Source organism: Pygocentrus nattereri, chromosome 10 (assembly GCF_015220715.1).
Source record: "Pygocentrus nattereri isolate fPygNat1 chromosome 10, fPygNat1.pri, whole genome shotgun sequence".
NCBI classification, from domain to species: domain Eukaryota; kingdom Metazoa; phylum Chordata; class Actinopteri; order Characiformes; family Serrasalmidae; genus Pygocentrus; species Pygocentrus nattereri.
In genome coordinates this window covers 7792018-7933455 of record NC_051220.1, presented here as the reverse complement: position 1 = coordinate 7933455, position 141438 = coordinate 7792018, and the positions used below count along the sequence as shown (strand labels likewise).

At 40.5% G+C, this 141438-nt stretch overlaps 7 protein-coding genes, 1 long non-coding RNA gene and 18 other non-coding genes across 28 annotated transcripts; 2 read left to right on the top strand and 24 right to left on the bottom strand.

Moving 5' to 3' along the window:
* Positions 1-47102: 47102 nt before the first annotated feature.
* On the bottom strand, positions 47103-47178 carry LOC119264218. The gene has a single exon (XR_005130879.1). It is a non-coding gene; the product is annotated as a small nucleolar RNA SNORD50 (small nucleolar RNA).
* Positions 47179-47223: 45 nt separating this feature from the next.
* LOC108431649 lies at positions 47224-47550 on the bottom strand. The gene is made up of 2 exons (XR_001858165.2): positions 47413-47550; positions 47224-47317 (listed from the first exon to the last, which is right to left on the bottom strand). It is a non-coding gene; the product is annotated as an uncharacterized LOC108431649 (long non-coding RNA).
* Position 47551: 1 nt separating this feature from the next.
* LOC119264205 lies at positions 47552-47636 on the bottom strand. Its single transcript, XR_005130866.1, has one exon. It is a non-coding gene; the product is annotated as a small nucleolar RNA Z195/SNORD33/SNORD32 family (small nucleolar RNA).
* A 208-nt stretch (positions 47637-47844) lies between these two features.
* Positions 47845-47919, bottom strand: LOC119264217. Its single transcript, XR_005130878.1, has one exon. It is a non-coding gene; the product is annotated as a small nucleolar RNA SNORD50 (small nucleolar RNA).
* Positions 47920-48282: 363 nt separating this feature from the next.
* On the bottom strand, positions 48283-48357 carry LOC119264221. The gene has a single exon (XR_005130882.1). It is a non-coding gene; the product is annotated as a small nucleolar RNA SNORD50 (small nucleolar RNA).
* Positions 48358-49080: 723 nt separating this feature from the next.
* LOC119264161 (60S ribosomal protein L13a-like) lies at positions 49081-51298 on the bottom strand. 2 transcript variants are annotated; one of them, XM_037542025.1, is made up of 5 exons: positions 50660-50820; positions 50452-50553; positions 50171-50256; positions 49766-49825; positions 49081-49333 (listed from the first exon to the last, which is right to left on the bottom strand). In XM_037542025.1, the coding sequence occupies exons 2-5, from the start codon at positions 50522-50524 to the stop codon at positions 49124-49126; spliced, it is 429 nt and encodes a 142-aa protein (XP_037397922.1). In that variant the 5' UTR covers positions 50525-50553; positions 50660-50820; the 3' UTR covers positions 49081-49123. The 2 variants fall into 2 exon arrangements, with proteins under 2 accessions (XP_037397922.1, XP_037397923.1); XM_037542026.1 differs by lacking the exons at positions 50452-50553; positions 50660-50820 and adding an exon at positions 51220-51298.
* Positions 49430-49509, bottom strand: LOC119264210. The gene has a single exon (XR_005130871.1). It is a non-coding gene; the product is annotated as a small nucleolar RNA Z195/SNORD33/SNORD32 family (small nucleolar RNA).
* On the bottom strand, positions 49893-49970 carry LOC119264213. The gene has a single exon (XR_005130874.1). It is a non-coding gene; the product is annotated as a small nucleolar RNA SNORD34 (small nucleolar RNA).
* On the bottom strand, positions 50338-50414 carry LOC119264220. The gene has a single exon (XR_005130881.1). It is a non-coding gene; the product is annotated as a small nucleolar RNA SNORD50 (small nucleolar RNA).
* On the bottom strand, positions 50800-50884 carry LOC119264207. The gene has a single exon (XR_005130868.1). It is a non-coding gene; the product is annotated as a small nucleolar RNA Z195/SNORD33/SNORD32 family (small nucleolar RNA).
* LOC119264216 lies at positions 51107-51181 on the bottom strand. The gene has a single exon (XR_005130877.1). It is a non-coding gene; the product is annotated as a small nucleolar RNA SNORD50 (small nucleolar RNA).
* Positions 51299-51922: 624 nt separating the features above from the next.
* Positions 51923-54140, bottom strand: LOC108416889 (60S ribosomal protein L13a-like). Of its 2 annotated transcripts, XM_037542022.1 has the most exons (5): positions 53502-53662; positions 53294-53395; positions 53013-53098; positions 52608-52667; positions 51923-52175 (listed from the first exon to the last, which is right to left on the bottom strand). In XM_037542022.1, exons 2-5 carry the CDS (start codon positions 53364-53366, stop codon positions 51966-51968), a joined length of 429 nt encoding a protein of 142 aa, XP_037397919.1. In that variant the 5' UTR covers positions 53367-53395; positions 53502-53662; the 3' UTR covers positions 51923-51965. The 2 variants fall into 2 exon arrangements, with proteins under 2 accessions (XP_037397919.1, XP_037397921.1); XM_037542024.1 differs by lacking the exons at positions 53294-53395; positions 53502-53662 and adding an exon at positions 54062-54140.
* On the bottom strand, positions 52272-52351 carry LOC119264209. Its single transcript, XR_005130870.1, has one exon. It is a non-coding gene; the product is annotated as a small nucleolar RNA Z195/SNORD33/SNORD32 family (small nucleolar RNA).
* Positions 52735-52812, bottom strand: LOC119264212. Its single transcript, XR_005130873.1, has one exon. It is a non-coding gene; the product is annotated as a small nucleolar RNA SNORD34 (small nucleolar RNA).
* Positions 53180-53256, bottom strand: LOC119264219. The gene has a single exon (XR_005130880.1). It is a non-coding gene; the product is annotated as a small nucleolar RNA SNORD50 (small nucleolar RNA).
* LOC119264206 lies at positions 53642-53726 on the bottom strand. The gene has a single exon (XR_005130867.1). It is a non-coding gene; the product is annotated as a small nucleolar RNA Z195/SNORD33/SNORD32 family (small nucleolar RNA).
* LOC119264215 lies at positions 53949-54023 on the bottom strand. Its single transcript, XR_005130876.1, has one exon. It is a non-coding gene; the product is annotated as a small nucleolar RNA SNORD50 (small nucleolar RNA).
* A 624-nt stretch (positions 54141-54764) lies between the features above and the next one.
* Positions 54765-59401, bottom strand: rpl13a (ribosomal protein L13a). The gene is made up of 8 exons (XM_017704943.2): positions 59383-59401; positions 57906-58042; positions 56655-56727; positions 56344-56409; positions 56134-56235; positions 55855-55940; positions 55450-55509; positions 54765-55017 (listed from the first exon to the last, which is right to left on the bottom strand). The coding sequence occupies exons 1-8, from the start codon at positions 59399-59401 to the stop codon at positions 54808-54810; spliced, it is 753 nt and encodes a 250-aa protein (XP_017560432.2). The 3' UTR covers positions 54765-54807.
* On the bottom strand, positions 55114-55193 carry LOC119264208. Its single transcript, XR_005130869.1, has one exon. It is a non-coding gene; the product is annotated as a small nucleolar RNA Z195/SNORD33/SNORD32 family (small nucleolar RNA).
* LOC119264211 lies at positions 55577-55654 on the bottom strand. The gene has a single exon (XR_005130872.1). It is a non-coding gene; the product is annotated as a small nucleolar RNA SNORD34 (small nucleolar RNA).
* LOC119264222 lies at positions 56022-56096 on the bottom strand. The gene has a single exon (XR_005130883.1). It is a non-coding gene; the product is annotated as a small nucleolar RNA SNORD50 (small nucleolar RNA).
* On the bottom strand, positions 56484-56568 carry LOC119264204. Its single transcript, XR_005130865.1, has one exon. It is a non-coding gene; the product is annotated as a small nucleolar RNA Z195/SNORD33/SNORD32 family (small nucleolar RNA).
* On the bottom strand, positions 59052-66276 carry LOC108431635 (ATPase inhibitor B, mitochondrial-like). The gene is made up of 3 exons (XM_017704921.2): positions 66043-66276; positions 62555-62667; positions 59052-60476 (listed from the first exon to the last, which is right to left on the bottom strand). The coding sequence occupies exons 1-3, from the start codon at positions 66115-66117 to the stop codon at positions 60335-60337; spliced, it is 330 nt and encodes a 109-aa protein (XP_017560410.1). The 5' UTR covers positions 66118-66276; the 3' UTR covers positions 59052-60334.
* Positions 66277-75333: 9057 nt separating this feature from the next.
* zmpste24 (zinc metallopeptidase, STE24 homolog) lies at positions 75334-86601 on the bottom strand. The gene is made up of 10 exons (XM_017704942.2): positions 86187-86601; positions 84713-84859; positions 84361-84447; positions 83368-83484; positions 83063-83215; positions 81770-81911; positions 81249-81433; positions 80444-80548; positions 79937-80080; positions 75334-79056 (listed from the first exon to the last, which is right to left on the bottom strand). The coding sequence occupies exons 1-10, from the start codon at positions 86292-86294 to the stop codon at positions 78832-78834; spliced, it is 1413 nt and encodes a 470-aa protein (XP_017560431.1). The 5' UTR covers positions 86295-86601; the 3' UTR covers positions 75334-78831.
* A 3480-nt stretch (positions 86602-90081) lies between these two features.
* Positions 90082-104604, top strand: kif11 (kinesin family member 11). The gene is made up of 23 exons (XM_017704918.2): positions 90082-90170; positions 92476-92603; positions 92681-92813; positions 92905-93002; positions 93103-93181; positions 93287-93472; positions 94035-94159; positions 94303-94393; positions 94954-95196; positions 95736-95831; positions 95921-96009; positions 96185-96272; positions 96656-96844; positions 97212-97419; positions 97662-97834; positions 98365-98490; positions 98629-98787; positions 100371-100510; positions 100961-101240; positions 101447-101669; positions 103408-103577; positions 103770-103880; positions 104141-104604. Exons 2-23 carry the CDS (start codon positions 92536-92538, stop codon positions 104252-104254), a joined length of 3189 nt encoding a protein of 1062 aa, XP_017560407.1. The 5' UTR covers positions 90082-90170; positions 92476-92535; the 3' UTR covers positions 104255-104604.
* A 1995-nt stretch (positions 104605-106599) lies between these two features.
* On the top strand, positions 106600-123649 carry slc22a15 (solute carrier family 22 member 15). The gene is made up of 12 exons (XM_017704915.2): positions 106600-106814; positions 109812-109955; positions 110966-111098; positions 112846-113010; positions 115816-115945; positions 117600-117821; positions 118176-118316; positions 120133-120218; positions 121457-121565; positions 122346-122418; positions 122514-122672; positions 123508-123649. The coding sequence occupies exons 1-12, from the start codon at positions 106731-106733 to the stop codon at positions 123562-123564; spliced, it is 1503 nt and encodes a 500-aa protein (XP_017560404.1). The 5' UTR covers positions 106600-106730; the 3' UTR covers positions 123565-123649.
* Positions 123650-141438: the final 17789 nt, after the last annotated feature.

The following is a 141438-nucleotide window of genomic DNA, read 5'->3' as shown; positions in this document are numbered from 1 at the left end:
AAATTGCATTCACATATATCAACTACAATGATTGAAACGACCAAGAGTACCAAATGACTCCTCTGGAAAGACAGACGGATGAAAGAATGAAAAAAGATTGCTTTGTAAATTAAAAACGTCGGGGGACTTTGTAGTGTAAGCTTTAATTCACTGCTTTGCTATGAACAGCCTCTCTGTGCTGTAACAAATCATTAAAGTGATGAAATCGTAATGTTCAGTTGATCTAAAGAAAATGGGATAGTGGTAACACTCTGCACTGTGACTTGACACCTTTCTATTGTGGCTAATAGGCTGTATTTCAAACAACTGGCATAGAAAGCAGAAAAAAAAAGAGTCCTCTGGCTCTCGTATGGCATTAATGTCTAAAGCTCATGCTCTGACTGGAGGATTATGACTTGTTTTGTGCAGAAGAGGCCGGCAGGACAGGCTCTCAGACCCGTTTTCTTCAGCCTTGCTGGAGCTTGAAGTGGAATTAAAGTCCACATGACAATTCAAAAAAGACCGTAAAGGGCCGAGAGAGATGAATAATAAATGAAAGAGACGCTGTCAGTGCGCTGGTGTTGGATGTCCCTGTGTAATCCTCTTGGGACCCAATTTATTCAGATTTTAGATCAATGCCACACACACACACACACACACACTACAGACAAGCATCACTACGTCACACACTCTCAAGAAATAACCCTCCAGCTCTCTCTCTCTCTCTCTCTCTCTCTCTCTCTCTCTCTCCCCATCAGTCAGGCCCTCCCATCTCCATGTGGAGCTGTCCAATGGCAGATGGCTGAATTGGCTGGTTAGAATGCAGGTAGTGAAGGGCATGGTAAGCATGTTGATGGCATATTAGAGCTGAGAACCGAACAGCAGGCTATGTTAAGGCATTCTGCGGCCCCTACCAGACCCCCATCAGCACACCAAGACATGCATAGAGAAATGTTTATTTCTGAGGGGCACAAAATTCAACACTTTCATGGCACTTTAATGAAAGCATTAAAACTGGATCAATTTAGAGGGTTCTGTAATTTAATATGTGAAATTTGACTGGATAGGGTGGCAGCAGTGGAATAATCAACGACAATAACAACACTCCACACAGCTGTGCCTATTAGCAGGTTTAGTTATTCCATCAGTGAGAGAGAAGCTCTAAGCACTCTACAGATTCATACTGGGTTGAAATCGCTCCACAAGTATGACTGTCAGACTATAAACATGACACACACTGCAGATTCATACTGGATTAAAATCACTCCACAATTATTACTATCAGAGTGTAAACACTACACAAGCTGTAGATTCATACTGGATTAAAATCACTCCATAGTTATTACTGTTAGACATTTGCAAAAAATGTTGTTTTTAAATGCTGACCCATGGTGATCACAACAACAGCAACAACAACAATGATGATAAAATAAGCCAAGTATTTTCTATCCCATTGCGTTGGGCTGTGGCCGTTAGGGGCATGAACCTTTTCCCACATTTCACGGCCTTCTGCTCTCCTCAGCTCCTCTCCTGTCCACGTCTGCATCCTCCTTAAGTGCTGAGGGTTCAAAGGGCCGCCGCTGTAAGGGCCCTTGTGAAGTACGTAGAGTGACAGAGGCAATTACTCACTCTTCAGCCTCAGTCCCTTCTCATCAGCTCCCCATCAGGATGAAGGCTGCACTCTGAATCCATCACCTGGCCCCCCTCCTGCCATGCCCTTTGTTTAAAGCCTTTCACGCGCTGGCAGGCAGAGGGTACGCCTCTGGCGCAGTCATGTGGGACAATGGCGGCAATCTCTCGGGACGGAAAAGAACCCCACAACTTAAGGTCAGTGATTTGATTGCTAGCATTAATGGCAGGAGAGATGGTCTGCAGTGTCCAGCCCTTCCGTTTGCAGCCGACAGCTCAAGCAAGCCACTTAACCTCTGTAATAGACACGTATAAGTCACCCTGGATTAAAGCGACTGCCAATAGTGTAATGACGGCATGAAGTAATCAGAGGCCTGCTGAGGATAATTTATCCACATATCATGACTTTAAGGTGTGGGAATGAGACAATTAAATTATGACCACAACTTAGTACAGTATGGAAATAAGATAACTAAATTGTAGCCATGACTTAATCAAATATGGAATTGAGAAAGACAGTCATATTCACAACTTAGTAAGGCAAAACTACGAGATAATTAAATCATGACCACAATTTCCTAAGATGTAAGAGAAAGATAATTAGTGGCCACAACTTAGTAAGGTGTGGTAGCATGATAATTAAGTAGTTGCCATGTAAGATGTAAGAACAAGACAATTAAGTCATGTCCACACCTTAGTAAGGATTGAGTACAAGGTAATTAAGTCATGGCCATGACTTAGTAAGGTATTTGAATGAGATGATTAAAATGTGACCATGACTTAATAAAATATAGGACTTAGAAAATTAAGTCATAACAACTCAGCAAGTTGTTGGAATGAGATAATCAAGCAGCAGCCATGACTTAGTAAAATGTGGGAATGAGGTAATTCAATTATAGCCTTAACTTAGTAAGACATAGGAACAAGAAAATTAAGTCACAGCCACAACTTACCAGGGCATGAGTACAAGATAATCAAGCCATGGTCATCACTTAGCAAGTCAAAAGACAAAAGTACTAGCCGAGAGTTAGTAAAATGTGGGAATGAGATAATTAAGTCACAGCCCCAATTTAACGAGGCATGAGTACAAAATAAATAAGTTGTGGCCTCCACTTAATATGATGTAGGAACAAGATAATTAAGTCCTGGCCACAGTAAAGCATGGGGATAAGATAATTAAATAGTGGCCACGACTTAGTAAGGCTTGAGTACAAAACAATTAAGTCATGGCGAAGGTGAAAAAATGGGAATGAGATAATAATAGTGGTAACAAGATAATTAAGTCATAGCTGTGCTTTATTACGTTGTGGCTACACCTTAATCATCTCATTCGCAAGCCTTACTAAGTTGTGGCCATGCATTATTTTCATTATGAGGGTATGTTAATTTGCAGATCAACAGCTGATAAACCAAACACTGACCGACCAGCACAGATGAGGTTATAATCGCAGGTCAGTGCATTTCCCCAGCGCTTGGGTTTGTTAATGTTAGCTGGGCCGCTGTGCTCTGGGCCGCTGTGCTCCTTGAGTGATATAAATTCATCTGTAGTTCACTGAGTAATTCCACTCTGCACTGTTCTGGTTCCCGGGCCATTTAAGACATGCCAGCTCAGTATCAGCTGTATGACCTGGGGTCTTCATGTCAACTAATAATCGCTTTCATTATCTGGATGGCTAAGACCAGCTGCGGCAGAAACAGAGCAAAGAGGCTTCGATCCTCACAGACTAGATTCAGCTTTTAATGAACACAAATAACTCTAGATTATATGCTTGCAGCAGCCTGAGAATAAAAGAAAAGCAAAGAAAAAACAGGTAAGAATTACTCAATGCTCTACTTTAACCTGCAGAACTTGTAGTCATCAAATGCAATAACAAAAACTGTGCATCAAGATGATAACATAATTTGTTTATATTTATTCTATTTACATATATATATATATATATATATATATATATATATATATATATATATATATATATATACTCATTAGGCATTACATTATGACCTCCTTGTTTCTACGCTGTCCATTTTATCAGCTCCACTTACTATATAGGAGCACTTTGTAGCTCTACAGTTACGAACTGTAGTCCATCTGTTTCTCTGAGTGTTTCTCAGCACTGCAGTAACACTGACGCGGTGATGGTGTGTTAAAGGGGGCTAACAAAATATCAGAGAAACAGATGGACTACAGTGCAGCTATAGAGCAAGCAGAGATAAAATAGACAATGAGCGTAGAAACAAGGAGGTGGTCATAATGTTAGCTATATAAATAGATATTTGAGGTTTTATCTGTTGTGTGTGTGTTAAGCAATGAACAATGAATGTCTAGAATAATTTTCACCTGTTGGATCCCACACGAATCTGAGTTGGATCCTGAAAGAATCAGAAGGATTTGTACGCCATCTGCTTCTTCACAGGTGGCATTTGCATCTCAAAAAGCACCTTGAAAACTTTAAAGTTGCCCACCTAATGTCATCGTTTGCCAGTTTTGTGAGGAGCAAAGGATGTCTTATAGACATTCTGCCTGTTCATTTTTACTGAGGCCAGACACCCCTAGAGGCTTCAGAGCTAAGCGCATTCAGAATATACAGTTTTAATGTAAAAAAACTGGCATATTTTTGCATTTTTGTGCCGTTTATCCGCCTCATATTCACTGAGTAATATCTTTAAAGGTTACAAAATGCAATGTTTTAGGCTTGCCTGACTACAAATGTCTCTAGATTCCAGTCTTGTAATGTTCTAAGAGCGAAAGGGGAAAAAAGCTGGATGTTTTACTTAAAGCATTATTTACTTTTCGCAGTGGTCTATTACAAGGTCAAGCTGGCCATTCATGCTGTGCAGGAAACCATACTGTGTGCTGTTTTCCCAATCAATAATCTCTGGAGTTTCGGGGAAAAAAGCACAGTAGGCCATGCAGTTTCCTCCAGTATGTATGGGCCTTAGGGGAGGCAGCTGTGGCAGACATGACTTGAAAGGCTCCCTGTGTGTGTGCATGATTACCTATATGTTTCATCATAGAAGCCGTATTTGTGGAGAGCAGTCTTTATAGGTACAATGGCTCGATTCCTCCTGGTCCCTCTGCATCACTCCTGTTCCTGAGCTGCCTGTCGCTGTTGATTAAAATCTTCTGCTTGCTGTCCTGGCTTTGCACAATGGAGTCAATGGGCTAGCCAACTATTCTCTCACTCTCCCACTCATGCTCTTCATTTCTCTCTGTGATCGCTCTCATTTCTCCCTCTCTGATCTCTCTCCTTTTCCCTCTCCATTTCTTCTCTCTCTGAAAATTCTGCTTCTGATCTACTTTTCAACTGGGGACACCATTCAAACCAGGTTGTTATCACCAACTAAAGATGGAACAGGTACATTCAAATGTTTTTAGGACAAAAAAAAGTCCCAGAGATGACTGAAATGGCCGCCCAGGCCGTTTTCTTTGAACAGGACCTCAAACCAAAGCCCAGCGCTGGAGCATCAAAACGCATCCAATGTATCTCTGTATTTCCTAGCAAAACTATTGAAAAATGTGTCATCATCAGAATCTTTTGCCTCTCCAGTCATTGATGAGAAGTATGAATGAGCTATTTTCATGTTAAAATGCTTTTGGAGGCAGCCTGGGTTGCCAGCCCCTCGCAAATTAATTCCTTCAAAGGAATGCACTCACACAAAAGCTAAACTAGCATCGGCATGCTAGTCTGGACACGCACAACAATGGCGCATATATTATGAATGAAAATGTTCATTTATACCCAAACGTATAAGAATTCCACGTGGTACTTGATGTTCGAGGACAAGGCGCTGCAGTTCCCATCCTGAATGAACATCTTTAGCTTTTGCTACTGGCTATGAGCTAATTGTCAGACAGCTAGCTGTCAAAGAAACACACACAAAAGTGGTTCCATCTCTAGACACATTAAGACTTCATTTAAATTACATTTTTAATAAATATATCCCCAAATTAGCTCATTAGCACTGCTTCCTTACACTGTTTTCTGAATTAAACAAAATGCTTACCTCAGAAAACAGCGTAAGGGAGCAGTTCCCCCTTTGAATGAACATCTTTAGCATTTGCTACTGGCTATGGGCTAGCTGTTAGACAGCTACTAAGAAACAACTCAAAAGTGATCTCTAGACACATCAAAACTTTGTTTGATTTACATTTTTGATAAATATGTTCCCATATTAGCCCATAAACACTGCTTCCTTTTGCTGTTTTCTGAGGCAAACAATGCCTTTACCTCAGAAAACAGGATAAGGAAGCAGTGCTAATGAGCTATGAGCTGTGAAGCAGTTCCTTTCTTGAATGAATCCTTAGCATTTGCTACTGGCTATGAGCTAGCTGTCAGACAGCTACAAACTTTCAAAAACAGCTCAAAAGTGATTAATCTGTAAACAAGTCAAAACTTTGTTCAAATTTCATTTTTATCAAACATACCCTCAAATTATCTCATTAGCACTGTTTCCTTAGGCCATCTTCTGAGGTAAACAATGCATAGCATTGGCTCAGTTGCCTTCAGAATGATTGCAAACTAATTATTTTTATTCCATAGGTTGTAAATAGAGAGTACAGCATGCTAACTACCCATCTGTTGAGCTCATAGAGGACTTTCCCCCCTGCATTTGAGAAGAATTGAGTACATTATGCCAAGCTAGGCAGCTTGGGCAGTGCTTTTAAATAGGGATATATGCAGATGTGCATGAATTAATTTGACATGGCTAAGCAAAAAAGAAAAGTGCTGAAAATTTTGAGCTGCTCTATAAAGACATCCCTAGATTTATTGAGGCTTCAGAGCAAAGTTTTCTCTTGACACTTGAAGTTTGAAGGCCTCAAAGATGCTGTTAAGCAACTTCCTCCTCAGAATAATGAATGGGCATCTTTAGCGTCAGCTACTTAGCAGTTGTCAGAGAAACAAACCTTTTAATAACACAGAAATGGTTGGTCCATCCCTACATTCATCAAAACTTTGCTTTAATGATGTTTTTAATACAAAGATCCACAAATGAGCTTATTGGCATGCTGAGCAAAGAGTAAACGCACAGCTTGGCTCCAAACTTCTTGAACCACCAACTCATTATTTTTATTTCATATGTAAATGTGATAAATACACAGTATAACTTGCTAACTACCTACATGTTGGGGTCATGGAGGGCTTTTTTCCCCTTGCCTGTGATTAGACAGTTGATTTCATTCACACTGGTCCTCTTTAAATGCACATTTTTAGCATTTGCTACTTGGCATGAGCTAGTTGTCAGACTACTGACAACTGACTACTGTTGTCAAAGAAACAGCTCGAAATTGATTCCATCTCTACACACACCAAAATTTTGTTTAAATTAGCTCATAGCCAGTAGCAAAAGCTAAAGATGTTTATTCATGGAGGGAACTACTTCACAGCACCTTTGTGAATGAACTCTGTTCTCAAACTCAGGTGGAAAAAGCCTTCAAAGAGCCCAACAGGTGGGTAGTTAGCATGTTGTTCTCTGTATTTATCACATTTACATATGAAATAAAAATAATGGGGTTGGTGGTTCAAGCAGCAACTGAGTGTGGAGCTCTTAGAGTTGTTGTTTGAGTAGAGAGTTGAGTTCATTATGCTAACCCTGCTGAAAAGGCTAGCATGGACCAAAATGTATTCCATGCTGGTGGACCAGCATACCAGCATCCAAAACAAAACATATGCTGGTGTAACTGGTATGCTGGTCTATGCTAGCGAGGAACTTCAGCTAAGCAGCTCTAGCACTGCTTTAAAATGAGATAGATGTAGATGTGGACGTATTCATCTGGTTCTAGCTAGGCAATGTTGAACTGTTCTTTGAAGACATCCCTCTGAACATTTGTTCAGGTTCCAGCCCTCATGGGCCAAAACACTGCAGAATTAAGTACACTGCAATATCCCTGATTCAGCTCATCCGCTTATTAGCAAGGGCTTCCTGAACTGAATTCAGAGTGTTGGATGAGGGTATCTGCAGCACTTTGGCCCGGAAGGTCCCCAGTTTGACACGCCTGCCTTAGAATGAATGGATAGCATGAGCTAGCTACCAGTTAGCTACTAGCTGTCCAAAAAGCTGTCCAGTTAGCTACTAACTGTCCAGACCTTTTAACAACTCAGAAGGGGTTCATATACACTTTTTTCATTATATTTTCAAAGAATAAATTAGCTTATTACCATTGCTTTCTTAGACTGCTGTCCACAGCACAGCAAAAACTCCATTGTTTTTCCATCCACTGCAACCTACATATTGTTTATTTCATATGGAAATGCAATAAATATGGAGTTCTACATGCTAACTACCCATCTGTTGAGCTCTTACAGGGCCTTTTTCCCTGCACTTGAGAAGAAAGTTCAGCTCATTATGCTAAGCTAAGCAGTCCATAGCTCTTCTTTCAAGCTGTACACATGGAGAAATCTAAATGCAGATGAATTCATTTGACTGTGGAAAGGCAGAAAAATCTAGAAATGTTCCTCAAATACCTTCCTTGATCGGGGGAGGTTTCAGAACTGAGTTTTGTAAGTCAGCAAAATCCCCTGCTTTTTTGTCTGTTTCACAGACGCGAGTAGGTCTACAGGGAAAGTCAATACTGTCACCCAGAAGCTGCTAAACTCCACAGATAATTAGAGACCCCAGGGACACTGAGTACAGACAGAGAGAGAAAGAAATGATCTTTGCAGTCTGTGGCCCAGTTCCAATTTAAAAGACAAATACGAAATCCTTCCCCAGCATGCAACAGTGCAGTGGTCTGATAACAGTCACATCATAAAAGTTTTTCAAGTGGTTGTGAAGTGAGAGCAAAGAGAAATTTCAAAGTAAAACATCCTCTGCAGGTCCCCCCAAGGTACAAGAGATACCTGATAAAGGAAACTTGAGTGGTTCTTCTAGTCTGAAGGATGTGTCTGTGCTTTACTTGTGGCCCTTTATGGCAGTTTAATACATGTAGCCTTGGGAACTACATGAATCTCATAGATTGTGTGTGCCTTTTTTTATATGTGAGGGTGAATTGGTTTGGGTCCCTACTCATGATCAGTAGATCTGCGGTGCTGGCTGGTTTAGAAGTCTTAGCTTTATTCAACTGCACTCCAATGGACTGGCCCCTGCCTGCTATATCTCTCATGAATTCTCTACCAGCAAGGTAAGGTGAAGAGACGAGTGTAGAACGACCACCTCTAGCAAAACAGTTCCATCTACATTCATGTAGATACAAGGCTGAACTAAAATGAGACGGTATGCTCTGCTGTTCCCACATTGATTAATTGTGTCAAGAAGCGCCACTCCTGCCAAGTTCTTTTATAGTACTTTAAAGAAGTGGCCAGAACCTTTGCTTTTAGTTTTCTTATTATTTCATTTATTAGAGCCAGAGATGCTTCTCTCTGTCTGCACTGTGCTCCCTACAACCCAAACCTACAGCTCCCAAACAAAACGAAACACTATCGGAAGTTTTGCTTCAGACCACATTTGGCTTTTTTAACATTTGTATCATTAGCTGTTCCACTCAGTTTAAACCTAGTCCTTATAAGTGAACTCCTCAGCTGCCGTTCGCTCTTCTGCTGACACCACCTTGTTTTTCAATCCTGGCCAGCATGCAATAAACCCTGGGATAAGTTGGCCGGCTAAGGATCAATATGTTGGATCCTTCATTGCCATGAAAAAGAAGCAACATATAAGGGACCTCTCGAAATGGGACAGCCTAGTCGTGCCACTGTGATGCAATCGACCTTCAAATGCATCTTCTGAAGGTTGCATCCCCTGATTTGCGATACAGCTATTGTCTATTTTATGAAGTCCTCTAATCATAAACAGCACTGTGCAAAAACCAGATGTCACCTTTTATTTCATTAAGATAGTCCACTTGCATAATGAAGGAAAAAGCCAAAGCAAAAATAAGTGAAAAAACAGGAGTTTCCAAAATTGGCATTCAAAAAATGATTAAAAGCATCACACAGCAAAATATGTTGAAATAAGCTATAAAAATCAAGGAAAATTAAACAGAAAAGCATATAAAAGCTTAAAAATACTATTATTTAAAATTTTATTTAGGTCATGAGGAAATACTAGTTAAACATTCCATGCTGGAAACAGATTTTCCGATTGGTCTACTAAGCTTGAAACTTTCGTCTAATCACAAGGCGCAATGCTGTCGAGGATAAATAAACATACAGTGCACTTTTATGAATGGTATTTTTATTGAACGGAGCGGCTGATGTAACCTTTTATCCATCTGGAAAAAGGAATGTCTGTCTAACTTTCTCGCTGCTCTGCTCCGCAGCTCAAACATTGTATGTATGAAAGGCCTGCTCATTTAGCCAAGGCAGTCATGGGCTGGAGGTTAGGGAACCAGAGCAGACAGCACATGATTGAGGTGTCCTTGAGCAAGACACCAACCCCAAACTGCTCCCCAGGCACTGCGGATTGGGCTGCCCACCACTCCGGGCAAGTGTGCTCACTGCCCCCTAGTGTGTGTGTGTGCTCACTACAGTGTACGTGGTGTTTCACTTCACGGATGGGTTAAATGTGGAGGTGAAATTTGCCCATTGTGGGACTAATAAGGGTCTCTTAATTTGAGCTTTAGTGCTCACACTGCTCACGCCATGCAGATGCAGTACATGTGAATCAGGCCTTACCCATTTATGTATATCAAAGAGACTGAAGACTGACATAAAATTATTTGAGCTCTTGTGCAGTTCATTTCACACTGCAAAATCATTTTTATTGAACTTATGGAAAGGTTTTCTCCTCTGAAGATTTTTGCCATGCTGAGACAGAAAGACAGACAACCAACAGCAGAAAATCTGGCAAAAAAAATTGTGATTTACTGTAGAAATCTTGGAAAAGACTCATGAACACAAACGTAAGATTGTGTAACATAGCAGGTTTGAGAGTAACTCATCTTTTCCGCCAAGGATATGAAAGATTGAAAATGTGTGAGTGTGCAACGTGAGGAATACAAAAATCTGAACAAAATGTGTTTTATTGATGGAAATCAAAGTGCCAGGCTAGGAGTACTGGACTGAAAACCTCCTCAGCCATCCTGGATTCATCACAGCTACACCTCATTTATACCTACAAAGGATGTATAGAATTATATCAAGCCAAGCAGAAAATTGATATTTCAAATACAAGAGAAATGTGTGGTGAACAGAGTTATTTATGTGAAATGAGAAGCATCTTTTGTTATCTAGACCGAAGCAGTCTGCGTGCACACAGGGAAGCATGAGGGTCACTGTCCTTAAGGTTCTCTATTTGCATCTTACTCAATTTCACAGCTATTCTTGGGGAGGTATTGTGCTGGCGAAGAATACAGTCTGGACACTGTGCTGCATGTGTGAAATCTTAGCCTCAGAGAGAACTGGGCAGTAGGCCGTGAACACATTTCTAGCGTAGAAACGGTGAAGGTTTGCCCACCCAGACAGAAAATAGGACATGACCCTGTCTGAGATTCCACGATTCTGTCAGGTGCCGCACAGAGTCTAGGACTTCACATAAGATTTCCTGTTGACCTTCTCCTGACCTCTCTTGGTCAACAGCAAAGAGTAGAAACGAAAGGCTTCAAACGAAAGACTAATGACCATTCTGACGAGATTGCTTTGGTTCCAATCGCAGCGAACCCTCAGGCCCTTACTCCCTTGTTCCTTTGCCACTTCCGCTCAGGATAATCCATGTTGCTGGATTCCACATTCGTACATATATTAAAGGGGAATTCCAATGTCCCTCCTTTTGTGAATAATTAAATCAAAACTTACCGATGCAGACTTCTTTACAGTGGTGGTGATAGGAACCAGGGTTCACAATGTCTACAATACAGGTATAGCCATAGCACTTTGCAAATTCCACCAAGGTCCAACCTCTGAAACAATTTCTTGTTGTGATGAAACTAAAGCGCCGTCTGCAATCTTTCTATCATATTCTAGCTAGTTAGGCCTGTGAACAGACAGGCAGGGGAGCTGAAAGGAAGTTCCACAGAACCTGTCATCATGTTTTTGGTTATGTGGTTGGTTAGTGTAATGGGTAACACCTCTGCCTTGTAGACTGGGGTTCAATCCTCACCTGGGTAAGCACCCTACGCTATACCAATAAGAGTCCTTGGGCAAGACTCCTAACACCACCTTCGCCTACCTGTATAATAATAATCAAATTGTAAGTTGCTCTGGATAAGAGCGTCTGCCAAATATGTTTTTAGCAATAACAAAAGCTTTGTTATGCAATATGGAGTCATAAGGGCTAAATCCTTCTAGGTGATACTGCAACAGAGGGAGCATCCAAGAGCCAAGGACAGCTCATAGAACTAGAACTGACCAACAAGCTCTATTCTTAGAGGCTGTGCCTTGCTGAAATGGATATTAAAGAATGGTCATATAAAGTATAATCATTGTACATGCCAACCAACAGGACACAAAAATGGAGTGCAAAAGAACAGCTGCTCAAGCAAAGTGACTTAACCATTAAGCTAAAGAGCCCCTACAAACACATTCACCTACTACTCTTTCCTGAACTACTAGGTTGTAAATTTGCTTAAACCATCCTGACTATTCTCACTCTCCATGTTAAATGCATAGATTGCATGGTAACATGTATAGAGCAGTAATGGCACAACAAACCTGCATCACTATAAGAAGCTTTTTAAGGATTATACATATATTTGTTCATTTTCTAAGCCTATATATATATATATTTGAAAAAATATATATATAACCTGTCTGCAAACATGATTCTGAGAATCCTGATATTTTAGACTAATGTACCTCATGGAAGTCATGTTTGGCAGGCTATGACTTCTCCTCAAGGGGGCACCATTAGCAGACAAATAGTGCTTCAGTGACACTGTGGCTTTGTATGAAATAGCATACTGTGTACTGTATACTACATACAGCATCAGTTTAAACTGTGTACTACATGCTGCTCTTCATCATCAGTATTATACTGTGCAGCATCCAGTATTGGACAAAAGCTCGGTACTACAAGGTAGGGGTGCGGCTAGCCTGCCAATATCAAGCACTGAGCGAATACTTTTGGGCTAGTCTGACTGAATAGGAAGCAGTGTGACTCCACACGGGGGCCTGAAACACCAATGCTGAGCGGATTGTTCGTCTGAGACCAACTTTATTATCCTAGGTTATTGTTCTAACCACATTATATGGGTCATTCTACAGAAATGTCCACTTTTCTACCTATCCATAGGAGTCACTGGTGTTACCAATCCCCAATGGTGTTACCCATAAGAAAGGTAATCTCTGGTGTTACCCATAAGAAAGGTAACACCAGAGACATTTTTCATGAAGAGCATCAAACCATATGTTGTCAATCATGGAATGTCCACTAAAATATGTAATTTAACCCATTTGTGTTCTATTTATGCACAATTACGTAAGAATTAAGTAGGTCATATCAGTGACGTCAACTGAAAGCTTCATATGAGATCATGAGCAAAATGAGAAAATTTCCGATAACTAAAAGACACAGTGGACTCATTATGTGCTTTTCTTCATAGCTCTTCAGAAAATGGATAAAAAGAAGTCCAGTGATGTCATCAGTGTGATTTTTATTTCAAAATAAGAGATTTTTGTTACACAGTAACACCAGTGACACGACTCCTGGGGACAACAACTTTGATTATATATTTTATAATATTTATTTGGTTTGTTTTTATGTCAATTTGTAACCCTAACGTTTTTTAAGCGTAATATATCTGTAAACGCTAGGGACACAAAGATGGATGTTTCTGTAGAATGACCCATATGCAGTAAGTTTGGTAACATTATTAAATAGATTAAGTAAGCAAATCAGTCTCAAGGCCAGCAGAGAAAAGAGAGGGGTCTTCAGCTCAGTCCAACAGCACATTTCGCTGTTATTAATTTATTGAAAGGCATAAAAGCTGGGCTATTAAAAATATTCATGCAGTTTTGTCAGTATATCATGGAGATAGCTCTGGCTGTGTATGGGAATATCTGGCCGGAGCAGTATGTCATCTGAGTATCTTTGGCACACCAGGGAAATTCAAGTTGGTCATATAAGGCTACTTTTTGGCACAGTCAGTATACAAGCAGTATGTAGGGGGTTATTTCAAGCACCGCCTGTCCTTGTTCAGCCTTACAATGCAAAAATAAGCATGCAGTAACTATTAGTACTTCAGTAGCCTCTTATGCTCCTTGGAACCACTTCATATTCGTCATATTCTTCATAACTTTCATATTTCATAAGCTCCATTCAGAAGCTGGGCGTCGTATGAGGCTGTAACTGTCTTCTTTCCAGTCAAATAGACGGTGATGTCATTTTAAACCCTTATAATAAAAGAAGCTGGACTCAGTTTGTTTTCTACTGAAATTCGACCCGTTTTTCCACAAATCTGAGCTAGAAACTATAAACAGACGGATCTTCAGTGATCTGCTCTGTAAAATTATTTTTATAAAATTATACAAAGAGCATCTAAGATTTTTGGCTTTCAACAGTAAATTGTATGCATATAGCAATATGCGTGATCATAAAACACGTGTTCTGTTAATTTGAGGGGAGCTTTTACAAAATAAATAAATAAATAAAAATCTGTATTTATTTCATGTAGTTACTAATAATTTGCCTTAAGATCTGGTCATGTAATGTAAGATGGACAAACCAAAAGATACCCTGGGGCTTAAGAAGTTAAAGTTTTGTAAACTGTTTGCTTAAAAACAGAGGTTCGATTTGGCAGAACCTGTGTGCAAACATGAATAGAAAAAGTTACTGTGGGTCTCCTGACGTGCTTTTAGATTGAAGCACCTCAAGGAACTCACGTTTCACAGGCAATAAATCCTCCACAAGGGGGCGGCATTAGCAGACAGTGTTTCGCATCAGTGACACTGATACTTGCAGCACACAGTTTTAACGATACTTTATCACTTTTCATATCGCTATTGTGATATTACTATGTGATGTATAGGGTCCTTCTTTTTTTTGTCAATAATTTGTACGTAGTTTGACCAGAGGAGATAGATAGATGCCCCCTTGGGAGCCTTGGTTCCTCCCAAGGTTTCTTCCTCAGCTCTGGGGGAGTTTTTCCTTGCCACTGTTGCCCCTGGCTTGCTCACCTGGGGGATTTACATTCATGTTAAAACTCTGTCTTTACTGGAATTCTGTGAAGCTGCTTTGTGGCAACGTCAGTTGGAAAAAGCGCCATGCAAATAAATTTGATTTGATTTGATGTTCAACACATTTTATGTCCATATTGTTCCGCACTAGTGATACACACCATCACTGTATGAAAGAAACCACATGCAGGGGGTCTCCAGGTTTGGAACTGGGAGCTACTAGAGTACAGAACAAAAGCATATGGTATTTGTTTTCACTTTCAGTTAGATTTGGAGTTGTCCCAGTGGGTCTCACCGTGGCCCTGATCACAGTATATCCTCTAGCACTTACATCTACTTTTTGTTGATTGTTTACTCTTCTCTCTGTGGTGCGAGGGGAGTGCCAGCTGAGAGCAAGACATGGGAAAGAAGTGAATTGGAGAGAAAGTAAACTTTCATAGTTCTTTTTTTTCCTGTACTACACAATGAGCACAACTCTGGCCTTGTATGAAAAATGCATAATCTTCTGTGTATGCTATGGCAGCTCAAACCTCATTGGTGCATTTCTTTCTTCGCTCTTCTTTCGGGCCTCCCTTCCCCGCTGGCTGCCTTTCCTCAGCTCCTAGTGCTGAATCCAGTGGAGCGTGCTCTCCTCACTAGAGGGTTGCCAACCTATTCTGAAGAATTACTCTCTTCTTACTTCTCTGAGGTCAAATGAGGCAATCCCAGACAATTTACATTAGTGATGTATTAGCTAAAAGCATAAAGAATATCTGCAGTATCTAGGTTGTCAGACTACTTAAGACAAAGCCTGACCAGGTCTTCTATACTGACCCTGTGCTAAGCCTTAAATGACATTAATATACAATTTACAAATGCCATACTCACTTTTGTAGGCCTAGTTCCAGTAACTAAGCCATGATTGGACGTTCTGTACTTGGGGGAGGGCTTTAACAAACGGACAGTTATAAACAGTACAGCAAAAGGATTTTCAATGGCTCATTTACAGTGATGAGATTCTTTACTTGCACATTAGCTTTAGCAGCAGTGGACAGTAACTAAGTGAATGTAATTGGTTACTGTACTTAAGTAGTTTTGTCTTCATAAATAATGAACTAACCTAACTTTGTGTAAATAGAGCACAATATAGAAATATGTCCACATATGCAGTCGAGACTGACGCGGCTTTTTTCTGAATTTCTACAAACACCATTTCATTTTATAGTAAATGAGTTTGGGCTGGTTTATGTTTATGAACAGAGGCCTACAGATCAACATAGTAAAGGAGCTCATCTGTGATCCTGAGTTTAAAGCCAGTTTTTAACTTAACTTAACTTAACTTAGTTTTAACTTAAACTTGGAACTAAGTTGTAAATAAATCTGAAACTGAAACTTTGCTTGTGTGTAAAAGTGATTTCAGAGCCACTCGGTTCTCCCTGATGGAAACTGTTTACCTTCAGTGTTTTGTGCTTATGATCATTTTAATAGATGTCAGCGTCACTAATTAATGACGTTCTATTAAAAGACTGGTTTACCAAGAGAGACGCTGGAGGACTTTCACCTGAAATGAGTTCATGAAGAGAGTCTTGTTATAAAAATGATAACAGGACATTAAAGTCATAATTAAACTTTGAGTACTTTCACTTTCAATACTTAAGTTCATTTGAAGGCAAATACTTTTGTACTTTTACTGAAGTTTGAGGTCTAAAGGGAGGAATTTCTACTTTTACTGGAGTAATATTTCACCTTGGGTATCTCTACTTTAACTCACGTACATGAATTGTGTACTTTATCCACCACTGAGCGTTAGCCACTGGCTTCAGCTATAGAGAGATAAACAAGCATCATCCCGTGATGTATTTCTCTCTTTTCCTGCATCTCCATCTGTAGAGGGGTAAAGGAAATTAGACCTGAGTAGGTGACTGCTGTTGGCATCCAGAAGGCCATTTTCTTTCATTAACTTCATATCTGCTCCTTCATGCTCTCAATCTCTCTCCCAGAGTGTGTTGTAAAGCCAAATTAACTCATATAAACACATGCACACACATAAACCTTCATTAACATTTAAATAACCACAGAACGAAAAGCTTCTATTCTCTGTTTCATTACTACAGAGTTCCAAACTGGCCCTGGAAGCAAAATTAGCGCAAGAATCGTGCATCGAAAGATTCATGATGGCTGAGCAGCTCCACACAAGCTGAAGATCACTTTGTGCAATGCCAAGTGTCGGCTGGAGTGCTGTAAAGCATTCTGCTACTGGACTCTGGAGCAGTGGGAATGTGTTCTCTGCAGTGATGAATTCACTATCTGTCAATCTGATGGGTGAATCTGGGTTTGGAGAATGTTAAGAGACTGCTGCCTTCCAGAATGCCAAGAGTAAAGTTTGGTGGAGGAGGGATAATGGGCTAGGGCTGTTTTTCAGAGATTGGGACTCTTAGTCCCAGTGAAGGGTGATGTAAATGTTACAGCATACAAAGACATTTCAGACAAATTTATGCTTCCAATGTTTTGGAAACCATTTGAGACTTACACCCCTGACCTCGACCCCATTTAACAGCTTTGGGATGAACTGGAATGGCGATTGCATGCCAGGCCTTTTCATCCAACATCTGACATATGGATGTGCTGTATATGGTTCTACATAGAACCTTTTTGAAAAATGGTTCTGTATAGCCACCAAAAGGGTTCTTCTGTTGTTACAAGCTTGGCATTATCACAACAGCAGAACCCTTTTTTGGTGCTATATGGAACCATATACAACACATTTTCCAATCATTCTGAAAAACTACTTAACTATTAGCATTTAAGCATGAAATGATTATATGTAATACTTAGTACACAGTTCTAAATAGAACCATTGCCTTTGCTTAGTTACACTTGGGGAATCATCTTTTATGAGAGTGTACAGTCAAGTCAAGTCAGACTTTATTGTCATTCAGGCTATGCACAAGTACTCAGTGAAACAAAACAAAATTCCTCCAGGACCAATGCAGGAACACCATTCCAAGACAATGCAATATACACAGAGCAGACAATACAGTACAATAAATAAATATGATAGACTTACATTAAGAGTTGTGCAAAGGAGGATGTAACATACTATGACATATTAGTAGCTTAGCAGATAGCCTACCATATATGAGCATAGCAGTAACAGAGGTAGCAACCAGAGCAGGACTATATAGTATACAGTATTTTGCAATGAAGTCCCTGTAGTTACAGACGCGGAAACAAAGTTTCATCAATCATTGATCTGAATATTATAGCACAACACTTATTTATTATTTTGGTGAGTCTTGGCTTGTTATTCATGTAAGGCCATATGCGTACAGCGTGCACACGGAAAAAGAAATTTTAAAAAATCAGTATATTTATGCTCCACCCACTGTCTGATCAGATTACTATTTGGGGTGGTAAGTCTTAACCCCTTAAATGCCCAAAGCCCACCGGCAGGCCTAGTTTTATTACACACTTCTTTAACCTAAGAATAGCATAACCCGTTTGCACTGAAGTCCCTGTGGTTACTGAAAGATAAACCATAGTATGTACTTACCCTGTGATGTTAAGCGAATAAAAACCTGAATTCTGCAAAATAGTTGCCTGGAGTTTAGGAACCTGTGTTTTCCTGTATCCCAGCCTTACACAGCTGTGTAGCTCCAACACTGGGTCAAAACCATTGTACGATACTCATAAATCATATGGATTAACACCTATGCATATTTCTGGCGGTACATGCCCCACTGCGCAAATCCCATGAAAAATGAGTAGGCGCTAATGCTAATGACTCCCTCCAAGTTAATGGGTGGCTCATACTTTCCTGACACCGTCTTTGCTCTTTGACCTTTGGTCTGCATGAAATGTTTTAAACAAATCCATTGGGAGGGTCGCTGGTGTTCGTGACCGGCTCTTTTTAGCGGTGTGCTAGTCTGAAGACAGCTCGAATGCACTCTCGATAGCTCAGTCAAACCTCAGGGAGCCTGAGTGGCTCTTCGCCGTGTTGAGTTCTGACTGTCTGTTGACAGCTCTGGTTCACCAAATGCGTAATTAATCATCATGTACTACACGAGCAGCGCTAGTCTCTTGATAATATCAAACATCCTGCTGAGCCTAGCGCCTTTTCCCAAAACAGATTTTAGTTCGATTTGTTCAAAGCGGAACATTCCCTTTGGATTTCTGACAAGTTGTCAGCCAATTTGCAATTTTACGGCATGAATAAGATGATTGGAAAAGGAAGGTACTTTGAGGAGGGTTATTTTAGGCTTCGGTTTGCAACATGTACACAAACGATGCTACATGGGCCTGATTTGGCCCAATGAGATATTTGAAGGACCACAGATTGTGGGACAGGAGGTCGAGGGTCTCTTATAACATGTCTGCTACAATCTCATCCCACACATGATGTCTCTGACAGCAGATCAAAGGCTGTGCAGCTGAAAAACAGGCAAGAGTCGATAATTGACGCTAATCGATATTCCTCTCTCCTAAGTCACCTTCATGCCCAAGTTACGCTGTACTGTCATTGTGATAGCTCCTTATCACCGAGACAAAGGCTCTGACAGACAAAAGCTGGGTGCTCGTCTATTAACCAGGTCAGATCCCAGTGTGGTGCAGGACGTTTTAAAATGATCTGCCCTACGCATCACTGGGCAGCCATTTGGAGTGTCAGTACGAGTGCGGAGCCGTCTACTGATCCTCAGGTTAAAGCGACAGCTTGGCAAAAAATCAAATTTACACAATTTACTCCTCACTCGAAGTGCATTTCATCAGCCGAGACATGTTTGGAGTCTGAAGTTTGCTCCTTTAGTTTTACACTGGAGCTAAAAGGCTAATGTAGCTAACACGTAATGATAGCTGACACCTCACCAATTAGCCTCGTGCTAACTGCAGGCTTAAATCATCACACACATTCCTCAATCTGTGGAGTTCTGTAATCTCTAGCAGACTTGATTGGTTTCTGGCACTGTATAACCAGTGGGCTAGCTGTTGAAAAAAAAAATCAGGGTGACCAATAACTAGGTGGGTTGTGGGGGGTCACAGTATATGATTAGACTGATGTTTCATGTTTCTTTATAATCGCAGTCTCATTTAAAAAAATAAAAACAATTCAGTATTCAGAATGTCGGTATTTACAATGACTGTTATGATGTATTTAGACCCAAGCCACTAATTGAGATGGTAATACAGGAGGTCCTCGGGTTACGTCAGTCCCGAGTTACGATGTTTCGTGGTTGCGACACATCTCCCATATACTATATAACTAGTTGGTGTGCGAAGAATACACCGTGATGCGGCTGTGGACCGAGGAAGACGGCGTCACCCCAGTCGCATTGTACGCTCCCAAGCGTAAGGCAGACTCTTCTGATGGCAGGGCATCGAAGAAGAGGAAAGCCATCACCATGGACGTGAAATTGGATATCGTTAAGCGATCCGATAAGGGGGAAACAGCGACAAACATTGGCCGGTCGCTTGGACTGAGTCGTTCGACTGTCGCTACAATTATAAAAGATAAAGATCGCATCCTACTGTTTTTTATTACTGTTTCATTTCATTACTAAACGTATTTTATATTTCCTTAATGTGTTTTTTGTTAATTATGCAGGGTACTGTGTTAGGATAGGTGTTAGGATAGGATAAGTGCTTACAGTATTTACGTACAGTATGTACGTATGTTCCAACTTACACCGAAAATCGGTTTACGACGTGACGTAGGAACGGATCAACGTCGTAACCCGAGGACCCCCGTAATGTAATTCTGTACAATATAGTCACTTATGGGCTATTCCTTTTTGAGAGGTGTCTGTTCCAAACCCTGAATTTTTTGCATTTTTTTACCATTTATAAAATATATTTATTTCTTTTTAAGTGAAAAAGATTGAGATGTATCATTAATTTAATTTGTAAATGAAAAAAAATTAATGTAATCCCATGTTTTCATGTCACACAGTTTTAGTCCATAGGCAGAGCCTTATGTTAGCCACACCCTTGTATTTTAGAGCAGTGAGGATGCATCCCTGTCCCTCATGGCCACATGGTGAGCAGTTAGATCCCATTGTTTGGAAGTAAATGCATCCCAAAGTCTTTCTGCAATGAAGTAAATGTAACATTCCAGAAGGAGTCAGCTGCCCATGGTTAAAAGGGTCGGATGAGGCTTTACCGATGAAGACAATATCCAAGTGCGTAGTCACAAAACAAGCATGGGTCAGATCCAGGAAATACAACCAATATACAAAGACAAACATAACGCTAGGCAATCAATCCAAAAAGGGGCAGGCAAAGGCAGAGCAGAGAAAACAGGCAAAAAGGTCAAAAACAGTGGTCAAACGATAAGGACAAACAATCGAAGGGTCAAGGCAAAAAGCAGAGTCAAAAAACAGGAAACAATGGTCATAAACAGGCAGTGGTGGACGAAGTACACAAATCATGTACTTGAGTTAAAGTAGAGACACCCAAGGTAAAATATTACTCCAGTAAAAGTAGAAGTTCCTCCCTTTAGACCTCCAACTTGAGTAAAAGTACTAAAGTATTTGCCTTCAAATGAACTTAAGTATCAAACGTAAAAGTACTAAAAGAGTAATTCTGGCTCTGATGTCCTGTTATCATTTTTATAACCAGACTGGCTTCATGAACTCATTTCAGGTGAAAGTCCTCCAGCGTCTCTCTTGGTCAACCAGTCTTTTAATAGAACGTCATTAATTAGTGACGCTGACGTCTATTAAAATGATCATAAGCACAAAACACTGAAGGTAAACAGTTTCCATCAGGGAGAACCGAGTGGCTCTGAAATCACTTTTTACACACAAGCAAAGTTTGTTTCAGATTTATTTAAAACTTAGTTCCAAGTTTAACTTTAATAAAAACTTGCTTTCAACTCAGGTTCACAAATACGTTTTCCTTTACTATATTGCAGCTGTTGGTCTCTGTTCATAAACATAAACTAGTTGAAACTATTTAGTATAGGATGAAAGTGTTTGTATAAATTCAGAAAAAAAGACACATGACAGTCACGACTGCATATGTGACGTGTACATATTTCTATATTGTGGTCTATTTACACAAAGTTAGGTCAGTTCCATCATTTAGGTCGACGTACATGCTCCCAAAGTTTTAAATGTTGAACTGTTGATGTTGAACTGTGTGCTTGCACTGGGTCGGTATGACCAACAGGTCAAAACCGCCGTGTCCTGATTGGTGCTCTGGCTTTGCGCTTCTTTCACTTTAACATGTTTCGTTTTATGCACACATAAACCAAAAGAAACGACAGATTTCTCATAATGGAGTGGAGTAAAAAGTCAGATATTAGACTCTGAAATGTAGTGGAGTGAAAGTAAAAAGTCGCACAAAATGGAAAAACTTAAGTAAAGTACAGATACACGAAAAAACTACTTAAGTACAGAAACTAATTACATTTACTTAGTTACTGTCCACCATCGTAAACAGGAAACTCACAAACACCATAACACTCAGTAGATCAATGATGATTCAATACCTCACAACTAGCCTACGCTAAAGCCCGGGCTTATAAGCCTAACATCACACAGGTGCACAGAATCAGTACTCCGGTGAGCGAGAGCGCTGATTGGAGCCTGAAGGGAGATCAGGAGTCATGTGATCTCCCAAGGATTCTGGGAGATGGAGTCCATATGTGCTTCATAGCCCGACAGTTTAGTGTTTTAATTAAAAATATCGCGTGTGTACAGATGTTCAAAGCAGTGTTTGCCAGTCACATACTGGCTAGTATTTTTGAGTTTTGATTGTTTTGGTAATGACAAAACAAAATATTCAACCATTTAGTTTAGTAAAATAAACATTTACAATTAAGATACAGGGTCACTCAAAGCAGTATGATTTTACTCTGAAGTCCAAGTCAGTTAAACGTTCAAAATGTGAACTCTGACTTTGAACTTTTATCTGTCATAATAAATGTAGTCAGTTTTGCCATTTTAGTCTGATGTGACTCCAATTACCCTAAACAGTGTAGGCCTGGGTCAGTGTGTTTACACAGAAAGCTGTAAGATTTATTTCTGTCTCAGAGCTAATCAGATTAGTGTGTTTACAGTTATCAGTGTGTGATCATTCACTGACACGGCCATCATCGAGTCCATCCTCAGCTCCTCCATCACAGTGTGGTATACCGGGCCACTGCCAGGGACAGACAAAGGCTGCAGCGCATTGTGCGCTCCGCTGAGAAGGTGATAGGCTGCAGCCTCCCATCTCTCCAAGACCTGTACGTCTCCAGGACTGTGGGGAGAGCGGATCGGATTATAGCAGACCCTTCTCACCCCGCACGCGGACTATTTGATCCACTCCCCTTGGGCAGGAGGCTTCGGTCCATTCGGACCAGAACCTCCCGCCACAGGAACAGTTTCTTCCCCTCTGTCATTGGACTCAAGAAGAATATATAATCATGTCACTTACCTCTTTATAACCCTGCCTTGGTCACTTTACCTGAATTGCACTACTCCACGTGCACTGTTGTATATAGTGCCTTTTGTATTTTTATTACTAACCCTGTGGGGTTGGGATAGTGTAGTGGGTAACACCTCTGCCTTCTACACTGTAGACTGGGGTTCAATCCCCACCTGGGCAAACACCCTACACCAATAAGAGTCCTTGGGCAAGACTCCTAACACCACCTTCGCCTACTTGTGTAAAAATGATCAAACTGTAAGTCACTCTGGATAAGAGCGTCAGCCAAATGCCGTAAATGTATTTTTATTCATTCTATCTATATTTTATATTTGCATAGAGTATTTATTTATGTGGACTTAATTTTGCATGCCTATTACTACTTGTTTTTATGTTGCACCTTCATGCCGAAGCAAATTCCTACTCTGTGAATCCTGTTCATTGACAATGGCAATAAAACTTCTTCTGAATCTTCTGATTCTGATATGGCTGTATTTCTTAAATGCGCGGTATTCAAATCAGAACTGAAGACATTTTTCCGCTCAGTGCTTAACACTCTGAGGAAAAGACGTGTCAGATGTGAAAACTTCACCGCCTGTCTAAATATGCAAGCCTGCAGTCTCACACATGCATGCGATAGTGAAGCTGTGAGGATGAATGTGTTACTGACTGAAACCCTGCTGAGCTATAAACGCATGAATAAAACACTCAGCAGGAGCTCCTGTACAGCACATTAAACACACACACACACACAGAGAAAGAGCGGGAGGCCCGACCCAGCGTTAATATAGTATTCCTAAAAAAGTCTGCAGTACAGGAAACATTCCTTTGGGTGTTTGGCCTGATTGCATCATGCAATTCCTGCAGATTTTTCATGCTGCATATCTCCTGCTTTGATCACATCCAAATGTGTTCTATTGGATTCTGATCCAGTGCCTTGTAAGACCTTTGAGAAACACTGAACTCATTATCATGTATGAAACTAGTTTGAGACGACTTTTGCTTTGTGACGTTGTGCATTATTATGCTGGAAGTAGCCATGAGAAAATGATGGCATTCAAGCAATGTTTGATTGGTATTAGGAGGCCCAAAGTGTGCCACGAAAACATTCCCCACACCATTACACCACCTCCACCAGCCTGGACTGCTGACACATGGCAGGCTGGGTCCATAGATTCATGCTGTTGACACCCAATTCTGACCCTACCATCTGTGTACTCAGCAGAAATTGAGATTCATTAGACCAGGCTACATGTTTCCAGTCTTCAACTGTCCAGTTTGGTGAGCCCACTGCACACTCAGTACTGTTCTTGGCTTGTTCTTCTTCTGACATGGTCTTCTGCTGTTATAGCCCATCTGCCTCAACTTTTATTAATGTCACTGATTTTTAGTTTATATGTATGTTTTTATTGTGGGGGGTGGTCACCATGAGGGTGAAGCCTGTGGTTAGTGATGACCTTCCCTACCAGTTCAGAGCTATGCATGTGATTTGCACCCTGGTGTTTAATAAAGAGCCACTACTTGTGGTGGAATCACAGCCTCCCCTCTTACTCTGTCCTGAAGCTACAGTGTATAAAATAAACAGCATCTGCTCTGACAATGACACATATTGTTTACGGCACAAAAACAAGCTGTAATAATACAACCCCATTCCCAAAAATGTTGTTCAGAATGTGAATAATTATAGAATACAGCGATATGCAACTCATGTAAAGCATATTTTTAAAGGAAAATACTGTAAAGACAACATATCAAATGTTGAAATCGAAAAATGTTTTTGAAAATGATATGGCCATTTTAAATTTGATGCCAACAACACGTGAGCATTTTGACTACTGTGTTTCATCACGTCTTCTTTTAACAACACTCGGTAGGCGTTTGAGAACTGAGGAGACACTGCTGTAGTTTTGAAAGTAAAATGTTTTCCATTCTGGTTTGATATAGGGTTGCAGCTGCTCAACAGTTCTGGGGCTCATTGTTGTATTTTTCATTTCATAATGAGCCAAATATTATCAGTGGGTGACAAATCTGGACTGTAGACAGGTCAGTTTAGCACCCAGACTCTTTTAAGCCATGCTGTTGTAATACATGCAGAATGTGGTTTGGCATTGTCTTGCTGAAATAGTCAAGGCCTTCCCTGAAAAAACACATCATCTGGATGGCAGCATATGTTGCCAAAACATGGTGCCTTCACAGATGTGCGTGTACTGGCTGTTGAACTGTGCACCAATAAAACTGAGTGGTCTTTAACCCCAAGGACACAGTGTCCATGACATCCAAAAAAGATCTCAAATGTTGATTTGTCAGACCACAAGACACTTTTCACAGTCCATTTTAAATGAACTCGGGCCCAGAGAAGGTGGCAGCATTTCTGGATGCTGTTTATATACGGTTTCTTCTTTGCATTTTAGAGTTTTAACTTGCATTTGTGGATGCAGCGACGAACTGTTTTCATATACAGAGGTTTTCAGAAGTGTTCCCAAGCCCATGCAGTGTTTTCCACTACAGAATCATGCCTGGTTTTAATGCAGTGCCACCTGAGGGCCCAAACATCACATCCAGCAAATACTGTTCTTAGGCCTAGTTTCTTGCATACAGAGATTTCTCCATATTCTCTGAATACATTAATGTTATTATGTACCGTAGATGATGAAAAGCAGAAGTTCTTTCATGTTTTATGTTGAGAAACATTATTCTTGAATTGTTGCACTATTGGATCATACTGTCTTTCACAGAGTGTTGAATCCCTCCTCATTTTTACTTCTGAAACACTCAGCCTCTCTGGGACGCTCTTTTTTTTCTACCCAATCACATTACTGACCTGTTGCCAATTAACCACCAGGTGTTTGTTTTGGCATTACACAACTTTACCAGCCTTTTGTTGCCCCCCGTTCAACTTTTTTGGAATGTTTTGCTGACATCAAATTCAAAACAATAAAATATTTCAATTTCAATATTTGATATGTTGTCTTTGTAGTATTTTCAATAAAATATAGGATTTGAATGATTTACACATTGCATTTTGCTGTTGTTTACATTTTACACAGTGTCCCAATTTTCATAAAAGCTTGCAGTTGCAATAACTTAAATACGCAGGTAACCCTGCATTTTGTTAAGACATAACTGTAAATTCAGTAGACATCATGTTCCAGATTAAAATCTGCTAATATACACATTAGGATATTATCTTCTAAAGCAGAGATTTTTAAATTAGATTTTTAAATCCAGTTTCTGGGCCTGGATTTTGTAATTACATTTAGCTATGTACATTACATTTTGTAATTACAATTAGCTATGACACAACATGGCCAACAACATTACATCAATTCATGAGAAGCCTGGTAACTTCCAGTTTCCCTCATTATATAAAAAAACATGACTGCCAAACCACACAGGAGCTAAACTGCTAAAAACGACAAGTTAAAATAGTTTCTAATCACTCGCCCAGAACTTTCGTTTAATTTTAGAAAGCAAAAGGATGTATTTCACTAAAAAAAGCAAAGAAAATTCACCTGTATGTTTCTTTTTTCTACAGCAAACAGATTTTGGGCACAGCCACTACATTGGCTGTTCGTGCTCACTGACATCATGGACATACATGAGGTGCCATTTTAAACACTTACTGTATAACTCGAGTTTAAACGCACTTAAAATTTAACAGTGGTGTTAAGATATTTTATGCTGTTCTGTGTTCAGGATATAAATGGATTATTTTACATTAAAAGTGTGTAAGCATTTTGCTCAAATGCTCCATCTTAACCTATTCATTTTAGACTTGCTCAGGAGCGCCCTCTAGTGTTCAATAAACCCAGAATAACAGAGTGGTAATTCTCGTCTCTACAAGTTCTCTGAATTAACTACTACAACTAATAGTTACAAATTCCAAGGCCTGAAACTGGATTCAAAGTCCAGATGTGAAGACCTATGTTCCAAAGCAGTGGTCCCCAAACTGCGGGGGTATGTGAAATGACATTGGAGAATGTCAAAAAAAATTCTGGCATTAATCTTCATTTAATTTCACTCCATCAGCTGGCCTGCATAATTATACCTCTACGTGCTTCATGCTGTAATGCTGTTAAACACTGAGCAGATGATAAATGTGATCTGTGGATCTAGTTAGTGAACATTTTGTTACTCACTGTTCATTTTACAGCCACAGACCCTCTTTCACACACATATGTGCCCTCATATTAATGCTGTAGCCTCTGTGATTACAACTATTCTATTCTATTCTATCTATATATTTGCATAGAGTATTTATTTATGTGGACTTAATTTTGCATGCCTAGTACTACTTGTTTTTATGTTGCACCTTCATGCCGAAGCAAATTCCTAGTCTGTGAATCCTGTTCATTGACAATGGCAATAAAACTTCTTCTGATTCTGATTCTGAAGATTGATCTGTGCCTCCCTGTGCTCTGACAGAAACACTAGAGTGACCCATGCATACACTCCTTTAAAAACAAGGTACTAAACTGTCACCTGTCATTGAGGTGGTATCCTCAAAGGTACATCTCAGCACATTTAGTCAGGGAACATACAATACCTGAACCATAATCCACTGAAATTTTATTCTCTAAGTTCTATTGACTCCACACATACCGTCTTGTCTCCAGGCTTTTATTTTATTTCTGTGTTTTAAAACATTTGGTTATGAAAAGATACAAATATGTATTTTAAACTTATTTAAGGTTTACAATTGGACTTTAAAACCACTGTTGAGGGAATATTTACATTGTTTGTACCTTGACCGACAAGAAATGTACCTGCACAGTATCAACAGTGAGCAGAGTAGTACAGAAACATCCGTAACATTATTTATTTAGTAAGTATTATTCATTTTAAAATCATTAACAAACTTGTTTGTTCAACAGAGTGAGATAAAAAAGGCACTGTATAAGTAAACTTCACCAAGGTACAAACAGTGTATATATACACTTTTAAAGGGACAGTAAGCGTATTAAGACTCAATTGAGTACTTTAAATGAGTTATAAGTACACTGCATTCACTTTCCCAGGAGAGGCAGACATATTTGTACCTTTTTAAAACTTAATGTCTCAAAATAGAAAAATAAGGTAAAAAGCCTGGAGTTGGATAGAGAATATGGAATCAATGTCACTATCAAAAATGTATAAAATCAATTTAATATGGTACAAATAGGATAGCTAACTGAGGGTATTGAAGACGTATGCTTGAGGACACCATCCCATCTTCTAAGAGTGCACATCTGGTGTGTTGTGTCTTCACATCATATTAAAGTAGACTGATTTAAACGTGTAAATGTCTTATATGTGCATCATGACAATATACATATTATATATGTTATACTATATATACACTATGTATATATACATTGTGTATATATACAGACAACAGTGCAAAACAGGCAATGGACATTTATACTATATATATATTTGCACTGTTGTCTGTATGTGTTAAATGTAGCACCATGTTCCATAAGATCCATGGTCAAGTGCAATAATTACAATATTGATATACATAAACCACATGGCACATCATAGCAATGGCCTAGCAACACTTTAGCAACCACCTTGGATTCCACAGCAATGACCTGGCAATACCTTAGAAACTACCTGGGATTCCACAGCAATAGCAGAGCAACACCCCAACAATCACCTGGGATTGCATAGCCAGTGGTCTAGCAAGACATTAGCAACGACCTGGGACACCATAGCAACATCCTAGTAACACCTTAGCAACCACCTCAGATACCACTGCAGTGGCCTAATAACACCTTAACAAACACCTAGGATTCCACAGTCATGGCATAGCAACGCCTTAGCAACCATCTGAATAATATAGCAATGGCCTAGCAACACCTTAGCAACCATCTGGGATTCCACAGCAATGGCCTAGCAGCACCTTAGCAACCATCTGAATAATACAGTAATAGCTTCGCAACACCTTAGCAACCACCTGAGATTGCATCGCAAGGGTGTAGCAACACTATAACAACCACCTAGGACACTATAGTAGCAATCTAGTAACACCTTAGCAACCACCTGGGGTCCATGGCAATGGCCTAACAGAACCTTAGCAAGCACCTGGGATTCTATAGCAACAGCTTAGTTATACCTTAGCAACCAACTCAGATGCCATAGCAGTTGAGTAATGATATCTTCGCAACTAACTGGGACATCATAGCAATGGCCTAGCAACACATTAACAGCCACCAGAAATACCACAGCAATGGCCCAGTAACACCTTAGCAAACACCTGGAATTCCACAGCAAAAGCCTAACAACACCATAGCAAGCACATGGGATTCCATAACAATGGCCTAGCAACACCTTAGCAACCACCTGGAATTCCACAGCAACAGCCTAACAACACCATAGCAAACACCTGGGATACCACAGCAACATTTTAACCACCTGGGGTTCCACAGCAATAGTCCAGTAACATTTTAGCCATCACTTGGGATAACATAACAAAGGCCTACCAACACCTTAGCAACCACCTGGGATAACATAACAAAGGCCTACCAACACCTTAGCAACCACCTGGGATACCATAGCAACAACCCAGCAACACCCTAGCAACCACATGGAATACTACATGAAGTATTCAAACCTGTTTAAAAATGTACACAAATTGAGCTCTGGCTACAAGAAATTAAGTTTCAGTGATTCATGAAAGTATTTTGATTTTAAATCTGACCTTTCAAAGACAAAACGCTTGCATTTTAATATCTTTACTCAAAGTCTGGTCAACTTCAACATGGTCACATTCTTATTGCTTTAGAAAATAAATTTTGGTAGATTTCAGAGTAGAGGACATCATATGAACTCACAAACAGGGACCTTTGACGACCTTTCAAAGCAGATACAGCACCTCAAGATTTATAACGACAGAATCTTGAATCACTAACTGCAAACTGTCTCCACCACAGTAAGTCCCAGATGAAAACATAGCCTGGAGGGCAGAGTCACTTCGAAACAATTACACAGCCATAATGAGATTTAATCTTAGGTGACGTCCAGCGGGACAGAGGAGTTACAGCCCAAGTTATTGGACTTATCCTTTAAAGTCCAATTGCCTTTGTAGCAATGGAATGTAGCACAGGAGCTGAGCTAAGTGATTTCAACACTCCTCTTGGACTCAGTAATGAAGCTCTCTCTCTCTCAGTGTACGAATGACCTAATATTCATATTTGAGTAAAGGTAAAGACAGCTTTAAAAATGACTCAATTAAAAGTATCCTGTGAGAAAAACACTTTAAAACTAAAAGTTTTTAAGTAACTTATATTGCACTTAAGTGTCAAAAGTACATAAAAATGGCATGAATAAGCAAAAGCAGTAGAAATTTTGTTTAATCAAATTTTTTTTTGAATAAAGTGTTAACAAAAAACGGCCCTCTTTTTTGCATCAAAATTGTGTTATTATTGCAACTGTAAAGAACCAGTGAATGCCATAATTTCTCCTCTGGAAAATGCTCTTTTATTGAACAAGCAGAAAGGGCAACTAGCAGGAAGGGTCACTTCTAGCCATATGATTATTCTCCATGGCAGACACAACCCCCCACTTAAACCCATAGCCTGGCACATTAAAACACAATCAACACATATGCACATCTAAAACTAACAAACAACATTAACAGCAACAACAACAACAAACGGAGGGGGAGTGGGCACCCTGCGGCACTTGATCAGGGCAATGGACATTCTGAAACCAGAGAGACCGAAGCAGAGCCGACGTGCTCCCATGCATCTCAAAGACTTTAATCAGACTGTGTGAGTTGCTGGGGGAGGGGGGCTATGCGGTGTCTGCCACTTGCTCTGTGCTTCAGAAGAGGCTTTAGATGTGGGTATGAAAAGCTGCACCACACGCTCTGCCCTGCCTTTGGCTCTATTTGTCCAGAAGCATCTTCCCAACTGACAGCACTGTGGGCACCTGCCTGAACCACTACTGGAGAGCCATAGTCAATGCCACTAGGTCACCATGCTGCTCCGCTGGCAGGGCCATGAGCATCTGGTGCAATTTTCCTTCCACTGCTAGGCAGTTGTAGTGACAGCCCCCATCCAGCCATAATGGTGACCATTCGTATTGACCATGTTGTTTCTGGTTTTTCCCAACCAGCCAGCTTGTCTTTGGCTAACGGACCCATCCAGAGGGGGACAGGTGTAATGCCCCCCCCATCCGTCAGGTGCTCTCTTCTCCACCATCCACCACTGAGTTAATGGATCCACCGCTTAATTTAGTAGTATCCAACTTCTGACACCAAGTGAGGATCCACTGCTTAATCCACGACAGAAAATATGTTGTTTCATTGAACGAGCAGAAAAGGCAACTGGAAAACAGCTTGAATGATAAGGAGGGTCACTTCTAGCCACATGACTACAGTCGACCGGCCCCCCCGACCCCCCACCCCAGACTAAACCCACAGGTGGAGGGGCGGAGCGCACTTCACAGCTCTGCGTACCACACCTCTAAAACTCCTTCTAAAACACGAAGCAAGCAGCAGACGACACAATACTATTACAATCATTACAAATCATTCTATTACAAACATGTGCAAAATTATTTCTACCACCGCTCTCTCTCTATTTCATTCACCACAGCCGTAGATCGAAGTCAAACGTTACAGTCTCTTCGCAGGGCCTGTTCTACTGGTGCAACTTTCTAATTAAGGATGAGTTGAAATCCACATGGCTCCTCTCGCTATCAGCTAAGCCAACTCTCTTCTGCCAGCTGTAAAAGATTAAAGGCTTTTTGTCATTCACCATGGAAAAGTGTTTTCAGTGTGAAAACAAGCAGCACAGAGCAAACCGGTGGCATTTGTACGTCCCACATAGAGGAAATCCGGACATACTCCATTAGCCGTGCACTCACGTACAGAGAAGAGCTCCACTACACAAGAAAAATGTGCACAAGACAGCAGGGAGAGAAGAAAAACACACTGAGGCCTCTTTAGTGAAGACCCCCAATTGATTCCTCCTGCTGTAACATGCTAAAAACGTGAGGCAGTCAAGCCATTGGAGCCCTACCATGGACATGAGAGGCTGTGGAGATCTTTATGGCCTGGGTTTTCAAGCAGCACCATGCAATTAATCTCATCCAGCCTATGCTTTCAATTCAGACGTGAGCTGTTAAAACAATAGCTGTGTGAAAAATGAGCTGTGGGTAAAATGAGCCATGCCTTGTATTTAGGCAACCATACACAGAAATAAAGACGTGATGACAGATTCAGGAAGAAAATAATTTCCATCATGCCAGGAACCAAGAAATGTAAAACCAATAGGGCCTCTGCTCCATTGGAGGTTCTGAGAAGTGCAGCCAATCGAGTGTCAGAGGGGATGTCTATTCGGTCTGATGTAAAGGAGGGAAAAATAGACCGAATGACATAAATACGATACATCGAGAAAGTAGATTAAGGAGTAATTCCCTGTACCGGTTATTACAGACTAGCGAAGCCCCATCAGATGTTTGATGATAAAATTAGTTGAGAATTTACTAACCACATCAAGAGACTTCCCTGCTGAAAGATATTGAAGAACCCATTTAAAGTTTCTGTTGGTTCCTGGTGGTGTTCAGTACTCAGTAATGGTTTCCTGATTGGTTGATAGGACAGTGTAAAGGACAGTAATGGTCTAACAGGTACTCTGGGATTCCAGATGCAGTTGGTGGTTTCCTAATTGGATCTAAAGGTGTCCCACAGGAAATTTGTGGCTTCTAGTGATTTAGATCGTAACGGTTCTCAGTAGGGTTGCTAACCATTTCGCGTGCTCTCTTGACGTGCCGGCAGCTTGCATTTGAGTTGGCTATGAGGAATAGCATTCCTGAGAACTGGACGGAGCCAGAATGAGCAGGTTCGCAAGTTACTTTATTCTTTTTTAACCCTACTTAAAAAACCATAACAAACCCACCCACCCTTTTGTGGACACCACCCATTTGATTGGTATGAACTAGATTGGAGAATCATTAAGAGAATCATCACCTCACTCTTCCAAACTCACATGTTTGAATTTGTTGAATGGTTTTATTGTGGTCATGAATGGTCAGTCATTATTGCAATGCCATTCTTGTGCAACAAGCCAGAAAGACAGCTTGGAACTGTTGACTAGCATATAGTTTAGACAGCGAGTTTGTTAGCAAGCATCTTAAGTTGTAATTATCTAGCTGAAGTTGTTGGTTTGGTTTAAGTTACGGATCACATTTCTTGGATATAAGCTAACACCAGAGCTAGCCCATTTACTAGTCCCATGATAGCAAGTTGTTAGCTAGCGCACAGCTGACTTAGCTGAATTTCTTGGCTAATCTAAAGTTTTAGTTCAGCTGGATTAGCCATTTCACTAGCTAGCTAGCATATTTGCCTCAAAAACATCAACCATTTCCGTTTTGCTTCTTTTCTTTCAAAAAGAGCTGTGTGAAGTATCTCTGTCCTGATTTTCAATAACAAATAGCTTCTTATTTGAAGCCTTACTTCAGCTTTACTGCAGCTAATAATTAAACAAAACTAAAATTCTTTATTAAAAGCTTAAAACTCAGACTCACATGAAGCAACTTTTGAACTGCCCTCTATGTCACACACTGCTGTTGACCGGACGACAATGTGAACAAAATGTAGGCTTCGAGATCGCAAGCATGATTGTTTTAGCTATTCTAATACGCTTTTGTTAATGTTTATAGATACAGTGTGTTATACAGTGCATAAAGTGTGTTATACAGTGTGTTATACAGTGTCTTACAATTACGCAGGGGAGACCAGAGGAGGTTGCTACACAGGGTAAGCTGTAAAACCCTCAGAAATAAGCTGCATTGAATATGTTTACATGCATCAATAAGCCAATCACAATCAGATTTCTGCAGGTATCCAATTATTCAAATGGTCCTGCAAACAGCATACTCCGGTTTCTTAGATCGGAGAAAGGTCTAGAGGTCTGATTATGAAATCTGATAAAGAGAGGCTGGATTTTAGCTCAGTAATCAGATTTCTCAGTGCATGTGAACTCTTACTCTGATTTCTTTCGGATTTCTCAGTCTGTGCATGTGCAAAACGGATGGCGGTACCGGAAAAAGACAAGCAGCGTTGCCACGAGACACAGGAAAATACTTTTGGAGCGACCAAACACATGCTTGACGAAATAAAGGCATTATATTTTCTTCACCTTCTGATGACTTATGTTCATATTTTTATGTAAAGTGGCGCAGCATGAAGTTCCAGTTTTACGTTACATTTACATCACATCTTTTTCTGTGAGTTTATTGGCTGGAAATCTGATTACTGTCTGACTCATGTAGACCTGGAGTTTTCCATTATCTGATCACCAAAGTGTATGTACACGTGTTGACTGGATTACTAACAAAATCTGATTGTCTGCAGTTATTGGATTACTAAGTGCATTTAAATGCGCTCATTGATTATTGATTAGCTCTTAATGGACATTAAATGTTAATATGAACTTATATGATCTATATCAGCAGTTTCTGTAGTTTAATGTAATGTGTAAAATGCTAGTTCAGCCTGTCACAGAAACATTCACTGCATTCAAAATGGCCCATTTTTGCCGTTTTGTTTCATTACATGTGTATGTATATATGTATAATATATGTATAATAGAACTAAACATATTTAAATATATTGTTCTATAAATATCTTACTTTGTGGACATGTTTTCATCTTAAAACCGACCCCACTGATACCAACAGAACTCTTATTTGAAATCACCGTGGTCAATTAGTAAGCAGTAGATTTCTATACTTATTTGTAATATACAAATATGAGTATCTTATATGAATGTTATGCCAAAAGTGTGTGTAAAAGTGTTACAACCCTCCAGAATCTCCCATGAACGAGAGAAAAAAATCACTCTACAATAATGCTAATTTCTGATGCACCCTTATGGGATTATAGTAGTATGTTAGTGCTGCGCTAACAGTGACATTTGCATTTGAAGCTTGTAGAAAACAGTCCATGTTTTATTTGAGGTGTGTAACAGATATTATCGTGTGTTTCACCTGATAGTAGTTTCACAGTGACTCTTTCAGAGCCCTGACACTTTTGTTTTACCCATGATTGAAACACATTTGTCAGGCTAGCACTCACTGTCTGTGATGTATCTGGAACTCCCAGAAGGCCTTGGGTGACATTGGGCGACAAGTTCATCTCATCCATTGTAAGTCAAAATGTGATTGGTCGATTCCACAGTAGGTTTCTAATTATGTTAGGGCTAGGGCTTCAGTCCAGCTTCTGAAGTCCTAGCCAATGGGAGAGGCCGCTTGGCTGTATCTACCTAGATACCACAGAGAAAACAATCCTGAATGGATCATTTTGTGTTGGTTGTTTCAGGAAGTTAACCCTCTTCTTTCTGACTAAAACTTAACAGTGTAAGAAGAGAATTACTACAATATTCAGTAATTGAGTTTAAATTCAACAATGTATGACGGTTATATTAAACATAAATAAAAAACCACAGATGTATTTATCTATGATCTAAAGGCCTTGAGAGTTCCCCGCTGCCTATTTGAAGTGAGATTTCTTGCTATACTATACCAAAAAAATGACATTCAAGAGAGTGCAAGTATGCAGGTTTATGTGTGTGTGTGTGTGTGTGTGTGTGTGTCTAAGTGTGTGTGTGTATTTCTAAGTGTGTGTGTTTGTGTGTGTATGTGTTTGTGTGAATGTGCGTGTGTATGTCTGTGTTTGTGTGTGCGTGTGTATGTCTAAGTGTGTTTGTGTGTGTGTTTATGTCTAAGTATGTGTGTGTGCATGTGTATGTCTAAGTGTGTGTGTGTTTATGTCTAAGTATGTGTGTGTGTGTGCGTGTGTATGTCTAAGTGTGTGTGTGTTTGTGTGTGTGCATATGTATGTCTAAGTGTGTGTGTATTTATGTCTAAGTATGTGTGTGTGTGCGTGTGTATGTCTAAGTGTGTGTGTGTGTGTGTGTCTAAGTATATGTGTGTGTGTGTATGTCTAAGTGTGTGTGTGTTTGTGTGTGGTAGGCTTATCTATCCTCAGTAAATAGGAAACATGATTAAGCATATAATTAATGAATTTGTTCACCACCTGTACCAAAAGGCCTTATGATGACACTGTGAAAACATGACCTTTTAAACTTGGCAGCTAATTGATTTTATAATGGTTGTGATAAAACAGGTAGGAGAGAAAAGCACCAATGCGTGGGGGGGGGGGGGGCTACACACATATATACATCCTTTCATTCTTAGAGACATGGTGCTGTTTCAGCAGAGTTGTTATGGTGACACGCCCCTTGCCTTTGACAAAAGACAAATAAGCTCATCTAGCCACCACCTACATAACAGCCTGTGAGACGAGACATTTTCAGCGATGGCAGTGCCTCAGCCACGTATTTTGGGCAGTGACGATGCATAAAATGTATCAAACCGTATACAAACTGCAGAAATATTTTTGGACACTTTCACCTCAGGATGAAAACACTGACATCCATCTTCACTCCCCACCCACTTCATTAGAAACACCTACCTTGTACTTCCACTCACTGTCCACTTTACGAGCTCCGTCTAATTTATAGGTCTATTATATAGGTATACAGTTAGAGACTGTAGCCCATGTATTGCTGCAGCCCCTCTCTACTTCATTCATTATTGGCTAGTTTCTGACCACAGGACCACTGTTGACCAGATATGATTTGGGTCCAGGTCCATTCTCAGCACAGCAGTGACACTGACAGGGTACTGTCTGTGGTCTGTGGTGCTGGTATGAATCTGTCAGCCACAGTGGGGTTGTTGGATTGGTCCATCACCTAAAAATATCCAACCAAAAGCACCATTGGGCTAGAGGATGAGTGCCTCAACAGATGAGCCGTCAGAAAAGTATGTTGTTCCACAACAGTTACAGTATTTTACTTTGACAGCTTTGTGACAACAAGGCTGGTATGTTCATAAATGTATGCTAAACTTCATGTTACTTCTTGCGCAGTAGCAGCCATGCACCAGGAGCAGATTACACCACTTTTCTCAAGTCATATGCCACTAAATCCGCATACAAAATGCACTCCAGTGACGCACGAAACCTGAAAATTCAGTACTATGAAACAGGAGTATACCTATAGGTAGGCCTAGGCCTATAAACACTGATCACAGGCCTACTGAATCAAAAAGGAAAGAATGTGTATTATTTAATTATTACATCATATATTATTATTATTTAAGACAGTAACATTTCTGTCATTGTATCATGTGACTAAAATCATTGTGCATGCTACAACACTCTTCCTTCTTTTCTCAGTCCTCCATCCACCATTGCCTCAAGCCTTCGGTTCATGCACCAGTGTTTGAATCTGAAGCTCTGTTTGTGGCTTTGGGTGCTCTTTTAGTGCAGTTGCTGATAAGGGCTTTTTGAAAACATCTAAGCAAACGTCTAACATTATTTCACTGATCGAGTCATTAAAGGTAAGACATAAATTGACTCTAAACATTTTTAATGCCCGCCATGGCAATCTGCTTGTACAGTGATAAAATTTAGTTTTTTTTTTTTATTTGTGTTTTTCTTGTACTGCCTGATGTCAACTGTATGTTGTCTTCATTAGGCAAACATGCCTGTGGTGTGCAGACACATGCTTTACAGTGAAGGGTGTTGCAGTGTTGGTTGTCTTTATGTGAATCAAGCTTTCTGGCTTCACCCATAGTGGTGGAAGCATTGTAATAGGTAGGGTGATGACTGCACTGCTGTCAGGAATATCTTATAGCATACAGATGTAATGACACTGAGGGACATTAGTGCATTTACAGCAGCCCTATATAAGAATAACTCAGTAAACACTTCCATTAACATAAGCAAAAATAACAAGAAAAGATTCAAAAACAAAGCAAGTTGAGTTGGATTTGCATTCAGACACAGAAAAACACACGTCCTCATCTGACGTCTCTCTCTTTCTCTCTGGCTCTGACGCTTTTTGTGTCAGCAAAAGAATACGTCTATTGTCCTCTGAGAACACTTTGATTAAAATGTATTCTGGAATCCTCAGAAAGAGAAAACAAGCAGAAAATACTGTTAGATGCGCAGGGTTCCATTGCCCGGGCATTTGTGTGTATGTGTTCAGAGTTTTAAAGCCAGGTTTGAAAGAATGGTTGCCCTACAAAGATTCAGCAGTCAGTGAGGGGGAGATTCATCTCAGTGATTTCTTTGTTTCTACACTGTGAATACATTCATGTTTCAGTGTTATTTTGGCTCCTGATTAGGGCCGCATAATAAATCATGTAAAAAACAGAGTTTCGATTTATTCAATTTGACCTTTTAAAATGATCAATACAGTATCAGTTTTATTTCGTGTGATATTAAGCATGACCCATCTTGACCACTGCTTTGACAATGCGAATGTAGGATTTTCAATGTAATATTTGCACCAAGCTAATGGTGGAGTATGTTAATATCCCAAAACACGGCTTAATATTAGGTATAGTGACTGGTGCTTATATATATATATATATATATAATACACAGTATTATACACAGCCTCATAGCAATAGGATAGTGGACCCACTGATGGCACAGGTGGTGGTCCACTGGTGTTTTCTTCACCGTTTTTCAGAGGACAGTAAATCTATACTGCTATACAAACTGTACACTGACTACTTTAACTTATATCCAAGTTTAATTTCTAAAGGGTTGTCCCATGGAAAGATATAATATTTGCAGTAATTTGAGGGGTGTACTCACTTTTGTGAGACACTGTACACATACACACACACACACACACACACACACACACACACACACACACACACACATATATATATATATATATATATATATATATATATATATATATATATATATAGTGATGCTAAATCATGAAGTGCATGTGGATTTTCTATAATGAGATTTAAGTGGTACAGTGATGCAAGTTTTCCTGATTGCCCCTATTAACTGTATAATGGCACCCGCCTAATGCAGTACATATTGGTTTTCCAGGCGTTACTCTTTGACGGCGGGAAGGCCCACTCAGAAAATGGGCGCTGTTCTTGTAAATTGGTTGTGTTTGAAATGGAATTGGAAGAATATGTGGAAAATTTGAGTTAAATGGGCCTCCCTAGGGTTTCTAGTTCCCCAGTATTGAACGATTAACTGAAAATATGGCTCTGCACAAAATACAATCCAGGTTATATTCCTCTGCAGTGGCTGATAAGTCTCTCAATTATTCGCTTCTACTTTCCCATTCTCATGGTTAAAAGATGGAGAAATCTGACCAAATCTTGGTGGTCTTGTCTTTTAACAGTCTGAAAGATGATGTCAGGGAAAGATAAGCCTCACTTTATGCTGAGATAAGGTGTCGGAATCCTCCAAAAAGCTGTTTTGACTGCATTATCCCCTGCTTGTGCTTGTGATAAGCCTCGTCTGAGCACTTTAAGACGCTCCCGCTGCAAAAACACAGGGCTTAATCTGACTCCATTGGGGACTGTAAAGACGCTGATTGACACCACTGCAGTCACTTCCAGCTAAGAGGTTCACCTACCTTGTACTTCCACTCACTGTCCACTTATGAGCTTATTAACTTATAGGTCCATTATATAGGTGTACAGTTCATTATGCATGAAAGGAATATTATAACTTTATAGTATTCTTTAGCACCAAACCAAGGCCCAATCCCATTTCACCTACCACTTACATTTACAGCATTTTGGCTGACACTCTTTCCAGAGCGGCTTACAATTTGGTCATTTTACACAGGTAGGCCAAGGTGGTGTTAGGAGTCTTGCCCAAGGACTCTTATTGGTATAGTGTAGGGTGCGTGCCCTGGTGGGGGATTGAACCCCAGTATACAGTGTAAAAGGCAGAGGTGTTAACCACAGCACCAGGGGTGTCAAACTGGATCCAGAAAGGGCCGGTGGTTGGAATGAAAACCTGCACCCACCCCTGCACTACACTATCCCAACCACTTAGCCCTTACTCCTCTATTTTGCATATTCATGCCCAGGGGTAGGGTGTACCAGCTTTTTGTTGAGATAGAGGGGTAGGACGAAGTGTTAGGGCTGCATGGCCTTTTTTCAGAGATACACTCTAAGCAGAGTATTATGAGAAAAAAAGAAAAACCAGCAAGAGAGCTGCCTAAGTGACAAAAGAAACCTACAAATGTATTTTCTCCATTGAATTTAAGATAATCATTGTATTGTCTTAATGTCGTTTCAAAGCATTATGGTCCTTTTCTTCATAACAAGCATAAAAAAATATTATATAAATAATATGCTGATGTCTCAGTAGCTGGTAGCGACCTTAAAAAGTGCAGCAATTACATTCTGGTGCCTCAGACATCCGAACTGCTGCACATATTACATAAATTAGAACAAGAAACCGAAAAATTAGGAGGGTATGCACCTCCCATGAGCCTAGTATAAGCTAGTGCCAGCTAGTAGTTCGTAGTAGTAGTAGGCCGATGCTGATATCCGGTATTTTTCATGTACATAAACATTTATAAATGTAGAAATGTGGGATCTACTTTGATATGCAGTACAGTACAGTGAAATGGAACATTTGTAAAGACAAAATGAAAAAAAACAAAATGAAAATCAATAAAATGAACAGTGACCCAGCACCACCTAAGCATTCTGCTCTTCTGGACTATAATAAATGCGTTATCAATTATGACCGGTTAAATCCAATAATATGTCTTTTATTTAACCAATAATCAGACAATGATTATATGATTCTGACATCAAGCACTTATTTCTTGTTAAGGCCAATATGGTCATCGATCAGGTGTCCAGGCATTTACAGAATTGAGGTAGCTCACCTACTTTGAAAAATTCTCTAGGTCTTGTAAAGGAGTTTCTGACACAAATCTGGATCAGATAAAAAGAGTCTGAGAAGGTTTATCAGTCTTATAAAAGAAACTATGATAAAGTCTCTAGATCACTTACAGAAGTCTTGCTAAAGTTTTCTAGATCATATGAAGAAGTTTCTGTGAAGATTTCTGGATCTTGTGGTGAAATCTAAAAAGGTTTCTGGATCTGGACCTCCAGGAGTCTCTGAAAACACTTCTGGATCATCTCCAGGAGTTTCTGAGAAGGTTTCTGGATCATCTCTAGGAGTCTCTGAGAAGGTTTCTGGATTATCTACAGGAGTTTCGATAGAAGGTTTCTAGATCTTGCGAAGCTGTTTCCAAGAAGATTGCTGGATCTTGTGATGGAATTTAAAAAGGTTTCTGGATCAGATAAAGTCGCAGAAAAGGTTTCTGGATTATCTCCAGGAGTCTCTGAAAAGGTTTCTGGATCATCTACAGGAGTCTCTGAAAAAATGTTTCTCAACAAGAGGCTTTGAAGAGGTCATCTGGACCATCTTTATGAATCTCTAAAAATGCTTCTAGACCATCCATAAGAATCTCTGAAATGGTTTCTAGTTCATCTACATGGGTCTTTGAAGATGTTTCTGGACAATCCGTCAGAATCTCTGAAAAGGATTCAGCATCATCAACGGGAGTCTTTAAAAAGATCTACAAATCAGACAAAGGAGTCTCATAAGAATTCAGTAACTGCAGTTTTTTGCTATTAGGCCTAACACACTTCCATAGATGGCCTAATCTTGTTAAAGAGGGGTTGTTTAATCTGAGTTCGAGAAGCAATCCAGGAGACCAGTTCATTTTCCGCTCATCAATCCACTGAACTCATTGAAATGGCAGAGCTTTTTCCAGCACTTCAGAGTGTCACAGTGCTTCACTGCAAGAGATAGAGGCACAAGCACACACACAGAGAGAACCTTACCAGGCGGTAATTGCATACTGATAAGGGTGGACAAATCATCAATCCAGTTGGCAGCATTTAAAACGAAACAAATCTCAATAGCAGAAGTGCACAAAAAGCATCCACTGCAGCGCGGACAGTAATCTCATTTGTGAATCTCATGCTTCTTGTATTTCCTAAAGCCTCTGCTGCGAGCCGAGGGACCGTCAGAGAGTCTGCATTTGCATCTTTGGCCAAAGGATATCATTCCTGTTCTGAAAAGTGCGCATAGGCTCAGCTAGAAAGAACTCAATAGGGCCTCTCGATTGATATACTGCACCATGCTGAGCTAATCAAATTCCACCTGAATAAACAGATAAATGAATGCAGTGTCCCTCAGGACTTAGTATAATACAAGATGGTGCATGTATCTTTAATGAGCACTCATTCTTTCACACGAACCCAAAGGATCGAATCACAAGTATCCAGCTATTCAACTACACTGACGTGTTCTCCCTGCCGTGTACTCACAACTGACAGTTTACCTCAGTTAGAAAACTGGGGGAGTGGACCAGAAAATTGAATAACCTTTTGGTATTCAGCATAGCAAACTTTCTGAAGGTCATAGCAGGGAGGCAATAATTCACACTTAAACCTATAGCAACGTGTTTGCCACCACAATACGCTGAGGAACAGTCCTGCAGTTGGGCGAAAGTAAGGGACTCTGATTTTCCTACTGCTCAGTGGTGTCATTGAGCCAAGATGTTAAACTGTGAGCTGTAAAGTACTGCAGAGAGCTCCAAAGCTCCAAACCACAGCGGCACACTGGAGCACATTTAAGCAAAACTGTCAGTCAGCACAAGAAATGCAACCAAACAAGTCTTAATTTCCTGAGAGATCCAAAACTACGTACCTCTAAAACGGTGTACACTCTAAAAGACTGGTAAAGACAGTGGACCTTATTTATCAAACTGCTCAGATTAAAGATGCTGAACTGATGTCAGTTCATGCCTTTTACATAGTATTGAATGACATTGAATACCTGTTCTTACGAGGCCTGATCTTAGATCAGTGTTCCTACATTATGGTGCTTGATAAATACGGGCCAATGATTCTATATAGAGCCATAAACACTTCAAGAACCATTTGCATGCTTATAGGTTTCTTTGCAAGGTGAAATGATTCTTCAGATTGGAGTATGTATTGTATATGAGTCAATATAGCACCAAAAAGGGATGTTCTATTGTCACAAGCTTGACATCCTAACAATCGAAGTACTCTTTTCCAAAAGGTAATTTATATAGAAGACATTCTCTATCAATCTGAAGAACCATTTCACCATGTGAAGAACCATTAAGCATGCAAATGCATCTTTGAGTGTTCGTGGTTCTATACAGAACCACTGTACTAAAGAACCTTTGAAGAACACAGCGCTGATGTGGCCAATACGGACACTGGACAGTGCTCACAGGAGAACTATGACTCAATGAGCAGCAAACTGACAAAAGCACAGAGGAGTTATATCCACAGACTGTATATCATATATATGATGTGTAAACTCATTGGTTGGAACATGCAGCCACTGTTGCTCTCACTGGACATCAAATCTTCTGCAGTACTCATTTGTTGATATGTAAAAGTCACCGAGTGGTTTGATGTGAAATGGTTCATTGCAAAGAAACAGACTTTACAGTGGTGGTGACAGGAAGCAGGGGTCACAATGTCAGCACAAATATCACCATTTTATTTACTATCCAAAACCACCATGTCTTGAGTCTTTATTTATATAGATAAAAAGTACATATTAGATTAAAACCTTCTCAAAACCATCACCATGTCTCAAACAGGCAACGAAGTTTGTTACAATTCCCTGTAATAACTTTCTACGAAGGAGCTTTCAGAGGTGGACATCTGGTTCCTATCACCACCACTGTGACTCTGGACGTTTCTCTAGAATTGAGCATTTCACACCAAACCACTGAACGACTTTGTTCACGTCTTAATTAATTATGCAGAAACATTCAAATTCCGCTTTAATGAATGAAAAGCTAATGAGTCGAGTTTTGAGAGGAGGATAAACATGAACCAACGCAGGCTCGTTTGGTTTGCAGGAACACTCAGAAACTCATCAGGACGCATCCATCCATGAATCGTACAGCTCAAAACGATATTATACAAGTCTCGAACACCATATTTAAGTTTACCCAAACAAAAAAATTTAATGAGAAACTGTCCTATGAGAGGAAAGCACATATTACTTCAGTGGTTGAAGAATCCCTCCAGAGGATTTGTGTGTTTAAGTGAACAGGCCTGATGTAGCAATTTGGCTAATTACCAAGTCCTTTATGAGCTGAGTCAGAGGAGTTTGAGCAGACAGCAAGCAACACTGTACAGCTCAAACTCCCCCTGATGAGGACTGTGAACCACCAAGCTGCAAGTTTAAAAGCAGTAATTCCCAGTCAAGGGCCTGGAGATTTAACCATCTGCAATTTAATAATAAACCGTCGCATCTAAAGCAGGAACTGAGGATATTTTTCGAACATTAGAACCGGGTATAGAACCATAAGCATCATTATTTGATCATTTATACACTCAACAGGCATCATCCTTACAGAATCATGAACTTCATGGATGAAACATCTCAATAAGTTACTGAAACTTTAAAGAAAAACTGCACTGGTGTTACTGAACGTCTGCAATAATCAAAACAGTGACCAGACTGACCCACCATTATTAACATATACACATAAACAAACAGTTGTTAGGGTGGGCAATGTTTACTTTATTAATAAAGTATTGCATTTGTGAGCCTATTTCAGTAATTATCAGTTCTCAGAGAGCACTGACCAACAGTATACTTCATGTATACTGTACAACGCTGAATAAAAAACATTGCACCCAGTTTTGCTGCCTGCCTTAAAAGCATCTTTGACACATCTCCATCCAAGAAGCTTCACTGGTTACTTCAGATGGCTAAATAAAACGGCCACATGTGTGTTGGAGATTTAGCAAGATCCACAGTAGAGACCTGAATTTGAACCATTTAACATCAAACTCTGAACATCTGTTTACCTTGCAAATGGCATTCAATTTGTTAAATCTTTTAAAAGACAGGTTTGATGCGTCTACTTTAGTGGCCTGAAGATAGTCGGATAATCTGTTAACCTTTTGGCAAACAGCCAAGCAGGATTAACAGACTGCTCAGGTATTCTCACTTGCTGCAGTTGATTGAGAATCTTACTCAAGCACAAGTGAATTTGATTGCATGTCCATGTTGGTTCAGGGAAACCTTGTACTACACTGCCCTCAACAGGAGAGAAAGAACTGCAGATAATCTTCCGATCCCAAAGCCCACATAACAGACTACAAACACTAAAGCATAAATTCATGTTTTGGAATGGCCAAGTCAAAGTGCTGACTTTAATCACCTCGAAATGTTGAAGAACCTGAAGCGAGCAGTTAACGTGAGGAAACCCAGAAACGATTAGTTGCAGTTATTGCTGCACAGGGGGGTCACATCAGACACTGAAAGCAAAGGTTCACAGCCTTTTACCACTCACAAATACGTAATAGTGGATCATTTTCAACTTAAACAAGTGACCAAGTATATTTTTGTGTCATTTGTTTACTGGGTTCTCTATCTACTTATAGGACTTGTGTGAAAATCTGATGTTTTTGGTCATATTATATATATATATATATATATATATATATATATATATATATATATATATATATATATATATATATATATATATATAAAATAATAATAATAAATAGAAGTCTATAGCGTTCATAAACATTTGAGCACCGTTGTACCTCAAAAGAATAAGAGACCACACACCTAGAAATGGACAAAACTACTTTTATCTATACTTTCTGAAAGGACCTGCTTTTAAATACAGTACACAGAGCACACATGGTGCAGTGTAAATATTTGTATAAAGACACAAGGAAGGAAAACCTGTTTTTTTTTTTTTTTTTATTACATCTCTCACACTCACAGGTTTTTAACCTAGACTTAAAACCATCAATAAAGGGTGCAAGCCTAATGTCCAAGGTAGACTGTTCCACACTATCAGCATCAGCAAAGGCCTGGTCACCCTTGCGTTTCAGCTGAAACCGTGGCATTCAGTGGCGACTGACTCTACCTCTAAGGACCTGGAGCCCGGATAGAGTTTAGCAAATCTATATAGAAGTGTGACAAACACCAAATAAAATTATTTAGAATTCAATATTGTAGTATACATGAATCCAGTGTAAGAATGCCTAAAATGGGAGTAATGTAGTCCCTAACATTAGCATATTTAAATTATTTAGCAGGCCAAACAGGATCGTGCACAGGTCTGACGTGACTTGCGGGTCTTATATTTGATGCGTGGGATTACACGGATGTGCCATTTGTGCATTCCAGCAAACTTTCCCACAAGCTTTGAGAAATTCTGGGTAAAATCTCTCATTTTAATTAAGGCAGTCAGAACAGACTTTCCACAATTTCCAATAAGCCACAAGAGTTGCTCTCCTTGTAGCTTCTCCATGTGGCTGTGACATCCTGGTACTTCCAGCCAGGCTTATGGGCCTAGATAACGCAGCAAGGCAAGGTAGCAGAAGAGAGAAATGCCAGAGTGGTAAGAATGAGGCATTTCAAAAAAGACTAACAAAATCTAATGATTTAAAAAGTTGTTGCTTTAGTCTCAGATAGTAGTGCATGTGAAATCTTAAGCTTAAATACTTCTACAGAACAAACATTACTGACGATTGTCTCGGACATTAATTCATATTAACAGCTTTAAAAATTCATTTTACAATATTAAAACTCACCAAGGGACATTTCAGATTTAAGAACCCATTTTTATGCATGCAGTTTCTAATAGACAGGCATACAGAGCCCACAGAAGAACCAAAAACGGTTGGCAAAATGTGGCATTTACTGTTTAGTAGGAGGAACTTTAGCTTCCATGAAATTAATACAGCTACACCACTAATCGGAAAGGAGTCAGTGGTTCAATACAGAACCATCTACAGCACATTCTTCAATCTGAAGAACCCTTTCACGATACAAAGAACCTTTTAATTCTGTGAAAGATTTTGAGCTCTGTACAGTATCATTCTTTGCTAAAGAACCATCACTAAGACGGTGAGAAGACATGGAAAGAAAACAGCTTCACGTGCAGCTTCTAGTTCTGATGTTAAATAAAAGGCTTTAAAAGGGGGGGGGGGGGGGGGGGGGGGGGGGGGGGGCAGGATGCCTCAGTTAGGTGGAATTCCATTAAACACCTTCAGCCTCTCCAGAGCTCGATCCCTCATGGTTGTGGGAAGCAGACCTGCAACACAAGATTAAAAACAGACTTAAGTTTACAGTTTCGGCAACAGAAAAGTAGCTTACTTCACTAATTCCTGTTGAACTCAGTAGTCAGATCCGTAATTTGTCTCAGCAAAAAAGGTTCAGATTCGGGATAATGTGTGTTCATCATAGTTCAACAGGCAGTTAACGAGTGAACAAAATGAACCCTCACCTCTGACTGTCCTCCAGAAGATCCTGCTGGGAGCTCTGAAGTGGTAGGGTCCACGGGAGGGGTTTGTGTTCATCCTCTTGCGCAGGAAAGCCAAGTACTTCACTGTATAAACACAAAACATTCAGGATCAAGAGTTCCATCAAGCTAACAGCTGTATGTTAACCAGCACTGGATTATTCACATGAGAGTGAACTTACATTTGTTACGGTAGAAGTTACCAGAGATGTTGATGCCCTCACATCTCACAACTACTACTTTGTGGCCTGTAACAGAAAAACAAAACATTTATATGCATGGGAACTGCATGGGCTGCCAGTTACATGGCCAGTTCAGGAGACTGTCTCAGATGGTAGTGCATGTAAGGTTTTCTCATGGTAGTTAAACTCAAGCAATGTAGGTAAAATGAGACATCATTGACAGCCAATGTACAATATACAACAAGGTATAAACACCTTCAAACCACAAAGAAAATGATAAGTTCCCTGAAACTTACCCAGCAAAACTTGCTTCGCCACAATAGCGGCCAGCCGGTCAAGGAGATGGCCTTGGCCTGCAACACAAGATTAAAAACAGACTTAAGTTTACAGTTTCTGCAACAAAAAAGTAGCTTACTTCACTAATTCCTGTTGAACTCAGTAGTCAGATCCGTAATTTGTCTCAGCAAAAAAGGTTCAGATTCGGGATAAACGTGTTCATCATAGTTCAAAAAGCAACTAAAGAGCAGCAAAGCGCCGAGTCTCAGGACTAAGGACCCTGTAAAGCTCTGTAATGGACCAAAAACAGGCTGAGTAAACATTTAATTCTGCTATTTTTTACACATTCACATTGCCTTTTCAGGTTGTCCAAGCTGTAACGTAAAGACAAAAAGGCATCATTAATAGCTTTCAGCACTAGCTTTAAAATGGGTACCTTCTCAATTATGGGGAAGACGACTGAACATCTTCAGCACCTCCAGAACTGCCAGATTCCTCCTGGTTTTGTGGGGAAGCGGACCTGAACAAGATTTTTAAAAAAGGGGTCAAGTTTGCATGTTCTGCAACAGAAAAGGACCAACTTAAGCTCTGCTGAACTCAGTAGTCAGATCCGTAATTTGTCTCAGCAAAAAAGGCTCAGATTCGGAATAAATGTGTTCATCATAGTTCATAAACACTACAAGTAAACAACACAAATTAATCCTCACCTCTGACTGTCCTCCAGAAAAGCCTTCCAAGAGCTCTGAAGTGATAGGATCCATGGTCATCCATTTTCGTGGTACTTCAACACGAGCAAAACATTCAGGATTACATACCAGTTACAACATTGCTCATCAAAAACAGTATTGCAGTAAAAGCAGTACTACACCGCCCTCAAGAGGACAGATGCAGGAACTGCAAGTGTGTGGACAAAAACGTACATCAAGTACTTCCCAGTACTGACAACCTTGCCATACAACATGGAAATAAGCATGACTACATAAAGATTCAGATTTATCCAAGCAAAATCCTTCAATCTGTTATTTCCAAGTTTAACAGGGAAAATCTGGAGTCTTGACTCACCTGCCACAGCGTGTCTGCTGTAGAATTCCATCTTGAAGCTCCAAACATCACAACTCACCTAAATGTTGGTCCTTGAAGATCCACTCATCACACATACTGCTGCTTTTAAAAGACCTAATACATCAGCCTATACCTCATGGTGCACAGCTGCCCTCAACACTAGAAGAGAGAAGCTGAACAAGCAAATTGGCTGAACAGTGCCAGACAACCGTTCAGGACTGCAGTGTATTACAACTAAACAGCACGAAAAAAAAAGTCAAGTACATGCTATGAGTGACACCAACATCCTTGAAGTTACAGCTGGGCTAGAAAAGACACCCGAACACTCAGTAGTTTCTATAAACATTTATTCTTGATCAGTCACAGGTACAGTTTAGGCCAGTACACCATACTGCTTCAGAACATCGGTGTATTTGGAGATCTTGCTCTCGACGTTCTTCTCTGCCTGTTTGGTCAGCTTGATCTGGACCTTTTTCTTGTTGTAGCGCATCCTTGCTTTTTCCTTTCTGCGCTCCTCCAGGGTGGCTGTGATAGCCTGGTACTTCCAGCCAACCTCGTGGGCCAGACGACCCAGCATGGCAAACTAGGAGAAGAAGGAGAAAAGCCAAAGTTGCTAAAATTTAACAGTGCTAACATTTGAAAAAGGACAAAAGTATACAGAGAAAACTAATAAGTTGCTCTTGTCTCAGATGGTAGTGCATGAGAAGTATTCTCATGGTTGTTAAACTCATACTTCTGTGATAAGACATCACTGACAAGCAACTGACATTTTAAAGACATGTCACTTTAATGCCTAAAGCCATGATATTATATTACAACTTAACTTTAGAAAAGAGGAAGAGTTGTCAGATTAAAGAGCCCTTTTAATGCAGGAGTGTTTTACTAGTTCACCCTCCTCAGACATGCAGCTTACAATGCAACCAATAAGGCCAAGCAATTGAGAGGCTTTTTACTAGTTAGATGGTGTTAACTTGCACCCCAGTTCTATAGCAATTAAACCTGAAAAAGGTCCTACCTTGCGGGTGGGCTTCAGGCGCACAATTTTCAGAGCAGCTGGGACAACCACGCGCTTTCTCTGTGGAACAGCCCAAACTTGGGTAAGGAAAAGTACACTGACCACAACAAGAAGGTCCAACATGTACAAATGTCTCAGAAAGATGCATTGTTCTCAGAGGAATCTCAAACAATGTAGGTAAAGAAAAATAGCATCACAGACAGGCTCAATTCTGAGGTTGTGTCTAAAGAGGAAAATTCCTTTCTGCTTTCTTTGATTTTGCCTGATCTGTAACTAATGATCACAATCATTACATATAAAGAGCCATGTAGCTTGTAAATCAACACATTAAGCAGATCAGACAAAATTAAAGGAAGTTTCACCTGTTTGGACACAGCTGAAGTTTCAAACAGAAGCATGAATCACCTTGTCATAAGGAGGGGGAATGCCATCGAACACCTTCAGCCTCTCCAGAGCTGCCTGGCCCCTCTTGGTTTTGTGGGGAAGCATACCTGCAAACATTTAAAAAAAGGATTAAGATTTGCAGTTTCTGTAATAAAACAACGATTAAGTAACTTTACCAACTCCTGTTGAACTCAGTAGTCAGATCCGTAAATTGTCTCAGCAAAAAAGGATTCAGATTCGGGATAATGTGTGTTCATCATAGTTCAACAGGCAGTTAACGAGTGAACAAAATGAACCCTCACCTCTGACTGTCCTCCAGAAGATCCTGCTGGGAGCTCTGAAGTGGTAGGGTCCACGGGAGGGGTTTGTGTTCATCCTCTTGCGCAGGAAAGCCAAGTACTTCACTGTAAAAACACAAAACATTCAGGATCAAGAGTTCCATCAAGCTAAAACTGAAAGCTAACAACTATGTTAACCAGCACTGGATTATTCACATGAGAGTGAACTTACATTTGTTACGGTAGAAGTTACCAGAGATGTTGATGCCCTCACATCTCACAACTACTACTTTGTGGCCTGTAACAGAAAAAACGAAACATTTATATGCATGGGAACTGCATGGGCTGCCAGTTACATGGCCAGTTCAGGAGACTGTCTCAGATGGTAGTGCATGTAAGGTTTTCTCATGGTAGTTAAACTCAAGCAATGTAGGTAAAATGGGACATCATTGACAGCCAATTTCACATTTCATGGCTACTCTTGACAACAAGGTATAAACACCTTCAAACCACAAAGAAAATGATAAATTCTCTGAAACTTACCCAGCAAAACTTGCTTCGCCACAATAGCGGCCAGCCGGCCAAGGAGATGGCCTTGGCCTGCAACACAAGATTAAAAACAGACTTAAGCTTACAGTTTTTGCAACAAAAAAGCAGCTTACTTCACTAATTCCTGTTGAACTCAGTAGTCAGATCCGTAATTTGTCTCAGCAAAAAAGGTTCAGATTCGGGATAAATGTGTTCATCATAGTTCACAAACACTACAAGTAAACAACACAAATTAATCCTCACCTCTGACTGTCCTCCAGAAAAGCCTTCCAAGAGCTCTGAAGTGATAGGATCCATGGTCATCCATTTTCGTGGTACTTCAACACAAGCAAAACATTCAGGATTACATACCAGTTACAACATTGCTCATCAAAAACAGTATTGCAGTAAAAGCCTGTAGTTTGGTGGAAAAGCAGTACTACACTGCCATCAAGAGGACAGATGCAGGAACTGCAAGTGTGGACAAAAACGTACATCAAGTACTTCCCAGTACTGACAACCTTGCCATACAACATGGAAATAAGCATGACTACATAAAGATTCAGATTTATCCAAGCAAAATCCTTCAATCTGTTATTTCCAAGTTTAACAGGGAAAATCTGGAGTCTTGACTCACCTGCCACAGCGTGTCTGCTGGAGAATTCCATCTTGAAGCTCCAAACATCACAACTCACCTAAATATTGGTCCTTGAAGATCCACTCATCACACATACTGCTGCTTTTAAAAGACCTAATACATCAGCCTATACCTCATGGTGCACAGCTGCCCTCAACACTAGAAGAGAGAAGCTGAACAAGCAAATTGGCTGAACAGTGCCAGACAACCGTTCAGGACTGCAGTGTATTACAACTAAACAGCACGAAAAAAAAAGTCAAGTACATGCTATGAGTGACACCAACATCCTTGAAGTTACAGCTGGGCTAGAAAAGACACCCGAACACTCAGTAGTTTCTATAAACATTTATTCTTGATCAGTCACAGGTACAGTTTAGGCCAGTACACCATACTGCTTCAGAACATCGGTGTATTTGGAGATCTTGCTCTCGACGTTCTTCTCTGCCTGTTTGGTCAGCTTGATCTGGACCTTTTTCTTGTTGTAGCGCATCCTTGCTTTTTCCTTTCTGCGCTCCTCCAGGGTGGCTGTGATAGCCTGGTACTTCCAGCCAACCTCGTGGGCCAGACGACCCAGCATGGCAAACTAGGAGAAGAAGGAGAAAAGCCAAAGTTGCTAAAATTTAACAGTGCTAACATTTGAAAAAGGACAAAAGTATACAGAGAAAACTAATAAGTTGCTCTTGTCTCAGATGGTAGTGCATGAGAAGTATTCTCATGGTTGTTAAACTCATACTTCTGTGATAAGACATCACTGACAAGCAACTGACATTTTAAAGACATGTCACTTTAATGCCTAAAGCCATGATATTATATTACAACTTAACTTTAGAAAAGAGGAAGAGTTGTCAGATTAAAGAGCCCTTTTAATGCAGGAGTGTTTTACTAGTTCACCCTCCTCAGACATGCAGCTTACAATGCAACCAATAAGGCCAAGCAATTGAGAGGCTTTTTACTAGTTAGATGGTGTTAACTTGCACCCCAGTTCTATAGCAATTAAACCTGAAAAAGGTCCTACCTTGCGGGTGGGCTTCAGGCGCACAATTTTCAGAGCAGCTGGGACAACCACGCGCTTTCTCTGTGGAACAGCCCAAACTTGGGTAAGGAAAAGTACACTGACCACAACAAGAAGGTCCAACATGTACAAATGTCTCAGAAAGATGCATTGTTCTCAGAGGAATCTCAAACAATGTAGGTAAAGAAAAATAGCATCACAGACAGGCTCAATTCTGAGGTTGTGTCTAAAGAGGAAAATTCCTTTCTGCTTTCTTTGATTTTGCCTGATCTGTAACTAATGATCACAATCATTACATATAAAGAGCCATGTAGCTTGTAAATCAACACATTAAGCAGATCAGACAAAATTAAAGGAAGTTTCACCTGTTTGGACACAGCTGAAGTTTCAAACAGAAGCATGAATCACCTTGTCATAAGGAGGGGGAATGCCATCGAACACCTTCAGCCTCTCCAGAGCTGCCTGGCCCCTCTTGGTTTTGTGGGGAAGCATACCTGCAAACATTTAAAAAAAGGATTAAGATTTGCAGTTTCTGTAATAAAACAACGATTAAGTAACTTTACCAACTCCTGTTGAACTCAGTAGTCAGATCCGTAAATTGTCTCAGCAAAAAAGGATTCAGATTCGGGATAATGTGTGTTCATCATAGTTCAACAGGCAGTTAACGAGTGAACAAAATGAACCCTCACCTCTGACTGTCCTCCAGAAGATCCTGCTGGGAGCTCTGAAGTGGTAGGGTCCACGGGAGGGGTTTGTGTTCATCCTCTTGCGCAGGAAAGCCAAGTACTTCACTGTAAAAACACAAAACATTCAGGATCAAGAGTTCCATCAAGCTAAAACTGAAAGCTAACAACTATGTTAACCAGCACTGGATTATTCACATGAGAGTGAACTTACATTTGTTACGGTAGAAGTTACCAGAGATGTTGATGCCCTCACATCTCACAACTACTACTTTGTGGCCTGTAACAGAAAAAACGAAACATTTATATGCATGGGAACTGCATGGGCTGCCAGTTACATGGCCAGTTCAGGAGACTGTCTCAGATGGTAGTGCATGTAAGGTTTTCTCATGGTAGTTAAACTCAAGCAATGTAGGTAAAATGGGACATCATTGACAGCCAATTTCACATTTCATGGCTACTCTTGACAACAAGGTATAAACACCTTCAAACCACAAAGAAAATGATAAATTCTCTGAAACTTACCCAGCAAAACTTGCTTCGCCACAATAGCGGCCAGCCGGCCAAGGAGATGGCCTTGGCCTGCAACACAAGATTAAAAACAGACTTAAGCTTACAGTTTTTGCAACAAAAAAGCAGCTTACTTCACTAATTCCTGTTGAACTCAGTAGTCAGATCCGTAATTTGTCTCAGCAAAAAAGGTTCAGATTCGGGATAAATGTGTTCATCATAGTTCACAAACACTACAAGTAAACAACACAAATTAATCCTCACCTCTGACTGTCCTCCAGAAAAGCCTTCCAAGAGCTCTGAAGTGATAGGATCCATGGTCATCCATTTTCGTGGTACTTCAACACAAGCAAAACATTCAGGATTACATACCAGTTACAACATTGCTCATCAAAAACAGTATTGCAGTAAAAGCCTGTAGTTTGGTGGAAAAGCAGTACTACACTGCCATCAAGAGGACAGATGCAGGAACTGCAAGTGTGGACAAAAACGTACATCAAGTACTTCCCAGTACTGACAACCTTGCCATACAACATGGAAATAAGCATGACTACATAAAGATTCAGATTTATCCAAGCAAAATCCTTCAATCTGTTATTTCCAAGTTTAACAGGGAAAATCTGGAGTCTTGACTCACCTGCCACAGCGTGTCTGCTGGAGAATTCCATCTTGAAGCTCCAAACATCACAACTCACCTAAATATTGGTCCTTGAAGATCCACTCATCACACATACTGCTGCTTTTAAAAGACCTAATACATCAGCCTATACCTCATGGTGCACAGCTGCCCTCAACACTAGAAGAGAGAAGCTGAACAAGCAAATTGGCTGAACAGTGCCAGACAACCGTTCAGGACTGCAGTGTATTACAACTAAACAGCACGAAAAAAAAAGTCAAGTACATGCTATGAGTGACACCAACATCCTTGAAGTTACAGCTGGGCTAGAAAAGACACCCGAACACTCAGTAGTTTCTATAAACATTTATTCTTGATCAGTCACAGGTACAGTTTAGGCCAGTACACCATACTGCTTCAGAACATCGGTGTATTTGGAGATCTTGCTCTCGACGTTCTTCTCTGCCTGTTTGGTCAGCTTGATCTGGACCTTTTTCTTGTTGTAGCGCATCCTTGCTTTTTCCTTTCTGCGCTCCTCCAGGGTGGCTGTGATAGCCTGGTACTTCCAGCCAACCTCGTGGGCCAGACGACCCAGCATGGCAAACTAGGAGAAGAAGGAGAAAAGCCAAAGTTGCTAAAATTTAACAGTGCTAACATTTGAAAAAGGACAAAAGTATACAGAGAAAACTAATAAGTTGCTCTTGTCTCAGATGGTAGTGCATGAGAAGTATTCTCATGGTTGTTAAACTCATACTTCTGTGATAAGACATCACTGACAAGCAACTGACATTTTAAAGACATGTCACTTTAATGCCTAAAGCCATGATATTATATTACAACTTAACTTTAGAAAAGAGGAAGAGTTGTCAGATTAAAGAGCCCTTTTAATGCAGGAGTGTTTTACTAGTTCACCCTCCTCAGACATGCAGCTTACAATGCAACCAATAAGGCCAAGCAATTGAGAGGCTTTTTACTAGTTAGATGGTGTTAACTTGCACCCCAGTTCTATAGCAATTAAACCTGAAAAAGGTCCTACCTTGCGGGTGGGCTTCAGGCGCACAATTTTCAGAGCAGCTGGGACAACCACGCGCTTTCTCTGTGGAACAGCCCAAACTTGGGTAAGGAAAAGTACACTGACCACAACAAGAAGGTCCAACATGTACAAATGTCTCAGAAAGATGCATTGTTCTCAGAGGAATCTCAAACAATGTAGGTAAAGAAAAATAGCATCACAGACAGGCTCAATTCTGAGGTTGTGTCTAAAGAGGAAAATTCCTTTCTGCTTTCTTTGATTTTGCCTGATCTGTAACTAATGATCACAATCATTACATATAAAGAGCCATGTAGCTTGTAAATCAACACATTAAGCAGATCAGACAAAATTAAAGGAAGTTTCACCCATTTGGACACAGCTGAAGTTTCAAACAGAAGCATGAATCACCTTGTCATAAGGAGGGGGAATGCCATCGAACACCTTCAGCCTCTCCAGAGCTGCCTGGCCCCTCTTGGTTTTGTGGGGAAGCATACCTGCAAACATTTAAAAAAAGGATTAAGATTTGCAGTTTCTGTAATAAAACAACGATTAAGTAACTTTACCAACTCCTGTTGAACTCAGTAGTCAGATCCGTAAATTGTCTCAGCAAAAAAGGATTCAGATTCGGGATAATGTGTTCATCATATTTCAACAGGCAGTTAACGAGTGAACAAAATGAACCCTCACCTCTGACTGTCCTCCAGAAGATCCTGCTGGGAGCTCTGAAGTGGTAGGGTCCACGGGAGGGGTTTGTGTTCATCCTCTTGCGCAGGAAAGCCAAGTACTTCACTGTATAAACACAAAACATTCAGGATCAAGAGTTCCATCAAGCTAAAACTGAAAGCTAACAGCTGTATGTTAACCAGCACTGGATTATTCACATGAGAGTGAACTTACATTTGTTACGGTAGAAGTTACCAGAGATGTTGATGCCCTCACATCTCACAACTACTACTTTGTGGCCTGTAACAGAAAAAACGAAACATTTATATGCATGGGAACTGCATGGGCTGCCAGTTACATGGCCAGTTCAGGAGACTGTCTCAGATGGTAGTGCATGTAAGGTTTTCTCATGGTAGTTAAACTCAAGCAATGTAGGTAAAATGGGACATCACTGACAGCCAATGTCACATTTCATGGCTACTCTTGACAACAAGGTATAAACACCTTCAAACCACAAAGAAAATGATAAGTTCTCTGAAACTTACCCAACAAAACTTGCTTCGCCACAATAGCGGCCAGCCGGCCAAGGAGATGGCCTTGGCCATCAAGTACCAGAACCTGTTGGAAGAAAGAAATACTATTCATGCAAAGGCCTTAAAACATTGCTTCTGGAGGTCTACAAGCCAAACACCCCTGACCTGCCCATCAAAAGGCACATGTGAACATTAGAGGAAATTTACTTGTTAACACAGTAAATCTCCAGAAACAGGACTGATCACTTTTGTCCCATATCAAGTGCTGACCTTCTCAAAATAATTCAAGTATATGAATATATCACATACACACACCGGTCAATTATATATGATGGGAAATAAACTGCCAAATCCAAGGCATGCATGGTGAAGAGCTAGACCTAAAGATAATCAAGATAATCACTATTCGCGATCTAAAAAGTCTAACTATATAAACCAGACATGTCTCAAAAGGTCTTCACAAGATTGTTAACCTAACACGAAATTCACAAATCATGCCAATATCTGAAACCCCGTTTCATGAGTTCATCAGCTCGTGGCCTAAACGTATATCAGAAATGTATATGCAGGGTGTTATAGCACGCGCAAGTCCTCCATGTTCACCACTATTTCACCATCAATACCATGCGCAAAAAACTCAAGACACGTGCGGGTTCACCGGTCAGAGGCTTTGGACTAAGTAGGGTGCGTTTACAAGACCTTTGGCTCTCATCTACATCATTAAAACACGCCTGCTGTTACCTTAAATCTCATTCCCCATGATCTTGTTCTGATTTTCCCGTTCCATCTTAAATTGTGCAGTATTTACCTTCTGGCGTTCAACATTTAAGGTGGAACGGGAAATCGTACAAGCAGCTAGCCAATAGGAAGCCTCGTGCTGGTCCCAGAGATCGGACGTTGCTAATAACTTAGTTAGCCAACTTTAGCTGCTTCTTTGCAAGGTTTTCAGGCCGTTAACACCTCACAAACACCGACTGCAGCCAAATGTGGTTGTTATTAGCGCTCTACCGTCTCCATTTGCGGGCATGACGTTCAACCCGCTGACAGAAGCGAATACGAAGCCACATGCTAACAGCGCAGAAGACACTGGGCCGCCATGTAGCCGTTTAGCTATTAAAAGAACATTTTTGCGAACCTCATTCTCGCTCAAACGTACAGATACTACATCCCGCACGGTTAGGAGGTCGCTGACAGAGAAAAGCGGGTCCTCCCGTCGCCGGTAAATATGTATTTTTAGCCGTTATTCACAGCTCTCACACGTACCTTATGGAACCGGTCCGCCATGGTGAGGGGAAAAGAAAGACACACGGGTTCACCCGGCGTAAAAGACAGGGGTGGGGCGGGGCCACTACGGGAGGAGCCATGACGTAGTCCACATGGGTCGCTGTCCAAAATGCACACTTGTGTTCTTTACCTCTTTGCTAATGTATAAAACAACGTTTGATTGAGTTTTATTTGTACAGTATTTCCTACAAAAGACAAAAGCAGCTTTCAAAGTGGGCCGAGACCCCTAACGAGTTTCGCCGAGGCAGGAAAATCACCAAAAGCGAGAGGAACACAGAACACACTTGGCTAAGAAGGGCACTTCCTTTAGGGCGCACCCTCAACTCAAGTGCTTGGAGGGTACAAAATTAAAGGAGAACTACACCAACCTTTCAAAGTTGCTGCATTATTAAGTGGTTACGATATAAATATAGTGATGCAAAGCGGTTTGCCGTGAAAAAATCTATTCTTGAGAAACTTAGCTAGTCAGAATTGGTCACGGTGGTGATGATAGGAACCAGACGTCTGAACTTCCCTCACAGAGGGTTATAACATATAACAGCAATGAATACGCCCTGCTAAAAAAATAATAATAATAATACAAACTATTCAAATTTTCTCCTGGGTACTGGTGGTCTCCAGTAGCCACTAGTAGTGCTTTCCTAACAAGTTAAAACCACACTGTAAAGGAATCTAAAGGTTTAAAAGGTGCTGTGGGAGTGATTCTGGATGCATTAGATGGTTTGCTAATGGAAGTTTAAAATGTCATACTGGAAAGTTCTCTAAGCAAAACCATCACCAGGTTTTAATCCCAATGGTTCTAATTACTTTTTTTTTCCAGCAGGGATGTCTGTATACATGGAGGGGTTCATGCAGTGCAACATAAAAGAGTCCCCAGAATTTTTCAGATGTTTTTTTATTATCATCATAAACATTCAATGTAATAACTCAGAAAATAATACATTTACATTTCAACCAGAAGTACTGGCCAATTTTTGGAAAATGGGTGCAATTCCCCTTTAATTTTGCGCACTGTGAATACAAGGAATCCCCTTAACCATTTTATGTTACGATACGTTTTCATTATGTTCCTATAATTTCCTTCGGGATCAATAAAGTGTCTGTCTGTCTGTCTGTCTGTCCATCTATCTATCCATCTATAAGCCAGGACTGAATTACATGTCGAAGTTATTTTAAAATAAAAGTCCTCACCTGAACAAACGGGTAGTTGTTTTTTTTTTGTTTTTCTAGAGTGGACTAGCTTAGGAATGACCCGTCTTGGTTCTGGACATCTGCCCCACTTGAGACAGTTCAGACACAACACTCCTGGCTCTGTTATTCAGACTCCCATGAAGGCCTTCATGACAAACATCAGACGTGGTAGATCTCCAGGACCAGGACTGGACACCCCAGTTTTGCCAGTGCAGCACTATGGTGTATAGGATGCAAGTGCACCAACAGCAACACAGGCACTTACAGAAGTCCGGAGAGGCCATGAGCTCTCCCTATAACTTTCTGGACTGTTATTGTCGGATAATGTGTTAGTGATCTTGTGATCTCAAGATAACAACTTTGAACCTACAAAGCTATCTTGAAGGTACAACACCATTAACTCATTATCTCAAGATAAATGTGTTATCTTGAGATCACAAGATAATTAACTTTCTGTCCCATGGCAACAACTTTGTTATCTCCAGATAAAAATCCAGAAAATTCAAACTAAATCATGGCCTCTCTGCACTTGCTCGTCTCATCTTGCTTTAAGCAGAAGACGCGCAAGTATCGCCATCATGTGGCCGTCTGACTGAACTTCAATCATTTACATTGAACCCAGGGGTCTCCAGCCGTGGTCCTGGACAGCTACCATCCTGCAGAGCCGAGTTCCAACCACAATTTGCCACACGTACTCCAGCGAATCAGCCTCCTCCTAAGCCCCTGATTGGCTAGATTAGATGCTAGAGTTAAGTAAGGGGAGGGGCAGCTGGTTGGAACTAAACTCTGCAGGAAGGTAGCTCTCCAGGACCTGCGGTGGGGACCACCGACTTCACCCCAATCTTATCAACGGGTCAAAACATCCGCAGCTGTTATGTGGTCAGTGCACCTGTCGCATAGCTATCATAACGATTTGAAAAGCTGTGCTAATTCCATTATAAAACTGTAGCCTACTGTGAGCATGCACTACTTGCTAAGTCCACGCTCTCCTGAGTTGAAAGGCCTTCTTTCTGCATAGAAGGTGTGGCCAGAATGCCATTCAGTGACAATGTGAAAAGGAAAAAAAACCTAAGCAGTTTGTAGAAAGAAGCATCAATATCCTGGTTAATCCGTGCCCCTCTTTTAATTCAGTCCAACCATAATGTGAACAACTAATCACACACACACATAAAACACCAACATGGAGAGACTCGTCAAGACTGGAAGATCTGATGAACTCAGTCGTCAAGCCTGAGTTTGCGGATTTTGCCCTCGTGACGGATGATCTCCTGCTGTAGACGCTGAATCTCTCTCTTATGGTGATCAATCTCTTCCTGATGGTGTTTCCTCAGAACGGCCAACTGTTCATGCTCTTTCCTCCTGGAGTGGGAGAGATATATGAGTGACCACATGGTTGTACACTGTAATTAAGGCAAATGAACATTCCTACACTGCAAAAATGATGTGAAAACATCTAGAATGTAGTCATTAGGTCTTATTTTTCATTGAGATTTTATAAGAATATTGTAACATTACTCAACCTGTTTCTACAAATTTTTGCTTGTTTTAAGTCAGTTTGAGAAGTAAACACCAATCGGGCATAACATTACAATCACCTCCTTGTTTGTACGGTCACTGTCCATTTTACCAGCTTACTATATAGGTGCACTTTGTAGTTCTACAGTTAAGTGATACTTTTTTAATCCCACAACTGGGGAAATTCCACCTCCGCATTTACAGCCAGCTGCTAACCCATCCGTGAAGTGAAACACAACATACACACTAGTGAATACACACACACACTAAGTGAGCACACTTGCCCAGAGGAGCCCAGGAGCAATTGGGGGTTAGGTGTCTTGCTCAAGGACTGTCAGTGCTGGGGACCTTCTGGTCACAGGGCCAGTTCCCTAACCTCCAGCCCACGACTGCCCCCAAAGACAGCACCCTACCGACTGTAGTCCACCTGTTTCTCTGATACTTTGGTGGCCCCCTTTTATCCCGTTCTTCAGTGGTCAGGGCCCCCACGGACCCTCACAGAGCAGGTACTTTTTGGGTGGTGGATCCTCGTCAGCACTGCAGTAACATTGATGTGGTGGTGTGTTAGTGTGGTGGTACGAGTGGAAAGACACACGACCAAATACTAAGAAACTCTGAAATTCGTGTTAAGATTCTCTTTTTCACTCAGGCTGTTATGCGGATGATAGAATTTGTAAGGAAACCTTTGTATTCCATTAGAAAGGAGCGTGAAACAGACACATTTTCACTAGAGGTCTCATATTGACTACACTGAAGATGTTTTGAGACCATTTTTGCAGAGTACAATGGTGCAAGATTAGAATAGACATTTCAGCCCACTAACCTGTATTTGACTCCCCACCATAATTACCTCAGACTTATAAACAGCATCCACCCAGAACGCACCCACTGTAAGAATGTTGTTTTAGTCTGTTTTGGTTTTTGAAGGAGGAGTTGGTCAAAAATAAATAAACAAACAAATAATGAATGTACACAACTTTCTCTATTCAAGACGCCAAATATAGTCAAACAACCAAGACACGTTTGGTGTCTGAAGTTTGCTTCTTTAGTTTAGCAGTGGAGCTACGAGGCTAATGTAGCTAACAGTGAAAGCTGTTATCTCCAGTAGACCGTCTGACACCGAGAGGAGGTTATCGATAATCACGGACAAGAGCAAATGACATAGCTGAGGACAGCAGCAGCCACTCTAGGCCTGAATATTACTCATACTATTGTTCACTGTTATGACTTTATAAGATGGGGTCTACTGTCCAGTCTGATATTAGGTGATATGATCTATATAGCATTTTATGACCCTTATTAGCCACAAGAGATGAGCATAACATCAAGCATAACATTATGACCACCTATTTGTTTCTACGCTCGTTGTCCATTTTATCAGCTCCACTTACTCTACAGGCGCACTTTGTAGTTCTACAGTTACAGACTGTAGTCCATCTGTTTCTCTGATACTTTGTCAGCCCCCTTTTACCCTGTTCTTCAGTGGTCAGGACCCCCAGGTGTTTAAAAACTCCAGCAGCACCGCTGTGTCAGATTCACTCAGCCCAGCGCAACACACACTAACACACCACCACCACGTCAGTGTTACTGCAGTGCTGAGAATGATCCACCACCCTAATATTACCTGCTCTGTCAGGGTACATGAGGGTCCTGATGACTGAAGAACAGGGTAAAAGGGGGCTAAGAAAGTATCAGAGAAACAGATGGACTACAGTCTGTAACTGTAGAACTACAAAGTGCAGCTATAGAGTAAGTGGAGCTGATAAGATGGACAGTGAGCATAGAAACAAGGAGGTGGTCATAATGTTATGCCTGATCTGTGTGTGTGTGTGTATTTTTATATATATATATACATACACACACACACACACACACACACACACACACACACACATACACAGACAGATCGACTGTGCACTCACTTGAAGTACATTTCTTCCTCAGCTGCCTGCCTCCTGCCAAAAGCTCCTCCTGCCTCCCGCACTGCGCCGCCTCCTCCTCCTCCCTTCCCTACTCCTTTACCCAGCTCTCCAAGCTGTAGCACAAACACATTGCATCAGCTTTATCAGCAAGTACATGTGTATTTACTTGACGTATGACGTATTCTAAAATATGTGAAAGATGTATGTATGTATAAGGTTTATTGTTTATGAGTTAAAATTATCAGATAATTATCAATAAAACAATAAACCTTTTAGAAGACAGGGAGGGGTTCACCAAGGCATGGGCAAATAATTCAAGTAAATAGCAAAGAACTCATCATCTACAACACAATATCATTAAAAGATTCAGAGAATCCAGATAGATCACTGTACGCAAGAGACCAGTATTGGCTGGTTGTGATCTTTGGGCCCTCAGACAGCACTGCATTAAAAACAGACATGGTTTTATAGTGAAAATCACTGCCTGAGCTCAGGAACACTTCTGACAAACACCATCTGTGAAAACTGGTCATCAGTGTATCCATAAAATGCAAAGAAGAAACCATACATAAACAGGGTCCAAAAATGCTGACGCCTTCTCTGGGCCTGAGCTTATTTAAGATGGACTGAAGTGAAAGGGAAAAGTGTACTGTGGTCAGACAGATCAAAATTTTAAAAACATGATTTTTGGAAATCATGTACAGGTCAAAGAGGAGAGAGACCATCCAGCTTGTTATCGGCACACAATTCAAAAGCTAGCATTCATGATGGTATACGAGTCCATTGGTGCACATGGCATGGGTGGCTTGCTCCTCTGTGAAGGCCCCACTAATGCTGATCAATATTTACAGGTTTTGGAGCAACATATGCTGCCATATGTCTCAGCTTTTTTTAAATGTGTTGCAGGCATCAAATTTAAAATGTGCATATATTTTCCAAATAAACGATAGAATTTCTCAGTTCTCTTTATATTTAATTGAACATTGTACAGAGTTTAAATGATTTGCACATTGTGCTGTTTATATTTACATTTTGCACAGCATCCCAACTTTTTTGGAAATTGTGCAGTAACAACGCAACAATGATTTATTGGATTTAATTTACTAATGATTTAATGGAGTACAGTCTGTAAGTGTAGTGGTTAACACCTCTGCCTTCTACACTGTAGACTGGGGTTCAATCCCCACCTGGGCAAATACCCTACACTATACCAATAAGTCCTTGGGCAAGAAAAATTATAAAAATTATCCAATTGTAAGTCGCTCTGGATAAGAGCGTCAGCCAAATGCCGTAAATGTAAATGTAATTGTAGAACTACAAAGTGCTACTATATGGTTAGTGGAGCTGATAAAATGAACAAATATTGTAGATACAAGGAGGTTTTGATGAAGTGGCCGGTATGTATATTAACATATATTTAAATATTCAAAAATTGTGTAATTCAACCTATTATTCAAAATTTAATGTGTAATTCAATTATTAACATGTGATCAAAGTCATTCAGAGCGCTTTGGTGTGAAATGCTCTGTTCTGGAGCAAGTTACTGAGTCAGAATTGTTTACAGTGGAGGTGATAGGAACCAGACAACTGTGGCGAGCAGAAAAGCATTTCAGAATGCAGAACACGTCGAACCTTGAGGTGGATGGGCTACAACAGCAGAAGAACCTGTCAGGTTCCACTACTGTCAGCCAAGAACAGAGTACTGAGGCTGCAACGGGCACAGGCTCACCAACACTAGACAGCTGAAGACTGGAAAAACATAAACTGCTCTGATGAATCTCAATTTCTGCAGTGGCACACAGATGGTACGGTCAGAATTTGGTGCCAACAACATGAATCCATGGACCTAACCTGCCTTGTGTCAGCAATCCAGGATGGGGAAGGTGGCATAATGGTGTGGCTAATGTTTTCTTTGGGCCTGTTAACACCTGTCAATCATTACTTGAATGCCACAGCCTATTTGAGTATTGTTGCTTACCATGGGTAAGAAGATCGGCGATTCGGGAGAGGCTCGGAGTAGAGCCGCTGCTCCTCCACGTTGAGAGAAGCCAGTTGAGGTGATTCGGACATCTTGCAAGGATGGCCTCTGGATGCCTCCCTACAGAGGTGTTCCAGACATGTCCGACGGGGAGGAGACCCCGGGGAAGACCCAGGACACGTTGGAGGGATTGTATCTCTCGACTGTCTTGGGAACGCCTCAGTATCCATCCGGAGGAGCTGGAGGAGGTGACGGGGGAGAGGGAGGCCTGGGCCTCTTTGCTTAGGCTGCTGCCCCCGCGACCCGGACCTGGATAAGTGGTTGAGGATGGATGGATGTGTGGACGCTTACCATGTGCATCTCTTCATGGCCACTGTTTACCATCTTCTAATGGCTACTTCCAGCATGATAAAGCATCACGTCACAAAGCAAAAGTCTCCAAGTGGTTTCATGAACATGACATTGAGTTCAGTGGCCTTTCCAGTCACCAGATCTGAATGCAATAGAATAGTTTTGGGATGAGGTGGAAAGGGAGATGCAAGTGCACCTGGAAAATTGCATCACTGCATGATGCTATCATATTAATAGGTTTCCAACATCTTCCAGAATCCATACCATGAAGAATGATAGTGCTCAGTGATCGCATTTCCTTGACTGACACTGCACATAAAACTCAGAAGACTTTTGCAAGTTCACTTTTGGTTTTGGACAGTGAATAAAATGTCTGAGTTTGTATTGTAGTCATGGCGATCCCTGGCTCCTATCACCACCACTGTAAAGAAATCTGAGTGTTTCTACAATGAAATGTTTCACATCGAACCACTCAGAGTGACTTAGTCTTCATCTGAAAGACTGATTTTGGCCAAAACATTGTAAAATCATTGGAAATCCCTTTTAAATATACTTAGGAATAATCACAACATGAGCAAATACATATTTTTTCTATGCAGGATTTTAATGCGTAATACAGCTGACAAAATATTTTCACCAGCATTTAAAAATTACTGTACAGTACGGGAACAACTGAGGGAACATAAACCATCAAACTGCATTTCTGTCTCTTAAAAAGTAATAAATTATCCCATCTAACACCACAAAGATAAACATTAGTGCAGACCATCAAGGGTTCCTTAGTAAAGGGAATGGGCCTATTTCGAACCACGATATCTAGTGGTTTTCTGCATGGTAGAATGGTTCTTCAGATTGAGGGACACTATGGTTCTATGTAGAACCAGACAGCACCTACTGTTACGACGTCAAGCTAGTAACCCTTCAAAGAATTGTTTTTAGAAAGTTCTGTAAAAGAACCATATAACACGTTCTCCATCAAGCTGAAGAACCCTTTCACCAAGCAAAGAACCATTTAAGTATGAAACGGTTCTGTAGGTTATAGATGATTCCAAACAGATGCAAGGGCTTCACTAGAGAACCCTTCAAGAACCAACTTTTTAGAAGAGTGCTATTACTGCAAGAGGAGCCATGCACGATCAAAACAAGCCAAACCATCTACCTGATCAGACGACATCCTGATCTGTGTGGCAAAGAAATTCCTCAAGTTTGGTTTTAAAAGTCTGCAAATACTCATCGTCGACTGCCAAACACGCTCCCCCCTCTCTTTCTCCCTCTCTCTTTCTCTTTCTCCCTCTCTCTGCCTCTCTCTGCCTCTCTCTTTCTCTTTCTCCCTCTCTCTGCCTCTCTCTTTCTCTCTCTGCCTCTTTCTCTCTCACACACACAAACACATTAACGCATACAAACAGGGAGCGACCATCAGCGCGCGCTGAGGGGGAGCCCGTTCAAATCTCTCACACAAAACACTGGCGGGGGGATGGGGGGGCGAGGGGACGTGGGGGCGGGGGTGGGTGGCGCTTGGGGTTCCGACATACTTGGTAAACTATTGACAGATTTTATGAATGAACGAAGTCGCTGTTTGGCTAAAACGTCCATATTGATTTAGTGTAACCAGGGCTAGGACTCGGTCCCAAAAAGAATCGATTCATAGAGTCCAGATTCCAGGGAATAAGACTCGATCCCACCCAGTGACGTCAGACTCACTTGTGATTCCAAGCTCAAGTTGGGCGGGAGTTTCTCCCCGCTGAACCCGTTCACCTGATCTGCGGGGTGATGTGGTAGTGACTGGTGTGTCGGCTCTTTCACTCGGCTCTTTTAGGTGAACGGTGGGAGCCGACTCGCACTGGAGAGTAACTCACTTTACTTTTCTTTTCTTGTTTTCTTTCTTCCTTTCTTTTTTTTAAATTTCATCGATTTTTGAAACGTCATGCATGATTAATGTTAAGAAGGTTAATGTAAAGTGAGTCGTTCAGAGTGGTTTGGTGTCAAATGATCCGTTCTGGAGCAAAGCACCGAGTCAGAGTTATTCGCACGTGGTGATGGGATCGACGGGTTTGCATGCTGCGTGTTTGATAGTTTTTCATAGAATTAGAATTTTTTAAAACACAAAACCTATATTTTCCACGTGTTCTCAGTCATGTTCTAAGCCATGCTAAAATAATAATAAAAACAGACTATTGCACACCACTAGGAATCATTTTTTAAAATATAACTAGGAGTAAGAGCAGTATTTACAGTCTAAACTATATAGCAGTTATCATAGCAGTTATATCATAGCAGCAACTATCATAGCAGTTATGATATATTGCACAATGTGTATTAACAAGAGAGCTGATATAGTGATGTGGTTCAGCACAGTGCAGGCAGCAGGAGATCAGTACCATCTCCACAGTAGGGAGACCCACTATTTCACTGTATCATCATTATACATATGAACTAAGAAGTCTTGTGTAGGTTCACTGGTGGTTTGGGATAATAAGTAAAATGGCTATGTTTGTGTTATAGACCTCTGGTTTAACCTCTGGTTCCTGTCACCACCACTGTAAAGAAATCATTAGTCATGTGCTGGGGGTCAGGGAACTGGCCCTATAACCGGAAGGTTGCCGGTTCGATCCCCAGTACTGACAGTCCATGACTGAGGGGTCCTTGAGCAAGACACCTAACCCCCAATTGCTCCCTGGGCACCGTGGATAGGGCTGCCCACCGCTCTGGGCAAGTATGCTCACTGCCCCCTAGTGTAGCCCCCTAGCTCAGTAGTGTGTGTGTATTCACTAGTGTGTATGTGGTGTTTCACTTCATGGATGGGTTAAATGCAGAGGTGGGATTAAAAAAGTATCACTTAAACTTATGTTTCTCTACTATGCATCAAAACACTCTGAATGACTATGCAGAAAAGTTAAATAATAGACAACATTGCTAACCTCGTTAATTTTGGGAACAGAAAATGGTGCTAGTAAATGAAGAGGCCTTTGGGCGGCCGAATTTATGAAAGAACAGAGCCGCTGTTGCTGTTGGCCAAAAATATCTGTATTGAAAATGGGTAAACAGGGCTTTGACTCGATCCCAAAAGGAATCGATACTTCTATTCCACGGAATGAGACTCGATTTCTTTGAATGGCGTTCAAAATGGTCCACACCCGCGTGTTTCATTCCATAACTCACACGTTAACAGTCCGTCTGTATTTTACTTCAGACAAGGTCAGACGTAGAATCTGTAAGGACAATTTCCAACAACATTGCCAGTGTTACACGAGGCTGAACTCAGCTTCTTGTTCGAATTGTCCAGTTCCACCTTAACCCTTTAAGGCACAGTGGTCACTGTGAGAAGTTTGTTTTGTTTTATTCCTCATCTCTCAATTTGAATTAGCGTTTAAATAGGCAGCCTCTGCATTTTCTGAAAATGTTTAATGTTGTTCCTGGGACAGTTAAAAAAGTAGCACACAGTAGTTTTTCTGCAGAGCTGGGTTTGCATAGTTGTTGGAGGAGCCTGTCCAAGACTGCTTACCAGGTGAATCAGGTTGGTTGTGCATGTAGGCTATGGTTGTAGTTTTTAATTGTAGATAACATGCTATAGAATGAGAATTTACAAAATAACAGTTAAAATAGCCAATATATTCATTTTATAAGGCTAAAATGTGATAGTTTTCCAGAGTAACCACAGAAAACACAGAATCACAAGGAGAAATGGTGAAAGACATTGTGCTGTAGTAGAACATTGTGTTTATTTGTATGTTTATTCCAAACTAGAGATATTTCACAGAGCTAATTTGATTTATATTATTATTATATCATAGCACATCATGGAAAAACAGAAATGAGTGCTGAGCTTTTCATATCACTGCTATGCTGATGACACACAACTCATCCTTTCTTTTCCTCCTAATGACACACAAGTCTCGACTCGGATCGCAGCATGTCTGGCAGACGTTGCATCGTGGATGACAACCCACCACCTCAAGCTGAACCCAAGCAAGACGGAGATGCTTTACATCCCGGGATCTTCTGGTATTCGGTGTGATCTCTCAATTCCCTTTGAGAACACCCTGATTACTCCATCTACAGAAGCTCGTAGTCTTGGGGTAGTTGTAGATGACCAGCTCTCTTTCACAGCTCATGTTGCTAACCTGACTCGGTCATGCAGATTTCTCCTTTACAACATCCGGAGAATTCGACCTTTTCTCTCTAGAGAGGCCACACAGGTACTCGTTCAGTCTTTAGTCATTTCTAGACTAGATTACTGTAACTCCCTTCTGGCTGGTCTTCCAATACGTACCATCAGGCCCCTACAACTGATCCAGAATGCTGCAGCTCGACTTGTCTTCAACCTTCCTAAATTCAGCCATGTCACTCCACTGCTGCGTTCCCTTCATTGGCTTCCTGTAGCAGCTCGCATCAGATATAAAACCCTGATGTTGGCCTACAAAGCCAAAAATGGTCCAGCTCCTTCCTACTTGAGATCAATGGTGAAAGCTAGATCCGTACCCAGAGACCTTCGCGCTTCAAGTACGGCTCGACTTGACCCACCATCTTGCAGATCACAAGGAAAACATGCCTCCAGACTGTTCTCTGTCCTGGCACCAAGGTGGTGGAATGAACTTCCCCTAAGTGTCCGAACAGCAGAATCACTTGCTGTCTTTAAACGACGTCTGAAGACCCATCTCTTTTCACTACACTTATCTAATCACTAACACTGTCTATTAAAGATCTTCACCTCTTTTATTGTTCACTGTATTTTATTACAAACTTTTTTTCAGCAGGTTTAGTGTTGTGTAGACTCTGTGTTGAGTTGTAGGTATTTTTCTACTTGTATTTGTTTTAGGTCTCAATGCATAGATAATTTCAGGTAGCAATTTAGAGCAAAGCTCTTTAAAATTATGTCGACCTTTATTAACATGAGATATTCTGAAGTAATGACAAGCACTTTTGTAAGTCGCTCTGGATAAGAGCGTCTGCTAAATGCCATAAATGTAAATGTAAATGTAAATGTAGTAAGACTGTTGCTAGAGGCCATTCCATCAGATTCTTAATGCGGTGAGAGTGACAGCAGTCAAAATGATTATCGAGGAGATCAGGGCAGTTGTGGAATCCAGGGAAATAAAAACAACAGAGGTCGTGAAAGTGACCAGGGCACTGACCCAGCTGTAATTGTACACACCCTGACAACGTCGAGATGACCTTGAGGGACGTCCATTGCGCTGTGGTAACAGTTTTAGTGAAGGCCAAGACTAATTCTAGCCATTCTAATAAAGACTGAAGACTGTCAGCTGACAGAAGAGCGCAGTTCCCACACTACAAACCAAACACGTCAAGGGAGAAGCTCAGACCTGAAGCAGCTCATCTCCCAGTGTAAAGCACATCAAGACGACTGCGTTGCACAGAATGGATGTGTGCAGAGTGCAACGTTGGGCTGTGAATCAGCCAAAGAACTGATTTCATCTTTGTCACAAAAAAGGTAAACAAAGCAATGGAATCAGAGAGCAAGCTGGGTATTAAATGAAAAATGGAAATGACAGTCAGCGCCACGTAGTGCACAGTGCTAACTCAGAGAAACCACCTCAGAAATGGCCTTAGACGCTGAGCCTTAAAATACTCACCCAACATGTTTTAGTTTAGTGCTTTGTGACTTGTTCTAATCAACAAATCTGGTATTTTAAAGAAATGCTGTATGTGAGCCTGAAAGGGGCCCAGCCCCAAAGCTCTTTTGGAGATTAGCACAGTAGCCAAACGAGCTAAAGAATCACGTTTCTGGGTCATATTTGAGCCAAACACTACAAAACTATTTCTACTAGCTTTGTCAGATTTTATTCGTGACTTTAAATATGTATTTTGAATGTTAATTAGGCCTGTAGTTTAGGTTATATAGGTCTTTCTCTCCATTCAAAAAGACAGGAGTCTGCGGTTGTATGGCTGTAAATAACTGCCGGTTGGCGTTGCCAAGATGGCCGTTGGCCCGCACTGACTATCAGTAGTTCTGCACAATGAAAGGGTTAAGATGGAAACAGGCGCTCAGAGTGGTTTGAGGTAAAATGCTCCGTTCTAGAAAAACGTCCCGACTCTGAATTGTTCACACTGGTGGTCCAGATCGGAACAGGATGTCCGCCTCTAAAAACCCCCTCACATGAAGTTTTGACACGAAACGTTCACAAATACTTTGAAGGCTGAGAGTTCGTACAGACGCTGTTCGAGTCGGTTCACCACGAGTAGCCGGCCGTAGCGAGGGTGTTAATGAGTGAACCACACTGAACACAGCGCAAGTGATGGGGCTCAAAGGAGTCGATTCCAGACAAATCTCAAGTCCAAAACATCAGGTTTTTCTAGAACGGATCATTTTACATTAAACCACTCTAAGCGGCTCTGTTTCTATCTTAACCCATTCATTGTGCAGAACTGCTGATAATTCGATGGAATTAGAAAAGCGAGCCGACTCGTTTGTTAATGACAAACCACCAGCGCCAACCACATGACCGCCTCCGAGTCCACGGGTTCATCGGAGGAACTCCCGCCCTCGAACCTGAAAGCGTCTTTGTTGGATGGGAGTCGATTCCAGGAGTCGATTCCACAGCATTCGTTTGGCGTTCCAACAACCAAGGCAAAAATAAATCGTCCCGAATTACCAGCGTCAGTGCGGGACAACGGACATCTCGGCAACGCCAACCGGTGTTCTATCGATTTGTCCTACTTCGTCGAGACGTCCTACCGTAGCGTATATTTATAGATCGTATCTATCGATATGTGCTACCGTGTCGAAAAATAATACCGCGACTATTTTGTGATATTAGGGGTAGCACATATCGATAGGCTAAAAATAGTGTCAGTAAAATGCAAATTACTTTTGCGTTTACAGTAAATATACAGTAGTAATAGTGTAAAGTATTAAATTAATTAAAAGCAATAAACACTCACCAGTAATTACACACTTTCTAACCATGGTAGCAAGAATTGATGAGTCTTCCTACAAATTAGCTTAGATAGCGATGTACGCATGCGCAGTAAATCGAAGTAGGACAGCTCGATGAGTAGCGCAGTTCGACAGAACACCGGCAGTTATTTACAGCCATACAACCGCAGACTCCTGTCTTTTTGAATGGAGAGAGAGACCCATATAACCTAAACTACAGGCCTAATTAAAGTTCAAAATACATATTTAAAATCACGAATAAAATCTGACAAAGCTAGTAGAAATAGTTTTGTAGCGTTTGGCTCAAATATGACCCAGAAACGTGATTCTTTAGCTCGTTTGGCTACTGTGCTAATCTCCAAAAGAGCATTGGGGCTGGGCCCCTTTCAGGCTCACATACAGCATTTCTTTAAAATACCAGATTTGTTGATGAGAACCAGTCACAAAGCACTAAACTAAAACATGTTGGGTGAGTATTTTAAGGCTCAGCGTCTAAGGCCATTTCTGAGGTGGTTTCTCTGAGTTAGCACTGTGCACTACGTGGCGCTGACTGTCATTTCCATTTTTCATTTAATACCCAGCTTGCTCTCTGATTCCATTGCTTTGTTTACCTTTTTTGTGACAAAGATGAAATCAGTTCTTTGGCTGATTCACAGCCCAACGTTGCACTCTGCACACATCCATTCTGTGCAACGCAGTCGTCTTGATGTGCTTTACACTGGGAGATGAGCTGCTTCAGGTCTGAGCTTCTCCCTTGACGTGTTTGGTTTGTAGTGTGGGAACTGCGCTCTTCTGTCAGCTGACAGTCTTCAGTCTTTATTAGAATGGCTAGAATTAGTCTTGGCCTTCACTAAAACTGTTACCACAGCGCAATGGACGTCCCTCAAGGTCATCTCGACGTTGTCAGGGTGTGTACAATTACAGCTGGGTCAGTGCCCTGGTCACTTTCACGACCTCTGTTGTTTTTATTTCCCTGGATTCCACAACTGCCCTGATCTCCTCGATAATCATTTTGACTGCTGTCACTCTCACCGCATTAAGAATCTGATGGAATGGCCTCTAGGCACAATGTCTTTCACCACATGTGATTCTGCGTTTGCCCTAAATGCACTGTGGTTACTTTGGAAAACCACATCATTTTAGCCTCATAAAATTAATATATTGGCTATTTTAATTGTTATTTTGTAAATTCTCATTCTATAGCATGTTATCTACAATTAAAAACTACAACCATAGATGCAAAACCAACCTATATATATATATATATATATATATATACACACACACATCATACACACACACACATATATCTCGCTGTTGTGTGAAAATGGTAACTTTACAGGAGAAGGAAAAAACATACTCTACTTTTAATATAAGTCAATGGAACCAGACTTTTTTCCAAGTCATTTTTGGTCATTTGTTTTGGTCCATTTATCATGAACTTTACATACAATGTGAAGGACAACAGGTATTTTCAAATTATGCCAAAAACTGAAAAACGTCAATAATGGAGCTACAAGGTTTTCTTCTGACAACAGTGATATGTACCTAGCGCCAGTGTAGTCAATGCCATAACAACATTAGCAGCATGGATGTGTCACAGCCAAATATATATTTTTAATACATAATTAATTTTTAATATTTGAATGATTTGTTTCCATTTAATTAGGAAAATATTCAGAGATCTTTATCGGACTGCAGTGACAAAGCATAGTTTGCGAGTATAAGGCGAAAAAGGAACCAGTTTTCTATCTTTTTTTTCAGGCTATGTTTTCAACAGTTTTGAGCAGGCCCAAAAACTGCACCCAGTCTTGAATCTGTATACGAAAGGTGTCAGATGACAGATCAGTGCTCACTTGTGGTTTCACCTATATGGCCTGGGTTTAGGATAAGCTTTGTGGTTACATTTTGGAAGCATCTGTGCATCTACAGCTTAAATTCATTTTTAGCATAAGGAGAGCAAAAGAAAAAGCACCACAGCTGTGAATAGAGGAACAGGGAGCAGTCTGTGACTTCTGAATGTGATTTAAACCTGGCCCAGATCCGTCAAGGTGACATTTAACTGGAAACAAAAGTCTAACTTTTAAGGCTCTGAAACTCTAATCTAATTTGCACAATTTAGCATCTCCAGTTTACCTAAGTTCATGTCGTCTGTGGGAGGAAACTCAAGCAGACTTCACACAGAAAAGGGCCCTGGTCCCTCAGCCGGGGAATCCAACCCAGGCGTATATGATAATAACTGATTAGGCCCGATTATTGACTATAATCACTCTGTGTATTCATAACCCCAGCTGAAAGAAGCAGCATAGGGCAGCATGTATTTCAGGGAGGTTGTAGCAGGTCTGGTACTGGTTTAGCTGGTCACTCAGCATGGTCATGCTGGTTGACTGGCATACTCAACATCCAAAACAACATATCGCTGCTGTCGGAACAAAACCTTGTATCTCCATTTTTTTTTTCTATTTTTATTTTTTCGTTTTTCAGTTTTTGACATCATTTGAAAATGCATACTGTCCTTTATTGTGTGTAAATTTCAAGATGGATGGACCAAAAAGAAACGGCCCAAAATGACTTGGAAAAAATTCTGGTTCGTTTGACTTACATTAAAAGTAAAGTAGGGTTTATCCTTCTCCTGTAAAAGTTCTCAATTTGGAGATATAAGGTTTCGATCTGACAGCAGCGACATATTGGTTTTACCAGTTTTTACTGCCATCTATCCTCATTCCTCAATGCCAGTCACCTGCATGGTTGGTGCCACTTTCTTGTCTAGTGTATTTGTTTAGTCTGTGCAATATCTGCCTAGTATGCAGAACCAGCACCACCCCCCCCCCCCCCCAACATATTTCCCCCTCTGTACTTGTATTCATACTTGTATTTTTAATGTAGTATAAAAATGTAATTGTATTTTGAATGCTCTGTATTCTGAACACATGACAAACTAATCTTGAATCCTGAAAACTGTTTTGCTTCTCGTCTTGCTAACGCTCTCCTCGTGTAGAGAGGATGGAAACTTTACCACCCAGACCAAGTCAATGATTGAAATACTTTCAAACATGTTCCCTGGAAAATTCTCCAAAATCAGAGATGTGTGTCTGGAAGGGATTAAATTGATCAAACAACCTGTAATTTTCTCAGAGCAGGAGGGAGAAAAACTGACATGGCTGACCTAGATAGAAATAAGCTAACATGCTAGCACTTATAGATGAGGGTATTACCCCAGACCACCATGTACACTTAATCAAAATACAGCTAAAGAGTGTCAGAAACCGCATGATCAAGTCTATTAGAGGTTACTTAACAACTTGACATGGTTTGAGGCCAGTATGTGACGATTTAGGCCTGCAATTAGCACCATGCTAACATTCGGCTAGTAGCCTCTTTTCCTTGTAGCTAGCTCAAATGCAGAAGGTTCAAACAAGTTTCGATGCAACCCAGAAGTGCCGCTAGTAAGGTTTTAAAACTCTCTACCACATTTACAAAGAATCAAGACCACTTTTTACCTCAATATACTAAAAAAAAGTCAAATTCACAAGTCTGGACACAGACCACAGCACAGCCGTTGTGAAAGGTTTTATTCATGAGACGAAGCACATCCGTAAACATCATGAACACTGCAAATGTGGAAGTGCAAAGGGTGAATTTATAGGGGAATCAGGATGAAGGAAGCTAAACTCAAACACTGGGGCTAAACGGCTTCTGATAAAACCACGCACTGCATAGTATAGTCAGTTGTTAACTTGTCCTATTCAGTGCACTAAGTAGGGAGCAGAGAGGAATTTGAGGCCCAGCCTGGGTTGCCTGATCAGTCCAAGATGCCAGACCAACTAACGGCTCCTCTGATTGGATTTGCTGTTGCTTTTCTATAGCTGGTCAGTGCCTGAACTCTGGGTGGATTGAGAGGATTTTGGGGTTCCATATTTCAGCATGCAAACTTCTTTCATCCTAATAGTCCTTTTTGAAAATTTGAAAATAAACTTCACACACCCTGGTAGGAAAAAGGCTTCTTCAAATGCTAATGCTAGAAAAGTCACCAAAATCAGCATTTCTGCTTGAATGAACTCAAAATTGTAGAACTGCACAATAAATCATCTGGCAAAACTAATCATGATATTGGCCTTACTGATATCAAAGAAGGTAGTGGTATGCAAATGGCCCTTTAACCAATTACAATGTTTCTTACTGTGTGCTGTGAGAATCCAGACCAAACAAAGCTCCAAATGGCCATTAATGGGTGTTTCGATGAATAAAGGTACTTGTCTAATTTGATAAAAGTATATAATTTTGGTAAAAGCAATGCATTTTTAAAATGGATTTAATGTAAGTAGTCATTTAGCGTGGTTTGCTGCGAAAATGCACGGTCCTTGAGAAATTCTAGAATAGTGGTGACAGGAACCAGACGTCTGAAGAGTTTATTGCCTCTAAAAGCTGCATCACAGAAAGTTTTAACATGAAATGATTATAGATTACGCTGCCAGACATCTAATATTGCATTTTTTATTATTTATTCAAGGGGGGGTGGCATATGCAGGGCAGTGTGAGGCAAAACAGTCCTTAAAGATTTTCCACTATTTTATTGACAATATTGCATATAAACTCCTGTAGGTTCACTGTTCATTTTGGATAGTAAATAAAATGGCTATATTTGTGTTGTAGACATGGTGACCCCTGGTTCCCATCACCACCACTAAAGGTTCTCTACAATGAACCATTTCACATTGAAAACCCCACTGAATGAGTTTTGTATACATTTCAACCAATGAACTTCTGCCATCTCAATATTCAGCAATAGAATCAAATACTATGATTTTGTCTACATTGTGCAGCTCTAGTTCTAATCAACTGAGGATGATAGTACCAAAAAAAAAACTCCTTTCATTTTGGATGTCATGTGTTGGATTAGTATGATTAGCTTCATCACTCCTACCACACACACACACACACACTCTTAGCAACACTCCTCATGCTCACATACACACAGGCACTGAGAATGAAAAGAAACTAAACAATAAAACATTTTCAGAAAATTCCTATTTTTTCAACATTTCCTAAATTTGTGACTTATGCTTGTAAGTTGCTCTCAATTCACAAAAAAAAATACTATTTACAGAGATGGTCAGAATACATTTGGTTCCACAGTACAACAAAGTAAAATTAACGTTTGTTACTTCAGTGACAAAAGAAGTGAAATGGTCAGAACAATAACACGGCTGAACGTATGGACATGTAAAAGTCATATTTTGTGAAGAGACGCATCTGAATGTCATCAGAGGAGTCTCAGGAGAACCTCCCCAGCATCTCTGCCTGATGTAACTGCGCAATTCGTAATTCCACCCTCTAGTTTATGTTTCACCACCAGCATAAATTAATTTTGTTTATGGACAGGAGTTTTTCTACAAGCAGCAATATAAAGCACCTTCTCAAGGTCTTTCATCACTGACCGGTGCTCCTGGCCAAACCAAGACTGCACTTTTGGATGATTTGTAAATGAAAACGTGGAATGTTGACATCTACAGAAGAGGGGACATTTCTGAATTAAAAAATAAATCGAATCAGAATGAGACCAACATAACCGTCTGTACTTAATTTAGCCAAACAGGGTGCCTATAGCCTGTATGGTCAGCTTCCTCAAACGCTTATTCAGTTGATGCATTAGGCCAATTTGAGTCACGGGAACTGCCCTGCACTGTTTACAATGTTCTCTATCCCAGACCACCTGACCCTGCTTATGCTTGATAAATGATTCATTCATGCGCTGCCCACAAATGCATCCTGTTGCTGGACAAGCTTTACGAAACGTCCAATTCAAGGCTGATGAGACATTGTAGCGTGCAGCTCAGTTTGTGTCAAAATACCTATAATTATATTCATTTTGTATGTCAAGATAGAACGGGTATAGTTTTGGTTGTATATCAACAAAAAGCCAATATTGAGTGTGATTACGTGCACTAAATGATCCAATAACTGCAGAAAATCAGATTTTGGTGGTAATCCGATCAATGTGTTTACATTCACTTGAGTAATCAGATAATGGGGAAACTCCGGGTCTATATGAGTCAGGCAGTAATCAGAGTTCAGATTTTGCACCAGCCAATAAACTCACAGAAGAAGACACGACGTAAATGTAACGTAAACTCAAACTTCACATCGAGGCTTTTTTTCCCCTTCAAATAAAGTCACACCACTTTACCTGAAAATATGATCATCATCTAGAAGATGAGGAATATTTAAATCCTTCATTTTGTCAAGCATGCAGTTTCATCGTTGCTCCAAAGGTGTTTTGCTGCGTCTTGCAGCAACGCGGCTCACTTATTTCCGGTTCTGCAGTCTGTTTTACGCTCATGCCTAGACTGAGAAATCCGAAAGAAATCAGAGTGAGACTTGACACTGAGAAGCCTGATGACTGAGCTCAAATCCAAGCTCTCTATCAGATTTCCAGACCTTAATCCGATCTAAGAAATTAAGAGTGTTTACATGATCATTTGAATAATCAGATGACTGCGGAATTCCAATTATGATCGGATTATTGAGTGCATGTAAACACAATCAGTAGCACGGTTTTGTTTTTTCCAACATGTTTCGTTTTGATTAGCTACAAAATCATAGTCTTGGTAACATTATGTAGCAGAAACTCAGCAATAATACAGCAAATCTAAGTAAAGCGCGCCATTATTTGTATTTGTATTATTCTAAATTTTCTGTTAAGCTTGTGCAAACCAGCAATAATTGCTAAGATCACATTTGTGGAGGGAGCATGGACAGACATTCATTTGACCAGCTTGATCAGGTGTGTTACCTAAAACCGTGCAGCACACAGCATACAGAATACTGGACTTGAAAACCAGTGCGTTTGGCTTAATGCCATTTCAAGCAAACTTGACTAACCAAAATGGTTACAAAATATGGGAAGGACTCAAAAACAACGAAGTAAAAAAGTAAAAGCAAGAAAGAGATGCAGAGAGACTGAGAAATATTTTTTCCTTTTCTTTAAATGGCCAGAAGTGGCCGGCAGAGGCCTTTCTTGGGTGGTGAACGTGGCGTCCCCTTGTGGAACCGTCAGTCCTGCTTGGGGCCGGTCAGGGCCCTCAGGCGCTCCAGTAGCGGCGGGTGGGAATAGTGCCACATAGAGAAGAGCCAGTCGGCCACGGGGAAGCCCAGGTTGTCTTTGTTGAGCTTGATGAGCGCGGAGTACAGCTCTGCGGATCGACCCATGCCCCGAGCAAACGCGTCGGCCTGGAACTCAAACCGACGACTCAGTACAGTCAGGCAGAACGACAGTAACTGGAGGAGAGGGGGGGAGAAATTGGGAAAAGTAAAGATGAGGATAGGAGGGTAAACATGCTACCAATTCAGAATAAAAATGCAATCTGGTTGCAGATTAGTTGAAAAAAATCTCTACTATGCTCAGCTTTCAAATAATTAGTAGGACGCTAGGAAAGTGTAAATAAAAATAAGCCATTTTAGAGGTGTCCAGAATGATGAACAGAGCTGTAAAAAAAATGCCAAAATGATTGGGAAAACATTGAAAAAAAATAAGACGTAATAAAATAATTCCGATGAAAAAAGTGAATATCAATTATGTAGATAGATAAGTTAAAGAAATCATTTAAATAAGCCGATTTTAGTGCACCATGCATCACAGTATTCAACAGTTGATCATAGAATTCGTGAAATATCGAATAATCAAAAAATATATATTGTGGCAAAAAGTTTTCAGTATTTAAATATATCTGTATAACATCCCTGTTTGCCAAACCCTTATATCATCATTTTTGGTTTTTCTTTTTTGAAAACTTTTGAAAAGTGTTTTTCAGTTCAGTCCAAAATTAGAAAATTAATATTAGTTAACAATGTTTCTTCATTCTCCTGTAAAACTGTATTTTATTTATTTATTTATTTTTATACATACTTTAAATGCATGCACAGTAAAATACAATAGATAACATGCAAGTTCCAGCTGAGTGTTCCAAAAATGTATTAGAAATGTAAATTAGAAATTATGAGGAGGAAACTACTTTTATTCTAGTCTATATACAGTATATAGGATATATATCTACAATTTTCATTACCGTTTATCACCGACATGTATGAAGCCCATTAAGACATGCCGAGACCTGCTTGTAAAATAGCAGTTGTGTCAGGAGTGCACTGGTCGCTGTACCTCGTTGTAGGGTGAGAAGATGAACTGAAAGATGATCATCAGCCCAATGAGAGTTGGCTGGCTGTCATGGAAACCAAAAGCCAGGAACAGTTCTTTCCGACCAATCAGAGCAGCAAATAGAAAGAAGCAGAGGAAGGAGTTCATCTGTGTAAGAAAAAGGGAGAGTTTTCTTCAGGATAAAATCATTTATTCTGACTGACGATGATCAGCTGCCAACTGTCAGCTCTGTAAGTTCACAAAAAGATGAAGTTTCACAGCCACACAAAAATGAAAGTACAAGGATATTTACCTTTTCAGAACATCTAAAAGATCTAATAATAAACCACTAATGAACAGAAGTGTCAGCAGAAACACCAACATAGTCGAGTGTGCTTTACACACTGGTGACAGCGGAGAGGGAGGAAGAGTTTTTCTGTTCGAAGTAACTCTCAGATAAGTGTGCTTGCTCCCAGAATGTCCTTCCTGTGCAGCTTGTTTCAGTAGCTCAGAGACTGACAAGTAGCTCACCTGACTAATAACGATGTTCTTCACAGTGTGGCCCAGTTTCCAGTGTCCAAGCTCATGACCAAGAACAGCCAGGACCTCCAAGTTACTGCAGCCTTGCTTCTTATTCTAGAAAATTTAAAAACAGACTATCAAAGACTTTCTAAAAGTTTCCGTTCCCACTTACCACAATACAGGATTTGGTACAGTATTTGAAAATATTTTGTTAATGTCACTGATCACAGCTCAACTTAAATTAGATTAATTAATATTTACTAACACCATTAAATCAACATCCAGGTTTACATAAAGTCGACATGAATTGAAAGTCAATGTTTCTGGTTTTATCGTACTGCTCTGTGCAAAAACCATTGGAAAAAAATGAATACAAGAATGAATTTACATAGTAAAACAGGTCCATTTTGATTCCAGACTGACTTTAGCGGTGTAAAAATGAACGGATGTGTCTTGATGGTGCTGATGAAACCGCAATTTTGAAATATTAGAATCGCTTATAATACTATTTTGGCCAAAATGCAATTCTCAGGTGGTAAATAGTTCCTTTGTAGTACTTTTTTTTTTTTACATATTAGATTTTTAAGAATACTTTTCAAAGATGATCACATCGAACCAGTCAAGTTGGAGATTGGAGATTTCATGATGCACTGAATTGTTTACTAAAGAGTCATAATGAAGAAAAAAAAAATAATAATAATAACAAATAGATAAATCAATAGAGATTTAAACTGTTCATTTACACTGGTAAATGTTCCCGATGACACAATTCCCTCACTGTCCTTCTCACACACAGCAGTGGCACAGTACTGACCTTGGGTTTGAGCTTGCTCTCGTCACCTGATGCCTCATTCTCATCCTTCTGCTCTGTAGCGCTCTCTCCCTCACCACTCTTGTTCAGAGGAGAGTAATCCTCCAGTAGCGTGTCAAACAGCACGATGCGCTTGTTCTTAAAGAAGCCGTAGAAGTAGGCGTTACTGTGGGACGACCTTTTAGAGCCTGTGGGCAATAGAAGTCAAAATATGGCTGACAACAATAAATACAAACAGAGCCTTTGGAAAGCTTAACATAAATGTTTGAGCATAATTTTGATATGTAATCAATATAATTTCATATCTTCTATAAATAATCAAATTCATGTTGCTTTATAGTTAGAATGATGATATTTCGGTGCCAAACTGAATACATAGCTCTTCATAGTCCAGAAACAGTCGATGTATCTTTGTCTAACTCAACATCTCGTGCTGATATGCCAACTCTGCAAATGAGGGCTCAAAAGCAATATTGCTGTTTGAAATGATTATGTGATGAATACGGTTGGAGGTGTCCAGGTACCTTCAACCACGTAGATCTTGGTAAGGGGGAAGCTGATAGACTTGGCCATGCTCTCAATGTCCGTTTTCAGCTCTCCCTCCGGCAGTGGGGTGAATTTATCAAAGAGTGGGGCGATGTAGTCGGCATAGATGGTCACCAGGACCTTTGCAGTGGAGGGAGAAGATGGGAAGTAATAAGACGTGTTGTGTGGCACACAGATGTTCTAGATGATACTAGGCATTCCAAAATTCCCACATAGCAGCTTTCACTTAAAAACTGTGATGCAAAACAAGGGTACTTTCAAATTAACAGCAGTATATATGGCTTTATTAAAACGCAGCACTCACACAAGGATAATGGATAATACAGCTAACTGCAGTCTAGAGCTTCACAATATAGTGCAATACTGACCCCTGCGGTTCTTATAGAGGACTACAATATGGAAATACTGTGAGTGCTGCGGGTCTTCAAAATGACTGATTCACTAGTTTGGTTTAATACAATTAATAGGCAACGCATTATAAGACGGAATGCAATCACAATATGTAGCAACGCAATAAGAGCAATGCTAGTATTTTGTCCATATAGTGCAGTGCTAACACACACACACGACTCAACTCTACTGATTTATTTTTAGCATTATGCTGTAATATGTACAGCTGTCATGAATACTCGATTAAAATAGATTACTCACTTAAAACAACCATTTTTAACAACTTAAAACAACAAATTACAGTTTATGTTCTAGATAAATCTCTTAGCGACTCTTTTGCAATTTGAGCGATTCGGCTGGTATAATAAAGCTGGTTAAAAGACTGAAATTTCTCCACAAGTGGGGTACTTTTAGTACTCAATTTGCTTTTGTGAGCAACACTGAAAAAGAGGAAACCCACACCAGCAGGATATCATGAATGCATGCATGTTTGTAGTTGCATGCGCACAAAGTAAATGTAAATGTGTGCTGTTAAAAGTTGCATATGTACAGTGGTGCTTTACAGTTTGCGAACTGTTTAGAATTTTCTATATTTCTGCATAAATTTGACCTAAAAACCCAATTTTCACACAAGTCCTAAGAGTAATATTATATTTGACTTGGATATTTATGTATTGAGGAAAATGAGTCAAGATCAAGTTTCAGGTTAAATTTATGCAGAAATATAGAAATTCACAAATTTTCAAGCACTGCTCTATGAATTAAAAGGTTTTCCTTTAGGTAGATCTAAATTAAATAGCTTAGCAGACAACTAGCAGGCTCCGCCAGTGCTGGAGGATTCACTGTAAAATGGCCAAGATTACAAGAATTCAGGCGCTAACCAGAGAGACGATGAGAGTAAAGAGCCAGGCATAGATGAAGAAGTAATCGCCACCGATCTTGATGATGTAGAGGAGCAGGGAGGTCACAGGCAGCAGAATACACTGAGTCACCGCAAACTTCTTCAGGGCGTCCTTCAGGAAGAACCCTAATGTCTGAGGAGGAGAAACGAGAGAGAAAGCGGAGGGAGAAACAGAGCAAGAGCATGAAAGATGGAGAATTGAAATATTTGATGCTGTAGATTAAAAACCTTTTTGCGACTTTTTAAATAACATCAATATTATCAGTCTGAGGATGTTCTACTTACCTGCTGGTTGAAGCCGTGCTTCTCCTCAATGACGAACGTGTTGTATAGGCTCCACGGGAGGCCTGTGAGGGCACTGAACAGAGTCGCCAGCATCAAGAAGACTAATGACTGGGAAATCTGGAGCAAAAACAAAAAGCAACATGAAGAGGAGCCTGAGGACTCAGATGTGTACGTTCAAATCCAAAAGGAACCTCATAAAACAAGCCCAGTATTTAAATACAGTTGTGTGTAAAAGTTTGGGCACACCAGTCCAATCCCATGTTTTTTTTTTTGTTATTTCTGAGTGAAAATAAGCTCTTCTAAAAAACATTTCTGCACATATTATATGGGCTACATCATGTGTGTTTTGTTCTGCGTTGACCAGTAAGGTCATAGATAAGGCAGGTGTTCAGTGACAACTGTAATGGAGAAGGCATTAGTGGCTGTGGTCCAACAATCATCAGCCTTTTTTAACTCTTGTGTGGTGTTCAGGCCTGTGAGACTCAAATATAAATATATATAAATAAGAGAGAGAGAGAGAGAGAGAGAGAGAGAGAGAGAGAGAGAGAGAGAGAGAGAGAGAGAGGCTGCTGACTGGCTACAGCTGCTAAAGGAGAACCCTACGCTGACCACTTTAGATATTTTAAACATCTGGTATTTTTACATAAATTGTTTTTGCTGTATTGATTTTAAAAAATCCAATAATGTGGTGGGTCCACCAGACCACTGAGTAACAAACACAACACCACACAAGGGTTAAGCAAGCTTGTTTTTCTTAGCTGCACCATGCTCACTAGTTAAAATTAGTACTAAAATGTTCTGCCTGTAAATATAAAAGCTGATTAACAGTTATGATGCTGTTGTTGCTAAGAAACAGGAAGAGACACAGCCAGAAGTAGCATTCACAAAATCAAGTGTGAACCCCTAAGAATAACAGACCATGGAGTGTGCCTTGCTTTTTCCACGTTCAGAAACCTGCAGTATGAGACCCCCCTATAAGGAGTTCAGGCTCACCTCATACTCCGGTCCTAGGCCAAATCGAGCAGTCACAATCCCCGACATCTTCCAGAGGAATGGGATCCCTCCCAGGAGCAGAATCAGCTGATGGAGAAGAGAAACAGAAGACAGTAAACACATGAAAAAGAGGAGATGCTAGAGAAGAAACACTACACTGTGGAGTACAGAAAGGGGTTCCAGCTTAAGATCTCTCTGTCTTTATGTTTCCTACTTGTATTTTAACCTTATGAAGTACATGACTTTATGCTTCAACATAAGATTAAGGTTTCAACCAATTGGTGCAGGACAGACACCTTTGGTGTGTGGATTTAGTGGTCATTTTCCTTCAGAGCACTGTTCACTCACTCACCGTCCCCTCAGTCTCAGAGTAAAGTCCAGACCAGAAACCGAAGTTGCTTTTGTCTAACTGGTAGAGTCGTGACTTCTCAAAGGTTTCGGGATCCATGATCTTCCCCAGCTCTGTGGGCACATGCATGGTCGACCTGTATATCCTCCTCTGAGGCAGAAAAAGGACAAACATACATACACAGAATGTTTAAGCTAACACATGAGCCACAATTTTAACATACACCAATATATTTACCTAAAATACCAGGCAAAAATCAGGATTTTATTAAGTACAAGTTACTCATAAAATTCTTGCCAACAACAGAGGACATTTCTGAGCCATCAAATAATCTACCTGCATAAGGGTGGGGAACACCAAAGGAAAATAAGTGGAAAAAACAGGAGTTTAAAAACTGATTAAAAGCTACAGATAGAATGAGACTCCTAACAACCACCTGAAAGACCCGACAGACACCAAAACTGCCCCATCAGATAAACAGCACTTAAAGCTTTCATCTGTGAGAGAGAGGAGAAAATCCAGCTGCTTCAGATCTGAAAACACCCACAGGTGTTTCTGTCCATCCTTCCACTGTGAGAAGACCACTCAGCGCTGTGGGTCTGAAAGGACGCGTAGCTGTCAAGAAGAAGCTCACTGAGAAAAGGAAATAAACTATTTGCACTAAAACCGGACATCTGAGATGTGGAGCGAGGTTTTATGTCCGGACGAACTTACGTTTAACTGAGAATACTCGGATTGCTAAAACAGAAAACGCAACCAACTTCTAAGACTGAACTTTGGACGTGAGTCTGCAGAGAAGCTGAAAGTGAGTCTCCTGAAAGGAACGGAAGCTGCAACCGAGGCAAAGAGTGGACACAGTTTAGTCCGTTACGCAACTGTCTGCTGTAATAATCTGTACTTAGGGTCAGTTTGGACAGAAAACGGACTACATGATGAAAGGTGGTCTCTGGCTTTTCACAGAACTGAATGAAGAGTAACAAGCACCTTTCAACATTCGCCAAATATATCGCCGCTGTCAGAACAAAACCTTGTATGTCCATTTGCGTCGTTTTTGACATCATTCGGAAAAGACTACTGCCTTTTACAATGGGTGTAAATTTCACGATAAACAGGCCAAAAGAAATGGTTCCAAAAAGACGTCTGGTTCCATTGACTTGCATTAAAAGTGAAGTATGTTCTTTTCTTTCTCCATTTAAAGTTAATATTTTGGAGATTTTGATCCGACAGCAGCGACAATTCACAAATATAGCTGAAAACTGACCCACATTTTGGGAAAAAAAATGTATGTAAATGCATTTTATCTGCGTGTAGGATTTTTTAACCAGTGTAATATTTTTAAAGGAGAATAGAGAGGACCTTGTCTTGCTGAGGAATGAAGCTAAGCTAAACTCAATGATGTTGAATAATGAGTCAAATTTGGCGAAAGGAGGGCCTAAACGGGGAAACCTCGACCAACAAGCAGCTAACAGACAGTTACCTGTCTAAAGGCGAGGTAGGCCTCCCATAGATATACCGTCCAGGAGAACACCAGGACGGCGTAAAAGATCTTCTCCTCGGCGGGGAGCTCGGCTATTTCTCCCAGCATGGTCGCCTCGGCTTCACCCAGCCTGCCGTTAGCGGGGCTCCGTCAACACAGCAGCAGTTAGCTCGCTCGGCTAGCTAAGAGCCTATCATTCATCCAAACTGCAGCTGGTAGCTCCACACAGCGAGCGCGGATCCTTAAGAAACTATACGACTGAGGTGTTATGAAGGTTTGTGATTTTTTCTCATCAGAACCGACGTTAAAATGAGCTCAGAGACGCCGCTGACAACGTTAAGTCATGATCCAACAACGGTACTTCCCTCCCTGCTCATGTGGAAGCGAGGGCAGGCTGAACCGACACGGGCTCAAACTGAGGCTCAACAACTTTCGGTCCTACTGCGCGATTTCTCCCCTCAGCTAGAGAGGACGGCTAACGCCACTGGAAAAATATATAGTATATATATATATATATAATAATGAGAAAGTTTTCCATAGTTAGTCATTATTATGAGTTAAGTCATATAATTATAATATACCTACAGTATCTCACAAAAGTGAGCACACCCCTCACATTTCTGCAAACATTTTATTCTATCTTTTCATGGGACGACATTGTAGAAATAAAACTTGGGTGTAACTTAAAGTAGTCAGTGTACGGCTTGTATAGCAGTATAGATTTACTGTGGGTCCACCTCACACTGTGCACAATTGTGTCCCTCCCTGGTGTCATGTGACTGGTTAGAGTTACAGGGTTCCAGGTGTGAAGGGAGAGCAGGGTTGTTAAATTTGGTGTTTTGGGTACAATTCGCTCATACTGGCCAATGGATATTCAACATGGCTCCTCATGGCAAAGAATTCTCTGAGGATGTGAGAAACAGAATTGTTGCGCTCCACAAAGATGGCCTAGGCTATAAGAAGGTTGCCCTGAAACTGAGCTATAGCACGGCGGCCAAGGTCATAGCAGTTTTCCACGGCAAGTTTCCACTCCGAATAGGCCTCGCCTGGGTCGAACAAAGAAGTTGAGTCCACATGCTCAGCATCATATCCAGAGGTTGGCTTCCAAAATTAGACACATGTGTGCTGCCAGCATTGCTGCAGAGGTTGAAGAAGTGGGAGGTCAGCCTGTCAGTGCTCAGACCACACGGCGCACAATGCATCAACCTGGTCTGCTTGGCCGTCGTCCCAGAAGGAAGCCTCTTCTGAAGCTGACGCAGAAGAAAGCCTGGAAACAGTTTGCTGAAGACAAGCAGTTCAAGAACATGGATTACTGGAACCATGTCCTGTGGTCTGATGAGACCACGATAAACTTGTTTGGCTCAGATGGTGTCCAGCATGTGTGGTGGCGCCCTGGTGAGGAGCACCAAGACAACTGTCTCTTGCCTACAGTCAAGCATGACTGTGGTAGTATCGTGGTCTGGAGCTGCATGAGTGCTGCCAGCACTGCGGAGCTGCAGTTCATTGAGGGGAAACATGACTTCCAACATGTACTGTGACATTCTGAATCAGAGCATGATCCCCTCCCTTCGGAAACTGTGCCACATGGCAGTTTTCCAACATAATAATGACCCCAAACACACCTCCAACATGACAACTGCCTTGCTGAAGATAAAGGTGATAGACTGGATAAAAGTATGTCTCCAGACCTAAACCCAGTGGAGCACCTGTGGGGCATCCTCCAAGCAGAAGGAGGAGGAGCGCAAGGTGTCTAACATCCACCAGCTCCATGATGTTATGCTGAATTCCATGCCTAAGAGGGTTAAGGCATTGCTAGATAATAATGGTGGCCACCCAAAATATTGACACTTTGAGCACAATTTGGACATGTTCACTGTGAGGTGGACTCACTTGTGTCGCCAGCTATTTAGACATTAATGGCTATCTGTTATTTTCGGAGGACAGTAAATGTGTACAGCTATACAAGCTGCACACTGACTACTTTAAGTTATACCCAAGTTTCATTTCTAAAATGTTGTCCCATGAAAAGATATAATACAATATTTGCAGAAATGTGAGGGGTGCACTCACTTTTGTGAGATACTGTATATATCTCATTCTCAGTTATGAGAAGATGTCACTTTCATAAGTCATAATTATGTCACAAGTCATAGTTATGAGATGTTATGTCATTATTATGACATACTAAGTAATAATTCTGGAAAACTTTCTCAGTATTACAGCTATATATTTTATCCAGTGGCATAAACAGTTTTGCGCATATTGAAGTAATGGTCTTCATAAAATTCTTATTTTAAATGTTTGATTGTGGTTAAAGAAAACAGTCATTTTAATTTGTTTCAATTAAATTGCCTGTGTATGTGATGCAGCTACTAAATGCAGCTACTAAGTATATAAGGACAGGGCCTTTTCTTGTTAAAAGGTATACAAGTAGGGCTCAAGTCCTATATATTTCTATATTTTCTCCACTGAGGTCCACTGACAACATTCTTGTGGGTTTATGTACTAAAAATCGTCACAATTCTTTCTGTACATAATTCTTTCTTCAACTCCTTGAGACCACTGGTGGTTCCGCTCATCATCATATTCTTCATAACTTTCATATTTCATACGTTTCATTCAGCTGGGTGTCATACGAGAGCTGTAACTGTCTTCTTTCCAGTCAAATAGATGGGTGATGTAATTTTAAACCCTTATAATAAAAGAAGCTGAACTCACTTTTTTTTTTCTACTGAAAGTCTATAGACTATAAACAGACACCGTCTCTTCAGTGCTCTGTAAAAGATTTTTGGCTTTCAGCAGTAAATTGTAAGCATATAGCAATATGTGTGATCATAAAACACATTTTCTATTAATTTAAGAGGAGCTTTTGTGATGTAAAAATGTACATTTATTTCATGCAGTTACTGAATAATTTGCCCTACGATTCGGTCGTGTAAATTCAGGTTGAAAAAACTGAATATACCCTGGAGAATAAGAGGTGAAATGCATGAGATGTCTGGTTCCTATCACTAACACTGTGAACAAAAAGAAAAAAAAAAAAAAAAAAAAAAAGGGTCAGTCGTGGGCTGGAGGTTAGGGAACTGGCCCTGTGACCGGAAGGTTGCCAATTCGATCCCCAATGCTGACAGCACATGACTGAGGTGTCCTAGAGCAAGACACCTAACCCCCAACTGCTCCCCGGGCGCCGTGGATAGGGCTGCCCACCGCTCCGGGCAAGTGTGCTCACTGCCCCCTAGTGTGTGTGTATTCACTAGTGTGTATGTGGTGTTTCACTTCACCGATGGGTTAAATGCAGAGGTGGAGTTTCCCCGTTTGTGGGATTAAAAAAGTATCACTTAACTCGAGCTCTGCATTTAGAGGAGCTTTTAGAGGCGGACGTCTGGTTCCTATCACCACCATTGTAAACAACTCTAAGTTTCTCTAGAACAGCACATTTCACACCAAACCTCCCTGATTGACCTTCTTTACATCTCAACAGTAAACTTCTGCAGAAATATGGAAAACTCCGCTTTAAAACATCACTAAAATGCCTTCGCAGTGTCTAAAATCCCGATGAAAGTGACCGTACACAGCACGTCAAGCTCAAAACACATTTCAAACCGCCATGAGCTCCCGTGATGCTACACGCGAGCCCGCCTTCAGTCCGTCACCACAGTGACCAATAACATTGCAAGCAAGAAAAACTCGTTACATGATTGGCTACATATGGCAAATAGCGTTGCAGGTAGGTGTTATTTGCCTGGTGATTGGCTGAACTCTGCTGTCCGTTTTCTGCTATTGTGACCAATAGCGTGCCAAGCAGAAGAGCTTCTGCCCGCTGATTGGCTGAAAGCTGCTGGTGCGCTACATTCAAAGTGAGTAACCGTTCACCCTGGTTCTGTTTGAGTGTTCGTATGAGAGTTAGCGGGTCCCGCTGAAACAACATTGGCGAGAGGTTTAAAAAACGTCTGAGGTATCGACGGGAAACTGTTCCGTCCTCAAGTAGGTGTATTTCATTTTACAGAGATCAATTAGCTAGTTACATTGACGTTATCCGTGTATTTGGGCCGTAAAAAGGCGTTTGCTTGCTCATCTCTGCTGTGAATTAAAGTCGGACGTCTTAAGTCAGTAAATCCGCCTATGGCGAGGTGTTCGCGGGTAGCTGACGTTCGTTTGCGTTTCTTATTTGTTTGACTTTACTCGGGCTCTTCTTTATTGTCATTATCTGTTTCGCCCCTTTTCATTTTTAGTCATTCACTGCTTATCTGGCGACTTCTATGAACGCCTGTTAGCTCGACTTCTCTATTTTGTTGTAGCTATTTATTCTACCGTTATGAGCCGGCTGTGGTAGTTAAAACGCTTTTACTACATTTCCGTGTTTTCATGTTTTAATATCGCTACAATAGTTGCCGGTAAGTCAGCGCGTTTTACTGAAATGTTCTCTCACATTTTGTTTCCAAAAATGTTCTGACATTTTGAGTGAAGTGCAGAACGATGCTAAAGCTGTTCGCCAGCTTCTTGTTTAGTCGCCAGAATGTTACTGCTGCTGTAGGTTATTTAAGGTGGAACGGATAAATTAGAACAAGAGCAGAGGAGAATCCATTTAAATTCCCGCTAACATTTTGGTCAGTCGGGTGTAGCGACAGCTGCTTAACCTAGTTAGCTGATGTTTTTGAGTTATACACACTTAAAATGTTCTTTAGTAAAGCAGTGGGTCTGTTTGGAACCACTAACCTGTAAATGTAATTTAATGCTTAACGTTAAATGTTTTCTTGCGTGGTGAAGTGGTTCTTCATATTGATGGAGATGGTGTAGTGTGTATGGTTCTGTGTAAAACCTATAAATAAGAACAACAGAGCCCTTTTGGGTGCTATGAATCATGTGCATCACTTTATCAAGAATGATTTCACCACGCACAGAACCATTACATGCAAATTTCATTGTGTTCTTGGTTCAATAATAGAACCATTCCTTTTTGCTAAATAACAGTTGAAGATCCATCTTTAAGTGTGTATGTTGAATGAAATGGCCAGAAAACTCTCTGGATGACCACTGTCGTTATGAAGACAGGAGCCAAAGCTGTGTCCTGCAGTGAAAGGAAGCCCAAACTGATCCATGTGCTGGGGCTATAAGGGTCTCCGTCTTGGACAGAAAAGGATTTATCACAGAGAACTAGGGCTTTTGGTCTTGAGCAGCAGATGTATCAACACATCTGTCGTATTCAGGTCCTCGGCCACTGAATTTAAAAGACCTATATTTAAGTTGAAGTGTTCAAAACTATGTTAAAGCTGCTATGGGTAACCATTGGACTGCTCGGCTGTTAATTAGCCGTTCTACATAACTTATTTTTAGACTTCAAGCCTTTTATCTACATGAATTTTACTTGAGGATTTCCATGGATGCTTAAAGATTTCAAAATTTGTGTGCTGCAGAGAAATCAACTGGCTCAGATTTCTTTACAGTAGGGATACAATACAAATATCGGCATTATATTTACTGCGCATGTTGAGTTTTGATATACGTTGCTGATAATTGTTAAATAGCCGTGAATCGAGAGTTGGGTTTCTTTATGTACTGTTTTCCGTATAATGCTTTCCATGTACTGTTCTGCTTTAAAATGCGTTTTAGGCTTAAAGCCTTCTCAGATGTATTGTAAAACAACGTCTCAGGAATCAGACGGCCAACCCGTAAGCATTTGGCGTCTGTGAAGAAGCTTTTAGAAGCGTGAAAACTTTGGATGTTTGGTTCCTTGCACCACTGTGAAGAGTTCTGCCTTGATAACTTTCTCTAGAACAGAAGTGATTATCAAATAACTTTGCTTTAATTTTTAATGTTGTAGTTTCTTCTTTCTGTATTTTTTTTGCAAAGCCTCTAAGTTTTAAAATGTTATGTCAACAGTAGTTCCTGTTTTTAGGAACTGACCACTGACGCCTTTAATGTTAGAGCTACTGTTAGAGCCCGTGTGTCAAACGCAAGGCCATGGGCTGGATCAGGCCCGTGGTACAAAGCAATCTGGCCGTCAAAATTATTTTGATTTTTCTATAATATTAGCCCATTTCGGTTTTTGTTTTGGTTTTTCGGCCAGCCTGTTTCAACGAATTGGCCACGAAGATGTGCTTTTTCAGAGTTGTGTTGTGGTGGGAATGGTCTTTTTGCTTTATTGATCTCTTTAAAAAGTTTTAAATACAAGTAGGATTATTTCATTTAGCTAAACAAATTACTTAAACAGGTCCAAGTGTTTCTTCATTGTGTAATCCATGTTTTTGTTTTATTTATATTTATTTGTTTTTCTTACAATAAAACTCAGTAAGGCATTTGGTCAGAGACTGTTGGAGCCTTGGATTCAACTAGGAGACGCTCTCTGACAATGTCTTCATTACCGGCTGCCAAAAAGGAAGAGAAGGGGCGGAATATTCAAGTTGTTGTACGATGCAGGTGAGTTTCATTTCAGTGGAACATTCGTGGTAAATACTGTGCTGTTGGTTCTCTGACTAAACTGTGCTGTCACACAGGCCCTTCAATGCTGTGGAGCGCAAATCGAATTCACATGGAGTGATCGAGTGTGACCAGAACAGGAAAGAGGTGACCATTCGGACGGGGGGAGTCAATGACAAAACGGCAAGGAAAATGTACACCTTTGACATGGTGAGTGTCAGGCCGGTTTCCGCCTCGTTCACGTGCAGTGCTATAGTTCATATCCTTCATCTAATCCTGGTTCGTGTTTTTAAATGTGCAGGTGTTCGGTCCGTCTGCAAAACAGATAGACGTGTACAGGAGTGTGGTGTGCCCCATTTTGGATGAGGTTATTATGGGTTATAACTGCACAATTTTTGCGTGAGTGGCTTTTCGGACCGCTATCTCTGAGCCTTTTTTGAGGTTATCTATGCTTTCAGTATTAACATGGTTTTAATGCTGATTTGTCTGTGCTTTTAAGATATGGACAGACTGGCACAGGCAAAACCTTTACGATGGAAGGAGAGAGATCCCCCAATGAGGAGTTTACTTGGGAGGAGGTAAAATAAGTTTTTTTTTTGTTTTTTTTTCTTTTCTTTTCTTTTCTTTCACAAAACAAGTTGTCTTTCATGTGCACACTTGACCCATTCTGATCCTTCCCCCAGGATCCTCTGGCTGGCATTATCCCTCGCACGCTTCACCAGATCTTTGAGAAGCTGACCAATAACGGCACGGAGTTCTCTGTGAAGGTCTCCCTGCTAGAGATCTACAACGAAGAACTGTTTGACCTGCTCAGTCCTTCACCTGATGTCACAGAGAGACTGCAACTGTTTGATGACCCCAGGAACAAGGTCAGTCTCTCTAATCCATTCACAATGCAGCCATAAATTAATATTTTGTGTAAGTATTTAAGTTTACTTTTGAGTAGTCTGTGCATTTATGCTTACTAGTATATAACAAAAAGTCAAGGTGCATCAGTTTAGAATTGTTGTTTTGAAATATTTAGTGTTCTTATCTAAATACAACTTTAGCTTATTTTTAATGTAAATGTCCCTCAAGTTGTAATATTGGTTATATTCCTCCAATAAAAGTGGATTCTCTTGTCAAATTTGAGTATTTTTAATATTAAAATAAAAATGGCTCATTCAGAATCATACAAAATTAACGAATCATGGTCTTGAGTTTTTGTGATGCAGTGAAATGTTTTCCTCAAAGTTTAGCTCAGAGATTGATGCTTATAGTATGTTATTCTAATGAGGAATGTAAGTATTCTTAACACCAGTAATAAGCAAGCCAAGCTCTTCCGCTACAGCTAGTCCTTGTCTGAGTTATTTGATTGGTTTTTTTTTTTTTTTTTTTTTTAAATATTATTTATTTAATTTTTTATTTAAATCTCTTTTGTTGTTTTGTCAGAGAGGTGTAATTGTTAAGGGGCTGGAGGAGATCACAGTGCATAACAAGAACGAAGTGTATCAGATCCTGGAGAGAGGAGCTGCCAAGAGGAAAACTGCCTCCACTTTAATGAACGCCTACTCCAGGTAGGAAGGTGTGATGTACAGGTGTGGTCATATCCCATACTTTGGGTACATCTTATTAACCATGTGGTGAAAATCCTTTTGGTTGGAGTTGATGATTCGTTTGAGTCTATTCATGTTGGCTAATTTCTCCCTGTTTCTGTCAGTCGTTCCCACTCAGTGTTCTCAGTCACCATTCACATGAAGGAGATCACTCTCGATGGAGAGGAACTGGTGAAGATTGGAAAATTGAACCTGGTGAGGCTTTTCAAGCCTTTTTGCTGTGCTTTGCAGAGAACTGGACAAGAATAGTCAATGGACCTCATTCACCCAATGTCTTAAGTTTTATTTTGTTTAAAATCTTTCTTAAATTTGTTCTTGAGCGAAGTTCTAAGCAAACACCTTCGTGACGTGTTCTTAAACTGCAAAATTGCTTGCATCTTGGTACTCTTAACTGTGCTTTCACATTCAAATCTCAATTAAGAAAATGTTGGTGAATTTCAGAATCGGTGTTAAAAATGATAAGAACAGTTGGTGAATGAGGTTCATTGTTCCTCACTTCTGGCAGTGCTATATCCGAATATGGTAATTCCAATAAAGCTTACTAAACTAACTCTGACTATTGATATATTAACCTCGTTAATATGCTAACAGGGCTGTTTTTTGGTAAATACTTGCTCATAGATCAAACTATATGGATACATTCATGTGATTTTGCACCAGCAGTAGGCAACTGAACAGCTAAATGTTCTATGCATGTCTTCTAAATAACTTTTTTTATTTATAGTGATGTATTTAACTTTATTTATCTTCTGCAGGTGGATCTTGCAGGCAGCGAGAACATTGGCCGTTCGGGAGCAGTGGACAAGCGTGCTCGGGAGGCTGGTAACATAAACCAGTCTCTGCTGACCCTGGGGCGGGTCATCACAGCTCTGGTAGAGCGCGGACCCCACGTACCCTACAGAGAGTCTAAACTCACCCGAATCCTGCAGGACTCTCTGGGGGGCCGCACCAAAACTTCCATCATTGCTACTGTCTCTCCAGCCTCCATCAACCTGGAGGTGGGTTTCCCTTCCAGATGATCAAGCACAATGTTAAATAACTTTCAGGATGCTTGTGATGGGTAGTTAGTTTTATTAGCATAGTGTCTATTGATGATGATAAACAATCAGTACTAGTTTGAGGTGTGAGGTGCACTACATGTATTATATAAACATCTCATTTTATAGTTGTTGTTGAAACTACATGCCGAAATATCAAACTTTCCAAAAGTGTCTTTAAAGGTCATCTTAACTGGTAGAGAGGATGTTAAGTGTTATAGCTTTATCATAAAATCTTTTTGGTAAGTTGCTTTTGGGAAACCCAGCGTTGATGTTGGTAGGATGTTGTTATTATTACCTGTTGAATGCATTGGCCTGGTAGCTCCAGTGTAAAACTAAACATTTGGACACCAAACTGATCGACTGTTTTGAATTTGGTTGTCTGTAAAATGTGCGAGTTAATTATAAAAATGAGTGCAAATGTCTTTAAAAAAAAAAAAAAAAACCTGAGCATGCGCACTTCATATACCTGAAACTGATGTCTTGCTCACAAAACACAGGAGACGCTCAGTACGCTGGATTATGCTAACAGGGCAAAGAACATCATGAACAAGCCTGAAGTGAACCAGAAACTCACCAAGAGAACCCTCATCAAGGCAAGTTATGCCAGGCCTACTTGCTTTTAATTTGTTCCATTCAGTAAACACTGGTCGATTTAATTTATTAATTTACTTGTTTTCTTCAGGAATATACAGAGGAGATTGAGCGCCTAAAGCGGGATTTGGCCGCCACTCGTGACAAACACGGGGTGTACATCTCTCCTGAGAACTATGAGTAGGTGCAGGTTTCTGTACTTTTTGAAAGTCTGGCAGGATTCTGGGGACGGATAACCAGTTCAGTTTTGTCTGGAGTCTGTGGTGCTTTAGGATTTAATTAAGTCTGAAATTTGGAATTTTCTGTTTGGAAGACTGACTGTTGGCATTGAGTGTTTGTCTGTCTGTATTTGCAGGAGTATGAGCAGTAAACTGGTTAGTCAGGAAGAGCAGATTACTGAGTATACAGAGCGGATCGCTGCAGTGGAGGAGGAGCTGAAGCGGGTACGTTTTTCTAACTTTTGTGTGTGCTGTAAGCGTTCTCTGATTTTTCACGAAGTTGAGAAATAGTGACCTATATTGAGCTTAATTTCCTAAAAGGTTATTGTAAACGGATATTTGAGGCTGATTCCGCATTACGGTAAACTCATGAAATTCAGTGGGAAGTTTTTGAGTTTTGCTTTTCTTTTTTGAGCATGTGTGTTTGTAACATAAAAGTATTGAACTTCACAGAATGCTGATGGTAATATTTGAAATGATTGGTATTGAAGCTGCTTCGCAAACTTTTGATAACTTGGTTATGCGGTATTTTGATAGTTTTTCTTTAGAGAATCTTTTATTCATGGAAAATGTATTGCTTGTCAGTAAAGTGTCTGTGTGTGCCGTAGATGATGGAGCTGTTCTCAGACAGTAAACAGAGGCTGGACCAGTGCACCGATGACCTGCAGGAGAGGACTCAGCAACTAGAAGAAGCTCATAAGGACCTGAAAGATACCAGGCATAGGCTCACACAAGAAGAGTTCATCACCACTCAGCTGCAGACCACTGAGGAGCAGTTGTACAGCACTGCAGGCCAGGTGTGTGTGTGTGTGTGTGTGTGTGTGTGTCTGTGTCTGTCTCTTTTTTTTTTTTTTAAATTAAAACCCTCTTAATCAGTTTATGTGCATTGCCTGCTGTTTAAGGCTTAAAGTGAAGGCCATAAATCTTACATTAGATTTTTTTCATACTCTATTAAGTCATGGTAGTGTGTTATTTCACTAGGTGCACATCTATCTACTGTATTAAAGTCTTTGCTAACGCCATTTTGGGGATCAGAACAGTGAACGTTTATCACTGATGGGCTAAAACATGCATTTCTACTTTGTGCTGTATTTTGGCAAATAAGACCTTTTCGTAGTGCCCTCCATGGTGACCACAGCTGAACTGCTTCATTTTCTGATGTAGTTGTTGAGCACAGCAGAGAACAGCACATCTGACGTGTCCGGCCTCCATGCCAAGCTGCAGCGAGTGCGAGCTGTGGAGCAGCACAACACCACCGTGCAGAAGAGCTTCAGCCAGCGCATGGAGCAGAGCTGCAGCAGCATGCAAACCGCACTGAAGGAGCAGAACCTCAAACACAGCGCCATATTGGACCACTATCGCCACACCGTGGGTCAGTTACTGGCCTTATTTTAAACCATAATTGAGAATTGTCCAATCAGGAAAGTTTTGTCTCTCTCAGGCCGACTGTACAGGCTTTAATTTTGGCTCAGGGTATTTGGCTAAGTGTAAAATCCTTTGTTGAATACCACTCATTCCCAACTGGTCAAAGCTTTCCCGATTTAAAGTTGGAAGCATGATATTTCTGAGAGAAATTCTTTAATACTCGCTAATAAAAGTTTGCTTTTTATTTAGCGGGACTGTTGGGAGGAACAGGCCGTGTGTTTGAGCAGGCATCAAACTCAGTGATGCGCTCCTACAGTGCTATAAGGGAGGCGGTTGGAGAAGGAGTGGATGGCTGTAAGAGCAGGCTGCAGCAGCAGGAGAACCTCACTCAGGAAGGCAGAGACTTCATGCTCCAACTTCTGGTGATTCCCCCAGTGGACTTGGACCATAAGACTGCATTCTTAATTGCTAGCATTAAGTTTTCCATGTTAATCCTTAAAGTCTAGTCTTATTTCTGTTTTGCTGTACAGCTTGAATTGCATCATTGTGTCTACAAGTTCTTTTGCACTTTCGGCTCTTCCCACAAATCCAGCTTACTGAGAAATCCTGCTTTGCGGAATGCCAACAGGGCAGATTGAGACCAGAACTTTTTATTTGTCCCTCACAATCATTCTCTTTTTATAAGGGCAGCCAGTTCATACTTAACACAAGTGGGTAGGATAGGTGTAGATGCACATGTGACCATATTTCTGTATTTTTCAATGAGGTACAAATTAATTTTATATATGACCTTTGTTGGTAAATATAATTGACTTAATTATTAAGATGGTAATATTATTGTAAAATATGATCATAAGAACAGCTACTGAAATGCTGACATACCTCTCTTAGAGATATTTGGATAGGTTACTTTTAATGTGTTTTGTGTACTGATTGCTTTCTTTACCCATAGGAACAGCATAAGCTACACCTGGAAGAGGTTCTTGTTGCTCAGGCAATGCCTGGCATCAGATCAATCATGGCAATGAATGACAGTTTGAAAGAGACACTCCAGCAATATGGAGCATTGGCTGCAAAGGTTTGTGTTTATAGTCTAAACCAGTTCACTCATAAATTTAGACCATAATTGGAGTGTATGTACATTTGTCAGAATAAATGGGGGTAAATACCCTACTTCGTGCTGCCTTTTGAAGATCTTTAATTTTTCTGCTTTCAGATGGAGGGACTGAAGGCAGAGATGACTGCGTATTTCGGTGGTCATGTAGAGGCGCTGGCGAGGATGAGGGAGACGGCTGTGCAGGGCTTCAGTTCCCTCCACGCAGAGCAAGACCAGCTCAAACAGCAGATCAGCCAGGCCAGCAGCAAACACCAAACAGTGCGTTCGCATGTCTCCACAGGCAGTGTGCTTAAATTTATTTCATCATGATTACCCACACTTTTAGACCATTATACTGACTTTGGGGGCAAAAGAACTTTCCTTTACAACCCCAATTCCAATGAAGTTGGGACGCTGTGTAAAACATGAATAAAAACAGAATACGATGATTTGCAAATCCTTTTCAACCTATATTCAATTGAATGCACTACAAAGACAAGATATTTAATGTTCAAACGGATAAACTTTGTTTTTTGCAAATATTTAGAATTTGTTGCCTGCAACACGTTCCAAAGAAGTTGGGACAGGGGCATGTTTACCACTGTGTTACATCACCTTTCCTTTTAACAACACTCAATAAGCGTTTGGGAACTGAGGACACTAATTATTGAAGCTTTGGAGGTGGTTTCTTTCCCATTCTTGCTTGATGCACAACTTCAGTTGATCAACAGTCCGTTGTCCCTGTTGTCGTATTTTGTGCTTCATAATGCGCCACACATTTTCAATGGGAGACAGGTCTGGACTGCAGGCAGGCCAGTCTAGTACCCGCACTCTTTTACCCAAGTTACCATGGGTATGCCATGGGCTCTAACACACCCCCATACCATCAGAGATGCTGGCTTTTGAACTTTGCGCTGATAAAAATCTGGACAGTCCTTTTCCTCTTTGGCCCGGAGGACACAACGTCCATGATTTCCAAAAACAATCTGAAATGTGGACTCGTGAGACCACAGGACACTTCCACTTTGCATCAGTCCATCTCAGATGAGCTCGGCCCAGAGAAGCCAGCGGCGTTTCTGGGTGGTGTTGATATGTGGCTTTCTCTTTGCATGGCAGAGTTTTAACTTGCACTTGTAGATGGAGCGACGAACTGACAGTGGTTTTCTGAAGTGTTCCTGAGCCCATGTGGGAATATCCGTTACAGAATGATGTGGGTTTTTAATGCAGTGCCGTCTGAGGGATCGAAGGTCACGGGCATTCAGCGTTGGTTTTCTGCCTTGCTGCTTACTTGCAGAGATTTCTCCAGATTCTCTGAATCTTTTTGATGATATTATGGACTGTAGATGATCCCTAAATTCCTTTGTTCTTAAACTGTTGGACTATTTGCTCACGCAGTTGCTCACAAAGTGGTGACCCCATCCTTGCTTGTGAATGACTAAGCCTTTCACGGATGCTCCCTTTATACCCAATCATGACACTCACCTATTTCTAATTAACCTGTTCACCTGTGGAATGTTCCAAACAGGTATTTTTTTGAGCATTCCTCAACTTTCGCAGTCTTTTGTTGCCCCTGTCCCAACTTCTTTGGAACGTGTTGCAGGCATCAAATTCAAAATCAGTGAATATTTGCAAAAAAAAGTTTATCCATTTGAACATTAAATATCTTGTCTTTGTAGTGTATTCAATTGAATATAGGTTGAAAAGGATCTGCAAATCATCATATTCTGTTTTTTTGTTTTACACAATGTCCCAACTTCATTGGAATTGGGGTTGTAATAACCTGTGTAATTTTGTTTTCAAGTTCTGTGATCCTTTTTCTAGATTACTTGATTTTAAGCTTTAGGGTTGTTCCTTTATTGCAGCGCATGGCCCAGCTTCTTCAGTGTGTGCAGAATCAGATGAACCTCCTGGCTCTGGACACCCAGAAGGACTTTGAAGGGCTGCAGGAAGTGACAGCGGCGCAAAGAGAGCCAATGGAAGCTCTGAAGACCACGATACAGAGGTGAGGAGCAGTCCTGGAGACTCCTGTCTGGTCCCTGTTCTCGTTACTGTTACATGCTCTTGCCTATTTCCCCTCATAATACCTTCAGGGTCTAGCAATGAGGGGAATCTTAAGGGTGAATGCACTAGTCCTTAAAAACGAGCAGTACATCTAGTTATGTACTTATTGAGTAGTTGCTATTAAGACTTCAGAAAAGTATCAGTATGATCTCATTTCCTTTCCAACAGAACATACCTTAGACAAAGGTTAATAAAGCAGTAAAATGTGAATGTTCTTCATAGTAACACGCTTGTTTTATTACTTTAAAAAGGGTTTTGCAAAGTATCTTCAGTATTGTCAATACTCTTTCAACCCCCCCCACCAACCAAAAATTGAATTATTAAACGTGTGTGAATAACTAACTAGTAGTTACTTGTATAGTAACTACAAAATATTGATCTTCTCCCTCAGCAACTGTGTGGAAGCTGAGGAGGAGACCTCATTGGTGCACTCTCGCTTGAGCTCCTGCACAGATGGTGTGATCAGAGAAATGAATGGCGTGATGGAGGAGGGACAGAGGTCAATAGAGGAATGTGCTGGTTACTGCAGCCTGCTGCAGAGTTCTCTGGACTCTCTGGCAGAGTCAGGCCTGAAGTGGTGCCACACAGCCAGAGACTCGAGTGAAAAACATGCCCAGGAGCAGCTTGCTCTCATTGGGGAGAACAAGGCTGCCTTGCAGAATCTGCTGGAGGTAATGTCATATAATAGTGTTTGATTGTAGCTGTGAAGTTAAGAAATGCCACTAATGTGAAACTTTGGTGCTGATGTCTGCCACTTTCACACAATGCTTACCTGTATATTACTGTCAGCATGATTTTTTTGAACAGTTTACTTTCCATCATAATTCAGAATGCATAGATCTGTTAACTTATTCTTGTGGATTCTTTGTGTATGCAGTGTGCAGAACATCATGGTCAGGCTGCAGTGGAAGACTGTAGAAGTCATCTTGCTCCAGTGCAGCAGGAAATGGAAGAAATTTTGAAGAATATGGAATTGCAGATGGATACAGACCAGGGCACCCTGCAGCAGCATAGAGATGAGCTCTCCACCTTTGCTGCACAAGCCATGGATACGGTCACCAACTTCCTCAGCAACGAGCTCCAACAGGACCTGCCCACCGGTGAGAGCTTAGTAGGCCTTTTGTGCATCTGTAGAGACTAGTTCAGCAGGAACTTACCATTGGTTAATTTTCAAAATAGCTTGTAAAACTTAAGCTCTGGAGTTCATTTGCCAGTGCTGTTCCTTGCAATCAAACAAATAAGATTAAGTAGACCTACAGCAAGGTCAGTGTAATACTTTACAAATCATTTTGGGGTAATAAAAATGAGAAATGATCAACACAAGCTGCTTAATCCTTTAACACCACAATGTAATTGCCACAACATAAAAGGCAGAACAGGATATTCAGATACAAAGCTAATTTCAGCATTATTCACTTTCCTGCATTGGTCTTCAAACACGTTGAGCAGAGCAATACTGGCGATATCAGCTCTGTGGAACCGTTTCAAAGTTTCTACGAGTCTAAGTAAAATTAACAATCAATTTTGTCAAAGTTTGTGTGTTCTCCCTGTGTCAGCGTAGGCTTCCTCCCACAGTCCAAAGCCATGCATTTAGGCCAATTGGACATGCTACATTGCCCTCAGGTGTGACTGTGTATGTCTGTCTGCCCTGCGATGTATCCTGCCTTCCGTCTGAAGTGCAGATTATAACAAAAAACTTTAATTGTCTTGTAGGGCTGTACCATATTTACATTAAATGTGGTTTGATAAAGCTGTCGGATATCACAATGACAATGGGAAGCAGTTAATTATTGTAAAAATAGTGACTCGCTGGATTTGAGAAGAACCAGTTTTTTTCTTGGATGTCTACATAATGTTGAATAACGCCTCCTTGAGGCAAGTAGCAACATGCACAAATATAAAAGCACAATTTTTCAAAATAAAACTTCGAAACTATCAAAACTGCGAACATATTTTTGTGTGCTGGAAAACTGAGTCAGCATTACCTCAGCAATTTTTTTTCTATAAAGGATGCAAAAATAAATTTAATTTTATGTTAAGAATGAAATGCACTCTTGTTTATCTTTACTTGGATATGTTTGGTGTGACAGTCGAAACCATTTTAATGCTTTATTAATTATTTTATTTATTTATTTTTTTTCATCCTTGTAGGATGGAGGTTTTGAGCTGTGCATACGTTTTGAAATTGGCTATTTAGCCTAATGGTTAAGTCACTTGGCTTCTATGTAAGCAGCGTTCAATCCCAGCATATAGAAACGCTCATTCGGCTTCTGTTTGTGCCAATAATGTAGTGTAATCTTTCTGGTGCTGCGTTATGTGAAGTAATTTGATCCATTCAGTCAGTTGTCACTCCCGTGATATCTCGGAGACTCATGATTTATTGTACAGCCTTGTTGTCTCTGGTGGCATGTACTGCAGCCTACATATTGTAATTATTTTGGTAAGTTTATTTTATGTAAACTGTTAATTTGTTTTCAGCATAATGTGTCCTGAGGTTTGGTTTTGGACAAAATGTTTAGTTTGGTGCATCACTAGTGTCCCTGGAACATCTCTGCCCTACATTTTTGGTGTTTTCCTGCTTCCAGTTTATCTTGGGACAGGCTTGTTATCAGTTGTTGGATCAAGTGTGTTGGAGCAAAAAAGGACAAAATGTGCAGGGCAGGGTTCTCCAGAGAGGACCAGGATTGGATATCCACTGTCTTTACTGTACCTGCATGTTTGATGTTGTAATTTTAATTGTGACTGTTCTAAGGCCTCTGTAGGAGTGTAATGTTACTTTGTGTGAAACCGATTCAGTCCAGCCATAACGTAGCAATAACATGCATTCTTGTTTTGTAGGCACAACACCGCAGCGTAAGGAGTACAAATACCCTCGTGTCCTGGACCCACTGAGGAGCAGGGCGGAGCTGGAGGAGGACTTCAGGGCTCAGCAGGAGCAACTAATGAGCGCACTCAATCAGTGCGAAGATGTCACAGAGGCAGAGGAGGAAGAGAAGCCTGTTGAACAGGTACGACACACTAGAAGAACATGCATTGTACACTTCAGTAGGTTCAGTTATATCTGTGAACAGCAGAAATCTTATTCATCACTAGGCCTAGGAATGAAAAGATAAGCCAGACTTCACTGTGTGTGTCTAAGGGAGGATTTTTATACTTGTTCCATGTCCTACAGAAGTCACTTGGCTTTTTTCTGTTGATAGGATTCTCTTGAGGACGAGGTTAGCGGCTCCAGTGACAGTAACTCAACACAGCAGTCCATCTCAGATGAGAACCTGATGTGCTATGAGGAAGGGAGGGTTCCCTTCTTTAAGGTAAAGTGCCAGCAGTGGCTCGTCCACTGTTGAATGACTGGAATGAATTTCAAGGTCGTGTTGACGTTAGTGGACAGTTTAATGGTTGTTTGCGGTAAAGTCAGTGTCGCTCTGCAACTACCCTGGGTTTTAGAACCATGCTTCAAAGCACTCCCTTCTCGGAGTTTGTATTGTGCCACTATCTGGACTCTTTTTCTAATTATATTCAATTATTAATTCAGTGGTCACTTTCGTTTAAAACTGATTCATTCTCTTTGCAGAAGAAGTCCAAGAAAGAGAACCTCAGTAACAAGTCCCTGAACCGCTCAAAGGTGGCAGAAAACGAGAGCACGCCACCTCGATCGAGATTACCCCTCAGATCTCAGAATCAATGATTCCTCAAGAACATTTCTTCACACTCCTTGGACTATAGAGACTCGTACTTATCTCTCTAACTCAGATGCATCTTATTTTAATCTCTTTATTTTTGACATGAAGTTCAATATTTTTTTTAATTGTCTGTCTTCGTCCTGTCATTATTTTTAATGTTAAAGCTAATAAGTACAGTTCAGGGTGTTTTATTTACTGTTTCTTTTGTCACTTGGTTGAAGCGGGTGTTTGTTCGGTTGTCATGGAGGAAATGAGTGAGTGCTGATTTTGACCTTTCTTTTTTTTTTTCTTTTTTTTTTTTTAAAAGAGAAATGATCCAAGGGTTCTTTAAACTAATAAAGCTTAAGACAGACTTTTGTGGGGATTGCTTGTCTAGTTACTGGACAGAACAGAACCCTATAGAGACAGCAGTAAATACAAAAGTTGAGTTGAACAGCGGAAACTTAAGTGTATCCTGCTCTTGGAATGTGTTGTGCAGCAGGGCTGGACACGCTGACCTGCTAAAGTGGTCTCTAAGAATGAACCTGGGCTGGAACGGAACTGATTTAAAGCTCAATTATTGCTCTACACACAGGGTTCCTTAGTGAAGGTCATGGTTCTGTATTGAGCCATTTAATTCATAAATGGTTCTTTGCATGGTGAAATGGCTCTTCAGATCAGTGGAGAATGTGTATGGTTCCATGTACACTGCTCACAAAAACTTCAGGATATTTGGCTTACAGGTGAAATTTCAGGATGAACCTAAAATGCACTCTAACCTTTGCAGGTGAACTTAATGTGACCTCCTCTAAACTTTTGAATGCACATGTCCAACTGTTCAATGTTTCAGTACTTTTTGCACAACTTGCTGTTCTCTAACAAGGAGCTTAACAGCGAGGTGGTGTTGGTGATGGTGTTAGTGTGGGCACTAACACCAGAACTGCCCTACACTCTGATTGGTTAGTGCCCCAGTGGCCCGTACTACTGAATATCATCATTTGATCCAGTCACTGGGCCTCTGCATGAACAACACGGGCCTAATTTCATCTTCATGGACGACAGCGCTCCAGCTCATCGAGGTCGCGTCATTAGGGAACGGCAGCTGGAGACTGGGGCACCTCAAATGGAGTGGCCTGCACTTTCTCCAGACCTGAATCCCATAGAAAACCTATGGGATCAGCTGAGTCACTGTGTAGAGGCTCGTAACTCTGTACCCCTGAACCTCAATGACCTGAGGGCCACCCTTCAAGAGTGGGATGCCGTGCCTCAGCAGACAGTGAGTGGACTTGTGAACAGCGTGAGACATTGTCAAGCTGTAATTGGTGCTCAAGGGCACATGACAAGGTTACTGAGACATTGACATTTTGTTGGGGTGTAACCACCACTGTTGGCTTTTGTTGGCTAAACTGTTTGAGATGAGAATCTCCACTGCATGCTTCTACTTAAATGCCCTACTTTGATGATATAATCTCACTGTAGCGTGAACTTTTTACATTTTCCATAAATTTCACCCGAAAGCCAAATATCCCCAACCTTTTGTGAGTAGCGTAGCACCAAACAATTAGATTAAAGATGATTTTTCAAGGGTTATTTACCATGAACACTCAAACCTTTGCATTAATAAAGGGTTCTTTGTATTGTGAAAAGGTTCTTTAGATTGATTAAGGATGGATCTACGTAGAACCTTCTTGAAAGGGATTCTGTATAGCACCAAAAGATTTCTTCTGCTTTAACAAGCTTGGCATTGTAATTTGGTGCTATGTAGAACTCTTCAGAAAGGTTCTATATCAAACCTTCTACAGCACCTTCTCCATCAATCTGAAGATGATGATGCTAAAAAGATTTCATAGTTTTACATAGAACCAGTTTCTTTACTAAAGAGCCACCTTTTTAACAGTTGACATCAATAGGGTGGTCACAATAGTAGACCCTTTTTGGAGCAATATAGAACCATTTTCAAAAAGGTTCTATGTAGAAGTGTACCATTTCACCAGCGAATCATTTTAACATGAAACGGTTCTACGAGGAACCATGAGCACTCAGAGCCATTTGAATGCTTGAATTGTTCTTTGCATGCTGACATGGTTCTTCAGACTGAGTGTTTTATATGGTTCTGTGTAGAACCTTTTTAAAAAATAGCTCTACATGCAATGTCAAACTAGTAGAGGAACCCTTTTTGAAAAGGTTCTGTATATAACGTGCAGCATATTCTCAATCTATCTAAAGAACTGTTTCAGCAGGTAGATCTCTGAGGGTTCCTGGTCATGTCCAGAACTGCTGTCCTCACTAAACCCTTGAAGAAGAACGTAGGGAAAGACTTTAAGGCTGAACTGGAGCGCCGCCCTCCTCCAATCAGATCCGTAGCTCTGTACCACGTGACCCGCACCTTCTACGTGTACAGTAGTGAGATTGAACCGAAACCGTCTCAGTTAAGCGGAGAACAGCCTCTCAAATCTCCAAACCGATGTGAAATGTTACTCCCTGGAGTCTCTGGACTCCGACATGGATTTGGAAGAGGCTTTTCAGGCCGTAGGAGAGTTCGGCAGGTACCAGAAGCGGATGGTCGGTGTTTTGGTCCTGCTTCAGGTAAGGCTAGCTTTAGCTTTAGCAGTGGATGCTGTGTAGCTGCCGCACGGATAGCGCGGTCATCGGTGTGAGTCGGTCTGATTTTACACACTGAACCCTCTAACTGAGGGGTATGGACTGTGCTGGCTTAACGACGGTAAGAGTTGGTGGTAATTTTGCGTGCTAACGTTATGTATATGTCAAGGAATGGGGCTTCCTATTCGCCTGGTTCTTGTTCTAATTGTCCCGTTCCACCTTAAACGGTATAGCAATTACAGTCGGACGCCTGAGGCATCAGTTAGTGCCGTAAATATCGGAGGACACTTTAACGCCACCACACTGACGTGTTATGTTAAAGGAGCTCCTTTAAGGTGACGTTTTTTTTAATGAGGCGTGGCCACAAGTTAAGAGAAACTTATCTCGTCTCCTCAGTATATCAGAGTTTGGAGGGGCATGGAGAAAGCATACACAGCTTCAGGGTCGTGCTTATAGTGCAGGTTTGTTTTGATTGAGCTGCCGGACTACCAGGTTACGAAGCCAGGATGATGACGTCCTATCTAAATAAAAATAATGCGTGGCCATGACTTATTAATGCGTGGGAACGAGATCCAAATGTTCTTTAACCCGCAGAATGGCCGAGCTCAGCCCCCGAGGGTCCCACCCAACCTGCCCTAACAGTTATTACTGAACATGCAGCCAAAAATCTTTACTTACTGTTTTTATTAAAACTAAATGAGGTCCAAAGCATCGTGGGAGCCTCAGCTAGCCACAATATTAATCCATAGCCTCAGTATATTCGTTGGTGGTCTCAGTAAATTAGTCTCTAAATTAATAGCCTCAATGGAGTAATTTGTGACCTTAATATATTAACTTGTTGCCTCAGTATAGTAATTTCCAGCCTCAATATAGTAACTCGTAGCCTCAATATTGTAATTTGTGGCCTTAATATAATTATTCGTGACCTCAGTATAGTAATTTGTGAACTCAATGTGATATTAATTCACTTTATGAGTTTGTGAACTCAAAATCCTAATTTGTGACCTCATTCTATTCACTTGTGGCCTTAATATATTAATTTGTGACCTCAATAAAGAAAACTTGTGAAGTTAATATAGGAAAGCAAAATGATTCAGACATTTCATTTTCCTTGTCTTAATGGTCGGACATATTCAAGTCTGAACTTTGATACTGGAGCATTAGCAACCAAGTTCCTCTATAGAGATTAGAGCTGGACAGTGTGACAATATTTATTATCATTATTCATCCCCGTTTCCAAAAAAGTTGGGGCACTGTGCAAAATGTAATGATGTGCAAATTTCATTTAGCATTTCTTTGAAAATAGGCTCAGAAGCTTCTAAAAACCACTGTCTACGAAAACAGTTCATCACTTCATCCACAAATGCAAGTTAAACCTCTAAAACACAAAGAAGAAAACAAATATAAATAGGATCCAGAAACGCTGCCACCTTCTCTGGGCCCGAGCTCATTTAAAATGGACTGAGGGGAAGTGGAAAAATGTCCTGTGGTCCAACAAATCAATATTTGAAATTCTTTTTGGAAATCATAGATGCTGTGTCCTCCGGGCTAAAGACCACTCAGCTTGTTGTTAGTGCACAGTTCAAAAGCCAGAATTCATGATGGTGTAGGGGTCCATTAATGCACATGGTATGGGTCATATGCACATCTATGAAGGCATCATTAATGCTGAACAATATATACAGGTTTTGGCAACACATGCCGCCTTCCAGACAACGTCTTTTTCAGGAAAGGCCTTGATTAGTTTGGCGAGGGAGTGTCAAACTGCATTCTGTATGTATTACAGCAGCATTGCTTTGTATTAAAAGAGTCCAGGTGCTAAACTGACCTGCCCAGACCTGTCCAGACCACAGTCCAGACCTGTCACTACTGATAATATTTGGCACATTTTGAGAACCAGAACTGCTGTTCAGCTGAAATCCTCTATCAAACAAGACTGGGAAACATTTCACTTTCAAAACTACACTAGTGTCTCCTCAGTTCCCAAATGCTTACAGAGTGTTGTTAAAAGACGAGGTGGTGAAACTCGGGGATAAACCTGTGCCCCCCCACCCCCCCAACTTTTTTGGAACATATTGTTGGCATCAATTTCAAAATGGGCATATATTTTTCAAAAAACAAATTTCACAGTTTCAACATTTCATTTGTTGTCTTTGTAGTATTTTCAGTGACGTAAAGGGTTTAAATGATTTGCTCATCATTGCATTTTGTTTTTATTTACATTCTGCACAGCGTCCCAACTTTTTTGGAAATGGGGTTGTAAATTATGTCACAATACTGTATGCTGTATATCTTCAGTACTCGCAGGACACTGTCCACTTGCATGTTTCATTATAAAGAGAGCAAAATAAGTGATGTGAAATATTAATAAAAATCATTGTATTTACAGTTTTTGATAGTATTTTTAAAATTGTAGCACTGCTGGTTCTTTTTCTGTTACAACTGATCAGATAATAAATATCATGACCTACAAATCATTAAGATTTCTTGTTTGTTTCTATTGTGATATTATATTTTTGCCATATCGGCAAAATCACCTCTGATAGAGCTGCAGCGGAACGTCTTAGCAGATCCAGTGGACGTTTGTGAGGCTCTGTTCTCCTGTTTGTGGGTCATTTCAGTCTAAAATAAAATGCTCCAAATGTGAGAGGTGTGAGTAACAGTAAAGCAGTCCAGCAGCTGACCCAGTGCTGCAGAATGAAAATCCAGAAATGAGATTGGGAGCTCAGTGTGAAGGATTAAAGTGGAACGGAACAAAGTAGATTCCTTTCTTCACAAAGTTCTTTAGTAGAAGAGACTGTATTAACATTCTGGAAAGGCTCAGGTCTGGGCTCTGTAATGACTGTCTGCTCCTCAGGCTTCGTTCCTATACATATTAAATATGTTGAACGATGGAAAATAATGTGATTTAACATAAATTAGGTTTTAAAGTATAAATAAAAACAAAAGTGCATTATTAATAATAAGTCCTGTGCTGTACAGATCTACATGGCATGCCAGTCCATGCTCATCGTTCTGGTGGGCGCCGTTCCAGAGTACCATGGAGAGCCCGTCACGGAGAGGGGCGGAGGTGATCTGACCCAAAGCGTGACTTTTACAGAAGACTTTAGCTCCATTGTGACTGAGGTGAGTCATTTTCTATATGATCTGACATCACCTTTTGTAAGTAATTCTCATGTCTTTTCTGTTTTTGATTTAATACATCTTAATAATAAATGCCGACTGACCGCTTCATTAAGTACACCTTCCTTGTTTTTACACTTTTTTCCCCCCATTTAATCAGCTCCACTGACCATATAGTTTCACTTTGTTGTTCTACAATTACAGACTGTAGTCCATCTGTTTCTCTGACACCCTGTTCTTCAGTGGTCAGCACCACCACAGAGCAGGTACTATTTGGGTGGTGGATCATTTTCAGCACTGCAGTAGCACACGGAGTTGGTGTGTTATTATGTGTTGTGCTTTTGCGAGTGGATCAGACACAGCAGTGCTGCTGGACTTTTTAAACACCTCAGTGACACTGCTGGACTGAGAACCAAAAATATCCAGACAACAGCGTCCTGTGGGCACCGTCCTGTGACCACTGATGAAGGAATAGAGGATGACCAACACAAACTGTGCTTCATCTCTGACTTTACAACTACACGGTGAACTGACAAGGTAGGAGTGGACAGTGAGTGGACACCAGCAGCGCTGCTGTATCTGATCCTCTCGCACCAGCACAGCGCACACTAACACACCACCACCACCACCACCCAAATAATACCTGCTCTGTGGGAGTCCTGACCATTGAAGAACAGGGTAACAAGGTATGCAGAGAAGCAGATGAACTGTAGAACTACAAAGTGCTCCTATACGGTCAGTGACGCTGAAGAATGGACATTGAGTGTAGCTACAAGGACTTGGACTTATTAAATGACTGGTTGGTGTAGAAAAAGCTCTCCCTGGCTCATGTGCAGTGGGATCTGGGAGTGGTGATACAGTTATCGCAGATGTTGGTCAGTCAGCAGGTGCTGATGTGCTTTTGTGCAGCTGATTTGGGGGAAAAACTGATCCCAGACCAGCAGTTTATAAAAGCACCTACATCTGTGTGAGCGCTGGAGTCTGATTGTGTCTGTGCTCTGTCTGTTTTGCAGTGGTATCTGGTGAAGCAGCAGGCGTATAAAGTGAGCCTTGCTGGATCGCTTTTCTTCGCCGGGGTGCTGGTTGGGAACGTACTGTTCGGACCGCTGTCCGATAAAATCGGACGGAAACCAGTGTTCCTGATGAGTACGTTCACATGGCTAGTTATCTGTTACTGGAGGAAACTGTTTAAAAACTAAATTAAAACCAGATTATACAGGTTTCCCCTCACCCCTACTGAGTCCCCCCAGTTTTTCTCCCCAATTTAGTCATATCCAATGGTATATTGGTATAGTGGTATATTAAAGTCAAGGTTCAAAAGTTCATATGTGTATTTACCCAGAATATGATGGATAAGCGGAACATGTTTGGCATCTAAAGTTTGCTTCTTTAGCATCGCACTGAGTGATGTGGGAGAAGGTGGGATCTGTCCTCCCAGTTAGCAGAGCCTATTGTACTCTCTTGCACTTCCGGCCACAGATGGCTGTGGCATCACCAGGGATTGAACTCACGTCTCCTGATGACGGGGCCAACGCTTGGACGGTTGTGCCTCTTGGGAGCACCAGTTTTTTAGATTGCTAATAGTAGATCACAAAGGGTCAGAAACTTTTACATACTGAGTACAAGCATGAAATAGATCTGTTGGATCACTTAACACCTCCACACAGTTTGAGAGGTGCATGTATTAATTTAGACGTGCAGGTGACACAGTGCCACTTGGTGAATTATAACCGTTATATAACTATAACTTTTTAGCTACATTTAGTGCATTTAGATGTCAAACGTGTTCAGCTAATCAATTATATTCTGGGTAAATACACATTTGAATCGTTGGTTTAGAATTTTTTTAAATCTTTAACATGCCACTAATTAATGTTATAATTTTTAAAAAAGATATTTGACTGTAAGAAATTATTGTTATACGACAGGTAGTTCAAGTCCTAAAATCTGATTGGGTGAACCGCGTTCGAAGCCATTATAAAATCCGTGATGTACACACACCTGTGACCTCATTACAACAACTGAACGCTGTATTGCTGCACTACGGCACGAAAATCCTTGTGCTCCTAATGGAATGGCAGCTAGTTAACAGGCTAAAAGGTGTCTATGAAGAAGGCTTGAGTAGTACATAAGTACTTATGATGTGATTCACTGATAAATGTCAGTATAAAAGTTTAAAGAATGTCACTTGAATGGATTACAAGCTTCAAATCGTGTTTCAGTCAGAAGTCACATCAAACCCAGGCTGAGTCTCAAACAGCTCTGTACTCCCTAAATAGAAATTCTAGCCTCTATAATCAAATAGTGCATCGTTTTTTTGAGTATGATTGTGGCCCAGATGAGCATTTCTTAAGCTGTATTTTGCACCATTGAGGTTCAGGATACTAGTATTTAAATTCATATGCAGTGCACTGTCTAGGGAGCAGGCTATTTGAGATTCCGCCCCAGTGCGGGAAGAGGTGCGCCGATGGATTGGTGTTCAGTTAGACTCATGGTGGTAATTTGGTTTTTCCATTAAACCTTGCTGTGTTATCATATGTTCAAATTTTTTTTAATTGAAAAGTTCATGAAATTACTGCAGTATACAGTGGAAGACCAAATGTTCTTCTTCTCATTCAGTGGTCCATGGTTGTTGGCAGCGACACCAAACACCAAAGGAACAAGATTTTTGGCAGAATGCTTGTTTATGTTGATTATGTATTTTATCATATTTTATGCCACTGTTTCTGCTTTGCATCAGGCCTAAGAACCCCCTTCCTCAAGATAAAATCACATTAACGCATGGCCTCAAGTGGCTTACTGCTTTAATAGATCATTGCATTGACATTCTCTCTCTCTCTCTCTCTCTCTCTCTCTCTCTCTCTCTCTCTCTCTCTCTCTCTCTCTCTCTCAGGTTTGTTTTTCGAGTTGCTGTTTGCGTACGGCAGCGCTTTAGCACCAAACTATGAGCTGTTTGCTCTGTCTCGGTTTCTGGTGGGGATGATGAACGGAGGGATGGCTCTGGTCTGTTTCATTCTTTCTCAGGAGTACGTGGGGAAGTCCTACTGGGCTCTAACAGGTAGCGCCACCTGTAGGTTAGCAATCTGTGTTTGTACAGGTTTAGTCACAGCCTCAGATGCTCATCTACAGAGAAAATTCATATTGTATCCAAACATTCTTCCAGAATACAATAGAAGTACTTCTTCAAATATTGTCTTAAAAAATCTGTCAAATCTCATCATCTGTCGGATCATCAGGCTTCAAGTTGAAGTATTTACTGAAGGATTTACTGAAACACTACAACATACACAATAAAGCTCATTACAGGCTTCAATCAGTGTTTTACCCAATGTGGGAAAGTTAATGTACACCACCGTTAGCTTGGCACTAACTCAACACTGCTTATCCAATAGAACACTAGCAAAGATGAGCATTACTGTACTATAATGTAGTGTAGTGATGTTAGAGAGCGAAGACGTTAGAACCAGTGAGGGAACAAATGACAGCACTCTACTATCTCACCTCTCCCTCTCCAGGCTTTCACTCCACAGTGTCTTCATGCTCAATGTGATATTGGAGGGGGTTCAGGGAAGGGGCTAATGGGTACTTGGGTTTGCTGTGATGTAATGTAACGTTTAAAGTGAGACGCTGGGTAAGAAAAGCACATTGTAGCAGTAACTCTAGACTGGTCAGCCTGTTTGGAGCATCTGAATATTGATTATTTATGAATATTGATATTCAGACTGAAGCCCTGAAGATGCAGCACTAACAGCACCTAAATCTGGGACTGACTTCTTTGGCACTGACAGTATAGCATATTGTTAACACTACTTATAATACGACCCCAATTCCAATGAAGTTGGGACGTTGTGTAAAACATAAATAAAACAGAATACGATGATTTGCAAATCCTTTTCAACCTACATTCGATTGAAAACACTACAAAGACAAGATATTTAATGTTCAAACTGATGAACTTTATTGTTTTTCCAAATATTCACTCATTTTGAATTTGATGCCTGCAACACATTCCAAAGAAGTTGGGACAGGGGCGTGTTTACCACTGTGTTACATCACCTTTCCTTTTAGCAACACTCAGTAAGCGTTTGGGAACTGAGGACAGTGATTGTTGAAACTTTGTGTTAAGTCTATAATATAGACATGCATTGTTTTATTTATATTCACGTATATTGGTTATGCTATATATGTAGCTGTAAAAGTTAGTACTGTAAAAAATGGGGACTTTTATTATGAAGGAAGAAAAAGAAAAGAGGGGGGGTTTTTATGGCCGGAGCGGCAGTGTATGTGTTGTTGTTAGTGGTGAACAGTAGAAATAATGTAGTTGCACTAAAGCTTGTAAAGTTCGTCATTTTTGAGTAACACTTTGGAGGTGGAATTCTTTCCCATTCTTGCTTGATGTATAACTTCAGTTGCTCAACAGTCCGGGGTCTCCGTTGTCGTATTTTGTGCTTCATTATGCGCCACACATTTTCAATGGGAGACGGTCTGGACTGCAGGCAGGCCAGTCTAGTACCCGCACTCTTTAACTATGAAGCCACGCTGTTGTAACACGTGCAGAATGTGGCTTGGCATTGTCTTGCTGAAATAAGCAGGACGTCCCTGAAAAAGACGCTGCTTGGATGGCAGCATATGTTGCTCCAAAACCTGTATGTACCTTTCAGCATTAATGGTGCCTTCACAGATGTGCAAGTTACCCATGCCATGGGCACTAACACACCCCCACACCATCAGAGATGCTGGCTTTTGAACTTTGCGCTGATAACAATCCGGACAGTCCTTTTCCTCTTTAGCCCAGAGGACACGACGTCCATGATTTCCAAAAACAATTTGAAATGTGGACTCGTCAGACCACAGGACACTTTTCCACTCTGTGTCAGTCCATCTCAGATGAGCTCAAGCCCAGAGAAGCCGGCGGCGTTTCTGGGTGTTGTTGATATCTGGCTTTCGCTTTGCATGGTAGTGTTTTAACTTGCACTTGTAGATGGAGCGACGAACTGTGTTCACTGACAGTGGTTTTCTGAAGTGTTCCTGAGCCCATGCAATAATACCTGTTACAGAATGATGCTGGTTTTTAATGCAGTGCCGTCTGAGGGATCGAAGGTCACGGGCATTCAGTGTTGGTTTTCTGCCTTGCTGCTTACTTGCAGAGATTTCTCCAGATTCTCTGAATCTTTTGATGATATTATGGACTGTAGATGATGAAATCCCTAAATTCCTTGCAATTGCACGTTGAGAAATGTTGTTCTTAAACTGCTGGTGAACCTCGCCCCATCCTTGCTTGTGAACGACTGAGCCTTTCAGGGATGCTCCCTTTATACCCAGTCATGACACTCACCTGTTTCCAATTAACCTGTTCACCTGTGGAATATTCCAAACAGGTGTTTTTTGCGCATTCCTCAACTTTCCCAGTCTTTTGTTGCCCCTGTGCCAACTTCTTTGGAACGTGTTGCAGGCATCAAATTCAAAATGAGTGAATATTTGCAAAAAACAATAAAGTTTATCCTTTTGAACATTAAATATCTTGTCTTTGTAGTGTATTCAATTGAATACAGGTTGAAAAGGATTTGCAAATCATCGTATTCTGTTTTTATTTATGTTTCACACAACATCCCAACTTAATTGGAATTGGGGTTATACATTATGTTAACAATTCATAATGTATAATAAACATGACTATAAAGTGTAATTCATTTTTGTACATTTTATGCCGTGTTTATAATGACCTATGAACACATTATAACATCAGTGTGTTTATAGATGCTTACAAATGTGACATTCACAGAAAGTGTTACTGATGTATCTTTGCTTCTTGTCAGTGGCTTAATGTATTTTTGTCTGTTTTGTTTGCGCATGTGTGCATTAGGAACGCTGGCTAACATGACGTTTGCGGTGGGCATTGCTTTGTTCGCTGTTCTCGGGTACTTCATCAGGCATTGGCGTAACCTTGCAGCTGCAGCCAACAGTCCCGGAGTGCTGCTCTTCCTCCTCTGCATGTACGTGTGTGAAACAGGAGTCAGCTGGGCTTGTAGAGGTTTAGGGCTCAGCACAGTTCCTGTAGAGTTGTTTTCGTAAATCATCCCCCATACATTTGATATGAGGATTTACACAGCAACAAAGCATGCAGCAGTTCAGCAGGTCTTATAAACCAAACCACTAAAAAAAAAAGAAAAAAAGAAAGTGAACCAAAACGTGTCAAACACAGAGATGTTTTCTCATTAATGCCATTATCAAAACTCTTCTGCACATTTCCTCTCTCTCTATATGAGGCTCTTCTACTCGTCTCCCCTCTAATGTCCCTCTAACAGAGGAGCACTTTATTTACAGTTTTATATACTTCAGCAGCTGAACTGTCCTTCAGTAAAACTTTTCTTCCCTAAAAACCAACAGATGTAAATATAAAAGTTGCACTAAAATAGAGGACTAAATGGGTCATTTAGTGTCCAGATAGGTACAGAGGTAGGGCTCTGCAGACCAGCGAGCCGATGAAACATCAGGTAAATATATATTTTGCAATATTAAATTTGAGTTGGGTTTTTTATGTACAGTGTAAAATGAAATAATAATAATAAATAAAATAAATTAGTAAAAATTTAATTTTAGTTTTAGCTTAAAAAGTTGAGACATTTTACTTGAACTTATTACATAAAATAATGATTGTTTTACAGGCAAGTACATTTGTCTTTTTTTTACTGAAAGTTTAGGCTTTGACTTTTATATACAGAATGAAAATCTAATGTTAGTGAAGCATGAAATGAGTTATGTAACTACAGCTGTCAAAGTTAGTGTTATTACTGTGTTCAATTTTTAACATCACTAATGTTGAAGTGCGTTTTCCTCGCCCCTTCAAACCGTCTGTCCTAGTCCAGGCTGAAGCTCAGCTGCAGTGCGCTGTATGTTGCGGTGAAGGATTCTTTGATCGTAGTCCTCTCATTCAAATACAGCTATTAAGTGACTTAAAGTGATACCTCCAGCAGGCTGTACTGGAAGGTGCTCGCAGGAGAACTATGGACAAATTAACCAGCAGCAAATTAACAAACACATCAGCAAAGTGGAGCTCCAGTTTCCCTCAAGAGCCTCCACTGTAACAATAATCCTGGAGCTGTGTGATTGAGAGCGAGAGGCTGCAGTCACACAGGAGCTGAACTGTATATGTGCTATATGATGTATTCACTCACACTTTGTAACATGCAGACTGATGCTGTCATTGGATGTCGCTGATAGAAATTGTGGGGGGAAAAAAATGTGTTCACTCTGTAGAAATCACGTCACTTCACATTCAGGTTCTGCATTCACACAGTAAAAATAGTGTTATTGAAAGACTGAAAATAATAATAAATATAAATAAATAAATAAATATGAATAAATATATTCTGAAGAAGCTTTTGTTCCTTTATATAGCCATAACAAAATGCACTTTTTAAAATCATTAAGGTAGAATTTTAGCAAATAACACAAAAAAATGCAATTAAATGCTATAAATTATTGAAATAGTTTGACAGCCATTGTAATGTAATTTAAATAATTACCTAATGCAAAACAAGTGTATAGCAAAGCAACAAGAATGCCACTTTTCTCACATTTATATACATTGTTTTTGTGTGTGTGCACGTGAATATATGGGTTTATTTTTGTCTTTGCATGCTCCAGCACCCTGCCGGAGTCTCCACGGTGGCTGTACTCTCGAGGGCGGATGGGTCAGGCTGAGCGAGTGCTGCAGAATTTCGCTGTAAGGAACGGCAAAGGTCGAGTCACTCTGAAACTCCGCCGCACGCCTGGCTCGCCTGGTGCTGAGACGCCCAGTCCGGGACTCTTCATGCTGGCCACGCATGCTGTACTGCGCTGCAGGACTATGGTCCTCATGTACGTTTGGTGAGTGCTTGACATTTCTTTATATTATATAAATATATATAATAATCCTTTCTTTAATTTCTTGTTTTAGTGTAACTAACAGGTCACAGAACATTGATTAGCTCATAACCACGGGATGTAGAGGTGCTGGCCCCGCTTCAGCGCAGAAAATGGTGTCACTGACTCTTATGAAGCACTTAAAACAATTTCAGCGCTAATAGTGCCCCCTTGTAGGGATGTTTAGATTACTAAACCAGAATGAGTGAGGTAGGTACAGGTGAATGGCTTAATTGGGATCACTTGTTAGGAATTTTTCTGTCCAGTGTAATCTGAAATATTTTCATATTTATGTGCTTGTGTATGTATGTATTTCAGGTATGCCTGTAGTCTGGTGTATTATGGGCTGACTATGAATGCGAGTGAGGATAAAGGCAATCGGTACCTCAGTGTGGCCATGTACGGCCTGGTGGAGCTTCCCGCATACCCACTTTGCATATACTTCATCAATAAGTCGTGGTGTGTACACATAACACATACAAAGGTCAGAAAGTGGTGCAGTCGCATTGTGTTCCTTTTGTCATTGAAATTGAAAGAAGTAGCATTGCTGAGTTAGGAAGCAAACAGGCTGACCGTGTGCTGCCACTGTGAGGCATCCTGTAAAGCCTAAAATGATGGTTTAAACGTCAGAGGCTTTGGGTCAGGAATTTTTTAGACCACGTCACACACGTTACATATTAAGCTGGGCCTACACTACAAAATATTTTGCCTGATTTGCCCCTTGAGACAAATTTTCAGAATCTGAAGCAATCCCTGTGAAAGGGATGTTCATACGCGTCTTGAGTTCACATCTCCATGTGCATGTCTCTGGCTAAGCTGGCAATTTTGGTATTTGTTCCTCTCTCAAGTCTCTTGTACTGGTTTCTTGAGTATCTTTCAGTGTACGTACTATAAAAAATTTGAGTGCCCTTTTGGCAACTGCATTCAGCTTTAGTTTTCTGGAACTCTCTTTAGTTTGAAGATGCTGTTCTGGAGAAACGAGTGAGCCCTTTAACTTTCCGATCAAACTCTGAAGTGAGACTTCCTGATATTATTAAGCATGTTTGATGTTTATGACTTAAAACGTTCATGAGTCCTGTAGCGTGAGAAGGTCAACTCAACGAGTGATTCAAACGACAGCGGATCAGAGAGCTAGAAAGAGCACGGAGGCAGATGAGAGCCATTATCATGTTTATAGTGTTGATCCAAATGTGAAGCCACAAGTCTTTACAGTTTCAGCTCAGCTGCTAGTTTGTTGTGAAATATTTCTCCAGCTCTCACTCTATCAGCGCTACTTATTAATTCCCAGTTTACACATACACATAAAAGCACAAACAGGACCGTAAGGAAGAACAGCTCTGTTTGTGTCATGTGATCTGAGGAGATCTGGGAGTTTGAGTTCTTATTCGTAGCCCAAACTCATTATGTGTGTTATATTCTCTCTTTGCCTTGTTGTCTAGTGTGAGCGCTGTCACGACAAAAAAACAAGAAATTCTGGGTCAAACTGACGTTAAGTTTGTGGCGCTCTCTGTTTTAGACGTCTGTCAAGATTTTAAAAGTCGTGTAGTGAATGCCCAGCCTTAATGTCACACACAAAGACTTAAAAAGAAGATCCGGTGTTTAGGTCTCAAATGCAAAATCAGAGATATCCTGAGGTAGTAGACGGAGTTCTCTTTAAATACTCTTTCAAGACTCTCTCAATCATCCGAACAACCCACGGAACAATGCAAAACATTAGGTGCAATTGCACACTTCCACCAGAGAGGTCTCCAAGTCCCTAAAAATGACCTAGTGTAGCTGTGAATGAGAAAAAGAGCGGGGAATGATTTGACAATTTTTTTTCAAACCATTGTTATATTGAAACTCTTTTGGTCCAAAAGGTGGTTTAAACACCTGAAAGGTTTGAGCGTTGATGAGTGCTGACATCAAAACAAGGGGATTGAATGAATTTTGGTTCCACAAAGCACCACTGTCACTATATTTGCATGTGTGATTATCTTTAAAGACTGAGCAGGTTAATTTAATGTGTTAAGTTGCTGCATATGCACAAGGAAAACCTCTTTGTAGTAAAAAAAACTTTGGAAAGTCCTTAAAAATATTTTGAGAAGTCGTTATTTAAAGTCAGAAGGAGCTGAATGTTTAGCACTTAACACGGCTGATCATCAGCAACGTTAGTTTATCACTGAACCAGGCCACGGACAATTTAAATATGGGGTATATTTGAAGGCTGCTCTGTTTAGACTGCTTTGCTTATATATATTTACTTTAACAGTTTGCTCACCCCTGTCTCTCTCAGGTCAGGAAGAAGGAAATCGTTGGCCGGTTTTCTCATCCTGGCTGGGCTGTGTTGTCTTCTCTCAATGGCCGTACCAGTTCAGTCTGGTGAGAGGATGATATTATAATAAATGACTGTATTTATCACCATATTTTACGAATATATATGACAGTATGTCGCTGCTGTCAGAACAAAACCTTGTATCTCATCTTTTGACTTTTCATACTTTTTACAGAATTTGAAAATGCCAGCTGTCCTTTACAATGTCCCAAAATTTCATGTTGAATGGACCAACTGAAATGGTCCAAAAGTGCTTGGAAAATCTTGTTCCATTAACTTCCATTCAAAGTTAGGAAAGTTAGTTTTCTCCTTCTCCTGTAAAATTAACGTTTTGTGCCAATGAGCTTTTACAAAAGACCAGAATTATATGTTTTGTGTTAAGATATTTACACCAACACTCAAAAGATGCCTTGCCAAATTATTATTATATTATTATTGAGGGTAACTTTAGACATTTGTTTAAATATACTAGGAATGTTATGAACAAGAAGTTATGAAAGGGTTCATGTCATGGCATATCATGCAAAAACCTTCCTGATTTTTGTATGTGAACAAGTTTTAAGTCATGCTTTTTATTTTTCACTCCATACATGGAAGATAAGCTACAAATAACAGTCTGATTTGAATTTATTGTTTTTGTGATGTCAAAACCAACATACACAAATAACCACCTGTTCATGATGAAGTTATAAGTGTTTCAGCCTGGCTTGCTTTTTGAGGGCAGCCAAACAGAACAGAGGAATCATTCCATTCAGTCTTAAAGGCACAGCAACCAAAACAGCCTGTTCAACTCGAAGAGATATAGAGAGGTTAGGAAATGGTCATGAAAACATGAAGTACGACTGTTTTTGGGACATACAACCATATAAATGTCATAAACAGACGTCAGGGAAAACAAATGCAAGGAAAATGAAATGTTAAGTATAATACAATAAAATTATATGATAAGTATAATGCTATATGTTTGTTGTCTACTTATATTCATGTTTGTCATTTTAATATGAATTTTATTATAACTCTGGTTGCTGTAGCTCATTCCGGACAAAATTGTGTTAAAATAAATGTTTCACTTTTTATTAATGGCTTAATAAAGTTCCTTAAATTATTTGAAATTATAGCTGTGAAGTTAAGCAGTAATTTTATACATTTATCTGCAAACAAATTGGTTTTGTATTATTAAGGACTTTAATTCCACACTAATGACTGAGTACCAGGCTGTGTGTGTGTGTGTGTGTGTGTGTGTATGTGAATAATCTCAACCCTGTGATGTGGACTACCTCTGCAGGCTCTGTGGCCAGTGGCAGTTCTCTGGCTCTGTTGGGAAAGCTGATGGTCAGCGCTGCCTTCAACATAGTTTACGTTTACACCTCAGAGCTCTACCCCACCGTCATAAGGTACACACTGCAGATAAGTTTGAATGAGTGTGTGAGTGTGTGTGTGTGTGCGTAAGCGTGTGTATGCGTGTGTGTGTATGTGTGTGTGTGTCTGTGTTTGTGTGTGTGCAATGATTAACAGATTAACTATTAACTGGCAAATAAACAGTTGTTTGAACACTGATAATGCTTAAATAAAACGTCCTGGCTATTTAGTGGCTATTTAGTGGATTTGAATGGACAATTGGCTATTTAGTTTTATGTCGGGCAGTGTCCCATCGTGCCAGGGCTCTGGGGAAAAAAGGGATTTTACCTCCGAAGCCATTTCAGGTTAAAAATGCAGACAAATCATGCCAATGACGTCAGTCATCCTGCACTAAATAGAGAATGGACTCTATTCTCTCCTCTGAATTTCATTTGTTAGTAGCCGTGGAAATAATGAGCTCCGATCTGAACGCAGCAGGACATCTAATTGTTTATTGACAAAAGATGTTTTCTGTAAAATAATAATAATAAACATAACTTCTTACCAAAGTAATTCTGAACTAGTAATTGATGGTAGATGTGGAGGGGTGGTCATGCCCATGCAGTGCAGACATGGAGCCATGCCCACCACAAGTGAACTTGGGGAGACACAGGAATAATGCAATAATGCAATTCTGGAAAGGCCAAATTGGATCAAGACTGGCTGAAAGCACGACTTGTCCCCTTTAATCTTCTAAATTAAGCTTGACCAGACTTGCCAGACTGAAGTACCTACAATTTGTGCTTCACTTATTTATTTATTCATTTATTTTTTAGGAACGCAGGGCTGGGCGTCTGTTCCATGTCCTGTAGGGTTGGAGGCATTCTGGCTCCATTCGTGCCCAGCTTGGTAAGTTTTTATTCTGTTGTATTACTTTGCACTGTTGTTTCCATGCTGTGTTGTAATCATATGGAGTGACTGAGTGTTTATTGTTTGCTGATCAGAAAGTGCTGCATGCCTCGATGCCATTCACGGTTTTCTGTCTGATCGGAGTGACAGCGGGAGCGCTGGGACTTCTCCTTCCGGAAACGCTTAACAAACCCGTCGCTGAAACACTCGAGGAGCTCTCCGCACCTGCCTACCAGCGCATCCTAGAGACACAGGTAACCATGGCAACAGATGTGGTTTCTACAAAGCTGAATGATGATGATAATAATGTGTTTTATTTTATATATCATGGGCTTGAATATACACAATTTACTCAAATATGTGGTGTCTAGTATGTGCTTCTTTGGTTTTACGCTGGGCCTGTGAGGCTTTAAATATGGACCAATGTGCTCACGAATTCAGACTTCCAGGTGGCTGCGGTTGCTTCATTTTTTAGTGTAGTTTTATATGTAATGTTGATAATTGAAAATTAGTGGTAAATCTGGAAAAAAAAAATATTTTGGGGCATTATTTTGTATTATAATGTCAGCATTATAAGACAAAATAAAAAAGATTGAATGCATGTAAATAGACCATATATGCACTGTCATTTAAAACGGCTATTCTTAGTTTAATGAAATAGAACGTAACTTCACAAATGATCGCCTTTATTTCACAGACATTTGTTTTTATTATAATGGTTGTTAATATTATTGATTGTTACAGTAAAACACTGTCAACATAACTAGTTTACCTACTGAAACTCTTGAATTACAGTAAAAGACATTATCTGCCTCAGCATTTCACAGCAAACCCCTCAGAATGACTCTGTTTACATCTAGACTGTTTAGTGATGCAGACATTTTAAAAAATCACTAGAATTCCTCTTTAATATTAAAAGCTCCTTTAACAGTTCGACACTGTTTGAGGCAAGTGTGTGATGATTTAGGGCTGCAGTTACCTATACTAGCATTGTAGCGCCAGTGCAGAGCTAAAGAAGCAAGAATGCTTTGGATGATCACATTTTGGGGAAAATTAAGCGCTTTAACGCAGATCATTGTGTTTGTACAGGTTCATCTACTGGAGGAAGAGCACCTGTCGAAACGCAAAGGATCTGGAAGTAAATGAGCCTCAGACCTGTGTAGCTACATACTCATGGAAGTGTGGACGACTAATTTTATGCATACATGCAATACAGTGTAAAATTCAGAGACCAACCCTCATTCATTTCGTTTCCAGTCAACACAGCCATTAAGTACAGTTATTCATTTTCAGATATTTCTGCAGAGATTAGATATAAAATAAACCACTTGCAAGTGTCAAAAGTGAAAAAAAAACAGGAGTTTACAACACTTCAAAAACTGATTAAAAGCTACAGAGAAAATGTGACTCCTAACAACCACCTGGAAAACCTGGTAGACACCAAAACTGTCCTCATCAGATAAACAGCACTTAAAGCGTTCATCTTTAAGAGAGAGGAGACAATCAAGCTGCTTCAGATCTGAAAACATCCACAGGTATTTCTGTCCATCCTTCCACTGTGAGAAGACCACTCAGCGCTTTGGGTCTTACAGGATGTGTAGCTGTCAAGAAGAACCTCACTGAGAAAAGGAGACGGACACATCAAACAAAGAAGCTTCTGGTGTTCTCAGAACGATGGACAGACCACCGTGGAGGCCAGATGAAGAGTATTCAGGGTGTTAAAGCTTGAGTAAAATGAGAGCTTCAAGCAGAGCAGCTTGCTTCTGAAAAGAGAAGAGGATCTAACCTGCTCTTCCCGATGACCCAATGACCTGAGGGGTTCTGCTACATGGCTGTTTCAGAGTGCCAGACGGGAGCTGCTGACTGGACCAAGAGTGGACTCTCTCTATCTCACAGAGATAGGGAGAGCGTGAGAGTGTGAGAGTGAGTGAGTGAGTGACAGACAAACTAATATACAGACAGTGTGAATCATTTCTCCCATCACTCATTTGTTGTCGCACAGTGATAACTTGTATAATGTGGATTCAAGTATAATCTACATTCTTTAAAAAAAAAGATGGTTCTTCAAGGGTTCTTTAGTAAAGAAAATGGTTCTATATGGAACCAGGAACATTCAAATAACTGCATGATTAAAGGGTTTCTTTGCATCATGAGGGGTTCTTCAGAATGTGCTTATATGATGTCAAGCTTGTAACAGTAGCAGGGTGCTATCTAGAACCCTTTTCAAAAAAGTTCAGTATAGGTTCAGTATATATGCAGCATGTATTCTCCATCACTTCACCATAGTAAGAACCCTTTAATCATGCAGAGGTGCCTTTGAGTGTGTATAGTTCTTTATAGAACCATTTTTCTTGCTAAAGAACCCTTAAAGAACTGTCTTTTTTAAGAGTGTGCACAGAAAATACGTGGTATTCGGAACTTTTAAATTGAACAACAGTAAATTAAATGGACACTTAAATTGAATGAGTTCCACTAAGTAATTGAGTCATTCGGATGTAAAGAGTCATTCAGAGTGGTTCATTGTGAAATTGTAGAGAAACTTACCAGCTCACGGTGGTGATGGGAACCTGGGGTCACAACACAGATATAGCCTTTTTATTTATCATCCAAAACCACCAGTAAACCTACACACAGTGTCTGAGTTTTATATGTGATGCTGACGATGGTAAAATAGTTGTAAATTAGACAAATATGTTTTTTGGTTGATTCATTTGCCTGCTTGTGACCCTCTGCCGTAAATGTGTTTTAAAAAATAAGTTCTAAGCCAAAACCTTTGTGGAACTATAATATAACCATGCCTCAGACATCAGGTTGTTTGTTCATAACAATTTTATATCATTTTCAAAGAGGGAGCTCATATATCTGTTCATTTATGACATTTGTTTTATGTACCAAAAACACTCTTAGTGCATTTTTATAAAACCTCCAACCTTTGTCCCTTGAATTGAACAGGTTGTTTTAGTTACTGTGCCTTTAAGACCGCTCTGTGTAAACTATCTCTGTGAGGGTCAGCCTGCAGAGCCTGAGAGCCGCAGGTTTACACCTGCAGTTTCAGTCCAGCTGTTTCAGTCCAGCAGTTTCAGTCCAGCTGTTTCAGTCCAGCAGTTTCAGTCCAGTTGTTTCAGTCAAGCTGTTGCAGTCCAGCTGTTTCAGGCCAGCGGAATGCATGCGCAGTAGGACAGCGCAATTGTGCCATGTAAAAAAAATTCATTACAGGACAGTTGAGCGTTATGAACATCACATTCATATTTCAACCAGTGGCCGGTCTCATCGTTTATAACGTCTCCGATGTAAACAGTGACCATTTGTGCTGGTTGTGTGTGTCGCCTTGCGTATGGAAGGGATACCGTGGCCAATATACGAATCACTATTGGCAACGAGTTAAACCAAAACACATTATAAAACCATCAGAAACCAACAGAAACACTCAGAGGTTTCTATGGGGTTTTTCAGCAGGGATATGATCAAAATATAAAGTTTGTGTAATATAAAGTTAAGTGTAATATTGTTCTCAGTTTAAGTTGCTTAAGGTAAAGTTTTAGTCATGCACATGTAGTGTAAGTGAACACATAAAGCCCCTGTATTAAGGGTCATTTAACTGAGCTATATGTGTACATACCCCATTAGCTTACTCAGGCCAGATAAGCTGTTCATGTAATATTTACCCTGTGAATCTCTGTGTTCAAACCAAAGTTTGTTTCAGCCTAAAACGTAGAATATAATATGATAAAATTCGCTAAGAAAAACCAAAACAAGTGGCGGCACATTTGCCGAATGCCACCAGCTTGAACTTGCTGGAGTGAAGCTGCTGGCGTTATATGTGTGTGTATATGTGTTATAATAATGAGCTACAACACCATTAAAATGATGTCCATATACATACATACACACACACACACACACACACACACACACACACACACACACACACATATATATATATATATATATATATATATATATATATATATATATATATATATATATATATATAATAAAAAATCTGACTAATTTGTATTACAGCCTTTAAATTCTTCAGATGCCTGGTTCCTATCACCACCACTGTGTACAACTCCTTATTGTGTAAGTTTCTCTAGAACAGAGCATTTCACACCAAACCACTCAATGACCACTTTGACATCTTATCCATTTAATTATGTGGACATTTTTAATAATCAGTGTAATTCCTCTTTAATATCTCTTAAATGTTAATTCCAGACTTTTGAACATTTATGTATAAGACAGAAAAGCCTGCCTAGTGCCTTCTGTGATCACCAAGCTCAACAAATCACTTCACCAGGACAACTACACTTACTCTGCAAACGAGAACGAGACATTCTTAAAACTCGGGTCTCGAACGCGTCGCCAGCAGTGCTGCTGATCGCACTGCCTTTTTTTCGTTTTCCGCCTTTTATTCAAGTCTTCTTCTCAGTGATTGGGACTTCCGGCTGTTTTGATTTGCATCACGGTGTAATAGACTACATGATTTGCATCAGTGACCTACATTAATGCCTGTACATCAGTATTTGCTCTGCAGTCTGTCACCCTGAGCTCCGTTAACTGTTCACCGTGACGGACTGTGATTGTAATTCTGTCAGTGGATCTGTGGTCAGTCGTGATGGAAGTAGGAATATGTCAGTGTACAGCTCTGTATGATGTTGCATATTGTTTTAATGTTTCCTCATTTTGGGGTGAATGATGATAAAAATGTTCATAAAACGGAGAAAACAATACGGATTTCAATAAAGAAAAGGCAGCCAGATCTTTGGCTTGTGTGAAATTGTGCGAAACGTCACATCGAGTTCAACTTTGCCGGCGTATTAGCATCAACTTTGCATCTTGGACCGACAGCGCTACAGCTTTGGCTGTGTTGACCTCTGAAGGGGTGATTCTTCATATAGCAGTCAACCTCCAAAACGGAGCAAATGCAAATTTGACCTAATTTGGTCTAAACACCCATCTTTAAACACGTCCTCCCCGCTGCTCATAAACAAACACGTGAAAGAAAGACTGTGACGTACAGTCAGTCTGAAGACTTTAATGTTAGCTTGACTTTTGTGGTGTTTTTGTGTGTTTCCATCCATCATCTAAGCCGCTTGTCCTCCTAAGTCCCAGGAGGAGCTGGAATCTGAGTACTCACTGGGTGGAAGGCAGGAAACACCTTGGACAGGCTGCCAGTTCATCACAGGACAGACACACAGACAAAAACATTCACACCTAGGGTTAATTTAGACTCTCCATTTGGCCTGATGACATGGCTTTGGACTGTGGGAGGAAACCCACAAAGATGGGGAGAGCATGCAGACTCCACACAGGAAGGACCCTGGTCACCCAGACCTAGAATCGAACCCAGACCCTGCTTGCTGTGAGGCATCAGTTTGTTTACATGCAATCAATAATTGGGTCATAATCAGATCTCTGCAGTTATCTGATTATTCCATTGGTCATGTAAACAGCATACTCGGAATTCTTAGATCGGAGTAAGGCCTAGAATTCTGATGATGAAATCTGATAAAGAGAGGCTGGATTTTAGCTCAGTAATCAGATTTCTCAGTGCATGTGAACTCTTACTCTGCTTTGGTTTGGATTTCTCAGTCTGCGCATGCACGAAACAGTCGGTGGTATCGCTCCAGGCTACTAAAACTCTTTGGACTGATGTTGAAACCATGTTTGACAAAACAATGTTTTAAATGTTCTTCATCTTCTAGAAGATGCATGTTCATATTTTCAGGTAAAGTGATATAATGTTTCTTAAAAAGCCGCGACCTGAAGTTTTACATTCCGTTTACGTCACGTCTTCTTCTGAGTTTATTGGCTGGTTGCAAAAGCAGAAATCTGATTACTGTCTGACTCACGGGCTGTGTTTACACAACAGGTAAAAGTGACCCAAATCCCATCTATTTCTCCATATGTGACATAGATGTGTATCTGCGTGTCAGTGTGAGCAGCAAAAAAAACGCATTGAATCGGACTTTTTCAGCTCCAGTTTGAGTTTCAGATTGAATTGAAAAAGGATCTGAGGACATGAACCGAAGAAGTGGCCGTGGTCGAATAACACGCCTTTTTATGGCGAACTCGAAGACATTCTAAGTGATGAGCCCAGCTGTCAACCACTGGAACTTCATAATCGCCCGTGATGCTGGTAAAGATGAAGATGAAAGCTCTGAGAGTGACTGCCTTTTATTGGCAGTTGTGATTGTTTACCTCTGGACGAGCACGACACGTGAAGCATGGTTCTTTTGCGCATGCGGGTCCATTTAGGAGCTGATCTGTTCAGACTAAAGTCGCATTCAGATCACGTTTAAAAAGATCATGCGAACAGCCAAACCAAAAAATGGATTTAGTGAGAAAATCAGATTTGGGCAACTTTTACCCGCAGCAATGTAAACCTGGAGTTTCCCTACTGTCTGATTACTCAAGTGCATGTAAACGCGCTGAACGTATTACTGATTAAATCTGATTTTCTGCAGTTATCAGATTATTAAGTGCATGTAAAAACACACCCATTGTTTGTTGCATTGTTTCCAGGTTACCTTGTGAGACAAAAAACTGCATATCATTAGTTGCACAAAAACCTTGACTCGCCTTTATTTGTCTTCCCCACTTTCTGGTATAATTTAAGTTCCAGTTACCTTTGTAGTGTATCAAAATTGTATGATTAACAGACCAAAATCTCTTGGGAAAAAATGTGTTACATTAACTTGTATTACAGTTTAAGAAAGTACGATTTCCCATTTTAGAGATTCAAGAGTACTTTTTCCCAATTGTGTCGATTCATTGTGTTTTGGACGCTGGTGCGCTGCTCAACCCCCAGGTAATCAGCATATATCAGTCCGGTGGCTTGATAAGGTTGGCACCCCACTGACTGTATGCCACTTCTGGTCCACCCTCAGACCACCCAGAGTAGTGTCCTGCACACAGGGTCAACTAGTTTTTCATCTCCTTGTTATCAGATCCATTTAGATTGTAAATGCATATATTCTTTTATTCGGGAAAATGAAGACAGTTATTACAAACAAGTGAGCGAACAAAATGAATGTCCAGGCCTAATGTAAAAGACATTTGTTGAAATTGTCGCTGACAGTGACACTGTTGCTCGTTGGTTACAGCTGTACAGCTGGCTTATTTGTGACGTCACTGTTAAAATGGGTGAAAAAGGATAAAAATATGAAGAATTGATGGGAAAATAAGTAAATTGAACATTGAGTAGAAAAGTGCTTTCATCTTCATGTAATGATGTGGGGAAAATAGGAAGCTGTGCACTGAAAATGCGCTGTGGCACTGGATCTGGAAAACTGGGTGTGATGATGCAGTGGCACCACTAGATGGCGCTACAGTATATTTGAATTTGAATGCATGTTGCTCTTGCAGTAGAGTCTGATTTTAGTGATCACACCAGAGAACTTGTAGAGAGGAGAATTACCGCTCTGCAGTGGTGGACGAAGTACACAAATCATGTACTTGAGTTAAAGTAGAGACACCCAAGGTAAAATATTACTCCAGTAAAATTAGAAGTCCTTACTCTAGACCTCCACTTGAGTAAAAGTACAAAAGTATTTGCCTTCAAATGAACTTAAGTATAAAGTAAAAGTACTAAAAGAGTCATTCTGGCTCTGATGTCTTGTTATCATTTTTATAACAAGACTCGCTTCATGAACTCATTTCAGGTGAAAGTCCTCCAGCGTCTCTCTTGGTCAACCAGTCTTTTACTAGGACGTCATTAATTAGTGACGCTGACGTCTATTAAAATGATCAGAAGCACAAAACACTGAAGGTAAACAGTTTCCATCAGGGAGAACCGAGTGGCTCCGAAATCACTTTTACACACAAGCAAAGTTTCAGTTTCAGATTTATTTACAACTTAGTTCCAAGTTTAATAAAAACTTGCTTTCAACTCAGGTTCACAAATACGTTTTCCTTTACTATATTGCAGCTGTTGGTCTCTGTTCATAAATATAAACTAGTTGAAACTATTTAGTATAGGATGAAAGTGTTTGTATAAATTCAGAAAAAAAAGACACATGACAGTCACGACTGCATATGTGACGTGTACATATTTCTATATTGTGGTCTATTTACACAAAGTTAGGTCAGTTCCATCATTTAGGTCGACGTACATGCCCAAAAGTCCATCCCAAAGTTTTAAATGTTGAACTGTTGATGTTGAACTGTGTGCTTGCACTGGGTCGGTATGACCAACAGGTCAAAACCGCCGTGTCCTGATTGGTGCTCTGGCTTTGCGCTTCTTTCACTTTAACATGTTATGTTTTATGCACACATAAACCAAAAGAAACGACAGATTTCTTAAATGTAGTGGAGTAAAAAGTCAGATATTTGACTTTGAAATGTAGTGGAGTGAAAGTAAAAAGTCGCCCAAAATGGAAAAACTTAAGTAAAGTACAGATACACGAAAAAACTACTTAAGTACAGAAACTAATTACTTTAGTTTACTTTAGTTTAATTTACTTAGTTACTGTCCACCACTGCCGCTCTGCAATGTGTTCTGGTTTGCCCAAACGCTAGAGGGCGCTCACGAGTGAGATGGGTTGATATGGAGCATCTGAGCAAAATCATAGTTTATAAGCGCTTAAATGTTTTTAATGTAAAAGAGTGCAATCATTTCCTGAAATCATAAAACATTTTAACACCGCTGTTATGTATTTAAGAGCTTTTAAACTCGAGCTATAGGAGTTTAAAACGTGACTCATGTATGTCCATGACGTCAGTGAGCCAAACAGCCAATGAGCTGCTCCGCTCGCCCATCAATCATCTCGCTGTAGCAGTGAAGCCCGCCTCCTGCTGCCCAAAACCCGTTTGCTGTGGGGGGAAAAAGGAAGAATATCGGAGAGATTTCTTTGTTTAGTGAAATGCATTCTTCTACTTTCTAAAATTAAAGAAACGTTCTAGGAAAGTGATTAGAGCTCCAGTCACTCCCATTCATTGACTGCTGTTTAGCAGTCCTGTTTTTGATATAACAGGGGAAATAGGAAGTGGCCAGACTCCTCATAAACTGGCTCTGATCACACTCAAAGTAACACAAACAGCTAAACCTTTGATTTTTCAGAATTTCATTCAGAGCGTTTGATGTAAAATGGTGCGCTGTAGAGACACTTAACCTACTCTCGTTCTTTACTGCGGTGCTGACAGTAACCTAGAACACAAATAGAGTCTTTTTATTTACTGTTCAAACCTGCATGTAAGTTTTTATATATAATGTTGTTGGTAAAATAGGGGTAAATACGAGGGCCGATTTCTGCCACTGAGGAAAGAAATGTTGCCATTTAGTGAGTCGTAACTCATCTCATTTGCATATATATACAATTATCATAATTAATCATTAGTATCTCACTATGCCTTCTTATCGCAAAATGAGATAACTATGACGTACAGTCTTACAGTCTAAAAATGACTTGCTATTGCAAAGAAATGATAATATCTCATCATTATTATTTATGATTTACTCTCTCATAAAATGATATCACCTCCTAATACTGACTTAGTAACTTATAATCATGACTTACAATATCATAATTATGACTGCATCTCATAATTAAGATATTTTCTCATTATTATGAAGTCACAATGAGATTGTAATTCATAATCATTAGAAGTGAATTATTATTATTATGCGCTATGTACTATGCTTCCACGTTTCACTGTGACGTGACGCGCATGTGCAGAATGGACTTAAACTTTCCAATTGGGAATGTAATCGGATACATGCCTTTACACGGATATTATTCTTCTATTTAATGGATTATTTACAGGATTACCCACCTCCGTTCAATCAGACGATTCGATCAGAATGTCTTCCAAATTCCTCAATCAGACCTTCTACGCTGTAGACTGGGGTTCGATGCTCACCTGGACAAGCACCCTACACTATACCAATAAGAGTCCTTGGGCAAGACTCCTAATGCCACCTTGGCCTACCTGTGTAAAAATGATCAAATTGTAAGTCGCTCTGGATGAGAGCGTCAGACAAATGCCATAAATGTGTTTAAATGATTGCTCAAAAATAATATTGTGATGGGTGGCTGATCTGCACTAAAGCATTTTTCCTGCTGCTTTACTGCGACCTGCCACCAGAGGGCGCTTGAGCGCTGTGACTGAAAGCAGAACTCGAACTCAGTTCACCTCTGACCGTGTGCTTCCCCCTGCCCAGTGACGTCAGCTGTGACGCAGGACCAACCAGAGGGAGGGGTCACACAGGTAGATACACAGCACAGAGGGGGCGGAGCCTCTACCTGCACATAATTGTAGTGCTTAGCTTTACGACCTACTGCTGGGACATGTTTAGCAGACTGAGGGGCAAAAAGGGGCTGTGGGTCAACAGAGCAGAGGAGAGGCAAGCAAATGTTATCAGAGCAATAATAATTACAATATATAAATTAATGCACTTGATGGCCACTTTATTAGAAACCCCTGCTTCACTAGTGTACAGCTGTAGCCCATATGTTGAAGCAGTTTCTGTTGGTAATCCTGTAGCCCTTTAGGTCCATTTCTGACCAGAGAGACGGATATTTTTGACTGGATATTTTTTGGCGGTCAACCTAGCGGTGATACACTTGTGTCAGCACCTGTATAGTGGACCTATAAGGTAAGTGGACCTCATAAAGTGGACATTGAGTGGAAGCACATAGCAGTTCTATTGAAGTTCCTAAGACAAAAATAGACCCCAATGAAGGATTGATTTTCACACTGACCACTTTTTCACCATCATAATGAAACACAAGCATGGACGTAGGTTCACTGGTGGTCTTGGACAGTAACTAAATAGCTATATTTGTGTTGTAGACCTGATGATCCCTGGTTCCCATCATCACCACTGTAAAAAAGAGTCTGTATGTTTCTCTTCAATTAACCGTTACAGGCTTTGTTTACCATAACTAAAAAAAAATGAAGACATACGGTTTTGTCCCAACAGCGCTGATATACACTGGCCAGCCACTTCATTCAGTCCACCTCCTACACTTGTCCGTTTTATCATCTCCACTGACCATACAGGAGAGGTTTGTAGTTCTACAGTTACAGACAGTAGTCCATCTGTTTCTCTGGTACTTTGTTACCCCCCTTTTACCCTGTTCTTTAGTGGTCAAGAGCCCCATGGACCCTCATAGAGCAGGTACTATTTGGGTGGTGGATCATTCTCAGCACTGCAGTAACACTGACATGGTGATGGTGTGTTAGTGTGTGTTGTGCTGGTCTGAGTGGAACAGACACAGCAGTGCTGCTGGAGTTTTTAAACACTGTGTCCATTCACTGTCCACTCTGTTACTTTGTTGGTCCACCTTGCAGATGTAAAGTCATATGGTGGTGGTGTGTTAGTGTGTGTTAAGCTGAATTGTCGAGTTTTGATTTGTAACAGTTCATCATAATTGGAGATAGAAAGGTTGCCCATATGATCCTAAAGGCATCAAACCAACAGTGAAGCATGATGGTGGGAGCATCATGATAATGGAGCTGCTTCTCTGTCAATTGCGCTTGGATGTTACACGTCATTGAAGGAAACATGAATGGAGTTATGTAAGGACATATTAGAGAAGAACTTAATCTCAACAGCCAGGAAACTTATCCTGGGAAGAAGAGAGAATGACCCCAATCATACAGCCAAAACAACTGGTTTTGAAAGAAAGTTGAAGGTGCTTGGATGGTCCAGCCAACTCTTCTCTCTTGAGCCATGCATGGAACTTTGAAATGGCGAGAGAAGCAGACGGACACTTATAACCTCGGAGAGCTGAAGATGGTTTGGACTGATTAGGATTGGACTAAATTTAACCACACTGCTGCAAAAAGCAAATTAAAATCATTCTCTCTTTAAAATCTTTGAAGCTGCAGTGACCAAAAACAAAGCACTAATAACATTAGTTTGTAGTTCCATATCAGTTTCATTTTTGTATCCTTATTTATGCTCATGAATGCATTTTTTGGGTCGTATTGTCCGTTCATAATCAAAAGAACAGTGGCCTTACTATGAAAAAACATTGATAACACAATGGAAATGTTTCTAGAAAACTCTGAAAACTCTGACAGAAGTGGATAAGACCACCAAGACTCATAGTCCAGTAAGTTCATGGTTAACTAGGCTGGATAGTTGGGTATCAAACTTTTCACGGCCACACTACAGTACACACTTTAAAAACATGGTTCTTCAAGGGTCCATTAGTAAAGAAAATGGTTCTAGATAGAACCACAAACACTCAAGCTTCTTCGCATCGTGCAAGCGTTCTTCAGATTGATGGAGAAAGTGCCGTACGTGGTTCTATATAGAATCTTTTTGAAAAGCACTCTTCTGTCATCACAATATCAAGCTTGTTACAATAGAAGAACCCATTTTGGTGCTGTGTAGAACCCTTTTAAAAAAGATTCCATATAGAACCATCTACAGCACATTTTCCATCAGACTGAAGAACCATTTCAGGATGCAAAGAATCCATTAAACATGCAAAGAGTTCTTTGTTCGTGGTTCTATATGGAACAAATTTCCTTACTAAAGAACCTGTGAAGAAACCTCATTTTTTTAGAGTGTAGTGATCAGTAATATCTGGTGTTGCTATTTGAAATTTTACGTTCTAGAGCCCATGTGTCAAACACAAGGCCTGCAGGCAAAGTCAGGTGCAATCCTATGCTGCCTTTTACCATGAGCTGAACTACAGTTCCCAGCATGCACTGCGTCGTAATGTAACTACACTGACAGCACCTCAAAAATAATAACAACAACAAAAAAGATGCCAGGGGTCACTTCAAGCGAATGGGCCGTTTTAAAACCTACTGGTCGATGGGTACATTTAAGAGGTTTAAGATCCACCCTTATTGGAGTCTTTGTTTATATAAAACAATTTGCTTTTATTGAAAATTGTTGGATTGTTGAAGTATTCAGTGTTTTTTGCCGTTGTAGATTTGGTATATTTTGAATAAACAATGGGCAGTTGGGGTCATGGCAAAACGTTCAATGAACTAACAGATTTGTTAATATGGCCATTCCAGAGGTTGAGTTTGACACCCCTGCTCTACAACTAATTCCCATTACGATACAGTGATATTGGATGTCCGTTCGAATGAAAGTTAACTGACTTTTCACAGTGAATATTTATACTGCATAGATTTTAAAAATCTGTTTGCTGTGGAAACATTTCCGTTGTGTTGTGATTGCAGCGTTTCTGAATTTGCATATGGGTCATTCTACAGAAACGCCCATTTTTGTGTCCCAAGCGTTTACAGATATATTACACTTTAAAACATGTTAGGGTTACAATTTATTTATATTTAAAACACAACAATGTTAATTTAACAATTACACCTTCTTGAGCCTCAATTTAGCAATATTGCTTTTAAATCAATGATCTAGAATTTCAAGCACTACAAAAGTGCTTGTCCTGACAGTCATGTTTGAAGGGTGAGGCCATGCTTAGAAAACAAAAACACATTTTTCTGCAATTTTAACTACAATAATCTATATATGACTATGGAATATAGGATTTAAATGAAGAAGAAAACAAATGGCAAGTAAATATTATAAAATATATAATGAAAGTTGTTTTCCCCAGGAGTCGTGTCACTGGTGTTACCATGTAACGAAAAATCTCTTATTCTGAAATAAAAATCACACTGATGACATCACTGGACCTGTTTGTCTGGGGATTTATGAAGAAAAGCACATGGTGAGTCCACTCCGCTGTGTCTTTACAGTTATCAGAAATTTTCTTATTTAGCTCATGATTTCATATGAAGCTTTTAGCTGAAGTCACTGGTGTGACCTTCTTTATTCTTAGGTAATCATGAATAAATACAATATAAACGGATTAAATTACATACACTATATTGCCAAAATGATTCGCTCGTTTGCCTTCACACACATATGAAATGAGTGACATCCCATTCTTAATCCATAGGGTTTAATATGATGTCAGCCCACCCTTTGCAGCTATAACAGCTTTGCACAAGATTTAGGAGTGTGTTTATGGGAATTTTTGACCGTTCTTCCAGAAGGGCATTTGTGAGGTCAGACACTGATGTTGGACGAGAAGGCCTGGCTCACAGTCTCCACTCTAATTCATCCTAAAGGTGTTCTATCGGGTTGAGGTCAGGACTTTGTGTAGGCCAGTCAAGTTGTTCCACACCGAACTCGCTCATCCATGTCTTTATGGACCTGCTTTGTGCACTGGTGCGCAGTCATGTTGGAACAGGAAGGGGCCGTCCCCAAACTGTTCCCACAAAGTTGGGAGCATGAAATTGTCCAAAATCTCTTGGCGCTGAAGCATTAAGAGTTCCTTTCACTGGAACTAAGTGGCCGAGCCCAACTCCTGAAAAGCAACCCCACACCATAATACCCCCTCCACCAAACTTTACATTTGGCACAATGCAGTCAGACAGTACTGTTCTCCTGGCAATCGTCAAACCCAGACTCGTCCATCGGATTACCAGACAGAGAAGTGTGATTCATCCCTCCAGAGAACACGTCTCCACTGCTCCAGAGTCCAGTGGCGGCACTTCACACCACTGCATTTGACGCTTTGCATTGTGATTGGTGATGTAAGGCTTGGATGCAGCTGCTGAGCCATGGAAACCAATTCCATGAAGCTCTCTACGCTTTTCTTGAGCTGATCTGAAGGCCACATGAAGTTTGGAGGTCTGTAGCGATTGTCTGTGCACTATGCGCCTCAGCATCCGCTGACCCCGCTCTGTCATTTTACATGGCCTACCACTTCATAGCTGAGTTGCTGTTGTTCCCAATCACTATAATACGACTGACGGTTGACTGTGGAATATTTAGTAGTGAGGAAATTTCAGGACTGGACTTGTTGCGCAGGTGGCGTCCTATCATGGTACCACGCTGGAATTAACTGAGAGCGACCCATTCTTATGGAAATATAATATATTTTAGTTAATATTCCATGATTGACAACATAGGGTTTGATGTTGTGTAGCAGTCATTTTGTAAAATGTATTTTTCATGAAAAATGTCACTGGCGTTACCTTTCTTATGTGTAACACCAGTGACAGTTGGTAACACCAGTGACGTGACACCTATGGAGAGTTCACATTTATCTACAGGTAGCATGCATTTTCATGAGAATAGTTTTTTGCGTTTTTCATTTCATGATATTTCATATGATCACTAATTTTTTACAAGATCAGTTTGCAGTGCAGATCTGTACATGAGTGGATCAGCGCCGCTCTTCATTCTCCTTAACATGATAGTAACCGTTCAGCTTGTCTTTGTCCTGCTCTCGCTTGTTCTCTCTTTTTGTCCTGCTGAGGAATGTGTTCGCTTTTCTCTCTCTCTCTCTCTTACTTGACCTTAACTGCTGCCTCATTCATTCCTTCTGGCTTTGAATTTCTCTCTCTCTTTCTCTCTCTCCGCCGTCTCGCTCTCTCCTGCTGCGTAGACTTGCTCTCTGCCCTTCTCTCTCTTCAGCCTGGCCTCTATAATCCTTCCTTCAATACCCAGAGCTGTAGACCCCGTTGCCCCGGCCGCTATCGGGTTGCCCCGGCCTCCTTTTCAGGGTTCCATACCTCCGGCCCCTTCTTCAGCTTCTCCCAGGTTTACGGACCACCCTGCCCGGAATGGGTCAGCAGCAGGGGGGATGACAACACAAAGGCAACCAGAGTGTAAATCTCTGACCTCACAATGATTCGATTCAGCTTGAGAATTCAATGCATCACCAAATCCTAAATTTCACCAATTTATTTTTTTCTTTTGGTGTCATTCAGATTCATTTTGACGAGAACAAGTGATACTCAAATGTGACGGATGGAACTGTCCATAAGAGTCTAAAAAAACAATACACAAGCATTATTTAGGCCTGTCAAATAATTAAAATGAATGAGATCAATTATGTATTCCTTTGTCCAGTGTATTCTGCTAAAGGTGCTGAAAGTATCACTTTAAAAGCCACTTAATAGCTGTATTTGAATGAGAGGGCTACAATCACAGATTCATCATAGTAACATACTAAGCTTCAGCCTGCACTACTAAAGATTCTAGAGGTTCAAAGATACTTAAGGTTCAAACTATTAAAATGCCTTACCGGTAAACTATAAATGGTATTAATGATTTATTGTATCAACAAGTTATTAATTTGTTAACTTTGACAGTCCATATTTTATTGTATGAAAATAGCCAGACACTATTACTTTGGCCGAAAATTCAGATCACATCATATGCTAACATTCCAAGGGACCCTTTGCTGTCAAAATAGGAGGTTCTTGGCCCTGCTCTGTAAAAGTAAGTGGTTCTTGCCCTTTGCAGTCAAAAGTAAGTGGTTCTTGGCCTTTTCCAGTCAAAGTAGGCAGGTCTTTGCCCTTTTTTCTTAAAGTAAGTGGTTCTTGGCCCTTTCCTATCAATATATGCAGTTCTAGGTCCTTTCCTGTCAAAGTAAGAACTTCTTGGCCCTGTCCTGTTAAAGTAGGTAGTTCTTGATCCTTTCCTGTCAAAGTAGGTGGTTCTTGGCCCTTACCTGTGAAGGTAAGTGGTTCTTAGCCCTTTCCTATCAAAATATGAGTTCTAGGTCCTTTCCTGTCAAAGAAGGTGGCTCTTGGCCCTTTCCTGTCAAAATAGGTGGTTCTTTATCCTTTTCTGTCATTGGAGGTTTTTTGTCCTTTCCTATAAAATATGCAGTTCTAGGTCCTTTCCTGTCAAGGTGGATGGTTCTTGGCCTTTCTTGTCAAAGCAGCTGTTGTTGGTCCTTACCTGTCAAAATGGGCAGTTCTTGGTCCTTGTAAAAAATACGTAAAATCTGTCAAAATATTTAATAGATGCCTAATAACTTATATCACATACAAATTGATTTAATGAGTTCATGCAAAATGGAAATTATAAACATAAAAATTAATACAATATGTTACTGAATGAGTGTGTGTAGTTGGCTGTAGGGAAAGAAATGTGTCCTGTTGTGTGTATGGAGTCCAACCCTGCTTGTGGAGGCGATAGATTAGAGCTGGAGCTGAAATCTGTAGGATAGTAGGAGGACTGGATGCTCCTTTTATCAACTCCTATATGTGTGGAGCCTTGGTGTGATCCAGCGCCTCTGATCCTGCTCTGTCTTTCACTCTCATCTCTTCACTCCTCCTAAGTTCACCATTCTGCCTTTGTTCTCTCCCCTCGACATTGGATTAAGGCAGGGTTAATAGACTGAGCTAGTAGCAAACAAAACGCTGCTCTGGTTGTCCTCCTCTGCTTTAAGCTGATTACAATGTTGCCCATCACCAAGCTTCAGTAGCTGCTCTCACAGAGAATACATACAAATGGTCTAGAGCAGAGATGTAGTCTGTGAGACGTGCTGGCTATACCCACTCTGAGACATGTGGGATTCTCATATTCCCAGTGATATGATGACATCTCCACTCTTCTGGGAAGGCATTCCAATAAATTCTGTAGTGTGTCTGTGGGAATTTGTGCCTCTTCAATCAAAAGAGCATTTGTGGTATTCAGTGGGATTGTGGTGAGGCGCTCTGTGCAGACCACGGGAGTTCCTCCACACCAAACCGTGTCTTTACGGACCTTGATTTGTGTCATGCTGGAACAGGAAAGGGCCTTCGCCAAACTGTTGTCAGAAAATTGGAAGCATGTGTCTAAAATGTCTATGTAGCATTAATATTATCCTTCACTGAGGAGCTAAGTGGCCCAAACCCTGAAAAAAAACATCCCCAGCCCATTATCCCTCCTCCACCAAACTTTACTGTTGGAATTGTGCATTCTGGTAGGTAGTGTTCTCCTGGCATCCAGCAAACCCAGATTACTGTCATAGACTGCCAGGTAGTGAAGCTTGACTTAACCCTCTGGAGAACATGTTTCCACTGTTCCAGAGTCCAGTGGCTGTGTCCTTTGCACCACTCCAGCCAACACTGCCAAGGTTTTTCTATATATTTTATGCACCTGTTAACAATGGGTGTGGCTGAAACACCTGAGGTCAACAATTAGGAGGGGTGTCCACATACGTCTGGCCCTGTAGTGTATCAGATGGTACACTCTGAGCAGAACTGATATTTTAAAATTTCTGTGTTTGTCTTTCACGCAAACATAATGTTACTAAAACAGAGCAGTGTCTGGTGTCAAGAAAATGCATTGCACATGTCTGGCTCAGCACATGAAGGTGGTAGTCACGTACATGTACACCAGTGGCAGTGCTATGATTGGGCCCAGTGAACCTAAGTCTTTTGTCACTGGCCACCCAAAATGACCATTCATATGTTCTTTTCAATATTAGACTTAAATGGAAATGAACCCTGAAAATATGGCACACGTTCAGTATTCAATACAGGCCAAATTTTGATAATGACCAATTCACAGAAAATCAATTAAAAAAAAAAATTAAGATCATCATCTGACCACAGCAGTGGTTTTCAGGCTGTGGGTCATGGCACTGGACACTGTTTTTTTTGTTTAACCACAAAAAAAATATTTTACAACATAGTAATTTGCACATAATTTTAAAAATGAAAAATACTGTTGATTATTAGCAGAAACAACATGTCATATTTATAGCTTACCGATTGTTCAGGCATGCTGAATGCTAGCTAGTTATGTTTAGATTAGGAGACCCTTATTAGTCCCACAACGAGGAAATTTCACCTCCGCATTTAACCCATCTGTGCAGTGAAACACCACCTACACACTGGTGAAGACACATACTAGGGGGCAGTGAACACACTTGCCCGGAGCTGTGGGCAGCCCTATAAATGTCCAGAGTAAGTTAATGTAAAACGTTTTACCTTTTGATCGTATGGAACTTATCCAATGTGTATGAGTTGTTAAAGGAGTCTTTCAAAAGGAAAGATCCTGAGACTGGGCCATCTACAAGTGAAGCAGCCACCGTACCTCAGACTGAGGAAACTGAGAGAACCATGCGCAAAAATACAGCACTGGGTAGCATGAGCTGAACTTCATGTGTGTGAGAAGAGACAAAGCTTTAAAACCAGAATTTTACACCATCACTTGAAGTCATAATGAATACGCACCTAAACCTATCGAGCTGAGCGTGTTTACAGCTCTTCTCTCTTCAGCCTGACATCCATCAC

What these genes read in the sequence shown, in the direction of transcription:
- LOC108431635 (XM_017704921.2), bottom strand. Translation starts at nt 66,117, where the DNA reads ATGAGTATTTGCAGACTTTTAAAACCAAACTTGAGGAATTTCTTTGCC. An exon ending in TCAGGATGTCGTCTGATCAG is followed by an intron (nt 62,668 to 66,042) that starts GTAGATGGTTTG and finishes TTTGTGCTACAG; the next exon opens with CTTGGAGAGCTGGGTAAAGG. An exon ending in GAGGAAGAAATGTACTTCAA is followed by an intron (nt 60,477 to 62,554) that starts GTGAGTGCACAG and finishes CTCCCACTCCAG; the next exon opens with GAGGAAAGAGCATGAACAGT.
- rpl13a (XM_017704943.2), bottom strand. An exon ending in CTTCTGGAGGACAGTCAGAG is followed by an intron (nt 55,941 to 56,133) that starts GTGAGGGTTCAT and finishes AAATGTTTGCAG; the next exon opens with GTATGCTTCCCCACAAAACC. An exon ending in TTCCCCCTCCTTATGACAAG is followed by an intron (nt 55,510 to 55,854) that starts GTGATTCATGCT and finishes GCTGTTCCACAG; the next exon opens with AGAAAGCGCGTGGTTGTCCC.
- LOC108416889 (XM_037542022.1), bottom strand. Translation starts at nt 53,366, where the DNA reads ATGAACACAAACCCCTCCCGTGGACCCTACCACTTCAGAGCTCCCAGC. An exon ending in CTTCTGGAGGACAGTCAGAG is followed by an intron (nt 53,099 to 53,293) that starts GTGAGGGTTCAT and finishes AAATGTTTGCAG; the next exon opens with GTATGCTTCCCCACAAAACC. An exon ending in GCCTGAAGCCCACCCGCAAG is followed by an intron (nt 52,176 to 52,607) that starts GTAGGACCTTTT and finishes TTCTTCTCCTAG; the next exon opens with TTTGCCATGCTGGGTCGTCT.
- kif11 (XM_017704918.2), top strand. Translation starts at nt 92,536, where the DNA reads ATGTCTTCATTACCGGCTGCCAAAAAGGAAGAGAAGGGGCGGAATATT. An exon ending in TTAATGAACGCCTACTCCAG is followed by an intron (nt 94,160 to 94,302) that starts GTAGGAAGGTGT and finishes TGTTTCTGTCAG; the next exon opens with TCGTTCCCACTCAGTGTTCT. An exon ending in CCAACAGGACCTGCCCACCG is followed by an intron (nt 101,670 to 103,407) that starts GTGAGAGCTTAG and finishes CTTGTTTTGTAG; the next exon opens with GCACAACACCGCAGCGTAAG.
- slc22a15 (XM_017704915.2), top strand. Translation starts at nt 106,731, where the DNA reads ATGGATTTGGAAGAGGCTTTTCAGGCCGTAGGAGAGTTCGGCAGGTAC. An exon ending in GAAACCAGTGTTCCTGATGA is followed by an intron (nt 111,099 to 112,845) that starts GTACGTTCACAT and finishes TCTCTCTCTCAG; the next exon opens with GTTTGTTTTTCGAGTTGCTG. An exon ending in AGCGCATCCTAGAGACACAG is followed by an intron (nt 122,673 to 123,507) that starts GTAACCATGGCA and finishes GTGTTTGTACAG; the next exon opens with GTTCATCTACTGGAGGAAGA.
- zmpste24 (XM_017704942.2), bottom strand. Translation starts at nt 86,294, where the DNA reads ATGCTGGGAGAAATAGCCGAGCTCCCCGCCGAGGAGAAGATCTTTTAC. An exon ending in ACTCTGAGACTGAGGGGACG is followed by an intron (nt 84,448 to 84,712) that starts GTGAGTGAGTGA and finishes CTTCTCCATCAG; the next exon opens with CTGATTCTGCTCCTGGGAGG. An exon ending in TCTTCTCACCCTACAACGAG is followed by an intron (nt 79,057 to 79,936) that starts GTACAGCGACCA and finishes CCTCTCCTCCAG; the next exon opens with TTACTGTCGTTCTGCCTGAC.
- LOC119264161 (XM_037542025.1), bottom strand. Translation starts at nt 50,524, where the DNA reads ATGAACACAAACCCCTCCCGTGGACCCTACCACTTCAGAGCTCCCAGC. An exon ending in CTTCTGGAGGACAGTCAGAG is followed by an intron (nt 50,257 to 50,451) that starts GTGAGGGTTCAT and finishes AAATGTTTGCAG; the next exon opens with GTATGCTTCCCCACAAAACC. An exon ending in TTCCCCCTCCTTATGACAAG is followed by an intron (nt 49,826 to 50,170) that starts GTGATTCATGCT and finishes GCTGTTCCACAG; the next exon opens with AGAAAGCGCGTGGTTGTCCC.